The sequence below is a fragment of the Asterias rubens genome, chromosome 1, assembly GCF_902459465.1.
Source record: "Asterias rubens chromosome 1, eAstRub1.3, whole genome shotgun sequence".
Lineage (NCBI taxonomy): Eukaryota > Metazoa > Echinodermata > Asteroidea > Forcipulatida > Asteriidae > Asterias > Asterias rubens.
This window is the reverse complement of record NC_047062.1, coordinates 30,012,781-30,124,273: the sequence shown is the minus strand read 5'-3', so window position 1 is coordinate 30,124,273 and position 111,493 is coordinate 30,012,781. Positions and strand designations below refer to the sequence as shown.

General features: G+C 38.5%; 8 protein-coding genes and 2 long non-coding RNA genes across 13 annotated transcripts; 5 read left to right on the top strand and 5 right to left on the bottom strand.

The window, feature by feature from the left end:
- The first annotated feature begins 20,725 nt into the window (after positions 1-20,725).
- On the top strand, positions 20,726-31,690 carry LOC117300022 (CDK-activating kinase assembly factor MAT1). Its single transcript, XM_033783675.1, has 9 exons — positions 20,726-20,894; positions 22,952-23,054; positions 24,229-24,381; positions 24,931-25,004; positions 25,735-25,838; positions 26,639-26,779; positions 27,452-27,571; positions 29,121-29,248; positions 30,033-31,690. Exons 2-9 carry the CDS (start codon positions 22,963-22,965, stop codon positions 30,193-30,195), a joined length of 975 nt encoding a protein of 324 aa, XP_033639566.1. The 5' UTR covers positions 20,726-20,894; positions 22,952-22,962; the 3' UTR covers positions 30,196-31,690.
- A 568-nt stretch (positions 31,691-32,258) lies between these two features.
- On the bottom strand, positions 32,259-35,423 carry LOC117297306 (tRNA (guanine(37)-N1)-methyltransferase-like). Its single transcript, XM_033780271.1, has 4 exons — positions 35,337-35,423; positions 34,164-34,761; positions 32,987-33,757; positions 32,259-32,475 (listed from the first exon to the last, which is right to left on the bottom strand). The coding sequence occupies exons 2-4, from the start codon at positions 34,735-34,737 to the stop codon at positions 32,423-32,425; spliced, it is 1,398 nt and encodes a 465-aa protein (XP_033636162.1). The 5' UTR covers positions 34,738-34,761; positions 35,337-35,423; the 3' UTR covers positions 32,259-32,422.
- A 69-nt stretch (positions 35,424-35,492) lies between these two features.
- On the top strand, positions 35,493-46,200 carry LOC117297280 (probable sodium-coupled neutral amino acid transporter 6). Of its 2 annotated transcripts, none has more exons than XM_033780265.1 (13): positions 35,493-35,659; positions 36,372-36,520; positions 37,020-37,146; positions 38,063-38,102; positions 39,025-39,103; positions 40,857-41,001; positions 41,550-41,750; positions 42,778-42,857; positions 43,372-43,472; positions 43,857-43,981; positions 44,949-45,108; positions 45,465-45,559; positions 45,893-46,200. In XM_033780265.1, the coding sequence occupies exons 1-13, from the start codon at positions 35,519-35,521 to the stop codon at positions 45,971-45,973; spliced, it is 1,524 nt and encodes a 507-aa protein (XP_033636156.1). In that variant the 5' UTR covers positions 35,493-35,518; the 3' UTR covers positions 45,974-46,200. The 2 variants fall into 2 exon arrangements, with proteins under 2 accessions (XP_033636156.1, XP_033636155.1); XM_033780264.1 differs by having other exon boundaries at positions 40,854-41,001.
- A 1,321-nt stretch (positions 46,201-47,521) lies between these two features.
- Positions 47,522-51,096, top strand: LOC117298609. Of its 2 annotated transcripts, none has more exons than XM_033781939.1 (6): positions 47,522-48,090; positions 48,331-48,560; positions 48,964-49,274; positions 49,635-49,776; positions 50,037-50,156; positions 50,459-51,096. In XM_033781939.1, the coding sequence occupies exons 1-6, from the start codon at positions 47,730-47,732 to the stop codon at positions 50,684-50,686; spliced, it is 1,392 nt and encodes a 463-aa protein (XP_033637830.1). In that variant the 5' UTR covers positions 47,522-47,729; the 3' UTR covers positions 50,687-51,096. The 2 variants fall into 2 exon arrangements, with proteins under 2 accessions (XP_033637830.1, XP_033637822.1); XM_033781931.1 differs by having other exon boundaries at positions 48,961-49,274.
- Positions 51,097-56,673: 5,577 nt separating this feature from the next.
- LOC117306881 lies at positions 56,674-70,260 on the top strand. The gene is made up of 7 exons (XR_004520996.1): positions 56,674-56,776; positions 57,627-57,725; positions 58,696-58,795; positions 59,287-59,385; positions 59,686-60,077; positions 63,173-63,256; positions 69,451-70,260. It is a non-coding gene; the product is annotated as an uncharacterized LOC117306881 (long non-coding RNA).
- Positions 70,261-75,876: 5,616 nt separating this feature from the next.
- On the bottom strand, positions 75,877-80,166 carry LOC117292821 (extensin-like). The gene is made up of 3 exons (XM_033775020.1): positions 80,123-80,166; positions 76,960-77,501; positions 75,877-75,908 (listed from the first exon to the last, which is right to left on the bottom strand). Exons 1-3 carry the CDS (start codon positions 80,164-80,166, stop codon positions 75,877-75,879), a joined length of 618 nt encoding a protein of 205 aa, XP_033630911.1.
- A 1,043-nt stretch (positions 80,167-81,209) lies between these two features.
- LOC117298952 lies at positions 81,210-84,977 on the bottom strand. 2 transcript variants are annotated; one of them, XR_004520018.1, is made up of 5 exons: positions 84,834-84,977; positions 83,651-83,756; positions 82,575-82,700; positions 82,147-82,252; positions 81,210-81,517 (listed from the first exon to the last, which is right to left on the bottom strand). XR_004520018.1 is itself a non-coding variant. In XM_033782342.1 (4 exons), the coding sequence occupies exons 1-4, from the start codon at positions 83,728-83,730 to the stop codon at positions 81,467-81,469; spliced, it is 363 nt and encodes a 120-aa protein (XP_033638233.1). In that variant the 5' UTR covers positions 83,731-83,804; the 3' UTR covers positions 81,210-81,466. The 2 variants fall into 2 exon arrangements, 1 of the variants encoding a protein (XP_033638233.1); XM_033782342.1 differs by lacking the exon at positions 84,834-84,977 and having other exon boundaries at positions 83,651-83,804.
- Positions 84,978-86,183: 1,206 nt separating this feature from the next.
- On the bottom strand, positions 86,184-90,727 carry LOC117298963. The gene is made up of 5 exons (XR_004520019.1): positions 90,640-90,727; positions 89,444-89,538; positions 88,597-88,703; positions 86,881-86,989; positions 86,184-86,297 (listed from the first exon to the last, which is right to left on the bottom strand). It is a non-coding gene; the product is annotated as an uncharacterized LOC117298963 (long non-coding RNA).
- A 2,117-nt stretch (positions 90,728-92,844) lies between these two features.
- Positions 92,845-100,241, bottom strand: LOC117297323 (phytanoyl-CoA dioxygenase, peroxisomal-like). Its single transcript, XM_033780296.1, has 8 exons — positions 100,147-100,241; positions 98,476-98,651; positions 97,830-97,998; positions 97,358-97,439; positions 96,179-96,360; positions 95,232-95,381; positions 94,052-94,186; positions 92,845-93,035 (listed from the first exon to the last, which is right to left on the bottom strand). The coding sequence occupies exons 1-8, from the start codon at positions 100,237-100,239 to the stop codon at positions 92,982-92,984; spliced, it is 1,041 nt and encodes a 346-aa protein (XP_033636187.1). The 5' UTR covers positions 100,240-100,241; the 3' UTR covers positions 92,845-92,981.
- Positions 100,242-100,338: 97 nt separating this feature from the next.
- Positions 100,339-110,522, top strand: LOC117297331 (UDP-galactose transporter senju-like). The gene is made up of 6 exons (XM_033780307.1): positions 100,339-100,569; positions 101,281-101,352; positions 103,383-103,500; positions 108,093-108,139; positions 108,544-108,683; positions 109,495-110,522. Exons 2-6 carry the CDS (start codon positions 101,283-101,285, stop codon positions 110,107-110,109), a joined length of 990 nt encoding a protein of 329 aa, XP_033636198.1. The 5' UTR covers positions 100,339-100,569; positions 101,281-101,282; the 3' UTR covers positions 110,110-110,522.
- The last annotated feature ends 971 nt before the right edge of the window (positions 110,523-111,493 follow it).

Here is a 111,493-nt window from a genome sequence, read left to right as displayed (position 1 = left end):
TATATCAACTTCTTGTGATGTGAAATTCGGGAATTTCTTTTATCAATTTATTGTAATGTATAAATTCTTCAAAACTTTGAATATGTACTTAATGGTTTGTAAAAGGTTGCATATCGTTTACTTCATCTTTTGAGTGTTTTCATCCGCCGCTGGTATAGTGAATTTTACTAAAGTTTGGGCTCAACATATAGTTGGGACAAACTTGGAATTTGGAGTTGAAAAGAGCAAGGCCCAATTTCATAGAGGTTTCTATTAACCCATCATCAAGCTAATCATAGCACCTTTTTGGCTTACCAATAAAAGGTTACAAGACAAAATACTGTTGCATACACATCATTTCTGATTGGTGGTGTCATGCTAAATTTGTGCTTACCTGACTGTGTTAAGCAGCATTGTCTGCCTTTAAAGCAGCTCTATAAACTATTGTGTTAACGTGGACGGTATCCATCCCTTTTCAGTGCTAAAGGTAACACTTTCAAATAATGAAATTAATGTAAACTTTAATGATTATATACATTTAAAGATGCTATGTCAGATTCTTTGCCGATTTGACCCAAAAATTTTGATTTAAAATTCAATAGGTGTTTTGATGGGGGTCGAGAAAGTTTTAAGCTTTCATTTGAGCCATTGCTCGAAAAAGTCCGCCAATTATTAGTAGCAGTGAAATAAAGTGCTCAAAATTAGTTTTTGTCGGGATCCCGACAATATATCACGTGACAAATTCTTATGTGTTTTATAAGAAACGTTTTAAATTTGTGTCATGGTTCCTGACCATTAAAAGTAAAAGTTAAACTTTTTTTCGTTAGAGCGGGTGATACTCTTTGAAAAATACCATTCACTCAAACAAAATAATATATTTTTTAATGTTTGGGGCCAAAAATCTGACATAGCATCTTTAACTTATTAAAAGAAACTGAATCTAATTTCGACTATTTTGTAATCTGTAAAAGTTTGAATTTGGATTCTTTTGACAATAAAAATGAGTAAAGCTACATTGGAATTACACTGAGAGTGTCTGTGTTTGCTGAATTAATGGGAATTTACACTATATGACAACATGGACACTAGCTGTGTTTAGATGTGTGTTGGACTCAATAGTCAACTAATTTGAGGGAATTCTATTAAAATAATTAGTGTTCCCATTTTGAAATAATCATAATAATTATAACTGAAAATTTATCTCAGGAAATTACAGACCCATTCGTTTTTGCAGTCCGATTACGTAATGTTTCAAATTTCGCTTTAACGTGAGGGAAGAGTCTTGTATCTGGTCCCAATTTCATTAGGGACTCTATATCTCAGGAAATAATGCATCAGAAAACTGAATTTGTCCTTGGAGCCCCCCCCCCCCCCCTCCACCCCTTTTTTTTGACGACATAAAATTAAAAGGTGTTTACAGAAGGAATCTAATTCATTTGAAGGAGATGAGTGCTCTTCCGGAATACCCTGGGGTCGATTTCACAAAGAGTTACGACGTGTCCTCGGAATGAAAATATCCAGGCTGAATTATTTGTGCACAAACGATGAGAACATGAATATTGCCGTATCACAGATCCACACCACGGCTCATACACTGTGCACAAACGATGGGTACAGGAATATCCCCATATTCAGGGGTCCAACGGACCGAAACTTAACGGTGGGTTGCCTCGTTGGCTGTGCACAAACGATGGGTACAGGAATATAGCCATATCCCGGGTTCAGTGCGGCCCATACACTGTGCACAAACGATGGGTACAGGAATATCCCTATATCACGGGTTCAGTACGGCCCATACACTGTGCACAAGAGATGGGTACAGGAATATTGCCATATTCGGGGGTCCAACGGGCCGAAACTTAACGGCGGGTTGCCCCGTTGGCTGTGCACAAACGATGGGTACAGGAATATAGCCATATCCCGGGTTCAGTGCGGCCCATACACTGTGCACAAATGATGGGTACAAGTTTTATGTCTTGTTATTTTGAGGTCTTGTTATTTTGAGATCTTTTCTCTTTTTGCAACAATAAGCATATTTTTATGCCTACTTGGCAGTTCACTCGCCAAAGGCCCTTCATGTTAAAAAAAAGAAAGTATTTTTGCACACCTAATGAAGCTAAATCGGTTCACAAAGATGAGTAGTATGGAGAGTGGCCAAGGTCTTCCTAATCAGTTCAGATTTTGGATTTGGGAAATATAGCAGCAAAACATCCGACAAGAATTTTGTTTTCTCAAAACAAAAAAGAAAACTCACAAAAAGAACCGAATTATAGAAAAAAAAGGTTTAAAGTCACCTGGAAATAGATTTTTCTTGTTTCTGAACAGTAAAATAATTTGTTGAGTAATTGTTTTTAACGATGCTACGAAAATCCGGAATACACTACACTTTTTGACATGAAGAGAAAAGTTCTTTTCTAAAACATGACGCCATCCCAACAAGTTTTCCAGCTGGTGGAGAAGTCGAAGAAGGTACCTGAAAGCACAACGAACCTAAAGGAGCACTTGCCTAACGTAAAAAAATCAGGTATTGTATCAACTTTGAGGGCAGGTTTTTAGCTTGCGCCAAGCGTCACTATCTTGTGTTGGCACTGCATGCGATTCATCGCACTTCGATTGACGTCACGAACAGCGCCCTCTCGGGTCGGGCTTATTTTCAAATTTGTAAATAACATGGAAAATAATTGCTTTAAACCTTAGTTAATTGTTTATTCATATTCCACTCATCAAAACACATATTTTAGTGACAAAAGCTTTATTTTGACAAAATATCACTTTCAGGTGACTTTAATACCCAACTGTTGTATTATATACAAGGTAGTAAAATACAGTCCAAATGAATTTCCCCAACTCTAGTCATGACTGACTAAATTATTTCTGGGTAGAAAATTGCAGGATTTTTAGCTGTATAGTTTGCTTTATAATTCTTCAAACACTCCATTGTTATAATACATTTTTGGGAAATAACGATGGTTACAGGAATTAAAATATGTATAACCATGTCCCGGGTTCAGTACGGCCCCATACAGTGCACGCCGTTGGACCCCCGATTATTTTGTGCACAGTGTATGGGGCCGCACTGAATCCGGGATATGGCTATATTCCTGTACCCATCGTTTGTGCACAGCCAACGGGGCAACCCACCGTTAAGTTTCGGTCGTTGGACCCCCGAATATAGCTATATTCCTATACCCATCGTTTGTGCACAGTGTATGGGCCGCACTGAACCCGTGATATGGAGATATTCCTGTACCCATCGTTTGTGCACAGTGTATGGGCCGCACTGAACCCGTGATATGGGGATATTCCTGTACCCATCGTTTGTGCACAGCCAACGGGGCAACCCACCGTAGTGTTTCGGTCCGTTGGACCCACGAAAATGGCTATATTCCTGTACCCATCGCTTGTGCACAAGTGTAGGGGGCCGTGGTGGATCTGTGATAAGCTTCATTCCAAATTATGTAATTAATTTAAAACTGGGATTAATTTGTTTACAATTATTTGTTATGGGTTGGGGTGACGTCTTGTTATTTTTTTGAAGGTGTTGACAAATTAATGTGTCAATAATGGATTTGTAAGGGGTGACCACAATTAGGATGTTTTTTTCTTCAGTTTTCAGATCTTTTCTCTCTTTGCAACAATACGTATATTATTTTTATGCCTTCTTGGCAGTTGAATCTTCGAGTGATTCTCTAAAAGAATCAGTATGAGTCAAGGTGTAAAGACTGCACTCGCCAAAGGCTAAGGTAAAATGTACCCTTCATGTTTCAAAAAAGTGGATTTTATTCCATAATCCACAAGGAAGCATGGGCACACCTAATTGGAGGATGCGAAATCGGTTCTCTAATAGAGCCTAATTGAGTAGTATGGAGATGGGCCAAGATCTTCCTAATCAGTTGCAAGTTTGCAACTAACCCTTTTTCGGTCTTTATTCGGAGCCATCTCCCGTTAATAACTTTAATGATTGTGGTCATCTTTTATTAAACTTTAAATTATTATTATTTTGAAACTCTTGTATTATTATATTGTACAGTTTAAGATAAAAACTAAAGCTATTCTTTATGTATGATGCTGGGTTACTCAAAGTGATTACGGTGACGCTTTATATTATGTACAGTTACTATACAAACTATTATATCAACTTCTTGTGATGTGAAATTCGGGAATTTCTTTTATCAATTTATTGTAATGTATAAATTCTTCAAAACTTTGAATATTTACTGAATGGTTTGTAAAAGGTTGCATATCGTTTACTTCATCTTTTGAGTGTTTTCATCCGCCGCTGGTATAGTGAATTTTACTAAAGTTTGGGCTCAACATATAGTTGGGACAACCTTGGAATTTGGAGTTGAAAAGAGCAAGGCCCAATTTCATAGAGGTTTCTATTAACCCATCATCAAGCTAATCATAGCACCTTTTTGGCTTACCAATAAAAGGTTACAAGACAAAATACTGTTGCATACACATCATTTCTGATTGGTGGTGTCATGCTAAATTTGTGCTTACCTGACTGTGTTAAGCAGCATTGTCTGCCTTTAAAGCAGCTCTATAAACTATTGTGTTAACGTGGACGGTATCCATCCCTTTTCAGTGCTAAAGGTAACACTTTCAAATAATGAAATTAATGTAAATTTTAATGATTATAAACATTTAAAGATGCTATGTCAGATTCTTTGCCGATTTGACCCAAAAATTTTGATTTAAAATTCAATAGGTATTTTGATGGGGGTCGAGAAAGTTTTAAGCTTTCATTTGAGCCATTGCTCGACAAAGTCCGCCAATTATTAGTAGCAGTGAAATAAAGTGCTCAAAATTAATTTTTGTCGGGATCCCGACAATATATCACGTGACAAATTCTTATGTGTTTTATAAGAAACGTTTTAAATTTGTGTCATGGTTCCTGACCATTAAAAGTAAAAGTTAAACATTTTTTCGTTAGAGCGGGTGATACTCTTTGAAAAATACCATTCACTCAAACAAAATAATATATTTTTATATATTTTTTAATGTCAAAAATCTGACATAGCATCTTTAACTTATTAAAAGAAACTGAATCTAATTTCGACTATTTTGTAATCTGTAAAAGTTTGAATTTGGATTTGTTGACAATAAAAATGAGTAAAGCTACATTGGAATTACACTGAGAGTGTCTGTGTTTGCTGAATTAATGGGAATTTACACTATATGACAACATGGACACTAGCTGTGTTTAGATGTGTGTTGGACTCAATAGTCAACTAATTTGAGGGAATTCTATTAAAATAATTAGTGTTCCCATTTTGAAATAATCATAATAATTATAACTGAAAGTTTATCTCAGGAAATTACAGACCCATTCGTTTTTGCAGTCCGATTACGTAATGTTTCAAATTTCGCTTTAACGTGAGGGAAGAGTCTTGTATCTGATCCCAATTTCATTAGGGACTCTATATCTCAGGAAATAATGCATCAGAAAACTGAATTTGTCCTTGGAGCCCCCCCCCCCCACCCCTTTTTTTTGACGACATAAAATTAAAAGGTGTTTACAGAAGGAATCTAATTCATTTGAAGGAGATGAGTGCTCTTCTGGAATACCCTGGGGTCGATTTCACAAAGAGTTACGACAAGTCCTAGGAATGAAAATATCCAGGCTTAATTATTTGTGCACAAACGATGGGAACATGAATATTGCCGTATCACAGATCCACACCACGGCCCATACACTGTGCACAAACGATGGGTACAGGAATATCCCCATATCACGGGTTCAGTGCGGCCCATACACTGTGCACAAACGATGGGTACAGGAATATAGCCATATTCGAGGGTCCAACGGACCGAAACTTAACGGTGGGTTGCCTCGTTGGCTGTGCACAAACGATGGGTACAGGAATATCCCCATATCCCGGGTTCAGTGCGGCCCCATACACTGTGCACAAACGATGGGTACAGGAATATAGCCATATTCGGGGGTCCAACGGACCGAAACTTAACGGTGGGTTGCTCCGTTGGCTGTGCACAAACGATGGGTACAGGAATATAGCCATATCCCGGGTTCAGTGCGGCCCATACACTGTGCACAAATGATGATGGTTACAAGTTTTATGTCTTGTTATTTTGAGGTCTTGTTTGTTATTTTGAGATCTTTTCTCTTTTTGCAAAAATAAGCATATTTTTATGCCTACTTGGCAGTTCACTCGCCAAAGGCCCTTCATGTTAAAAAAAAGAAAGTATTTTTGCACACCTAATGAAGCTAAATCGGTTGACAAAGATGAGTAGTATGGAGAGTGGCCAAGGTCTTCCTAATCAGTTCAGATTTTGGATTTGGGAAATATAGCAGCAAAACATCCGACAAGAATTTTGTTTTCTCAAAACAAAGAAGAAAACTCACAAAAAGAAACGAATTTATTGAAAACAATGGTTAAAAGTCACCTGGAAATAGATTTTTTTTTTTCAAACATTAGAGTATATGTTTCTGAACAGTAAAATAATTTGTTGAGTAATTGTTTTTAACGATGCTACGAAAATCCGGAATACACTACACTTTTTGACATGAAGAGAAAAGTTCTTTTCTAAAACATGACGCCATCCCAACAAGTTTTCCAGCTGGTGGAGAAGTCGAAGAAGGTACCTGAAAGCACAACGAACCTAAAGGAGCACTTGCCTAACGTAAAAAAATCAGGTATTGTATCAACTTTGAGGGCAGGTTTTTAGCTTGCGCCAAGCGTCACTATCTTGTGTTGGCACTGCATGCGATTCATCGCACTTCGATTGACGTCACGAACAGCGCCCTCTCGGGTCGGGCTTATTTTCAAATTTGTAAATAACATGGAAAATAATTGCTTTAAACCTTAGTTAATTGTTTATTCATATTCCACTCATCAAAACACATATTTTAGTGACAAAAGCTTTATTTTGACAAAATATCACTTTCAGGTGACTTTAATACCCAACTGTTGTATTATATACAAGGTAGTAAAATACAGTCCAAATGAATTTCCCCAACTCTAGTCATGACTGACTAAATTATTTCTGGGTAGAAAATTGCAGGATTTTTAGCTGTATAGTTTGCTTTATAATTCTTCAAACACTCCATTGTTATAATACATTTTTGGGAAATAACGATGGTTACAGGAATTAAAATATGTATAACCATGTCCCGGGTTCAGTACGGCCCCATACAGTGCACGCCGTTGGACCCCCGATTATTTTGTGCACAGTGTATGGGGCCGCACTGAATCCGGGATATGGCTATATTCCTGTACCCATCGTTTGTGCACAGCCAACGGGGCAACCCACCGTTAAGTTTCGGTCGTTGGACCCCCGAATATAGCTATATTCCTATACCCATCGTTTGTGCACAGTGTATGGGCCGCACTGAACCCGTGATATGGAGATATTCCTGTACCCATCGTTTGTGCACAGTGTATGGGCCGCACTGAACCCGTGATATGGGGATATTCCTGTACCCATCGTTTGTGCACAGCCAACGGGGCAACCCACCGTAGTGTTTCGGTCCGTTGGACCCACGAAAATGGCTATATTCCTGTACCCATCGCTTGTGCACAAGTGTAGGGGGCCGTGGTGGATCTGTGATAAGCTTCATTCCAAATTATGTAATTAATTTAAAACTGGGATTAATTTGTTTACAATTATTTGTTATGGGTTGGGGTGACGTCTTGTTATTTTTTTGAAGGTGTTGACAAATTAATGTGTCAATAATGGATTTGTAAGGGGTGACCACAATTAGGATGTTTTTTTCTTCAGTTTTCAGATCTTTTCTCTCTTTGCAACAATACGTATATTATTTTTATGCCTTCTTGGCAGTTGAATCTTCGAGTGATTCTCTAAAAGAATCAGTATGAGTCAAGGTGTAAAGACTGCACTCGCCAAAGGCTAAGGTAAAATGTACCCTTCATGTTTCAAAAAAGTGGATTTTATTCCATAATCCACAAGGAAGCATGGGCACACCTAATTGGAGGATGCGAAATCGGTTCTCTAATAGAGCCTAATTGAGTAGTATGGAGATGGGCCAAGATCTTCCTAATCAGTTGCAAGTTTGCAACTAACCCTTTTTCGGTCTTTATTCGGAGCCATCTCCCGTTAATAACTTTAATGATTGTGGTCATCTTTTATTAAACTTTAAATTATTATTATTTTGAAACTCTTGTATTATTATATTGTACAGTTTAAGATAAAAACTAAAGCTATTCTTTATGTATGATGCTGGGTTACTCAAAGTGATTACGGTGACGCTTTATATTATGTACAGTTACTATACAAACTATTATATCAACTTCTTGTGATGTGAAATTCGGGAATTTCTTTTATCAATTTATTGTAATGTATAAATTCTTCAAAACTTTGAATATTTACTGAATGGTTTGTAAAAGGTTGCATATCGTTTACTTCATCTTTTGAGTGTTTTCATCCGCCGCTGGTATAGTGAATTTTACTAAAGTTTGGGCTCAACATATAGTTGGGACAACCTTGGAATTTGGAGTTGAAAAGAGCAAGGCCCAATTTCATAGAGGTTTCTATTAACCCATCATCAAGCTAATCATAGCACCTTTTTGGCTTACCAATAAAAGGTTACAAGACAAAATACTGTTGCATACACATCATTTCTGATTGGTGGTGTCATGCTAAATTTGTGCTTACCTGACTGTGTTAAGCAGCATTGTCTGCCTTTAAAGCAGCTCTATAAACTATTGTGTTAACGTGGACGGTATCCATCCCTTTTCAGTGCTAAAGGTAACACTTTCAAATAATGAAATTAATGTAAATTTTAATGATTATAAACATTTAAAGATGCTATGTCAGATTCTTTGCCGATTTGACCCAAAAATTTTGATTTAAAATTCAATAGGTATTTTGATGGGGGTCGAGAAAGTTTTAAGCTTTCATTTGAGCCATTGCTCGACAAAGTCCGCCAATTATTAGTAGCAGTGAAATAAAGTGCTCAAAATTAATTTTTGTCGGGATCCCGACAATATATCACGTGACAAATTCTTATGTGTTTTATAAGAAACGTTTTAAATTTGTGTCATGGTTCCTGACCATTAAAAGTAAAAGTTAAACATTTTTTCGTTAGAGCGGGTGATACTCTTTGAAAAATACCATTCACTCAAACAAAATAATATATTTTTTATATATTTTTTAATGTCAAAAATCTGACATAGCATCTTTAACTTATTAAAAGAAACTGAATCTAATTTCGACTATTTTGTAATCTGTAAAAGTTTGAATTTGGATTTGTTGACAATAAAAATGAGTAAAGCTACATTGGAATTACACTGAGAGTGTCTGTGTTTGCTGAATTAATGGGAATTTACACTATATGACAACATGGACACTAGCTGTGTTTAGATGTGTGTTGGACTCAATAGTCAACTAATTTGAGGGAATTCTATTAAAATAATTAGTGTTCCCATTTTGAAATAATCATAATAATTATAACTGAAAATTTATCTCAGGAAATTACAGACCCATTCGTTTTTGCAGTCCGATTACGTAATGTTTCAAATTTCGCTTTAACGTGAGGGAAGAGTCTTGTATCTGATCCCAATTTCATTAGGGACTCTATATCTCAGGAAATAATGCATCAGAAAACTGAATTTGTCCTTGGAGCCCCCCCCCCCCCCCACCCCTTTTTTTTGACGACATAAATTAAAAGGTGTTTACAGAAGGAATCTAATTCATTTGAAGGAGATGAGTGCTCTTCCGGAATACCCTGGGGTCGATTTCACAAAGAGTTACGACAAGTCCTAGGAATGAAAATATCCAGGCTTAATTATTTGTGCACAAACGATGGGAACATGAATATTGCCGTATCACAGATCCACACCACGGCCCATACACTGTGCACAAACGATGGGTACAGGAATATCCCCATATCACGGGTTCAGTGCGGCCCATACACTGTGCACAAACGATGGGTACAGGAATATAGCCATATTCGAGGGTCCAACGGACCGAAACTTAACGGTGGGTTGCCTCGTTGGCTGTGCACAAACGATGGGTACAGGAATATCCCCATATCCCGGGTTCAGTGCGGCCCCATACACTGTGCACAAACGATGGGTACAGGAATATAGCCATATTCGGGGGTCCAACGGACCGAAACACTACGGTGGGTTGCCCCGTTGGCTGTGCACAAACGATGGGTACAGGAATATAGCCATATCCCGGGTTCAGTGCGGCCCATACACTGTGCACAAATGATGGTTACAAGTTTTATGTCTTGTTATTTTGAGGTCTTGTTTGTTATTTTGAGATCTTTTCTCTTTTTGCAACAATAAGCATATTTTTATGCCTACTTGGCAGTTCACTCGCCAAAGGCCCTTCATGTTAAAAAAAGAAAGTATTTTTGCACACCTAATGAAGCTAAATCGGTTCACAAAGATGAGTAGTATGGAGAGTGGCCAAGGTCTTCCTAATCAGTTCAGATTTTGGATTTGGGAAATATAGCAGCAAAACATCCGACAAGAATTTTGTTTTCTCAAAACAAAGAAGAAAACTCACAAAAAGAAACGAATCATAGAAAAAAATGGTTAAAAGTCACCTGGAAATAGATTTTTCTTTTTCAAACATTAGAGTATATGTTTCTGAACAGTAAAATAATTTGTTGAGTAATTGTTTTTAACGATGCTACGAAAATCCGGAATACACTACACTTTTTGACATGAAGAGAAAAGTTCTTTTCTAAAACATGACGCCATCCCAACAAGTTTTCCAGCTGGTGGAGAAGTCGAAGAAGGTACCTGAAAGCACAACGAACCTAAAGGAGCACTTGCCTAACGTAAAAAAATCAGGTATTGTATCAACTTTGAGGGCAGGTTTTTAGCTTGCGCCAAGCGTCACTATCTTGTGTTGGCACTGCATGCGATTCATCGCACTTCGATTGACGTCACGAACAGCGCCCTCTCGGGTCGGGCTTATTTTCAAATTTGTAAATAACATGGAAAATAATTGCTTTAAACCTTAGTTAATTGTTTATTCATATTCCACTCATCAAAACACATATTTTAGTGACAAAAGCTTTATTTTGACAAAATATCACTTTCAGGTGACTTTAATACCCAACTGTTGTATTATATACAAGGTAGTAAAATACAGTCCAAATGAATTTCCCCAACTCTAGTCATGACTGACTAAATTATTTCTGGGTAGAAAATTGCAGGATTTTTAGCTGTATAGTTTGCTTTATAATTCTTCAAACACTCCATTGTTATAATACATTTTTGGGAAATAACGATGGTTACAGGAATTAAAATATGTATAACCATGTCCCGGGTTCAGTACGGCCCCATACAGTGCACGCCGTTGGACCCCCGATTATTTTGTGCACAGTGTATGGGGCCGCACTGAATCCGGGATATGGCTATATTCCTGTACCCATCGTTTGTGCACAGCCAACGGGGCAACCCACCGTTAAGTTTCGGTCGTTGGACCCCCGAATATAGCTATATTCCTATACCCATCGTTTGTGCACAGTGTATGGGCCGCACTGAACCCGTGATATGGAGATATTCCTGTACCCATCGTTTGTGCACAGTGTATGGGCCGCACTGAACCCGTGATATGGGGATATTCCTGTACCCATCGTTTGTGCACAGCCAACGGGGCAACCCACCGTAGTGTTTCGGTCCGTTGGACCCACGAAAATGGCTATATTCCTGTACCCATCGCTTGTGCACAAGTGTATGGGGCCGTGGTGGATCTGTGATAAGCTTCATTCCAAATTATGTAATTAATTTAAAACTGGGATTAATTTGTTTACAATTATTTGTTATGGGTTGGGGTGACGTCTTGTTATTTTTTTGAAGGTGTTGACAAATTAATGTGTCAATAATGGATTTGTAAGGGGTGACCACAATTAGGATGTTTTTTTCTTCAGTTTTCAGATCTTTTCTCTCTTTGCAACAATACGTATATTATTTTTATGCCTTCTTGGCAGTTGAATCTTCGAGTGATTCTCTAAAAGAATCAGTATGAGTCAAGGTGTAAAGACTGCACTCGCCAAAGGCTAAGGTAAAATGTACCCTTCATGTTTCAAAAAAGTGGATTTTATTCCATAATCCACAAGGAAGCATGGGCACACCTAATTGGAGGATGCGAAATCGGTTCTCTAATAGAGCCTAATTGAGTAGTATGGAGATGGGCCAAGATCTTCCTAATCAGTTGCAAGTTTGCAACTAACCCTTTTTCGGTCTTTATTCGGAGCCATCTCCCGTTAATAACTTTAATGATTGTGGTCATCTTTTATTAAACTTTAAATTATTATTATTTTGAAACTCTTGTATTATTATATTGTACAGTTTAAGATAAAAACTAAAGCTATTCTTTATGTATGATGCTGGGTTACTCAAAGTGATTACGGTGACGCTTTATATTATGTACAGTTACTATACAAACTATTATATCAACTTCTTGTGATGTGAAATTCGGGAATTTCTTTTATCAATTTATTGTAATGTATAAATTCTTCAAAACTTTGAATATTTACTGAATGGTTTGTAAAAGGTTGCATATCGTTTACTTCATCTTTTGAGTGTTTTCATCCGCCGCTGGTATAGTGAATTTTACTAAAGTTTGGGCTCAACATATAGTTGGGACAACCTTGGAATTTGGAGTTGAAAAGAGCAAGGCCCAATTTCATAGAGGTTTCTATTAACCCATCATCAAGCTAATCATAGCACCTTTTTGGCTTACCAATAAAAGGTTACAAGACAAAATACTGTTGCATACACATCATTTCTGATTGGTGGTGTCATGCTAAATTTGTGCTTACCTGACTGTGTTAAGCAGCATTGTCTGCCTTTAAAGCAGCTCTATAAACTATTGTGTTAACGTGGACGGTATCCATCCCTTTTCAGTGCTAAAGGTAACACTTTCAAATAATGAAATTAATGTAAATTTTAATGATTATAAACATTTAAAGATGCTATGTCAGATTCTTTGCCGATTTGACCCAAAAATTTTGATTTAAAATTCAATAGGTATTTTGATGGGGGTCGAGAAAGTTTTAAGCTTTCATTTGAGCCATTGCTCGACAAAGTCCGCCAATTATTAGTAGCAGTGAAATAAAGTGCTCAAAATTAATTTTTGTCGGGATCCCGACAATATATCACGTGACAAATTCTTATGTGTTTTATAAGAAACGTTTTAAATTTGTGTCATGGTTCCTGACCATTAAAAGTAAAAGTTAAACATTTTTTCGTTAGAGCGGGTGATACTCTTTGAAAAATACCATTCACTCAAACAAAATAATATATTTTTTATATATTTTTTAATGTCAAAAATCTGACATAGCATCTTTAACTTATTAAAAGAAACTGAATCTAATTTCGACTATTTTGTAATCTGTAAAAGTTTGAATTTGGATTTGTTGACAATAAAAATGAGTAAAGCTACATTGGAATTACACTGAGAGTGTCTGTGTTTGCTGAATTAATGGGAATTTACACTATATGACAACATGGACACTAGCTGTGTTTAGATGTGTGTTGGACTCAATAGTCAACTAATTTGAGGGAATTCTATTAAAATAATTAGTGTTCCCATTTTGAAATAATCATAATAATTATAACTGAAAGTTTATCTCAGGAAATTACAGACCCATTCGTTTTTGCAGTCCGATTACGTAATGTTTCAAATTTCGCTTTAACGTGAGGGAAGAGTCTTGTATCTGATCCCAATTTCATTAGGGACTCTATATCTCAGGAAATAATGCATCAGAAAACTGAATTTGTCCTTGGAGCCCCCCCCCCCCCACCCCTTTTTTTTGACGACATAAAATTAAAAGGTGTTTACAGAAGGAATCTAATTCATTTGAAGGAGATGAGTGCTCTTCTGGAATACCCTGGGGTCGATTTCACAAAGAGTTACGACAAGTCCTAGGAATGAAAATATCCAGGCTTAATTATTTGTGCACAAACGATGGGAACATGAATATTGCCGTATCACAGATCCACACCACGGCCCATACACTGTGCACAAACGATGGGTACAGGAATATCCCCATATCACGGGTTCAGTGCGGCCCATACACTGTGCACAAACGATGGGTACAGGAATATAGCCATATTCGAGGGTCCAACGGACCGAAACTTAACGGTGGGTTGCCTCGTTGGCTGTGCACAAACGATGGGTACAGGAATATCCCCATATCCCGGGTTCAGTGCGGCCCCATACACTGTGCACAAACGATGGGTACAGGAATATAGCCATATTCGGGGGTCCAACGGACCGAAACTTAACGGTGGGTTGCTCCGTTGGCTGTGCACAAACGATGGGTACAGGAATATAGCCATATCCCGGGTTCAGTGCGGCCCATACACTGTGCACAAATGATGATGGTTACAAGTTTTATGTCTTGTTATTTTGAGGTCTTGTTTGTTATTTTGAGATCTTTTCTCTTTTTGCAACAATAAGCATATTTTTATGCCTACTTGGCAGTTCACTCGCCAAAGGCCCTTCATGTTAAAAAAAAGAAAGTATTTTTGCACACCTAATGGAGCTAAATCGGTTGACAAAGATGAGTAGTATGGAGAGTGGCCAAGGTCTTCCTAATCAGTTCAGATTTTGGATTTTGGAAATATAGCAGCAAAACATCCGACAAGAATTTTGTTTTCTCAAAACAAAGAAGAAAACTCACAAAAAGAAACGAATTATAGAAAAAAATGGTTAAAAGTCACCTGGAAATAGATTTTTTTTTTTCAACAGTAGAGTATATGTTTCTGAACAGTAAAATAATTTGTTGAGTAATTGTTTTTAACGATGCTACGAAAATCCGGAATACACTACACTTTTTGACATGAAGAGAAAAGTTCTTTTCTAAAACATGACGCCATCCCAACAAGTTTTCCAGCTGGTAGAGAAGTCGAAGCCTTGCCTAACGTAAAAAAATCAGGTATTGTATCAACTTTGAGGGCAGGTTTTTAGCTTGCGCCAAGCGTCACTATCTTGTGTTGGCACTGCATGCGATTCATCGCACTTCGATTGACGTCACGAACAGCGCCCTCTCGGGTCGGGCTTATTTTCAAATTTGTAACTAACATGGAAAATAATTGCTTTAAACCTTAGTTAATTGTTTATTCATATTCCACTCATCAAAACACATATTTTAGTGACAAAAGCTTTATTTTGACAAAATATCACTTTCAGGTGACTTTAATACCCAACTGTTGTATTATATACAAGGTAGTAATCTGAAATACAGTCCAAATGAATTTCCCCAACTCTAGTCATGACTGACTAATTATTTCTGGGTAGAAAATTGCAGGATTTTTAGCTGTATAGTTTGCTTTATAATTCTTCAAACACTCCATTGTTATAATACATTTTTGGGAAATAACGATGGGTACAGGAATTAAAATATGTATAACCATGTCCCGGGTTCAGTACGGCCCCATACATTGCACGCCGTTGGACCCCCGATTATTTTGTGCACAGTGTATAGGGCCGCCCTGAACCCGGGATATGGCTATATTCCTGTACCCATCGTTTGTGCACAGCCAACGGGGCAACCCACCGTTAAGTTTCGGTCGTTGGACCCCCGAATATAGCTATATTCATGTACCCATCGTTTGTGCACAGTGTATGGGCCGCACTGAACCCGTGATATGGAGATATTCCTGTACCCATCGTTTGTGCACAGTGTATGGGCCGCACTGAACCCGTGATCTGGCTATATTCCTGTACCCATCGTTTGTGCACAGCCAACGGGGCAACCCACCGTAGTGTTTCGGTCCGTTGGACCCACGAAAATGGCTATATTCCTGTACCCATAGCTTGTGCACAGTGTATGGGGCCGTGGTGGATCTGTGATAAGCTTCATTCCAAATTATGTAATTAATTTAAAACTGGGATTAATTTGTTTACAATTATTTGTTATGGGTTGGGGTGACGTCTTGTTATTTTGAAGGTGTTGACAAATTAATGTGTCAATAATGGATTTGTAAGGGGTGACCACAATTAGGATGTTTTTTTTGTTCAGTTTTCAGATCTTTTCTCTCTTTGCAACAATACGTATATTATTGTTATGCCTTCTTGGCAGTTGAATCTTCGAGTGATTCTCTAAAAGAATCAGTATGAGTCAAGGTGTAAAGACTGCACTCGCCAAAGGCTAAGGTAAAATGTACCCTTCATGTTTCAAAAAAGTGGATTTTATTCCATAATCCACAAGGAAGCATGGGCACACCTAATTGGAGGACGCTAAATCGGTTCGCTAATAGAGCCTAATTGAGTAGTATGGAGATGGGCCAAGATCTTCCTAATCAGTTGCAAGTTTGCAACTAACCCTTTTTCGGTCTTTATTCGGAGCCATCTCCCGTTAATAACTTTAATGATTGTGGTCATCTTTTATTAAACTTTAAATCATTATTATTTTGAAACTCTTGTATTATTATATTGTACAGTTTAAGATAAAAACTAAAGCTATTCTTTATGTATGATGCTGGGTTACTCTAAGTGATTACGGTGACGCTTTATATTATGTACAGTTACTATACAAACTATTATATCAACTTCTTGTGATGTGAAATTCGGGAATTTCTTTTATCAATTTATTGTAATGTATAAATTCTTCAAAACTTTGAATATTTACTGAATGGTTTGTAAAAGGTTGCATATCGTTTACTTCATCTTTTGAGTGTTTTCATCCGCCGCTGGTATAGTGAATTTTACTTAAGTTTGGGCTCAACATAATTATAGTTGGGACAAACTTGGAATTTGGAGTTGAAAAGAGCAAGGCCCAATTTCATAGAGGTTTCTATTAACCCATCATCAAGCTAATCATAGCAACTTTTTGGCTTACCAATAAAAGGTTACAAGACAAAATACTGTTGCATACACATCATTTCTGATTGGTGGTGTCATGCTAAATTTGTGCTTACCTGACTGTGTTAAGCAGCATTGTCTGCATTTAAAGCAGCTCTATAAACTATGGTGTTAACGTGGACGGTATCCATCCCTTTTCAGTGCTAAAGGTAACACCTTCAAATAATGAAATTAATGTAAATTTTAATGATTATATACATTTAAAGATGCTATGTCAGATTCTTTGCCGATTTGACCCAAAAATTTTGATTTAAAATTCAATAGGTATTTTGATGGGGGTCGAGAAAGTTTTAAGCTTTCATTTGAGCCATTGCTCGACAAAGTCCGCCAATTATTAGTAGCAGTGAAATAAAGTGCTCAAAATTAGTTTTTGTCGGGATCCCGACAATATATCACGTGACAAATTCTTATGTGTTTTATAAGAAACGTTTTAAATTTGTGTCATGGTTCCTGACCATTAAAAGTAAAAGTTAAACTTTTTTTCGTTAGAGCGGGTGATACTCTTTGAAAAATACCATTCACTCAAACAAAATAATATTGACATAGCATCTTTAACTTATTAAAAGAAACTGAATCTAATTTCGACTATTTTGTAATCTGTAAAAGTTTGAATTTGGATTCTTTTGACAATAAAAATGACATTGGAATTACACTCAGAGTGTCTGTGTTTGCTGAATTAATGGGAATTTACACTATATGACAACATGGACACTAGCTGTGTTTAGATGTGTGTTGGACTCAATAGTCAACTAATTTGAGGGAATTCTATTAAAATAATTAGTGTTCCCATTTTGAAATAATCATAATAATTATAACTGAAAATTTATCTCAGGAAATTACAGACTTATTCGTTTTTGCAGTCCGATTACGTAATGTTTCAAATTTCGCTTTAACGTGAGGGAAGAGTCTTGTATCTGATCCCAATTTCATTAGGGACTCTATATCTCAGGAAATAATGCATCAGAAAACTGAATTTGTCCTTGGAGCCCCCCCCCCCCCCCCCCACACACAAATGAGTGCTCTTCCGGAATACCCTGGGGTCGATTTCACAAAGAGTTACGACAAGTCCTAGGAATGAAAATATCCAGGCTTAATTATTTTGTGCACAAACGATGGGAACATGAATATTGCCGTATCACAGATCCACACCACGGCCCATACACTGTGCACAAACGATGGGTACAGGAATATCCCCATATCACGGGTTCAGTGCGGCCCATACACTGTGCACAAACGATGGGTACAGGAATATAGCCATATTCGGGGGTCCAACGGACCGAAACTTAACGGTGGGTTGCCTCGTTGGCTGTGCACAAACGATGGGTACAGGAATATCCCCATATCACGGGTTCAGTGCGGCCCCATACATTGTGCACAAACGATGGGTACAGGAATATCCCCATATCACGGGTTCAGTACGGCCCCATACACTGTGCACAAGCGATGGGTACAGGAATATAGCCATATTCGGGGGTTCATCGGACCGAAACTTAACGGTGGGTTGCTCCGTTGGCTGTGCACAAACGAGGGGTACAGGAATATAGCCATATCCCGGGTTCAGTGCGGCCCATAATGATGGTTACAAGTTTTATTTACGTCTTGTTATTTTGAGGTCTTGTTATTTTGAGATCTTTTTTCTTTTTGCAACAATAAGCATATTTTTATGCCTACTTGGCAGTTCACTCGCCAAAGGCCCTTCATGTTAAAAAAAAGAAAGTATTTTTGCACACCTAATGAAGCTAAATCTGTTGACAAAGATGAGTAAGTAGTATGGAGAGTGGCCAAGGTCTTCCTAATCAGTTCAGATTTTGGATTTGGGAAATATAGCAGCAAAACATCCGACAAGAATTTTGTTTTCTCAAAACAAAGAAGAAAACTCACAAAAAGAAACGAATTATAGAAAAAAATGGTTAAAAGTCACCTGGAAATAGATTTTTTGTTCTCCAAACATTAGAGTATATGTTTCTGAACAGTAAAATAATTTGTTGAGTAATTGTTTTTAACGATGCTACGAAAATCCGGAATACACTACACTTTTTGACATGAAGAGAAAAGTTCTTTTCTAAAACATGACGCCATCCCAACAAGTTTTCCAGCTGGTGGAGAAGTCGAAGAAGGTACCTGACAGACGCAACGAACCTAAAGGAGCACTTGCCTAACGTAAAAAAATCAGGTATTGTATCAACTTTGAGGGCAGGTTTTTAGCTTGCGCCAAGCGTCACTATCTTGTGTTGGCACTGCATGCGATTCATCGCACTTCGATTGACGTCACGAACAGCGCCCTCTCGGGTCGGGCTTATTTTCAAATTTGTAAATAACATGGAAAATAATTGCTTTAAACCTTAGTTAACTGTTTATTCATATTCCACTCATCAAAACACATATTTTAGTGACAAAAGCTTTATTTTGACAAAATATCACTTTCAGGTGACTTTAATACCCAACTGTTGTATTATATACAAGGTAGTAATCTGAAAAACAGTCCAAATGAATTTCCCCAACTCAAGTCATGACTGACTATTATTTCTGGGAAGAAAATTGCAGGATTTTTAGAGTTTGCTTTATAATTCTTCAAACACTCCATTGTTTATAATACATTTTTGGGAAATAACGATGGGTACAGGAATTAAAATATAACCATGTCCCGGGTTCAGTACGGCCCCATACACTGCACGCCGTTGGACCCCCGATTATTTTGTGCACAGTGTATGGGGCCGCACTGAACCCGGGATATGGCTATATTCCTGTACCCATCGTTTGTGCACAGCCAACGGGGCAACCCACCGTTAAGTTTCGGTCGTTGGACCCACGAAAATGGCTATATTCCTGTACCCATCGTTTGTGCACAGTGTATGGGCCGCACTGAACCCGTGATATGGGGATATTCCTGTACCCATCGTTTGTGCACAATGTATAGGGTCGCACTGAACCCGGGATATGACTATATTCCTGTACCCATCGTTTGTGCACAGTGTATGGGCCGCACTGAACCCGTGTCATGGCTATATTCCTGTACCCATCGTTTGTGCACAGCCAACGGGGCAACCCACCGTAGTGTTTCGTCCGTTGGACCCCCGAATGTGGCTATATTCCTGTACCCATCGCTTGTGCACAGTGTATGGGGCCGTGGTGGATCTGTGATAAGCTTCATTCCAAATGATGTAATTAATTTAAAACTGGGATTAATTTGTTTACAATTATTTTTTATGGGTTGGGGTGACTGACGTCTCGTTATTTTTAAGGTGTTGACAAATTAATGTGTCAATAATGGATTTGTAAGGGGTGACCACAATTAGGATGTTTTTTCCTTCAGTTTTCAGATCTTTTCTCTCTTTGCAACAATACGTATATTATTTTTATGCCTTCTTGGCAGTTGAATCTGAGTGATTCTCTAAAAGACTCAGTATGAGTCAAGGTGTAAAGACTGCACTCGCCAAAGGCTAAGGTAAAATGTACCCTTCATGTTTCAAAAAAGTGGATTAATTTTATTCCATAATCCACAAGCATGGGCACACCTAATTGGAGGACGCTAAATCGGTTCGCTAATAGAGCCTAATTGAGTAGTATGGGCCAAGATCTTCCTAATCAGTTCAGATTTTGGATTTAGGAAATATAGTAGCAAAACATCCGACAGAATTTTGTTTTCTTTCTCAAAACCAATTAAGATAACTTACAAAAGAAACAGATTATGGGAAAAAAAATAGTTTAATACCCCACTGATGTACAAGGTAGTTAGTTATCTTAAATAAAATCAAACTGAGTTTTCCCAACTCTAGTCATGACTTTCTGTTATTTATAGATAGAAAATTGCATTGATTTTTAGCTAATAGTTTGCTTTATTAATCTTCAAACACTCCATTCCCCGCCCCCCCGCCCCCCCTCCAATTAATAAAGTTTAGTTCCGTCACTTGGTGGCGCCCTACTTACAGACCACTGGTGAAAAAGTGTTCGGCTGGAACGTGTAAAATGAGTGATGACTTCTTCGTCCAATATCCACTGAAAAGTGCATTTTGCTTTGGTATAAGAGATAAAAGCAACACAAAACGCAACCTGTTTGTCTTCTACACACATAGAGTAATGCTTCAGTCTTCAAATAGGTGGGCAGGCTTGTTTAAATCTCTTTCTATATCGTCCGTGATTTGCACCATTTTCTAAAAAATTCCCAGCCGGACACAAATCGAAACTTAGGACTACTCACCATCATCACAATAGGCAAAGAGTGGGAGGGGGGGGGGGGATGGTAGTGGGAATGTTAGATATATAGCCCCCATAAATATACTTCTAGAAACTATAAGGCTCCCCTGTGAGCCTTAATAGGGGTCTCATATTTAGCCTAAACGCTATATATACGTTTTTCAAATCAGCGTTGATGGGTGAAAGTTTTACGACCGTTAGCCAGACAGGCCCAGAACTGAAGTTTCCTGTGTACTGTACACCTAAAGCTTTCACCACCCTACTCAATATACATTCATAATGCTTGTATTTCCTTTTTGTTGAGTGAAACTCAAAAACATCGTCAAAAAATACAATTTTCTGCTCGGTACTCACTATTGTTTTCCTGCCGCATCACACATTTTTGGACATCTCAATAATGCTCAACGCTTTATCTTTTGGTCAATCGACCACCAAGCGATACACTAGCCTACTCGCCAAGCCTTGACCGAGTTGGACTAAACCATTCTGTGAAAGGGGTGTTACAAACCCGTGTGGCAGTGCGTGCGCTGTTTGTTTACAATAATGAATAATAGTCGCCGTTCACGCACAAAGCGCCCACGCACAAAGCGCCCACGCACTGCTGCACGAGCTTGTAACACCCCTCTCACAGAATGGTTTAGTCCGACTTGGCCGCGGCTCGGCAGTTCGTCGATCTACATGTAGTAGGCTGCATAATGAGAAGGCAAAAGACGTGCGACTCGGCAGAAACACAACAGTGAGCACCGAGCAGAAAATTGCAGTTTTTGAAGATGTTTTTTAATTTCACTCAACACAAAGGCAATTACAAGCATCATGAATGTATAATGAGTGTGTGGGGAAAGTTTTGGTTGTGTAGTACAAAGGAAACTTCAGTTATTGATGGTTAACAGTCGTAAAACTTTCACCAATCATTATCAACGCCAATTTTAAAAACATAGCGTTAAGGAGGCCCAAAATATTGTCACATGGGACCATTGGCTTTACAACCCAACGAAATAGACAGTGCCCCTTTTCCTTCCCACAATGCCTTTCGACAATTGAGAAACATCAGCCAGGCGAGATTCCCGATGGAAGGTCTATCAATATTATCAGTTGTTTTACTTAATACAGTTACACCGTAGTGCATTGAAATAAAAGTATCTGAAATGAAATTTTGTTTTTATTAACTTGAAAAATGTTTAAATTAACAAAACTTACCGAACCAAACAATAGTTTGGGAGATGATCGTACAACTCTTGTCCGGTTCTGACCATCATGGCTTTACTTTTTTACACCCAAAAAACCTTGGGTTGGGTGGTCGGGTTGGCGTGTGGTGGTATCAATTTTCTCACATGTTACCTTCATGTGTCCATCATGTCTTCACCCCAGTTCAAATAACGCTGGGCTGGGGATGGGAGCACTGTGTGGATATAATTTTCCATTCCTACCTTTATAATTCTCTGGGGTTTTCCTTGAATCCTTGTATTCTCGCCATCGTTGGGTTCTTTGTCAGAACAGTGATTGAGATTGATTTTCTGAGTTGAGGGTCCACAACTAGAATAAACAGAATGGAAAATAAGCCCTGGGGACTAGTGCAACTAGTATCGTATTCGCGGATATTGATTGCTTAGTCATGTTGCGACTCTACCGTTTTACGACTACCCGGTTAATCGTGCCGCCACGACTACTACAGTTGTGTCGCTCACGACTCTTCACGCCAACATAATTTTCTTATGAAACACAAACACATCATTCAATCCTTTTCAGCATGAGTTTAACTATACTGCGCCTGCGACAAATAATATGCCAGAATGCATCTTAGGAATTGAAAATTAGTCGCGACTGACTGAAGTCTCGACTATTTGAGGCATGACTAGTCGAGTAGTAAATTTCACGAGTCGCCCAGGCCTAATGAAAATGAAACGAAACTGAGTCAAACTATGTTTAATAATGGAAATAATATGTGTCTTCTTTGATAGAGACTAAGCTTGTATGATGGAGGAGCAAGCGTGTCCTCGCTGTAAGTCAACCAAGTACCGGAATCCTTCCCTCAAGCTTCTGGTCAATGTATGTGGACACACATTGTAAGTACAAAGTATCCTTGTTTTTCTTGATTTGGGCGAGTACAAATATTCATGAGGCATTGCGTGGTGAGGTATCAATAGGCCTATATATTTGGTTTGTAGTAACACCATGTGTGTATACTGCTTGCCAGGTAGAGTTTGTTCTTGGAGAACTCTCTTTCCTTATTCTACTGCTGCGGAGTAGATTGTTCGGGTGTTCAGGAGACTTCTCAGTTCTGAAAAGAACTGTCCTGCTTTTTAACTAATACGCGGGCGGATGGTATAGAAAATAGGCTGGGACTACTACTTTAGCTTATATAGGATCATGATTAACTGTACTACCGCGGAGTCAGTTCTTAAATTGGTCTCAACGTTTAGTCATCGTCAGGAAATAATCGAAAATACTATTGAGCTCCAAACACTGATTTTGTGCTTGCTGTGTCATTTCTGCTTTTCATACCCGACCATTAACACAGGAGAAGGCGTGCATTCTTACCTTCTAGCTATTATATTGTAGAAAGCACATGAATACCGTATGTAAACGAACAAGCTGGACCCTTAGTTTCCTTGAGCATTCACCAATGAAATATGCTTCTGCTTTAAAAGCAAACTTTTCTGCCAATTGAACAGGTCTTTTTCCCATAAACCTGTTCACGTTCATAGTAGGCTATACCAACTGATATATATTCACACCAAACGCATGGTCGTACAGTACTGCTTCAATTGTGTATAAAACCGGCTGCTCTCAAACTTGGCTGCTCTCAAACTTTTTTAATGGTACATGAACTCTTGAAGGTTCATTGAAGCAATAGAACCAAAGCAAATGCTGTGTGTTTAAAAAGTCCTCATCAAAGATTCCTACTTCAAAAAGAAGATGTATCCAAAATCCAACTTGCAGCTAAGATCTACAGCATGTGGTGTGTAGTGGATGTCAATGTGTTTAATTTCTATGCTTTGTTAATGGTGACTGTTTAGGCCGAATACTCCCTGAAGCTAATTCTGCGGGGAATAGTGTTATCCGGCTATGTTCCATTTGGGATGTTAAACAAATTGGTGATTTTTTACTGTTCAGTTAATGAGTAGACACAATTTGTTTACCATGGTACAGTCGCTGACTGCATGATGGCTCAGTGTAAAGTTAAGTCCTAGAGCCATAATCTAAACAATCTATTTTGGGTTTATTGTTATTGTTTAGATGTGAGAACTGTGTGGAAATCTTATTTGTGAGAGGTTCAGGCGCTTGTCCGTCCTGTAGCACACCATTGCGTAGAAATCAGTTCAGAATCCAAGAGTTTGAAGATGCCAATGTGGAGAAGGAAGTCGACATAAGAAAGAGGATATTAAAAGAGTAAGAATTTGCCCTTCACATTTTTAAAATAACATTTCTCGAGCAGGGACTAAAAAAGTAAATATTTTCACAAGTCCAGTTTGCATTGTGTTGGTGTCTGTTGTGCATTGTATGCGTTATTTTTTTCCTCAAATTTCATGTTCATGTAGAGCAGGGATAGAGTCTATATCACAGGGCTCCAACTTGCCACTGGACCGCAGGCACGAGGTCGGTTATTTTAGCCCCAGGCCAGGAAACTCATGACCTGACAAGTCAGGCAGTCTTGTGCTTTTCAATTGAATAATAATACCTCACTGTATAAAAGAAAGAAGACAAAAATAGAAGGTTTAAATGTTGATAATATACCAACCCTTAACACAAATGAGATAATCTTGTTGTGTAGAAAGTTAATTCTAATGACGATTCTGGTTTTGTAAAACTATTTCTGATCCCGTAAACATTTATAGTCCCGCCGTCTTGTAGAATTTTACCCAAAATTTGATTTCATTTCAGCCTGTATCAGATGTACATCAGTGATGTTATTGATTTAATTTGTTATATTCTATGTAGCTTCAACAAAAAAGAAGAGGAATTTCCAACATTGAAGGAGTATAATGACTACTTAGAAAAAATTGAAGAAATCAGTAAGTGTGATATAATTCCACCTTAAGCCAGACTTACTCAAACGATAACGTTGAGAAGCCCATAGAAAATGCAACAAGCTGCTTTGGTTTGGTCCACTAAAGAAATCCTGCTCTTTGGTCGAGTGCTAAGGACACTGTTCCTTAAAGCTTTGTTAAGTCTAAACCCCAGAGTTTTACCAAGGTGGAAATTCACCAAAATTGTATTCATTTTTTTGTCAGCAATGACCCTCACCCGTGAATTACTCACTGTGAAATAATTTAGGCAATGTTGTAGCCACGTTGGGCGGTGCTGGGGGGGGGGCCTGCCCAGGACTCACAGTTTTTGCCCAGCACTCTGAGAAAAATAGATTATTCCGCCCAGCACAGATTTCAAACATTGTCCACTGTGCATTGATCTGAGACACAGCTATGATAAGGAGTATCAAATGTCACAGAGAAAGAACACAATCAACAGACCATTCAACTTATTGCATGGCCCCATAACACAAACAGTTTGGAAACCTGGCCCCACTTCAGCAATAATGGCCCATAATTCAGCATTATTGCCCACCACTAAAATTGGTCTAGCTACATCCCTGAATTTAGGTAAGGGGTATGGTCATATCTCATTATACAAGCTTCATGTTTGATTGTAAGTAAATTTAGTTTTGACAGCAGTGTGTTCAAGTGATGACATTGTGTGCTGTATGAATGAAGATGAAAACGTTGTATTTGCTTTTTTGTTAACCAGTTTTTAATCTAGCGAATGGCACAGAGGTTGACGCCACAAAGAAAAAGGTTGAACAGTACAGGAAGAACAACAGAGAAAGCATCATGAAAAACAGATCCAAACAGGTGAGTTAATTAAACGCAGTGGACACTATTGGTAGTTACTCAAAACAATTATTAGCATAAAACCTTTCTGGGTGACGAGTAGTGGGGAGAGGTTGATGGTATAAAACATTGTGAGAAACGGCTCCCTCTGAAGTGACATAGTTTTCGAGAAAGAAGTAATTTTCAACGAATTTGATTTTGAGACCTCAGATTTAGAATTTGAGGTCTCGAAATCAAGCATCTGAAAGGACACAACTTCGTGTGACAAGGGTGTTTTTTCTGTCATTATTATCTTGCAACTCCGATGAGCGATTGAGCTCAAATTTTCATAGTTAATTAAGAGCCGTATCGCGATTTCACCTGACACTAAGATCTGATGACGGAGTTTACAGTATTTTCTAGTATTGTGACATCACACTTCACCAGAGTCGGGCCTGATACATAGGGTACAAAGCCTCGACCTTTCTGCAGGGATGATTTAAATGTACATTTTTAACACTTAACCATTGTTACTTGAACCCAGTGCACTTATCGCAAAAGAGAAGGGGTTCGCCCCAGTGTTCCTAGCTTGATTGGCAGCATATTGCGCCATAGCGTCTTGTAAACCATTATGAGGTGCTATGTAAAAGGAGTAGGTCTCATAACTCAAACATAGTCCCACATACCTTGCAGGAAAAAACTGTATGTTAAAGCACCTTGAGCGTCACTGAGTGATGGATGCACGCTATATACGAGAATCCACTTTTATTATTATTTATGGTCAAGTAGACTTTCAATATTGTTTTACTAATTACCTTTGTTTGTTTTTTGAAACATGACAGAGTACTGACCAGGCCTATCTGGAGGCTTTAATCCAACAGGAAAATGAAGATGAAGAAGAGAAGAAACAACAACTTCAGTTCATGGAGAGACAAACTAAAAACCAAAAGAAGCGGGACAAGGAAGCTCTGATTGATGAACTGGTGAGTTGAGAAGCTGGAACTCAAATCTTATCTAACTCAGCAGTACTTACCAATGATTCTTGTTGAGATCCATCATTTCTTGCAAAAAGAGATTGCAGGGTTTCTGCGGATCCTTGGGAAGTCTTAAATTGTGACCCGCTACGTGAAAACGAGTCAGATGTCGCCCAATGCATGTTATGGACAGTTTAATGTGGGAAAAGCAACAAAAAAGAAGCTATGAATACAACAATTTGGTGATCATACTTATGTCTTATTTGTATCCTTTCGCGCGAAATGGTAGTTAAAAACATCACTTTACTTGTAATTCGTTTTTCAGAAAAAATGTTGTGTTGGCTAATTTCAAACGGGAGTAACTCAGCAACGCGACACACCCCAAAGCTTAGACATATACCAAATTACTGCTGCTGGTGTGTTCTTTCCACCAATGCATACAACTCAATTCTTGAAATTGTCAACATCTGACTCATTTTCACGTAGCAAGTCACAATTGAGCATTAACTGGGTAAATTTAAACTAATTTGGGGTTGAACACAATTTTATTTGGTACGACCAGATTGAAAGTTATGCACTTTGATTGCATGTTCACCTTGAACTCAGTTGGAGATCATCTTAGGCAGATTTGAGCACTAAACAATTATTTGCTTTTGTTATTTTCAATTATTAATGGCTCAGATACACTCCAGCATGCCAGCAGAGCATGTGATAGCCAGCCATACAGCTAATGTTGAGATGCAAGAGGCGCCGGTCTTCAAGTTGCAAAAAAAGACAACATTCTCAACTGGAATCAAAGTGGTATGTTGCAAGTTTCTTTGAAATTGAATTAATTTTTTCATTTTTTTTCTTTAAAGGCAGTGGACACTATTGGTAATTACTCAAAATAATTATTATCATAAAACCTTTCTTGATTACGAGTAATGGGGAGAGGTTGATGGTATAAAACATTGTGAAAAACAGCTCCCTCTGAAGTGACGTAGTTTTCGAGAAAGAAGTAATTTTCCACGAACTTGATTTCGAGACCTCAGATTTAGAATTTGAGGTCTCGAAATCAAGCATCTGAAAGCACACAACTTCGTGTGACCATGTTGCGACAAGGGTGTTTTTTCCTTTCATTAATATCTCGCAACTTTGACGACCGATTGAGCTCAAATTTTCACAGGTTTGTTATTTTATGCATATGTTGAGATACACCAAGTGAGAAGACTGTTCTTTGACAATTACTAATAGTGTCCACTGTCTTTAAAGAATTTAATACTATTATTGAAAGGACTGTCAGGTTGAAGTAGTGGTATCTTTCCTTGCTTTCAACCTCTGGGACCCCTGTTTAAATCCCGCTTGGATTGGTTTTTTTTAGTCCCCACTTGATTACCTGGGTTTTCTCTGGAACAATTCTCTTATGTTTTCCTATCACATCATAAAATGAAATATATTTATGAACAATCAATGCTTTGGGCACTTTACAGCGACCCTTCACAGCGTTGTTTGCACAGAAACTTGCAGGGAAACATTTCAGGAAAAACCCTTAAAGACATTGGACACTATTGGTAATTGTCAAAGACTAGCCTTCACAGTTGGTGTATCTCAACATATGCATAAAATAACAAACCTTGAAAAATTGAGCTCAATCGGTCATCGAACTTGCGAGATAATAATGAAAGAAAAAAAAAACCCTGTCACACGAAGTTGTGTGCATTTAGATGGTTGATTTCGAGACCTCAAGTTCTAACCTCTGAGGTCTTGAAATCAAATTCGTGGAAAATTATTTCTTTCTCAAAAACTATGGCACTTCAGAGGGAGCCGTTTCTCACAATGTTTTGTACCATCAACCTCACCCCATTACTCGTCACCAAGAAAGGTTTTATGCTTATAATTATTTTGAGTAATTACCGATAGTGTCCACTGCCTTTAAACTGAATATTCAAAACCATAGTGCATAGCACACCGGGTGGAGAGTTTGTTTGGGTCTCACTGTTGTTTTGTACTCACATATACCTGATATGGAAAGGATTGCGGTAACACCATGTAATGACTATCTCTAATGAGTTGGGGTGGTTCTGAAAAGAACCGTTGGTTTCAACTAGATATTTCGATCAGTATGCTCTGATTGTCTTCTGGAGAAAAAAAAAGACGATCAGAGCATACTGATTGAAACGTCGAGTTGACACCAACGGTTCGTTTTAGAACCACCCCAACTCATTAGAGATAGTCATATTACATGGTGTTATCCAAAACCTTTCCATATGGTATTTTCATCATGCAAAGTTTCAAATCCTACTCACATATACCTGATTACCAATAACTTGGGTGGAAAAACAGTTGTGTTTGATGTTCTTTATACTTTTAGGGATTTGGCTACCAGGATGCCTTCTTACCAATCCCAAAACAAGAGGAGATCTTGTACACATATGAGGAAGAGACATATCAGAGTTATGGTCCATCAGCCCCATCTATAGAAGAGTTGGACACACAAAGGTTTGTACAATTCTATCATTACTTTCAATGGAAACGAGGGATAAAAAATTGTCTAATTTTAAATTTGATTTGAGGGTGATTTAAGACAAATTTACTACTGCGGGATTTGAATCAACGACCTCCAGATTATTGTGAGCGTGCTCTTCCATCTGAGGTATCTAGCCCTATGTTGGCAGTCTTTCTAATTTGTCGTTATCTTTGTTCGGGGGTGCTAGTCAGAAGCCATACAACCGTTAACTGTCGTGTAGCCAGGGATCACACACCCAATCCTACAATATAACTTTGGAAGCGGCAGCCAGGGTATCACCCCAAATCATTTAAATTCACCCAGTGAGTTTCCCATGTGGCTTACATGGGGATCAGGTTGGCTCAGTGGTTTCATTCCCTGCCTTTCACCTCTGGGGACCCCGGTTCGAATCCCACCTCAGATTGGAGCCTTGCATGTGGATTGGGTTTTCAGTCCCCACCTGATTACATGAGTTTTCCCCAAAAAGGGTTTTCCTTCCACACCTAAAACCGAACATTTCTTCTTGTTTTCCTATCCGTCCTGTTTTTGGCACTAATTGTGCTGTTGGGTGTGTAATAAATAAATTACTTTGATAAATTGAAAAGATAACACTCTTTATGGTCTTGGTTTTGTGATACACAGGTACAACATATCAAGTGCCGTCAGTAGACTTTTCTTCTAATAGCTAGTTTGAGGGCTTGTCGAATAAAAAATAAATGCTTCTTATTGTTCAGAGCAAAGGAAGATTAAACACTTGTGTTCTTGGTTTTTACATAGGTACAACAAGCATGTGAGGCCAGCATCTCCACAGGGTATGGCCGGGGGCTACAGTCACAATCTGGCCTGCCTCAGAGCACTCCAAGAAGCGTTCTCTGGATTAATGTACTTTCCTTCGCAACACAAAAACACCGAGGACTCCACAAGTATGGAAACAAGTTGACAGGTGAAAAGAACACTGGGCGTAAATTGAGCAGTTTTGGATCAAGAAGCAGCGTTTTTGTGTTTTAAAGATCCCTGGTTGTCACAGGTACCCATTTATACACCTATGTGAAGAGGAGCAATTATGGTAGAGTGTTTTGCCTCAAAGGACTACCACCATAAGCTGGAGTTAAAATTTGATTTGAGAATTCCCTGAATGTCACAGGTACAGATTTATACACCCATGTGAAGAGAAGCAATTATGGTAGAGTGTTTTGCCCCAAAGGACTTATGAAGGACAACTAGGGGCGACTCAACCACCATAATCTAGAGTTCAAATTTGATTTGAGAACTCCCGTGATGTCACAGGTACCCATTTATACACCCGTGTGAAGAGAAGCAATTATGGTAGAGTGGTTTGCCCCAAATGAATTATGAAGAACAACTAGGGGCGACTCAACCACCATAACTTGCATAACCTAGAGTTCAAATTTGATTTGAGAATTCCCTGAATGTAACAGATACCCATTTATACACCCGTGTGAAGAGACGCAATTATGGTTCAGTGTTTGGCCACAAAGGGCTATAGTTTGAACCCACATTCTGGGGACTCAACTACCATAGCTTAGGTATAACTGCATTTGAGAATTCGCCGAATGTAACAGGTGCTGTTTATACACCTATGTGTAGAGAAGGAATTATGTCAAACTATAACATATCAAGAACACAAGCAAGAAGACTAGTGAATGAACCTACATTCAGCCAAATTTTCCAAAACTTGACAACTGCCTGGACACCATGTAATACATTTCTACATGAGCTGTGGCGGTTGTTAGAAGAACAGGTGGTTTAAACCTTGTATGTGGATGTAAAACCCCTGGTTTTTCTTAGAACCGTCATGCATGTAGCTAGTAATAGATTTATTACAAGGTGTATCCGCATACCTCACTTGAATGTATTTTCACCATGCACAGTTTCAAATCCTGCAACTGCCTTTTGTTTGATTTTTTTATTGAACTTTTCGACAACAATGTTCTTCATATTATTTTGGTCTTGTCTTCCAATGAAATATCCTTCAAATGTGAGATTATCATTAATGCACATGGGAAACCAATACTCAAAAGAAGAAACACAGGAAGCGAAGAAAGTAATGACAAATCATGTGATCCGCTTTATTGCTTCTGACTTCAAATAAGAAAGCAAACCTTATTAAGTTGAAGTTGTCAGATAAACAAAAGACTAATATTTTGTTTTGATAGTAGAGCAGTAATGTAAAATCAAAACCTGTGTTTTCACATCCAGTTTGTAATCCTAGTTTTGTACTTTGTCATAGTCAAATAGTTTGACCAAAGAATTGAAATAAATAACTGTACTTTTTTACGGTTATAAGAAATAAAATACAGAATATTTATCTGATATAAATCGAAAGTCTTTTATGCTCCATTAATCCTTTTTATATAACACCCAAGCAGATCCTTGCCATTTGATTGGAGGATTGTCCGTCACGTGATAGCAAATAAAAGTGCCATTGCACGCCGAGTCACTCACCGTGCTTTTTCGTTCCATCCGAAAAGTACCATTGCACGCTGCCAGCGTGCAATAGTACTTTTCGGATGGAACGAAAAAGCTGAGTAAACACATATCACTGCGTGCGCGTGTCTTTGATAACGCAGCAGTGTTACTGCAAGGTAGTAAAATTACTTAACATTCGGCTTCTACAATTAAAAATTGTAGGCCTACGTTTTGTTTGTTTGTTTTGAAAGTTGTATCTTTTAATCAAAATGACAAAGATCTACTTGGATGTTATATAAAACAAATAATGAATGTTTTTCATTCGTGCAATGGTGCGAAATGTTCATTCGTTGAAAGCTGGAATGTTCCATTCAACTCGGCTCCGCATCGTTGAATAGAACATTCCATCTTTCAACTCATGAACATATTCGCACCATTGCACTCATAAACATTCATTATGTGTATAATATGTTTTTTAGTTCGTTATTTTTCTTATTTGAGTGAGAAATTACCTCATTCTCATAAACTACGTTACTTCAGAGGGAGCCGTTGCTCACAATGTTTTATACTATCATCAGCTCTCCATTGCTTGTTACCAAGTAAGTTTTTCTGCCAACAATTATTTAGAGTGCCAATACATGTAGTGTCCATTGGCTTTTTAGTGTTTAGAATGTGCCAGACTCTAAGATGCTCCCTGATAGCCTAAAATGTCTTTGTCATTCCTCTGAGTTTTCCTGTTACTCTGTCCTGGGTTTCTTGAGCTCTGGTTCATCCGGAGTTGCATTTGTGCCTGTAAAAGAAACAAGGGAGAAAATAACATTAAGAAAGACATCTTACAAGTATGTGGTAATTGATATAGTGTAGGCTTGTTGTGCAAAAATGGCTTTCTTGCATTTGTTCTGGAGAACAAATCAAATTATAAATCAGAATGGGTAATAGAGGAATGAAACTTCAAAAGCAAAGAAGAACTTTGGTTTTTTGGAACCATTCATTTGGTTATGTTTTGCGATATTGCTGAAAATCTGCAGTGGTTATGTCCATGCATGAAAGTCGCTGAGAATGTGTCGGACAGTAATGTTTCTCAGATTTGAGTTATGGGGCATAAAATGTTTTTTCCATAACCACATAACCTCAAACTGAATTGATTCTCAAAATTCTTTATACTATCGAAAGCTGCAGTGCTGTACTACTAAATGAAGTTATTATTGCCATTAATTTTTAAGAGTAATTGCCAAAAGAAACGGAGAACAAAATTGTGAATCAGGATTGTCTAGTTCAACCTTGCCAGGTTGTAAACTCACCAAATACAACATCTGCTGGCATTTGGAATGATGCGCACATCATCTCCTTATTAGGCGCCACGTCTCTGACATCATGTATGAGAGCGCCCTCAATGTTATGACCGAGCACTGCCTCAACGCGCCGTCGCACATCACCCACTGTGTCCTCCTCTTTTGAAAAGCAGTGGCAGTGCACGGTTGGAAGTTGAACCCGGTCCCTATCTTCTAATGGAACATTCTTCAGAAAGTTTGGGAATACGTCTAAGAAGTCGATAGCGAGGGACGGTAGATTCATGACAACATGAGTCCTCTTAGTTTTATCATTTGTGCTTGTATCTTCCGCCATCTTCAGAAGATCCTTCCGAACTATCTCCTTGATGAACTCCCTTCCATCCAAGTTGAAAGTCCTCACCGATCCACGTTTGATTTTATTCAATCCCACATTATGTTCCAACCATTTATAGGACTCCGGGTTTAAGTCGTTAGCGAGTACGACGCAGCCTTTCTTTGCAGCCGGAATGGCGAAAGGCCCCACCCCTGCGAAGACGTCGTACACAACATCTCCCCTGTTCAATAGTTCGACGATTCTTGTGTGTTCCGTTGACAGCCGGGGGTTCCAGTAAACTTTAGAGAAGTCAAACTCAAAAGAATGTCCGTGCTCCTTGCTGATGGCCACCATGTTGTCTTCACCGGCTAAAAGCTCCATGTTGAAGAAGCGGAACTCATTGTTGATCTCGCCAGTCTTGTTCACTACCGTCTTCACTCCTGGATTTTTATCAATCAGAACTTCCCCTGAAAAAAAGAAAGAAAAAAAACCCAACAATCTATGAACAATATTTATAAAAGAATGGGGACCTATCTCAAAACTTATTCAGCTGTTATTTTGTATAACTGTTGAATTTTTGTTGAAATTCTGAAACAAACTGTACAAATTTCCCACCTGTCCAGTGTACTATTTTATTGTATTTTATTTTGCCTGACAGGGAATGCCCCGGAATGTACAAGGTCACTCTTTTTGAAACAATCTGAAACCGGAATCCAGATCTTTGTAACCTTGACATTTCCACCTTTTGCAGATCGTATAAGATTCCAATGAGGTTCTTGGAACAGTATCCTCGGCACTATCTAGAAGTTCAGACTTGTTTTATTTTAGGGAAAACACAGATAAACGTCTGAAACTTCTCAATCCTGGTCGTACCTATGATGTGCTTGTACTTCAACTGTTCTGATCTCAGATTCAAGTGAACGATATGTCCAATCCTACTGAAACCAGTGGGCACCTCAACTCCTCCTGGCAACAGAGACCGTAAGATCTCGTCGTAAGTCCAATCATTGTACTCCAAATCAAGCTCGAAGTCTCCAAACTTATCCACCAAGTTATACTCCTTCAAGAAGCTGATGCCAGGTTCATCCAACGTCGCAATGTCATTTGAAGAAACTTTACTCGGGTTCAAGATGAGTACCTTCTCATCTGAATTCCGAGGATTGTTTCTCAAGAATGAAAACATCTTACGACACACCGCTTGGCTTTTAAGAACCTTCAGACATTTATTTGCGAGCTTCTTATCAAAATGAACGGCTGGGACTTGCACGGTTTTTCTGAAAAGTTTACGATTTAAACTGAGGTTGTCTTCAGTCAGTGTGCATATTGGTGGATCAAAAATACCACCAGGGGTTTTCGTCGACATGGTTACAACGAGAATCCTTCTCAAGGTGTGAAAAGCTGATGAGAACGATTTGCTGAGATACAACCAGGGACGAGCCTTCAACATTGAGCTATTCCTTAGCAGTTCAACCTGTTTAAACAAACAATACAAGAATTACAATTTTGAAATTTTCCGAAGTTCTCATTTTATCAATACAATATTCAATATATTTGGGGAACAATAAATACATTTTAAAAATGTGCAATTGTTAAGTTATAAACATTGTAAAGTTATGAACAATGAAAGTGGCAGCTGAAAACAATTATGTCCACTGTCTCAATATCATCTTCAATTCAACAAATGATTAAATCAACTATTAATTTAAAGTTAATTTCAACTGTTATTTTAACTGTTAATTTCAATTTTACATGACTTTTATTTTGAACTCGCAAGTCATGTCTGAGTCTGACTCTGAGCTTATGCAACTTGCAAGGGAAGTGTAAACTTGTCGATTTTGGCATAGCTAATTATTAATTCTCACACTAAAAAAAAGTAAAATAAGTCAGCAGAGGACTTTGATTTGAGTTTGACTTAGCATGGTTAGCCAGGTCAATTTAATAATAAAAACGCAATCAAATATAGCTATTCTGTCCTGCTGAAGTGTGTGGTGAATCATGCACTTTTAGTATACATACAATAAACTGTTCAGTTGTTGGTTTACATACCTTTCATCATAAATTTGTATTACAATTATCCATCAACTCACACTTCTCCATATCCATCTACACACACACATGCAGCATGCACTTGCAATGTTGTGCAACTGCATGCAAAGCCTGCATTTATGATTTGATATAGCGCCCTCAAGAGGGGTAGGAGCTTATTCTTCAAAGCCAGAATAGACAAAATGGCGACCCGCATAACGTCAGGAGGAAACAACCGCCGGCAGATTGTTGAAGAGGCTGACTCCTTCAATCATGCAAACGTGGACGAAATCTACTGGTCTAGTGGTTCGGTCAATTCTCCGCTTGTAGTGAATGCTCCTGAGGTAAGGCTGGGTTATAATTTAAGAGAGTGGTGCCCGCCAACGTTTGACTGTCTTGTGAAGTTCAACGAGCTTGTCATGTCAGGATGTGATTTATCATTGTTCTGTTTTTGTAAACAAACACGTGACACAATGACCCACTGATGACCTGTGACTATGTTGATTCTTCTGCCATTATATTATACTTTACTACAGATTAATTCTACCTCCATGATGACTAATAGTCAACTCAAGGCTAAAGTTTTGGGAAAATATACTTCAGAATTCGGGATTTCATTTACTTATTTTTACAAGGAGAACAGCATGACCAGAAATGGAATCAATTCAAAATGAGAATTGACAAAAAAATTTTTTTTTATAATATCATCTCAACTGTTTTATTTGATTTGATTTGAACAAGATCATTTTTTATTTATCTCTTCTGTGTGATACTCAGCAGGACTTAAAGATATTTTCTGAGACTCAAACTTGACATTTGATGATGTTGAATAAAATAAAAAACAAGCGCAAGACTAGTACTGACAAGTAGATCCAGTAACCTGGGACGCTGCACTCCTTTTTTTGGAAATGTTGTCATTCTCGGTCGTGCTAGTACGACCGAGGATGTCAAAGGTTTCGAGAAAGGAGTACAGCGCCCCAGTTACTGGGTCTAGACTTGTCCTGTGTATTGAAGTTACTCTCCCCGACACTTAAAACCTTCCCCCAACCCTAACAGATCAAAAGCAGTGATGAAGACTTCATTGATGCTCCTGGTAGACGGTCCTCCTTCGGAATGTCAGTCTTCAATCTCATGAATGCAATCCTAGGCAGTGGAATCTTGGGACTGTCTTATGCCATGGCCAAAAGTGGTATTGTACTCTTCACGTAAGTTGAACAACAAAAGGCAGGAAGGCTGCAGAAACTCTAAACTCTTTGGCTCCTTTATTTCCAAAAACTACATTTAATGCTTCCATAACTCCCATATATGGGTTATTTTTAAATTGTCAATGTTGTCCCATAATGACTTGCAACTGTGAAGGAACAGCTGCCGTCGATTTCACAAAACTCTTCCAAACTTAAGACTAATCTAGGACTTGGGACGAGTCCCAACCCTGCACTGTAGCATGCATAACCTTAGATTAATCCTAAGTTAGAACGAGTTACTCGTCCTAACTTGTGATAAGACGACGCCTAACTCTTTGTGAAATCGACCCCTGGGCTACTTTTGAGAGGTGCCCCTTTCCTGACACCAAAATTTGAAGAAAAAAAACAGACTATTAATCGTTCACCTTCAAAATTCCGATTTCTGCTCCATTATGAGCTGTGTACAAATTAAGCCTGTATTCTCAGATACTGATTGTACTTTTTAACCCATGTATTGTAGATGCTTGCTGGTCACAGTTGCCCTACTTGCAGACTTTTCCATACATCTACTTCTGAAGATGTGTGTAGTAAAAGGCGTCAAGTCATATGAAGAAGTGGGTTTATTTGCATTCGGAATACCTGGCAAGGTAAGACTCTTTTAATATTTCATTATGAGAAAATTAAAGTTTAGGGGAGAAATTTCAAACATAATCTGAATTGAGACTTTTTTCAAGTCTGCCTGGTAAACAAAACATGTTTTCATTGTCTCCAAATAAAATAAGTCGCACTCTTTGATACATGTAATTCTCTAGTGCTGTGGATACTGTTCCCAAAAACTCCTTCAAATCTATAACTCCAGGGTGGACATGCCATCATTTTGATGTACCTTTGTTTATTTGCAATCAATAAACCTTTTGTGCAAAACTTTGAATGTCGAAAAGAGCCTGGGACATAACTAATTATTGTAGTTAGGCAATATTTTTATAATACACCTCTTGCTTGTTCTGTATACTGGTTGGCTGAAACATGGTCATGTGGGATGAACTAATATAGTCTAGTGATCGCGCGCGCGTGTTTTGCGGAAACTAGTCTTTGAAAATAGTGCCTGGTTACAGCGTCCTCTCTTGACTTGAACCGTGAACAGCAACTACAAAACTTCCTTTCTTTTCCAGACTTCTGTGCTTATTTCACATTGAAGACCGAGCTGTGTTATAAAACACATATAAACTGGCATAATTTGGTAACTATAGTGTTTGTCTATTCCCCCTCGGGCCTATGAGTGACCAGAAGTGGGGCCTATTTCTGGTCACTCAAAGTCCCTAGGGGGAATAGACGTACACTGGTTACCTCATTGCCAGTCAATATGTATATAATAACTAGATAGCTATAACTATTTGTAATTACATAGGTGCGGTGTGCGGTAGCACCATGTGTAAATCCCTTTTGAATAGTGTTGGTTCTGAAATGAACATTGAAAACTCAATGTTAAGATCAGTATGCTCCCGATTGTATATAACATTTCTGTGTCACTGAAAGTCTCTCATTTGTTTTTAACTCAAATAGTTATTGGCTGCCTGTGCTATCCTTCTGCAAAACATTGGTGGTAAGTCTGACCATTGAATATCACTTGGTTTAGATCAATAATAAGTAGACGAGGTCTAGTGCATACATGTAGTCAAGTTCTGTCATTCACAGAATGGCTTCAAATCTTGGCTGGGCTGGGCATAATGCTTACAAGTGTCTTTGAGCAAGATACTTATCTTAATCACTTTGTAGTTCCTGTAATTCAAGTAATCATTACAGCACGAAACGAAACCGATAATTTTTATTGCGTTTCTTGTTGGTTGTTTCCTTGTCTACAGGCTTCCTCAGGCTTCTGAGTTACAGTGATTCAATTCTGTTGAAGCACTTTTCTTTACCGGAAATAACCTATCATAATTATAACAGTAAAATAATCTGCTTTTACAGACGGTCAGTCACAAAAGTCTGACATTTTGTGTGTAGTGTTTTTTATATTTTTTAATATTTTGAACTTGCGATCACACCCAAGTTCACGATTACAGCCTGGAAAGCAGCAGTCAGGGAATCATTTGGTAATTTTTGCTTGTCTTTTATTTCTGAGTTGCCTGGCTTGGCTGGTGGGTAATTTATATCCTTCCTGTGGAGGGTGTGTTTTGTCTTGTTTTAATATTCAATATTGTCTGGAACCAAAAGGTCAGCCATTTTGAAAGTGACTTTCTGTTGCTATTGACTTTCCCTGCCAGGGTTATTGTCTTTTGTTTTATCTCTAGTGTTTTGTGTACCATCCCCACTGGAGGTGTTTCCTACACAGGTTTCTCAGTAATTTGCTTAGTGTTTTTAAATATTTTTCTTAAAACCAATGTATTGCTTGTTTTTTGTAAATCTTTGATGTGCAATTTTTTAATGTGTTTTTTCATGTTTGCTGGCATATAAAATGAAATGAAATGAAATTTAGTGGGATGCAACTTTTTATATTTATACATGACTGTTTTATTTCCTTTCAGCTATGTCCAGTTATTTATTTATTGTGAAAGATGAGCTTCCAAGTATTATCGGTGCCTTCCTAGGAGCAGAGGACAAGAGGTATTAATTTCTCAATTAAACAATAATTAAAGACAGTGGACACTATTAGTAATTGTCAAAGACCAGTCTTCTTAATTGGTGTATCTCAACATATGCATAAAGTAACAAACCTGTGAAAATTTGAGCTCAATTGGTCGTCGTCGAAGTTGTGAGATGATAATGAAAGGAAAAACACCTGTGTCACATGAGGTTGTGTGCTTTCAGATGCTTGATTTTGAGACCTCAAATTCTAAATCTGAGGTCTTAAAATCAAATTCGTGGACGATTTCTTCTTTGTCAAAAACTATGTAACTTCAGAGGGAGCCTTTTCTTACAATGTTTTATACTATCAACCTCTCCCCATTACTCGTTACCAAGTAAGGTTTTATGCTAATAACTTTTTTGAGTAATTACCAATAGCGTCCACTGCTTTTAAGCAACTGCTATTCTTTTCAATAATGTATCAAACTGTAAATGTTCAATAAGTAATTCAAGTAATCATTATAATAAAATTGCAAATCAATGTATCCTGTTGGCTTGTTAACACAATTCAATGCGAAACAAAAGCAAAAAGTTCAGTTTGAAATATTACCTGGTAATCTCAGATTGGGAAACCAATGCGGATTCAAAGTCACATTTAATGACTGCGATATTTTGACTAGCCTGCTCTGTTTATTTGTAATTGGCAACGTATAGGCCTACAGTAAACCCAGTAACAATACGGTTCTATTACATTAACCATGCTGCAATAACAGAAGTACTTGTGTGTGAGGATCTGACAAAAGTTTAATCCAGTCATTTGTTTTGACACTAGTGGAGTTTTTTTTTGCATAGGTCCTTTTTGTTGGTAAGCAGTTTGCAACATCTAATTCTATTCTTCTGTCTCATGCCTCCACCCTAGCAGAGTCTTTCTTGAAGGCCTCTGCTTGGGTCGAAACATCAGGCCATTATCTATTTATACCATAGGTCCTGTTGGTTGGTTAGCAGTTTGCAACAATATATAATAGATGTTATATAACACCCAAGCAGATCCTTGCCATTTGATTGGAGGATTGTCCATCACGTGATAGCAAATAAAAGTACCATTGCACGCTGAGTCACTCACCGTGCTTTTTCGTTCCATCCGAAAAGTACCATTGCACGCTGCCAGCGTGCAATGGTACTTTTCGGATGGAACGAAAAAGCTGAGTAAAAACATCACTGCGTGCGCGTTGTCTTCGGTAACGCAGCAAGGCATATTAGTAAAATTACTAGCATTCGTCTTCTACAATTAAAAATTGGAGGCCTACGCTTTGTTTGTTTTGAAAGTTGTATCTTTCAATCAAAATGACAAAGATCTACTTGGATGTTATATAAAACAAATAATGAATGTTTATGAGTGCAATGGTGCAAATATGTTCATTCGTTGAAAGCTGGAATGTTCCATTCAACTCGGCTCCGCCTCGTTGAATAGAACATTCCATCTTTCAACTCATGAACATATTTGCACCATTGCACTCATAAACATTCATTATGTGTATAATACTCAGTACTTTCCCAAGTCCTGTGAAAAAAATATCACAGGCATGTTACTCAGGTGGGATTCGAACCCACGACCCTTGCAATTCTAGAGCAGTGTCTTACCAACTAGACTACCGAGATTGCCCGGTAGCTAGAGGCAGTTCAAATCTTATGTTTTTAGCAGGTACCACAAAGATATATAATAGATGTTAAATTTGCATCGGGGGTAAAGAATATTAATTCTATTTCCTCCTTTCATTTGTTCCTACAGTAGTGGTGAATGGTATCTTAATGGCACGTATCTCTTACTGATGATTGTAGTGATTGTGATTGTTCCATTATCTTGCCTACCTAAGATCGGATTTCTTGGCTATACCAGCGGCCTGTCAATACTCTGTATGATATTCTTCACAGTTGTGGTAAGGTTGCCTCGTGTTTGTTTTGTTTCATTTCATATTGGTTCCAACACTTAGTAACACAATGGCACAAGATTGTTTTAAAACAATTGCCCAGGGGTTTCCAAGTATATTTTTAACCAGCCTCGCTACCATGGGCAGCACGCTATGTCGATACCTCTCGTTGCTAACCCCTGGTAGTGAAGCAATGAAAAACCAATGCTAATTGGCTCACCAATAAATAACGCTTTGCGCAAAAGATTTTTGAAAACTTTTGAGTGCTAGTGTAGGGCACTTGTCGGTTGCTTAATACACACAGGTAAAAATGCACATACTTTGATGCAGTACATTTCAAATGAATCCTGTTTTGATGGCCACCCCGGTATCTACTAAAATAGCACTTGCATAATTTACGCCAGTTTTGTATTATCAAAATGAGATGTACCCCCTACTGCAGGTTTGTGCCTAGATATGACATTATGCACGGAGAAATGCAAGGTACAACGTTTTTGCAAAATACTGACGTGATATTTGTCTTGTTATTTAAGAAACTTGTATAAACTTACCCACAGATTGTTATCAAGAAGTTTTCTATTCCATGCCCACTTCCATCAAGTATCATGTGGAGCAATACCACAGCTAGTAACCAGACTATCGAACATGATGATGTAACAGGACCACACATTGGACAATACCATCAATTGGATAATGGGTCAACCAATCAAAATGTCTCTTCTGAATGTCAGCCACAATATTTTTCCTTCACAGCAGAGGTGAGTCAAGAACTTTTATTCATATTTTCTAGCTTTTTTTTAATGTGCACAAAATTGAAGACAATCATTTATTGATATTCAGATGGTGAAAGTTAGCTGTTGCAAACTGTGTACCAACCAAAAGGACCTACTTTGTTTGATATAAATGCAAAATAGAGTTTGCCCTTAAAAGCATGCAGTGGACACTATTGGTAATTACTCAAAATAACTATTAGCATAAAACCTTACTTGGTAACGAGTAATGGGGAGAGGTTGGTAGTATAAACCACTGTGAGTAACAGCTCCCTCTGAAGTGGAGTAGTTTTCGAGAAAGAAGTAGTTTTCCTCGAATTTGGTTTCGAGACCTCAGATTTAGAATTTGAGGTCTCAAATTCAAGCATACAACTTCGTGTGACAAGGGTGTTTTTTCTTTCATTATTATCTCGCAACTTCGACGACCAATTGAGCTCAAATTTTTACAGGTTTGTTATTTTATGCATATGTTGAGATACAGCAAGTGAGAAGACTGTTCTTTGACAATTCCCAATAGTGTCCAGTGTCTTTAACCTGTTTAGTGACTGGCCAGCAGGACCAGTTAGCTTGGCATTATACTAGTCAGTCTTTTAAATGAAATAGGGATGCTTTTTAACACTGCACTAGTCGGCAGGACCACTTAGAGAGAATTCAAAGTGGTCCTCAGGTGTTTTAACTGGCATTTGACCAGCAGACCTCTGTTAAGGGAGAACGCTGCAGAGTCTTTCTCCAAGGCTAAAATATTTAGATTGACTCAGAAACACGACCACCAACATTAATAGGTTAGTTGTATTGTGTGTTTATTGCAGCTAGAGGATCAGAATAAATGTTTTTTTCACAAAACAAATAAATACATCACACCAATGTTTCTAAAACGAAGGCAAAATTGTTATAATTTGTTTTGAAATAATTACTTTGTGCTAAATACTGAAATTAGCATTGTCCAGCATGTGGCAATAATAACACTATGATCATTAGTTCAAGAGTTTCCTATGTTTTATTGTATAATTTTCAGACTGCATACGCTCTACCTACGATGGCCTTCTCTTTTGTCTGCCATACAGCTGTCCTACCAGTGTACTGTGAGCTTGCCAAGTGAGTATAACCCACTCCCACTGCAATAGAAGCAAACACTCCAAGAACAAAATAAAATCCTCTCTGTGCCACTGATACTTCACGAAGACAACGAAGGCGATTGCCTCCATGCCCCATGGTCATTGCCTTGGCTTGCACGTTCCCACCATAGAGAGACCGGCTGGGACTTCCTTGGCTCGATCAATACCACAGGCTTGGCTTGGTCGTGGTTTCCCTCTTGGTTTTTTACTTTATTCCCATTGTTGTTGCTTTTTTCTTTTAATTCTCTGAGCGCTTTGCAACCTAAGGAAAAGGCGCTATATCAATGGTGTTATTGTTATTATTATTAGTAGGCACTCACTGTGATTCGCAGAACCTGGCAGTGAGCCATGGCCGAAAATTCGCCATGGTATGCTGGAATCTCAGAATGCTTGGTTTTGCCTCTCATAAGCTGTTTTTTTTATATTGACAAATAATGGAGGCATCTTTTACAGAAATTAAACGATGATAAACCGAAGGTGTTTTTCTTTTACAGACCCAGCAAGATACGGATGCAGAATGTTGCCAATTCCTCCATATTTATATGCTTCATGCTCTACATTGTCTCAGCTTTATTTGGCTATCTCACATTTTACGGTAAACCATTTTTTTCATGCTCGCTTCTGACAATGTATGTGCAAATTCCTTTGCAAGCCTAACACATCCCTCTAATCAGATCTTACCCTTTAACAGTGTCTAGTCTTTTTCAGTTAAGGTGGTATTTATGCCAAGCAAGGCTTAATCACCAGAACTTGAATTTGATGCTCTTTAATACACTGGACACTATTGGTAATTGTCAAAGAACAGTCTTCTCGGTTTTTACTAAGGTTTTTACTAATAATTATTTTTTAGTTATTACCTAGAGTGTCCACTGCCTTTAACCACTCGGCCATGAATATGGGGGAAAGAATCTCCTGCCACAATGGACCTTCATAGATGATTTTGTTGACGGGTATGAAATGATTGTCATCTGATCTGCAGGTAATGTGAGCAGTGAACTACTAGATGGCTACACCATGACTGGGTCAGTTGATCTGGTCATTCTCATTGTACGAATGGCTGTGTGTCTGGCCATAGTGTTTACCATCCCACTCATACACTATCCTGTAAGTAGTTTCCAATGTCCAGTTCATCGTAATAATAATATGACATTCAAAAAACTGTTGAAGACCGAACTGTTCAGAGCCCATTCATTTGTTTATTGTTTATTCTCTTTCTGTTCAGCGCCTTGATCTAGAGTCTAGGATATGTGCGCTTTATAAGAACTTTGTATTATATTAACTGTCATTTCGTAAAGTCGTTAAGACTCACCTTTTCCCATGTTAATTTCTTTGTAGTGCGCTATGATCTTGATGGAATAGCGCCTTTTAATTGTTCTGTTAACAAAGTCTTTTAAAACGCATGAATCCACCAAAGGTGCTCAAGTTTCTGCAACAAAGGAAGAGAAAAACAAAAAGGGGAACTGCCAAAAAAAGAAAAATTAAGTGAAGAGGAACTGATGGCTTATGTTATGAGTTGTGTTTTGAGAGAATTTTTGAATAAGTGAAAATATGCCCAGAGCCATTATGGTTTATCAGGTTGGTGTTATGTCTGGTTTCCTTGGCATTAAACTACTTTGAATACTTCTACTCTCCTTGGACAGGATGCCAGTCCATCCCAGCTCTTCCCGTTACCCTTTGTATTACTGGGTGGAGAGAAGCAATTATGATAAAGAGCCTTGCCCAATGACACAAGTGTCACGACTGACCAGGCCCACATTCTGTAAACTACAGAACTTGAGTCCATTGCCCCAGACCACTCGGCCACATCATCCCTCATGAGAGTAGGACAGCAGTAAATAAATGAACACATTCTAACCTTCTATCGTAGTCTTCTCCTAAAGACTAACAGAGTATACTTTTTGAAACGTCGATATCACAACAGCTCTTTCAGAGCCAACACTCCCACAAACAAGATTTACACATGGTTGTACCTGCAAGTTTACTATTTATTTATAGTTTCTTCCTATTTATCCACATCATGTGAAGCTTCAAACAATTCTTTATTGTAACATTTGTTTGTCTTTTTTTCTAGGCGCGTAAGGCATTGCTGATGATCGTAAGCACATGGCTACCACTCAGGGACACTACGTTTCCATGGGTACGGCATTTTGTTTCCACGGCAATCCTCATCACTTCAGTGACCTGTGTGGCGATTTTTGTGCCGAATTTGAAGGCGATTTTTGGTGTTGTAGGTACGTACTTAAAAACATTTCTTAAGAAGAAAAGCAATGTTGGGTATAATTCATATTAGTTTTGGTTTTACCAATATACACTGATGTGTGTAAGCACTGAATACTCGGTGCGTATCCGAACTCTGTGAAAACAAATCGCAGGCATATTACTCGGGTTGGAGTCGAACCCACGACCCTTGCAATTCTAGAGCAGTGTCTAACCGACTAGACTGCCCAGATTGTCCGGTAGCTAGGGGCAGTTTGAATCCTACATTTTCGCAGCGGTTACTGCAACGATTTAATAGATAGAAAGTAGGATGTGTTGGCCTGCATCAACCACCTTCTGTTTATAACTAATATTTGATTTCCCTTTATAGGTGCAACGGCATCAACCAGCCTTGTGTTTATTCTTCCATCGCTCTTTTATTTGCGTCTTGGAACGGAGCCTTTCAAGTCAGTGCTGAAATGTGCAGTAAGTAGCAGTTTTTAGGTGGTTTGATTTGATATCCTTCTAACAAATCTTGGCTTGTTCTGGAACCAGTTCCATGGAGCTGCTTTAGCAGAAAACATTGCTCAAGAATTTTCTGCTAAGCAGAAATAAGCAGCATACCAGGCACAATATGTCACATATTGTTGACGTGTCGTGGCCCAGCGGCTTAGTAGCCCTTTATCCAAACTCTGGTCTTTCTGACTAACAGAGTGTGGGTTCTACTAGTCAAAGTCGTTACGCTTGTGTTCTTAAGCAAGACACTTAACAATTGCTTCGTCCTTATTAAACTTGTAAAATTTTGATTCTGCTTTGCAGTGTGTGGGTCTTCTGTTGATTGGAATAACTACACTCGTCATTAGCCTGGCAACCATTATCTACACGCTGATCCAAACATAACGCCCCAGGGTCACACCATGATGAGGATATCTTCCAACTCAGGATTACAGGCTAGGCTTTTGTTAAAGAGTGGGCTGACAGTACTTTTAAGTGCCTTAAAACCAACTGGTGAATAATCAACATAAGCAAATTGATGCGTAAATCTTGTGTTGGTTAAATTATTTATTTAAACATTTCATTGACACACTTAAGGCCCTGGACACTACTGGTAATTACTCAAAATATTTGTTTGCATTTTTATAAACTTACTCGGTAACAAGCAATGTAGAGCTGTTGATGGTATAAAACATTGTGAGAAACGGCTCCCTCTGATGAAATGTAGTTTTTGAGATTGAGGTAATTTCTCACTCAAACAATAAAAATCCTCGGCTGAAGCCTTTTATTATGCATTTGAAAGTACACAAAGTAATGAAATAGTTAAAGGGTGTTTTTTCTTTCATCATTTTCTTGCAACTTCGATGACCAATTGAGTCCAAGTTTTTCCAGATTTTTTGTGTGCATATGTTGGGATACACCGATTGAGAATACTGGTCTTTGACAATAACAAAATGTGTCCGGTGCCTTTAAAACGTATTAGTGATGAATCAACATGATCAAATTAATGCGCAAATCCGGTGTGAGTTAAATTATTTATTTTAACATATAGTGTGCGATTTGTTCCATCCAAATAAACTTAGCAGGAAAGTACTGAATGTTGAAGCTCCTTAAGCGCCACTGAGTGACGGAAAGCGCTATATAAGAAGCCACTATTATTGTGCTGATTATTTACTGCTGGCTCAGTAATATGTTGGTCTTGGAGTTTTTGTTTGATCAAACCAAGAGTTAAGAGAGAACAAAAACAGGTAAATTATTTTGTTAAATTAGAAAAAATAATCCATTTGTTAAAATTATTTGTAATACTTCTTTAAAGGCAGTGGACACTATTGGTAGTTACTCAAAATAATTATTAGCATAAAACCTTTCTTGGTGACGAGTAATGTGGAGAGGTTGATGGTATCAAATATTGTGAGAAACGGCTCCCTCTGAAGTGACATAGTTTTCGCGAAAGAAGTAAGTTTCCACAAATTTGATGTCGAGATCTCAGATTTAGATTTTGAGGTCTCGAAATCAACCATCTAAACACACACAACTTCGTGTGACAAGGGTTATTTTTCTTTCATTATTATCTCGCAACTTCGATGACCGATTGAGCTCAAATTTTCACAGGTTTGTTATTTTATGCATAATGTTGAGATACACCAAGTGAGAAGACTGCAGATATTTGACAATTACCAATAGTGTCAAGTGTCTTTAAATGACCTCTTAACCATTTAAAACATTTGGATGGAGCTGACAATTTGATCCTACCACAATATCTAAAGTTTATTTTTTTTAATATTTGGGGAGGACCTTTAATTTTTTTTTTGTCATTAAAAATTAGTATAAAATTGATGTTTGTTTTAAATTATTATTGTGCTGCTTTGTTTGACTTTTCATAAACCAAGTAAAAATCTGTCCATAGCCTGCATATAGTAGCCTTTACAAACACTATACCTGTTCATCAGGCATACTGAAACAAATCCACAGACCCTTCCAACACCTGGTTGGAGAGAAGCAATTTATGGTTTAAGTTTCTTGCTCGGTCACATTGTGGCTTGAAAATAATTAATAACACAGCTTTAATACATACGTCTTCAATGCCAACCACAAGGGGGCGCCATACCGCCAAACTGGTCCCCTGTCTTTATTCACGACGGGCCTCTGAGTATGACGTCAGATGTCCGGCTACAAGCGGACATGTGCAAAAGAAGCAGCCATCAACATGGACGTACGTTGTATACTTTGTGACAGAGAGTTTGGGAATCAACCAGGGCCAGCCCAAGCTAAGAATAAATGCTCTTTGAAGCGTACTTTTGATTCAAAAATTGACGGAGCTGTAACACTTAGTCAACTTATCAATGAAGTTTTAGGGCTTGATTTGGACCAAAGATTTGATGAAGAGGATGAAGGGCACAAAGCCAAAGGGAAGAACATGTATGCGTGTTTACATTGTGCACAGACAATGCTAAATGTCAAGATTAAAAGAAAGCACCTCTTGACGGCAGAAGAGCAGCTCCTGAACATTAAAAGTGAAACTGGTAAGTGAAGTTTATTTTGAATGTAAAAACAAAAACTTTTGGAACCCCTTTAGAGTAAAGAGACCCCCAATATGTCAAGAAATAAATGACTTGATAAAAGAGCTCAATAGATAAAAACAGGTCACGATTTAAATTAACAAAGCCTGCTAGTGTTGACGATATCATGGGCAAAATCGACAAAAAAAAATTGAAAAAAGATATTGTAGGGATCATCACGATTTAAAACTTTTCCGCTTTAAGGGTACATCAACACTTTCACGAAGCGGATGTCAAGAAAACGGCCGATGTCTCGGCAGATTGCGGGCACCTCAAAGGTAGGAACGAGTACACCTGCCAAAGAGAAAGTCCAGGTTGATAGCCCAAACTTGACATCAATTGAAAGTGCAACGTCGTCCTCATCGTCGACATCTTCGTCGTCACCATCGTTGTCCACAAGCAAAAGGCCACGCCAGGGATTCGCATTTAAAACAGTGAGTTCATACATTTGTGTATTACGCACCCTCCCGCTTTATCACAGGGTATAGTTTAACCCGTTTGGCAAACAAAGCACAGTATGCATGCGAAAAACAAATGAAGTAATTTTAACATGTGCTTTTGGCGTACACAAAGAAAAATATTGATAAAACAAACAAATACAAAACAGGACGAAAACACAAGCTATTCCGACAACCACCGTCCACAAAAACATATCACTAATAATAAAAACAAAAAAACTATTAAAAAAAAAGAAGAAAAAAACACACAAACAAAATAGAAAGGAATACAAATGAAATCAATAAATCATTACAAATAATTCTACGAAGTGTTAAAAGTGTTACTAATAATTGTATTGTTTTCCTAATGTCCGAACTATTTTCTTAACTTTTCCAGAAGAAGAAGGAATACAAGCTCCAAATATACAACGCCATAATTCGCAGCGAATATGGTCGAGCCTTCAAGTTGGCGTTCAAAAAAAGTGCAACGGCTACTCATCAAATCCCACAAGCAATCAAAGAGATGGCACAAGTGCAGATGTCCATGTTTACTCGGAAGGGGATGTCGCTTAAGCAGAAGCTCAACCGTGATACGGCAGGGAGTTTTAATTGGGGTACCATCTTCGCCGAGCTCAAACAAAGCCTGCCTATTTTATGTGCAGTGTTGGAGGGGAGCTTGACGTCCAAAGCCGACAGTCATCGTGTACAAATGTTAGTACATGTACATTATTACTTTAATTGTTATCATCCTCAGAGGGTTTCGGGGGTACGTTCCTAAATTTCGAATATCAATAACTACTACAGTCAAGTTTTAGGAAATTATTTACCTCTACGTACAACACAAATCATGCACTACAAAAACATGATAAGAGGAAAATGTTATTGGCTCAAAAGCACTAGACATCATAAGACTTGTGCACAGTCTGAGACGGTAACTGTCACAATGTTGCAACATTCTCTGTAAAATACGACTAAACATGCACGGGAACAAACTGTTAACAACGTTCTTTCAGTATTGAAATCATCCGAATCTTGACATGAGCATAAGTGATTTACTACTTTTATTTACAGCGAGGACAATAAACTAGGAGATCTCATTCCTGGAATGGGAGTTGTACTTTCCATGGTCAGTAAGATGAGAGGGCCTAAGAGGTTCAACTTTGTACCAACCCTGCTTGGAATGGCACTATACAAGAATGGCTGTAGCTCTTCGGTAAGTATGTCACGCGAAAGTAAAACCGTTTCAATCACAAACATAGACTTTCTGTACGCGGGTGTTCTTATAGTTCTGCAAGAACTCCAGTCAACCAGATGAGCCTTCTTACATGGCTGCAAAAAGCAAACATTTGCATAAGTAAATCACACACAAATGACTGCTTCCTATGTTAGCATGTAATCACCAAAAATTACATTACATGTATTAATATTATTTCTCTCTTATTCTTTTCAATTACATTACATTTTTACTTTCAGCTGATGGATGCCCTCAACAAAATTGGTTTTTGCATGGTGGCCCAGTCTGTAAGAAGAATTGTGGATCGTTATGGTGAGCGGTACAACGACGAGATATTGGCTGTTACAGGTGCAATTGAGGTAGAAAAAGCAAAATATAATGAGTAGCTCCTTATAACAAAATGTCAAAGTTTAGATGAAAACACTTTCAGAAATTACTGCTACTACCGTAAATGAAATTGGAGGTGATCCAAAGGTAAATTAAACCAACTTGAAAATATAAATGAAAAACTTAGAATAAAAATCCACGAGACAAGAATGCAATCACTTAAACTACTAAGTTAAACACATTGATTTAGTTTGGTAGTTTGATACATGCTAAATTACGACTTAACATGTTATAGTTCGCGCTTGCTAAAATGTCTAACACCTTGCAATTGCAGGCGGCCATACAGAATGACGAAACAAAGGTGTATGGCCTCACCCCAGAAGGGACGCTTGACCATTCGATGACGGCAGAGACAGAGGAAAATGTTGACGTACTCGGAAGCAACGTTAGTGACACTGATGACAAAGACAGCGTTGTTGGTGACAGCGACGAAATAGACACGAGTGTCGAAGAGATGGCAGATGAACCTGGATGTGAATTTTCCATGTCAGACAGTTGCTAAACCCGAACTCGACCGAATATGTTTTCCGCTTAAGCCTTAATGATATATTTGAGTAATGAACGTTTTTTTTTTGTCTGACCAATTATACATGGGGTGTTTTAAAGGACTTAACCCTAATAGAAGTGAAAAAGGACAGTCACCAACTGCGTAATTAATATACATTTTTGTTAATTACTTCACTGATTAATTTCGTAAAAAACTAACTTTTCTTGACTTCCTTCATTGCACGCTTGAGAAACATCTTGTACAGTTTTGAGTGGCCTTGATTTATTGGCTCACCCGGCCGGAGCTGTAACATCCAAGCAAGTCAGTGACTCTCAGGTGATTTCCCATTGCCGGGTACACTATTGCCTTAGCATAGGGGCAGGGGTGGGTGATTGTTTCTATCACTCTGGCTTTTATCAATGAATGTATTACATTACATTACAAATTTGATAGGTTTTATAATACCATTTTTTAGAAGGCCTACCTACGACCATTTCTTCCACGTGTTCTTTAGGAAAAGTTTCCGTATGGCGCCACCACTTTTTCATTTGATATGAAATAATATAGTATCTAATTTACCTCAATGAGATATCCCTTTTTGCAAAAATGAGTGAAAAAGTGGTGGCGCCATACGGAAAGTTATCCGTTCGGGAAGATATTCCACAACTCATTAATAGACATTAGATTAGAATGATCTTCCCCTCCCACTGAATTGTCATAGTTGCTATGGGGACAAATCTGAACTTTTTTTGTCTTGTTAAACAAAAAGTCAGGTTCCTGTTTGGAGTGAGGGAGGGTACAAGCCCCCCTGAAGGGCCCCTCTCTAGTGCTCTTCTCATGCCCCTGTGGTGTGCAATTTTCAATTCAGACTCGATGTTAAAATACAAAGTAAGTTAATTAAACTATCTTACATGTACACAAACTTATATCAAAGAACATTTGGTTGAAAGAAAAACTGTTAATTGTTGCATCTTGTTAAACCTGTGCAACTAGTAAAGAAACCGACATGCTCACACACAGTTACAGTACCTTGATCCAGGAACTTGGTCGCTTTGCCATGTCTCCAAATGGCATTCTCCGTCCAGTATACCAACATGTATCTGTTTTATGGTGGGATGCATCTGTTTGCAATATTTGGACAACCCACAACAGCCCATGCAATGGCCACAAGTTCAGCAACAGCATAAACCTGCTGCTTCTACTGCATCATCTCTCTAGCTTTTCAGAGCCCTGTCACAATCTGGGGTTATTAACCAGGTTATAGTCTCAATGTTTCTGGTGTTGACTCCGAAGCTGCAGATCACTTTACTGTGGCCGGTGAGGCTTTATGTATGTCCGGGTCTGACAGTCGTGGCTTCCACACCCTGCACTGCAAATCCATCGGTACTTCAGTGATGACTGACAAGGTTCATTGTACTTTCTTTCTTCGCACCAGCAAGCTGGACATAAGAAATTAAAGAAGAACTTTCCAATAGTCTCATCCCTACAAAGCAAGAATCTTTTTTCAAAGCGCCAGAATTCTCTTACGCAAGACATTTGGATTCTCCAGTCAGTTTAAATGCCGCCACTTGATAGAATTTATAAAGCCACCGTTTCAGTTGCAGGAAAGAATACCTGCCAAGAGTACCTTAATCAACACTTCAAGATGGAAGTAATAAATCTAGTAAAGGATTTTTTAATTCTAAACGACTTCTTGGGATCAATTGACCTATATAAAGAATGCCTACCTCACGGTCCCTATTCACATTGAACATCGCAAATACCTGCATTTCCTTTGGCAAGACAGTCTGTTTCAGTTTGCTTGTCGTTCCTTCGCCCTCATCAACTGCTCCAAGAAAATTTGCAAAAGCCCTCAAACCAGTTGCTGCACATCTTCGTCAGATGGGATTTCGATGAGTGTTTGCCTAGACGACATCCTCATTTTATCCCGTCACCACCAGTTAACTTACTCTGGTTTTCTCATCAATTCATCTCTGATGACTTCGCCCGGGGGAGAAAGTAAACAAGAGTGTAGAACATTGCCTAAGTATTCTTCAAGCAAAAAATTTGATGGTGAGAGTTTCCTCAAGCATTTAGGCAGTCATTCCTGCACTGCTGTTCTACTGAAACCTACAACAAGACAAGGAATGGGACAAGGTGATTGCCCTGCACCGACAAAAATTCCTGTGACTCTGTAATGATACTTTCCCCGACCTCTCAAGTGGAAACGAAAATTTTGATAAGCTGAATCAGAGTGTAGAATAATCACACCCTTCTCAATAACAATAATGGTAGTAACCAAATTTATAGAGCGCCTTTTCAAAAGGATACAAAGCGCTACAGGGAGAATGCAACCAGTTCAAGGAACCAGCGATGGAAAACGCCCGGTCTCCAAACTTCCAGGAGGATCGAAGAATCGCCAGATTTAAATGTGATTGAAGACCTTTCACATTTGGGTTTGCTGAAGTATAGGCCTAATGTGTCTGAATTGTATGAAGGGAAAGTGTTGGATACAGTTTTGAACATGTTCAGTGCTGTTTTAAAAGTGATCCGCTGGTCGGCTGGAAACCAATGGAGATTCGTGAGCAGAGGTGTGGCATGGGAATACTTTGGCTTCATATGGATCAGTCAAGGGGCCTTGTTTTGGAGTTTTTGTGGGCGATTGAGATTGTGTTGCGGTAAAAAGAGAGTTGCAGTCGTCAAGGCATGAGAGTACCAGTGCAGGAACGACAGAACGACAGGTGTCGTAGTCCAGGTATTTGCAGATCATTGTGACGTTGCGTATGTGATACGGACATGCACAGATCAGTGACATGTTGACTTATTGACATGGAGTTGTCAGAGTTGCTCCCAAGTTCCAGAGGGATGAGACCGGATTGATGGCTGTGTTTCCTATCGTGAGGGTTATTTAGTAGCTGAAAACGTTTCTAGTGATATGGCGACAGTGCTATGAAAATCTGTTTTTGTTTTCATTCAGTATGAGTTTGTTTGCAAGCATCCAGGTTTGGACATCCTGAATACAGTTGGATAGCCTAAACAGGCAACACTCAGCATCACACGGGATGGTAGGATTAAAATCCAGGTAGATTTGAATGTCATCGGCATGTGTGGTACTTACTCAATGGCGCGACGTCCCCAATAGGAGTAACGTACGTGGTGAAAGCACACCAAATTCAAGGTGATGAACATCAGAGTTGGCACTAGCAGCATGAACCCAATGTGTTCTTCTTGTGAAGTAGGTAAAGAACCACTTCAATTCAGCATGGAACCAATGGAAACACTGGTGTGTTCAAGGCCAAGTTGATCCTATTCAAGCACCTATAGCCGACATCCTTGAGTTCCTGTACAGTCTTTTGTACAGGAATGACTACAATATATTTATAGAACAATTAATGTTAAAAGATCAGCAGTTTTTCAGCTCATGTTCAGGTTGAAGGAGCTTCCGTCTGGTCAACAATCCCTGGGTTCAAGATTTCGCAGCCTAAATATTGTATAACCTCCATGTAGGATACTGGAAAGTAACGTTAACTGGAAAGGTTCTCCTGTACACCCTTTCACTCCCTCGGAATAGAGAGTTGAGTTTAAGGCTTCTGACCTTGCAAACAGCTATGCTGGTTGCACTTCATTTTGGACTTGCAGTTTATGCAAAAAAACAAAAACAGCTTAACAAAGTGTTTACCCTGGTGAAACCAACAAAGTGCTCTACAGCCAGGCAGGGCAGCCAAGAAAGTGACTTTCCTCATGTAAACTCTGTGTGGTGAAAGCCCTGCACGCATATCTTTAGAGGACATAGCCTGTCCGAGGACAGGGTAAGAACAAACTGACCAGTCTGTTCTTGTCATTTGTGAAATCTATTCATGCTGTGGTCCTCTACTATCGCATGGTGGTTGAGAAGCATGGCTTCATCTAGTATGTGTCTCATTACCAGGCACATTCTACTGGGGGAGCAGTCACCTCAGCAGCTGCTCTACCTTAGGGGTATCTACAGCACGGATCCTAAAAGCTGCAGATTGGTCATTAGAGACCAAAGTTTTGCAAGAGAGAAGTTACGTCGTCACACTTTGGGACAGCTGTCCTGGCTTCGGTTAAGTGTTGAAACATAGAGGGTGAGTCTGAAGAACTAGGCTGAAATATAATTTGAAATTATGTTAAGTATACCTGAAATTGGAATTCTCCAACATCTGAACACAATCCACTGATAATGCTGAAAGTGATGCAAGAGATGGATGGAGTTTATGATTACACTGTCATCCCACCAGAGTGGTGAAGTACAACTATCAGACCAGGATGAGATCTGAAGGCGTCTAATGACAACATTTATAATGAAACCCATGAACACAGTCACTCGCTCCAGAAAGGACTAACACAGCCACGAATTCGGCAGATCATGCAGACCAGGAGAGTTGCACTAATATTGGCTTTGCAACGATGAGCTACCAACAAGGGCTATTGTGAAGTTCAAGACAAAGACTTTATTGTTCATCAGGACTGATACATTGTTTTTTTTGGAAACTGACAAGATTTAAGAACCAATGAGTCCTTCAAACTCAATGGGAGAAGTTTCAGGCAAGGGGGTTAAAATAAGACAGACCAAAGATGAGCAGTGTGATGGAAGCGGCACCAGACTACTGTAAAGACTCGGCTCTATAGAATGTGAGATCCAAGCATGAAAAAAGGCATCTAGATCTGGACAGTGTATCTCTAGAAGGGTTAAATGCGGCTATTCAGGTTCAAGAAGTCCTTGCTTTTGTGTGTACCTTCTTAGAAATCAAAGACCAATAAAGCCACTTAGATCTGTAGTGCTGTCACACAAGGCAACTCTTCAAGGCAACTTGGAGGCAACCGACTGCAGTGCGTGCTACAGGACCACTTTGACAGCAAGTTATTTTCCAAACGATGTCTTACGATCCCCACAAATAGTATGTGGACATCAGATGTGAGCAAGTTCACTTCATGGAGATTGCCTGGAACTGGTTGCCTGTAAATTTGTAAATGGCCTCGTGCCCTACATTGTATGATGAAGCAGGGCTGTATGTGTCGGGCAAGGGCACCAAGGCATTTTCTTCTTGGTAAAGGGCACCCTATGATGAAATAGCAAATTTGTACTGGAGCATTTCAAGGGCACCAAGGCAATGACCAGGGGACATGGAGGCAATCGCCTTCGTTGCCTCCGTGAAGTATCAGGCCTGATGAAGAACAAGATGTGATTACTACACATTCCTATGCAGAATTTGTGACATCAACATTCGTATCGCATCGCATTCACAGGAAGTATGAACCGGGCTTAAGAAGGTTCTGTCCTTTAATATGCCCCTCATTCCCTTGAATCCATGAGAGCTGAACACACCAAAAAAGATCTTTTTACCTCTTATTTTCCTCTAATTATTGTGGCAATGTTGTATGATTCTTTGCAGATGGTGCATGTGTGGACAATCTTTAAGAACTGGAAAGAGGCAAAGTATTTTTCTTCAGAGGTCATTGTGTCAGGGCAAAATTGTTACATCTCCTAAATAGCTGTAACGTTACACACTAGTTTGAAATTGTCAATGTGTTGTATCTCGCTTAAAATAGGCCGGATGAACACAAAACAAGCCTGTGTAAAAATACAACATTTTTGTCTGCATGTGGGCATGGTATTTGGCGATCAACTCGGAGTTAAAAGGCTGGATTGCATTTTTATTTTGTTCAAGAATTCCCAAAAATGTATCAAGATGTGTAATAACATTTGGTGAAGGTTTGTCATTTTCTAGATCGGTTTTCATTCTGAGAACTCACTGACAAAGCTCTAACTAGTACCAACCCTAAAGAGAAATGTTTTAGGCGCATTACATCACCAAATATTACTTCCCTAATATGATTTCAACAATCACAATGATCCTGTTTATGCACGACAGTGTTTTGCTGCCAACAATATTTGTCTTCCCTTTTTTTATGTTGAAAGTTAAACAAACTGGTAAAAGGAAATGTACTTAGATTGACTGTATTGATGATGGGTAATGTTTTGTTTGTGTTGCAGTTATGCTTAGCATCTCAAAAGAGATTTTGTACCCATCAACAAAAAGATGTCCAAGACCGGCCTAGGATGGAGGAGCTGCACTCTCCAGTAGAAAGTTGAACTCCAAAAAGGTTTATCAAAAATATTTACCAAAATGAAGCTTTTGAATTTTTTGTTCATGATATATTTTCTAACATCACAAGTAGGCCTATTGGCTGGCCACTTAAAGACAAAGTAAACCTTTGGTTTTTGGTTTCCTATATAAATGTACACACTTCAACTAACACATCAAAAATTTGCAACTAACACATCAATAATTTGCAAAGGTGATCACGTTTTTGTTTTTGAGATTTTGCAGAAATACCTAAATGTATAATGGACCGTTCCGGCTTTCCACTAAGCTCCGCCCACCGCACACGTGAGCAAGACGCGTGTACGAACACTCCCAATGACATTCTGCACGATTCTGCCGCGTGTGCAAAATATACGCGCACGTATGAACGAGTTTGTCCGACCACAACCATTGCTGTGATTGGTCAAAATGGGTGAACGCACACAGTTCGATTGATAGGCCGGATCGGTCCATTATGTCAAGGCATGAATATTAATCCCCAATAGGATTACGCAATTTGAGAAGTGTTATATGCGGTAACAAATTTCTGGGCAACTGTTTTCTTGTTACATAACCACATTACTTTGAAGTGAAATGTTCCTAAAAATGCTTAATACTATCAAATGCTGCTGTAGGTTTTATTCCAAAGGTTTTTGTTGTCATTAGGTTTAAGAGTACGAATCCCACCCGAGTAACATGCCTGTGATATTTTTTCACAGGACTCGGGAAAGTACTGAGTATACAGTGCTAACACATCGGTGTATGGGTAAAAACCAAAATTAATAGATTTAACAGTGATTACCATTTAACGTATACCTTCCCTTTACAGTTTAAGTAGTGATAAAACATTAATTTTGTTTGTTTTGCAGGCGGGTTTAACATCTCCAAAGACATCTTTTCTGCAGCAAGTTGATGTCCAAGACCAGCAACTTATGATAGAGGAGCTTCAAAACACTCTGCAGTAAAAGGTGAAGTCACCAAAAGTATACTTTAAATATTTCCCCTGGTTGCAAATGGAGCACTGTAAAAGTTGTGCAGAATGCATGTTGTTGCTCTTGTTTAAATACATGTCTAAATCTTTCAACATTACACAATTCCTTCAAGGTTGTTCGTATGTTGTTTGGTAATCGTTTCAGAGTTGACAGGCTGGGTTGGTTCTTTTTTATGTCAGGGCCTTATTTCATAGAGCTGCTTAAGCCCTAAAAGTACAACAAAATTACGCTTACCAGAATAAGGTTACCAGCCAAAATGACATTTCTCATCTACAATCTGTGACTGGTATCCTGCTAGTTTTTGTTTAGCGGAAACATTTTAAGCAATATTTTTTTAACAAGATAACCTTTTTAAAGCAATTGACATCATGGGTTACTTTTGCATATATTGACTTACAATTAAAACATTTCCAATGTGCAAGAGTTCCTCCAATCATATTCTTGCTGCTTTCAATGAATGTTTTGTCTTCATTTGAATGAAAGTATAAAACAAATACTCGGATAAAAGAATTTATCTGAAAGCAATCGTTTTAAAGCCATTGGACACTTTCGGTCAACAGTATTGTCTAAGGCCCACACTTCGTGTATCACAACTAATATATAAAATAACAAACCTGTGAAAATTTAGGCTCAATCGGTCATCGGAGTCGGGAGAAAATAACGGGACAACCCACCCTTGTATTCACACGTTTCGCCGTGTCATGACGTGTGTTTAAAATAAATCTGTAATTCTCGATATCGAGAATTGGCAAAAAGTACAGCATTTCATGGAATAATATTTCAAAAGAAGTCTTTCACCACTACCTTTTGTAAACCCTGTAAATTATTTGTAAATCTGTGAACTTTTTCTTTTTTCTGTACCGAAAGGGTCCAATGGCTTCAAAGACACATGTATTGTTCTTTACAAAATAAATGCTGCAAATTGTGCATTTTGTTTGTGTTACAGTCAGGCTTCATCTCCTAAGAGATCTACCCACCAATGAATAGATGCCCAAGACCAACCTAGGATAGAGGAGCTGGAGTGACTCTCCGGTAACTCCCAAAAGGTTTATTAATAATTTTTACCCCTGGTCCCAAATAGAGCTTGTGAATTTGTTTTCTATGAGATATCGTCTAACATCACAAGTATCGCCCGGCAACTTAAAGACAAAGTATACTTTTGGTTTATGGAACCGTGCAATTGTTTGAATCCGATAGAAATGTACACACTACATGTAACATCTGAAAATTTCATTTTTAAAAGGTGATTGCTTTTTTTGAGATATGGCCAAAAATCCGGAGCAATTATTATGTCCAGGCGGGAGACTAATCCCCAAAAGGATTACACAATATGAGAAGGGTTATGCGATAACACTTCTCAGATTCATACTTTGGGGCTTAAAAACGTTTGCCTTTTTCAAGAAGTGAAATGTTTCTCAAAATGCTTTATACTATCAAATAATGCTGTATGTTTGTAACCAAAGGTTATAACTGTCATGAGTTTTAAGAGTGATTACCTTGATAAAGTTGAAAAACGTTGATTTTGTTTGGTTTGCAGGCGGGCTTAGCATCTCCAAAGATATATTTATGTCGGCAAGTTGATGTCAAAGACCAGCAGCCTATGACAGAGGAGCTACAAAACACTCTCCAGTAAAAGGTGAAGTCACCAAAAGTATACTTTAAATATTTCCCCTGGTTGAGTTCTGTATACAGCTGTGCAAAATGGTCGTTCCCTTGTTTAAACGCAAGTTTTAACTTGTTTAAAGACAAGTTTGATTGTTGCAGCAAATCTACAAAATCCTTCAAGGATGTTTGTATGTTGTTTTTTCTCAATCATTTCAGAGTTGACAGGCTTGGTTGGTTTCTTTTTGTGCAGTCCTAAAAGATTTTGGAAAATACCCCAAATGTTGGTCATGTACACACACATATCAAGACATTTTTTTCATGCTATCGACAGCTCTCCATGTGGGATGATAGACTTGCTAAACTTCCATCTAGAACATTCGTGGACATGAGTGCTTCAGAAGAGCTCCCCCTGGTGCTGAATCAAGTTGGGCTGAATGGAGGTGCCTCATCAACAGACTTAGAACATCAACTGGCCGGTGCAAGGTGTCTCTCAAGAAGTGGGGATATCTGGACTCTGAAGACGTGACCTGCATATGTGGGACAGAGCCACAAACTATGGATCACCTCCTGAGATGCCCCCCCCTTACTGGAGCAAGAATGCAGAACTGAGGACCTTGCAGAGAACAATGATATTGCTTGGAGCTGTGTTCAGTGCTGGCTGAAACACAACATCTAGTGTGTGGACACGATAAGAAGAAGAAGCTCTCAATTGCTCACTACCTAGTAAGTTTTTATCCTAATATAATGGGAGACTTTCTGGGACGATAGAGGGCAGCATACTTACCGGGTAAATCCATTGTTCTCAGAATTATGCGCATGTTCAGAACTACGTAAACAATGGAAATTTACCCGGTATGTCTGCTGCCACCTAGCGTTGGAAAGTCTCCTATTGTTTTGAGTTATAGCAATAGTTTCCAGTGCCTTCACACACTGATTATTGAAACGCGTGCATTTTGTTTGTGTTATAGAGAAGCTGCACTCCCCTAGAAAAAGGTTAATTCACTAAAAAATATATACTCTTATCACTCATCCCTGGTATCAACTGGAACTTTGTAATTGTGTTAAGATTTATGTGTTTAAAGAAACTTGACACTATTGGTAATTGTCAAAGACTAGTCTTCTCACTTGGTGATCTCAACATATGCATAAAATAACAAACCTGTGAAAATTTGAGCTCAATTGGTCATCGAAGTTGGGAGGTAACAACAAAAGAAAAAACACCCTGGTCACACGAAGTTGTGTGCTTTCAGATGCTTGATTACGATACCTCAAATTCTAAACTTGAGGTCTCGAAATCAAAATCGAGGAAAATTACTTCTTTCTCGAAAACTACGTCACTTCAGAGGGAGCCGTTTCTCACAATGTTTTTTACTATCAGCCTCTCCCCATTACTCATTAACAAAGTTTTTATGCTAAAAATTATTTTGAGTAATTACCAATAGTGTCCACTGCCTTTAATCGTTCCTGCAGCATTACCAATCATTCAAAGATATTTGTGTCTTCTTTGGCAATCGTTCTTAGAGTTGACAGGTTCGGTTGTGTTTTTATGTCAGGGTTTAATGATTTTGCAAAGCTTAAATAGCTAGACAAATTTTCAGCATTTGAATCTTAATGTTGCGCATGCAATTTGCTAGACATAGTTTCATTCTCAATTGACATGCCCCTCCGATCACTGTTGCATATTTTCGTTCAAACATTCAAAATCTTGCTGTCATGCATGAGTTCCTCCAATCATTTTCTTGCTGCTTTCAAATGAATGAGTTGTCTTCATTTAGGTTTGATCAAAAGTATAACTCAAAGAAAAGCAAATTATCTAAAACCGACTAATTTAATGCTGAACCAAGGAAGCACTTTAAGACTAAAAAAAACTTCATGAGCTTTTGTCGCAACAACTACTTCATAATATTAATTTTTGGTTTTACCCATATACACCGATGTGTGTAGCACTGTATACTCAGTACTTTCCCCGAGTCCTGTGAAAAAAATCACAGGCATTTTACTCGGGTGGGATTCGAACCCACAACCCTTGCATTCTAGAGCAATGTCATACCAACTAGACCACCGAGATTGCCCGGTAGCTAGATAATAGCTGTTGCTTCAAGATAAAAGAGCTACACTCTACAGCACTAGATGACGTCTATACGTCTCACAATGTTTTATACTTAAATGGCTCTCCATTGCTTGTTACCAAGTAAGTTTTTATGCTAACAATTGGTTTGAGTAATTACCAACAGTGTCCACTGCCTTTAAACACTAAATTTTGCAAATTTTGCAATTTGTGTTTCAGTTAGGCTTAGCATCTCCAAAGAGCTACCTGTCAAGAAGTAGATGTCCAAGATAAAAGAGCTACACTCTACAGCACTAGACGGCGTCTACACAAGTTTGCTACGGATGGCCCTTGATGTGCACTGGGAAGACCAAATGCCCAACTCCCAGCTCTACGCTGCCCTACCAGTATCTGCCCTACGAGTATCTGTCAAGATCAGGGAACGAAGGATGAGGCTGACTGGCCACTGTGTCCGCCATCCAGAGCTAGCTGTGAGCCCCCCTAGTTCTTTGGGAACCCTTCGATAAAAACAGAAGCAAGGGCAGAGGAGACTAACATTCGTAGATCAGCTGAAGAAGGACGCAACACAGCAAGAAACAACTAAGCTTCAGACGCTGATGGATGCATGCAAGACAACCATCAGCGTTTTCCAAGAAGGCGTTGGCGAAACACCCCGCTCGCTCCACTCACTCCAGCCAAAGGTACATTTACAACACTTTACGCTTATCAATTATCCCTGACACTGAGTACATTTACAACACTTTACGCTTATTAATTATCCCTGACACTGAGTACATTTACAACACTTTACGCTTATCAATTATCCCTGACACTGAATGGAGCTATAATATAGTCATTTCTTTCAGCATTACAACATGGAGCCATTTTTGATCTTTTTTTTTATTGCTGCATAGTTCAATTCATTCAAAGATATTTGGATATTGTTTGCAATCCTTTCAGAGTTTACATTTTTGGTTGGGTTGGGTTGTTTTTTTTGTCAGGGTTAAAAGATTTTGGGAAACTCCCCAAGGAAGCTATTAAACATGTTAAACTCATATTGCAAGACAAGTTATGAGCATTGAGCTCTTTTTATTGCGCGTGCCATTTGTGAGATAAGTGTCTTGCCGAGAGAGAAATCAATGATAATAAAGTTCCTACAAGCATTAATCCTCAAGAAATTGACATCCCCCTGCAAGGTGCATTTTTTAATAGACCTTATGCATTGACGTAATCCAACGGCCATCTTAGTGGGAAAACGGTGACGAAACAATCGAAACGCACAGATTTGTCATGCGGCGCACAGGAATGGCCAATGAACAACCTCCTTTTGACCTCTAGGTGAGTGCGCCCTACTGAAATGACGTCATGTGCATAAGGTCTATTGCAACAATCAAAATATTCCTGTTATGCATGAGTTCCTCCAATTAATTTCTTACTGCTTTCAAATAAATGAGGAATCTTCATTTAAGTTTGATCAAAAGTATAATTCATGGAAAAGCAAATTATTTTAAACACGAATAATTTAATGATGAACCATCCAAGCACTTTAAGACTTGAAAAATACTTCATGAGCTTTTGTCGCAACAACTACTTCATCATAGTTGCTTCAAAGCTGATGCATTTTTTTGTAACTAATCTTTAAGTGCTACATTACCACTACCTTCCTTGTTTTATCAATCATACTAACATGGCTATCTCTATCATTGTGATACTGACATTGTGATTCTTAAACACTACATTTTTCAAATTTTGCAATTTGTTTGTGTTTAAGTCTGGCTCGGCATACCCCAAAGACATCTACCTGTTAAAGAAGATGCCCAAGACCAGCATATAGAGTTACACTCTCCAGCAAAAGGTAAAAGTACAAAACTAAATGCTTATCAACTAACTGTGACATTGAATGGAGCTCTAGTATTTGTTGCTCTTTAAACAATGCCACCAATTTCTCTGCTTATCCCCCCCCCCCTCTCGTGGTATGTCACTGGTTGTCAATCTGTAATTGGTGCCATCCCAGTCCTAGCCTTCCAATGGTTAGGAGCCAACATGAAGCTGACACAAGTATCCCCAGTGCCCTTATCATGTTCTGCCTTGGTTAAAGAAACGGACATTGGTTTTTCTTTATAAGGCGGTCCATCCCTGCTACATTTCTAAAGTTTGATGTCTACCATCGAATGGCTGCCACGCATTGCAATGGTGCTCCAATGGTAACTTTATGGTTTACCAGTGGGTAAATCCATTGGTTGCACTTCAGGGGACCTCTGCACCATCCCCTCAGGTGCTGGTAGTTGTTGGTTACCCGTTGCCCCAACTTCCTCATTGAATGGGCAATGCGCCCCTCCTCTCCATCCAGTCGTGGTTTGTGCAGTTCCAACTTGCTCTGTCGGGCATTGGTCTGACCAATCCGGCCATGGTGTTAGTGGGATATAATCTTTGTCACACTATCCATATTTTGGCTTTGCGCCTCTCCCTTCCATGCTTGGATGGTTGGGTCCTGTAATCCTTCTATAGCAAACTGGGACTTTAATCAAGTCCACATTTGCTCTTCTGTCCAGCATTGGTTTGACCAACCCGGCACAGGTGATAGTGGGATTATCCTTTGTCCCACTACCCTCTATATTTTTCTTTCTGTCACTCCCTTCCATGCTGTGATACAGGTATAATATTTTCCTACTGGTTGTATGCCACTGGTTGCCAATGATGCTTAACTTTACTTTCTCGAGCGACAGACCTTTGGTTGGATGCCACTGGTTGCCAATGTTGCTTAACTTTACTTTCTTGAGTGACAGACCTTTGGTTGTATGCCACTGTTTGCCAATGTTGCTTAACTTTATTTTCTTGAGCGACAGACCTTTGGTTGTATGCCACTGGTTGCCAATGTTGCTTAACTTTACTTTCTCGAGCGACAGACCTTTGGTTGTATACCACTGGTTGCCAATGTTGCTTAACTTTACTTTCTTGAGTGACAGACCTTTGGTTGTATGCCACTGTTTGCCAATGTTGCTTAACTTTATTTTCTTGAGCGACAGACCTTTGGTTGTATGCCACTGGTTGCCAATGTTGCTTAACTTTACTTTCTCGAGCGACAGACCTTTGGTTGTATACCACTGGTTGCCAATGTTGCTTAACTTTACTTTCTCGAGCGACAGACCTTTGGTTGTATGCCACTGGTTGCCAATGTTGCTTAACTTTACTTACTTGAGTGACAGACCTTTAGTGGTATGCCACTGCTTGCCAATGTTGCTTAACTTTATTTACTTGAGCGACAGACCTTTGGTTGGATGCCACTGGTTGCCAATGTTGCTTACTTTGCTTTCTTGAGCGACAGACCTTTGGTAGTACATGTATATCACTGGTTGCCAATGTTGCTTAACTTTACTTTCTCGAGTGATAGACCTTTGGTTGTATGCCACTGGTTGCCAATGTTGCTTAACTTTACTTTCTTGAGCGACAGACCTTTGGTTGTATGCTACTGGTTGACAATGTTGCTTAACTTTATTTTCTTGAGTGACAGACCTTTGGTTGTATGCCATTGGTTGCCAATGTTGCTTAACTTTACTTTCTCGAGCGACAGACCTTTGGTTGTATGCCACTGGTTGCCAATGTTGCTTAACTTTACTTTCTTGAGTGACAGACCTTTGGTTGTATGCCACTGGTTGCCAATGTTGCTTAACTTTACTTTCTCGAGCGAGAGACCATTGGTTGTATGCCACTGGTTGCCAATGTTGCATAACTTTTACTTTCTAGAGTGACAGACCTTTGGTTGTATGCCACTGGTTGCCAATGTTGCTTAACTTTACTTTCTCGAGCGACAGACCTTTGGTTGGATGCCACTGGTTGCCAATGTTGCTTAACTTTACTTTCTTGAGTGACAGACCTTTGGTTGTATACCACTGGTTGCCAATGTTGCTTAACTTTACTTACTTGAGTGACAGACCTTTGGTGGTATGCCACTGGTTGCCAATGTTGCTTAACTTTATTTACTTGAGCGACAGACCTTTGGTTGGATGCCACTGGTTGCCAATGTTGCTTACTTTGCTTTCTTGAGCGACAGACCTTTGGTAGTACATGTATATCACTGGTTGCCAATGTTGCTTAACTTTACTTTCTCGAGTGATAGACCTTTGGTTGTATGCCACTGGTTGCCAATGTTGCTTAACTTTACTTTCTCGAGCGACAGAACTTTGGTTGTATACCACTGGTTGCCAATGTTGCTTAACTTTACTTACTTGAGCGACAGACCTTTGGTGGTATGCCACTGGTTGCCAATGTTGCTTAACTTTATTTAATTGGGCGACAGACCTTTGGTGGTATGCCACTGGTTGCAAATGTTGCTTACTTTGCTTTCTTGAGCGACAGACCTTTGGTAGGACATGTATATCACTGGTTGCCAATGTTGCTTATTTTTACTTTCTCGAGTGACAGACCTTTGGTTGTATGCCACTGGTTGCCAATGTTGCTTAACTTTACTTTCTCGAGCGACATACCTTTGGTTGGATGCCACTGGTTGCCAATGTTGCTTAACTCTACTTTCTTGAGCGACAGACCTTTGGTTGTATGCCACTGGTTGCCAAGGTTGCTTAACTTTACTTTCTTGAGTGACAGACCTTTGGTTGTATGCCACTGGTTGCCAATGTTGCTTAACTTTATTTTCTTGAGTGACAGACCTTTGGTGGTATGCCACTGGTTGCCAATGTTGCTTAACTTTATTTTCTTGAGTGACAGACCTTTGGTTGTATGCCAATGTTGCTTAACTTTACTTTCTTAAGCAGCAGACCTTTGGATGTGTGCCACTGGTTGTCAATGTTGCTTTACTTTACTTTCATTAGCAGCAGACCTTTGGTGGTATTCCACTGGTTGCCAATGTTGCTTAACTTTATTTACTTGAGCGGCAGACCTTTGGTTGTATGCTACTGGTTGCCAATGTTGCTTAACTTTTACTTTCTTGAGTTACATACCTTTGGTTGTATGCCACTGGTTGCCAATGTTGCTTAACTTTATTTACTTGAGCAACAGACCTTTGGTGGTATGCCACTGGTTGCCAATGTAGCTTACTTTGCTTTCTTGAGTGACAGACCTTTGGTTGTATGCTACTGGTTGCCAATGTTGCTTAACTTTTACTTTCTTGAGTTACATACCTTTGGTTGTATGCCACTGGTTGCCAATGTTGCTTAACTTTACTTTCTTGAGTGACAGACCTTTGGTGGTATGCCACTGGTTGCCAATGTTGCTTAACTTTACTTTCTTGAGTGACAGACCTTTTGTTGTATGTCACTGTTTGCCAATGTTGCTTAACTTTATTTTCTTGAGCGACAGACCTTTGGTGGTATACCACTGGTTGCCAATGTTGCTTAACTCTATTTACTTGAGCGACAGACCTTTGGTTGTATGCCACTGGTTGCCAATGTTGCTTAACTTTACTTTCTCGAGCGACAGACCTTTGGTTATATACTACTGGTTGCCAATGTTGCTTAACTTTACTGTCTTGAGTGACAGACCTTTTGTTGTATGCCACTGGTTGCCAATGTTGCTTAACTTTACTTTCTTGAGTGACAGACCTTTGGTTGTATGCCACTGGTTGCCAATTTTGCTTAACTTTACTTTCTTGAGTGACAGACCTTTGGTTGTATGCCACTGGTTGCCAATGTTGCTTAACTTTGTTTACTTGAGCGACAGACCTTTGGTTGTATGCTACTGGTTGCCAATGTTGCTTAACTTTTACTTTCTTGAGTTACATACCTTTGGTTGTATGCCACTGGTTGCCAATGTTGCTTAACTTTACTTACTTGAGTGACAGACCTTTGGTGGTGTGCCACTGGTTGCCAATGTTGCTTAACTTTACTTACTTGAGCGACAGACCTTTGGTTGTATGCCACTGGTTGCCAATGTTGCTTAACTTTACTTTCTTGAGCAGTATGCCTTTGGTTGTATGCCACTGGTTGTCAATGTTGCTTAACTTTACTTTCTTGAGTTACATACCTTTGGTTGTATGCCACTGGTTGCCAATGTAGCTTACATTTACTTACTTGAGTGACAGACCTTTGGTGGTATGCCACTGGTTGCCAATGTTGCTTAACTTTACTTACTTGAGTGACAGACCTTTGGTGGTGTGCCACTGGTTGCCAATGTTGCTTAACTTTACTTACTTGAGCGACAGACCTATGGTGGTATGCCACTGGTTGCCAATGTTGCTTAACTTTACTTACTTGAGTGACAGACCTTTGGTGGTACATGTATATCACTGGTTGCCAATGTTGCTTAACTTTACTTTCTCGAGTGACAGACCTTTGGTTGTATGCCACTGGTTGCCAATGTTGCTTAACTTTATTTACTTGAGCGACAGACCTTTGGTGGTATGCCACTGGTTGCCAATGTTGCTTTTAAGCAACATTGGCAACTGTTAAAACAGTATTTACTTGAATGACAGACCTTTGGTGGTATGCCACTGTTTGCCAATGTTGCTTAACTTTACTTTCTTGAGCGACAGACCTTTGGTGGAATACCACTGGTTGCCAATGTTGCTTAACTCTATTTACTTGAGCGACAGACTTTTGGTGGTATGCCACTGGTTGCCAATGTTGCTTTACTTTGCTTTCTTGAGCGACAGACCTTTGGTAGTACATGTATGTCACTGGTTGCCAATGTTGCTTAACTTTACTTTCTCTAGCAGCAGACCTTTGGTGGAATGCCACTGGTTGCCAATGTTGCTTAACTTTACTTTCTTGAGCAGTATGCCTTTGGTTGTATGCCACTGGTTGTCAATGTTGCTTAACTTTACTTTCTTGAGTTACATACCTTTGGTTGTATGCCACTGGTTGCCAATGTAGCTTACATTTACTTACTTGAGTGACAGACCTTTGGTGGTATGCCACTGGTTGCCAATGTTGCTTAACTTTACTTACTTGAGTGACAGACCTTTGGTGGTGTGCCACTGGTTGCCAATGTTGCTTAACTTTACTTACTTGAGCGACAGACCTATGGTGGTATGCCACTGGTTGCCAATGTTGCTTAACTTTACTTACTTGAGTGACAGACCTTTGGTGGTACATGTATATCACTGGTTGCCAATGTTGCTTAACTTTACTTTCTCGAGTGACAGACCTTTGGTTGTATGCCACTGGTTGCCAATGTTGCTTAACTTTATTTACTTGAGCGACAGACCTTTGGTGGTATGCCACTGGTTGCCAATGTTGCTTTTAAGCAACATTGGCAACTGTTAAAACAGTATTTACTTGAATGACAGACCTTTGGTGGTATGCCACTGTTTGCCAATGTTGCTTAACTTTACTTTCTTGAGCGACAGACCTTTGGTGGAATACCACTGGTTGCCAATGTTGCTTAACTCTATTTACTTGAGCGACAGACTTTTGGTGGTATGCCACTGGTTGCCAATGGTGCTTTACTTTACTTTCTTGAGCGACAGACCTTTGGTAGTACATGTATGTCACTGGTTGCCAATGTTGCTTAACTTTACTTTCTTTAGCAGCAGACCTTTGGTGGTATGCCACTGGTTGCCAATGTTGCTTAACTCTATTTACTTGAGCAACAGACCTTTGGTGGTATGCCACTGGTTGCAAATGTTGCTTAACTCTATTTACTTGAGCAACAGACCTTTGGTTGTATGCCACTGGTTGCCAATGTTGCTTAACTTTACTTACTTGAGCAGCAGGCCTTTGGTTGTATGCCACTGGTTGCTAACGTTGCTTTACTTTACTTTCTTGAGCAGCAGACCTTTGGTTGTATGCCACTGGTTGCTAACGTTGCTTTACTTTACTTTCTTTAGCGGCAGGCCTGTTCTGCTATGCCACTGATTTCTGAAGTTGGTTCACTGTTGCTTTTTGACGGACCAATGCGGCACAGGTGATAGTGAGCTATCCTTTGTCCCACTACCCTCTACTTTCTTTTGGCTTAGAAAGTATTTTGGAAAATACCTAGGCAAGCTTCATTTTAAACCTTAATTTCAAGACAAATTTGTAGCTTTTGGTAGTGTAAATTGTGCATTTAAATTTGCTGGCTGATTTTAATTTCTGGTCCTCAAACTTGACCTTTCAGAGACGGAGATAAAGGGAATAGTTTCCTGAAAAGAAGTGCAGAATGGAATCACCACTACTGATGTCATCAAGAATACAGGGTATAAAGGAGAGCAACACATTAAAACATCGCTACTGTCAAGACAACTTAGCTGCAAGCAATTATGGATGTAACAAACAGTTTGTTGTCTTAAACAGTAAGGTATTGTAGTGTTTTTATGAACTGAATAAGCTCCAATGTATTCAGAACACTGCTGCATGCCTTGTGGAACGGTCTCCAAGAAATGAGCACATCATCCCTATTCTTCACTGTCTCCACTGGCTGCCAATCAAGGACTGCATTGTGTTCAAGCCAATGTTGCTCAAGTACAAGTCTCATCATGGTCTTGCTCCTGCATGTAACTCTGAACTTATAAACTCATATACACCTCCTCGTTGTCTTTCACTCATCATCTTATTGCTACTGCAAGGTCCCCACAGAGTCTCTACTTCGCATTATGGGGGTTGATAATGCTCCCATCTTCAGGAACAGTCTTCCTCTTATTGTTCGCCAAGCTACTTCGGTCACTTCCTTCAAGAGTCGTCTGAAAACTCATCTGTTTTCGAAATAATGATGCACTTTTTGTGCTTTTAATTCTCGTTTTTAACTGATAAATTCTACGTTGTTTTTATGGCCAGATGCTGAGGATCTTGGCTAAGGGTGTAAGTGCTAGTAACCTCTCCCCTTTTCAAAATAGGTTTTTGAGTTAATATTGCACTTCTTGTGCTTTTAATTATTGTTTTAGTGGATCATTTCTGTGTTGTTTTTCATGGCCAGATGCTGAGGATCTTGGCTAAGGGTGTAAGTGCTGGTAACCTCTCCCCTTTTTAAATATGTTTTCTTTTATTGGTATCGTAACTTTTGTGTAGAGGTGTGAAGGCACTGGACACTATTGGTAATTACACCCAAAACAATTAGCATAACAATTTAATTTTTTTAACTTGCAATGGAGAGCTATTGATAGTATAAAACAATGTGAGAAACGGCTCCTACTGAAGTAATGTAGTTTTTGTGAATGAAGTAAATTCTCAGTCAGATAATAAAAGATTTCAGCTGAAGCCTTTTATTATGCATCTGAAAGCACACAAAGTAATTTTCTTTTATTATTCTCTTGCAACTTTGATGACCAATTGTGCCCAAATTTGTTATTTTATGCATATGTTGGGATAAACCAAGTGAGAATACTGGTCTTTGACAATTACCAAACGTGTCCAGTGCCTTTAAAAGTATCTTTAATTATTGTTAATATGATTTTAATTAACATCTTGTAAATAAGTACACCATTGCAAGCAAGCACAAATGCGATTTTGTTTGCGCTATGAAATTGCGATAAATTGCAAAATTGCATAATGCGTGTTTAAGCAAATTTAGCGATCTTTGTGGTGCGGCGGTTAGATTAAAGGGACCTGGACACATGCACGTGGCATGTGGGGTCCTACTTCCGGCTCGGGCCACTGGGTGGTTGATCTTAAAGGTGCATTTGGGCTCCTCATCTGTCAGGATGGTGCCGGTGTTATCATAAGTATGGTTGACCAACGGAAGTAGTCCCTAGTCCTTTCAACTAGGGACCGCGTTACTAAGAGTAGGGAGGCTGTCCTGGCGCCGAAGTTGGGACAGTGGACCGGACCCGTCCCCTTAAGGGACGGTGCAATTGGCTCTTACGATCTCAGAAAGCGTGTGGGGCTGGTATCCTGGAACCTGCTCGTTGGTAGCCCTGCTAATTGAACTAAGCTAACCAGGATGACAATCAGCAAAATCTGATGACAAAAAATACTTGCGATGGTGAACTTATGTATAATGTTGTACTTAAATAGTTTTATAATTATAAGCTTTTATGTGAAACAAGTCTAGTTCTGGAATATATCTGCATTATATGTTGTGCATCACAAACAAGGATTTGAAACAAAAAATGTGGGAGACTATACAGCGTTTTGAAGGCATGTCACCCCAGTATGATGTCTTGCAGTGTATCCCATTATAGTCTGTCTCTTATCATGGGAGTATCAGCTCCTATAATGGTGACATTGTGAGATTGCACTTATCATGCGAAGGTGCGTGCCACTTCTGCATTGATACGGAGGTGTGTGCCACTTCTGCCTTGTGCGGAGGTGCGTGCTGCTTCTTCACGCTCAAACTCCCTTAGGCTCAGGCAAAGATAGCCAATCAATTAGTTTTGTTGGAGAAATCCCCCCAGAATATAATAGAACAACCCTTACCCTAATCTTAGCCCAAAAAAATACAACAACTATGGGAGAATCCATTGCGTTGAAGGCGTGTCACCCCAGTATGATGTCTTGCAGTGTATCCCATTATAGTCTGTCTCTTATCATGGGAGTATCAGCTCCTATAATGGTGACATTGTGAGAATGCACTTATCATGCAAAGGTGCGTGCCACTTCTGCATTGATGCGGAGGTGTGTGCCACTTCTGCCTTGTGCGGAGGTGTGTGCTGCTTCTTCACGGTCAAACTCCCTTAGGCTCAGGCAAAGATAACCCATCAATAAACTATGTCAAAGAAATCCCTCCAAAAAGAAATGTTAAGTATAAAATAGAATAGAACAAAATAACCCTTACCCTAATCTTGCAACAAAAAATACATCAGCTTTGGGAGACGACAGCGTTTTGAAGGCATCTCACCCCAGTATGATGTCTTGCAGTGTATCCCATTATAGTCTGTCTCTTATCATGGGAGTATCAGCTCCTATAATGGTGACATTGTGAGATTGCACTTATCATGCGAAGGTGCGTGCCACTTCTGCAGTGATGCGGAGGTGTGTGCCACTTCTGCCTTGTGCGGAGGTGTGTGCTGCTTCTTCACGGTCAAACTCCCTTAGGCTCAGGCACAGATAACCCATCAATAAACTATGTCAAAGAAATCCCTCCAAAAAGAAATGTTAAGTATAAAATAGAATAGAACAAAATAACCCTTACCCTAATCTTGCAACAAAAAATACATCAGCTTTGGGAGACGACAGCGTTTTGAAGGCATCTCACCCCAGTATGATGTCTTGCAGTGTATCCCATTATAGTCTGTCTCTCATCATGGGAGTATCAGCTCCTATAATGGTGACATTGTGAGATTGCACTTATCATGCGAAGGTGCGTGCCACTTCTGCAGTGATGCAGAGGTGTGTGCCACTTCTGCCTTGTGTGGAGGTGCGTGCTGCTTCTTCACGGTCAAACTCCCATAGGCTCAGGCAAAGATAGCCCATCAATTTACTATGTTGAAGAATTCCCCCCAAAAAGATAGGCCAAGTTTGAAACTGAAATAAAATGCTTGCAGTGGTGTACTTATTTATGTAAAACTATCATGCGTGTTTACATAAGTTTATGTTTAACTAATGCATCACTATTTGTGAGTTGTGATGTTAAACGTTATCACAGGTGTTTACATAAGTTTATGTTTTAAACTGTATGAATTACAATTTGTGAGTTGTGATGTTAAACGTTATCATGGGTGTTTACAGTACCTTTGGCTGGTTGTTTGTAGAACCTAAATAAATATTCACTAGTTAAATTTGTTGGTATAGAAACGAGGTTGCTGCTAAAGCGTGAGTCGTGCGGACATCAAGTTGTCGTGCGGACATCAAGTTGTCGTGCGTTGTAAATATCGCGGAAATATCACATTTGTTTCTTCATATAGGTCTTCTTTGTATAAAATACATAAATGTACGGGAACGCCTTATCGTATCGTAAAAAATAGCAATAGTTATAATCTAACTCCAAAATTAATCCCCAAATTGTATGTGTACACACAAAATATAAGTTTAAAAAAAAAACACACACAAAGAAAATTACAAATAATAAGTAAATTAAAATTAATCAATGTTTTAAAATTTATTTGGCATTTAACACATCTAACAATGATTTTATTCTAAAAATTCAAAAATGTTCAATCTAAAAGAAGTTCTATATTAATAATTTCTAACCTTTGAGAAATCATGTAATTAATTTACTGCATGTTGCAAATTATGACCTTGAAATTAATAAATTTATGAACATTTATATGACAAAATTCAATATATAGAAAATTTAACAACCAACATTTATAAATGTTAAATGTTTTCAGTACTAACTACAATGAATTAAGAACTAACTTAAACATAACAATTTTACAAATAATAACCATTAGTTTTAGGCTGCAAGATGTTTATAATTTCCTATTCAAAAATGTTCAATCTAAAAGAAGTTCTATACTAATAATTTCTAACCTTTGAGAAATCATATAATTGTGTTACTGCATGTTGCAAAATATGTCATTGGTCGAATTGATAAATTCATGAACATTTATATGACGAAATTCAATATATAGAAAACTACAATGAATTAAGAACTAACTTAAACATAACAATGTTACAAATAATATTCATAAGTTTTAGGCTGCAAGATGTTTTTATTTTCCCATTTTAAATCTGTAATCTTTTGTAGGGATAACATTTTGTTTTTGTGCATCACTTACAAGAAGATTTGTTAAAAGGTTGTGTCGGACATAAAGTCATCGCGCGTTGAAGATATTGCGACCAATATCGAAGTTTCTATATTGTATCGAAGGACATTATTCACTAACAAATCAACATAATAACAAGGGTGTTACAACAAATTATAGAGTTGGGCAACAACATAAGGAATAAATAATTAGCCATGACATTTATTAAAACAAAATATAAATGATTTGTAGTTAGGGCTTTGTTGACAACAGAGTCTGTCAAAACATACAATTATGATTGAATTTTGTTACATTCAAATGAATCTAACCACTAACATGCAAAAAATAAATGAAATAAATCCCATGATTCAAATAAGTATACTAACAAGTAACCACATGACAAAGTAACATGTTAAACTAACCACTAACATACACACAAATAAATGAAATAAATTCCACGATTCAAATAAGTATACTAACAAGTAACCACATGACAAAGTAACTTGTTGTTTTTTAATGAAGAATTTTGTTTAATAGTTCTAAATTTGACACTACATGTAATTGATGAAGGTTCTGTAGTGTCTTCTATGCACTTTTCATAAATTAAATTAGGTTTTAAATAAAAAATAAATTGTAAATGTTATTTGAATGAAATAGAAACATAACAGATTCTATGATGCTTAAAAATGTTAGCTGTTATATTAGTTCAGTCAAAAACAATTCATTTAGTGTAATAAAAACAAAATGAAACTGAAAGGGTTACACAAACATGTAATAGTTTATCACTAGGCACTACAAGTTCATAAAATTATGAGTAACGACGTCAAAGGAAATATTCGTTTATGAATGAGCGCTGCCAAGATCGGAGAGACGTTTATACGGGTCGATGCATTGATCGATTAAGCCGTGCGAAAAGACAGCCTCGCTTCTAGAAAGCTATCTTGTCACACAAGAACTGTGTTAAGAAAATAGATGATTTTCTGTGAATATTTAATCAGTGTTTTAAAAGTACAACATGTTTATACGATTATACGTTTATATCAGTGTGTTTAAAGGACAATATGTTTATACAATTAATACGATTATACATTTATACGGGTCGAAGCATCAGTTAAATAAAGTCGTGCGAAAAGACAGCCTCGTTTCTAAAAAGCAATCTTGTAATACAATAACTGTGTTAAGAAAATAAAGACTTGAGTTTCTGTGAATACTTAATCAGTGTGTTTAAAGGAAAATATGTTTATACGATTAATATGATTATAACGTTTATACGGGTCGATGCATCGATTGAATAAGCCGTGCGAAAAGACAGCCTCGTTTCTAGAAGGTATCTTGTAATACAAGAACTGTTAAGAAAATAAAGACTTGATTATCTGTGAATATTTAATCAGTGCGTATAAAGGGCAGTGAACGATCCTGTTTGACTTTAAAAACAAAGTTTGAGTTATCTTTAATATTGTTAAACAACTTTTATTGTATTGTACTTTAAGAAATGTTCTCTTAATGAGGCATGTGTAGGAGGTGATGTTAATACAAGAACTGTGTTAAGAAAATAAAGACATAATTATCTGTGAATATTTAATCAGTGTGTTTAAAGGTCAGCGAACGATCCTCTTTTGACTTTAAAACAAAAGTTCGAGTTATCTTTGATATTGTAAAACAAATTTGTGTATTGTACTTTAAGATATGTTCTCTTAATGAGGCATGTGTAGGAGGTGACGTTAATAAAATGTCAAGTCACAAGTTTATAAAATCTCGAATAACGTCGTCGGTGTCGTTCGTATAAACAGGCGCTGCAGAAATTGAACGTTAATTCACAACTTGTACACGATCGATGCGTCTATTAAACCGTGTAATATGGCAGCCTCGCTTTTGGTACGTACTGTTTAATACTTGAATTGTGACAATGGTGAATTTATGTTAAAATTTACGTAAACTTTGATATTTTATAATAAGTTTTATTAGAAGTTACTTAAAAGTTTTTAATTTGCGACAACTTTGATCTTATTTTGGTCTGAATGAAGAAAAATAAGTAACTTATGTTAAAATTAAGATAAATCTATAATTCTTTGCTTACTAATTTAGTTATACTTCAAATAAAGGACCTAAATTTTAGTTAAATTTACTTTGTAACTTTCTAATGTTAAACTACTTAAATGTTACATGTATTTAGTCTTAATGGCCTTTATTTTAGTCTTTTTAAAGAAAACAAGTAACTTATGCTTAAGCAATTTGGTATAATTCTTACGCACTCAAATTCGCTGCTTAAATTACATTAATCATTATACTTGAACAAAAAACACCTAAATTTAAGTTAAATAGTTTTTATATTTTACTTTGTAACTTTCTGATGTGAAACTATTTAAATTGTACATGTATTAAGTAATAATGGCATCAAGCTTTACTCGTTAAACACAGTTGGAAATATTTGCATTGTTTATTTTTGTTCTGGAAATAAACCTTTACTTAACGTACACCAACTTTATTCTGTTTTTTTTCTTGTGACTCTTGCTAAGGTCAAAGGTCATGGGGTTCATTTCCTTTTTTTTTATTTTACCGATCCATTCTAAGGTTTAAATATTAGTTCCGAGCAATTTTTTCAAGAGCCACCGTGGCGCAGCGGGCTAGCTCACAGCCCCAGGAATCCTGGAGCTGTGAGCAGGGTGGGTTCAAATCCCTTCGGGGACCCTTTTTTAACAGTAAAACAGATTTTTTTTATAAATCTTGTAAAAATGTGCAGGGTTTGAACCGGGGACCTTCCACTCTGTAAGCACTCTCTCTCACTGCTGTGCTACTGAGCTGTTATAAAAATCTAACGGTTTTTGGAGTGATGAAGTTAAAAATGGCTGACTTAGAAAATATTTCAGAATTTATTTTCCCTGGCTCAACCCTTGGATTTCTAGCTGATCTGAGAGCTGACCAAGGGCCTACCAAGGGCCTTGGAGCTTGGCTGGAGGAGTAAAATTTCTAAGTGCTGAGGGGCCAAGGAGGTTGCTGGTCAGCCAGTGGGCTTGGTTGGTTGGGATGAGGGCTTGGGTGATGGTAGGAGTGATGATGGGCTTGACTGTTTGGGATGATGGTAGGAGTGTGGGACGGGCTGCTTGAGATGAGAGCTTGGGGTGATGGTAGGAGTAAATGGCTGGACTGTTTGGGATGAGGACTTGGGGTGTTGGAGAGTGGGATGGGCTGGTTGGGATAAGGGCTTGGGTGATAGTAGGAGTGATGATGGGCTTGACTGTTTGGGATGAGGGCTTGGGTGATGGTGTACGAGTAATTGGCTGGACTGTTTAGGATGATGACTTGGGGTGATGGTAGGAGTGATGGGACGGGCTGCTTGAGATGATGGCTTGGGGTGATGGTAGGAGTAATTGGCTGGACTGTTAGGTATGAGGACTTGGGGTGATGGTAGGAGTGATGGGACGGGCTCCTTGAGATGAGGGCTTGGGGTGATGGTAGGAGTAAATGGCTGGACTGTTTGGGATGAGGACTTGGGGTGATGGAGAGTGGGATGGGCTGGTTGGGATAAGGGCTTGGGTGATAGGAGTGATGATGGGCTTGACTGTTTGGGATGAGGGCTTGGGTGATGGTGTAGGAGTAATTGGCTGGACTGTTTAGGATGAGGACTTGGGGTGATGGTAGGAGATTGGGATGGGCTGGTTGGGATGAGGGCTTGGGTGTTGGTAGGAGTAATGGAAAGGGCTGTTTGAGATGAGGACTTGGGTTAAGGATAGGAGTGTTGGGTTGAGACGGGCATGATAAAGCTTGGGAGGACTAGGGGGTACGATGGGATGAGATGGTTGGTATCTGGGGGAGGTGGGTTGTATTCATTCAAAAATATATATTTTGTTTAAATTAAAGTGGATATTCTAAGATGTAATTTAACGGAAGGGTTTTTTCGTATTAAAGGTGTGGTATGGTACTTTTTAGTTAAAGTATTTAATGGGGTGGAACTTTTTCTATTAAAGTGGTTATTCTTAGACGTAATTTGACGGTAGGGGTTTTTCGTATTAAAGGTGTAGTATGATACTTTTTATTTAAAATATTTAGTCATGGGGTCTTTTTTTTCTATTAAAGTGGATATTCTAAGATGTAATTTAACGGAAGGGTTTTTTCGTATTAAAGGTGTGGTATAATACTTTTAAATTAAAGTATTTAGTGGGGTGGAACTTTTGTTATTAAAGTGGTTATTCTCAGATGTAATTTAACGGATGGGGTTTTACGTATTAAAGGTGTGGTATAATACTTTTAAATTAAAGTATTTAGTGGGGTGGAACTTTTGTTATTAAAGTGGTTATTCTCAGATGTAATTTAACGGATGGGGTTTTACGTATTAAAGGTGTGGTATGGTACTTTTTAGTCAAAGTATTTAATGGGGTGGAACTTTTTCTATTAAAGTGGTTATTCTTAGATGTAATTTGACGGTAGGGGTTTTTCATATTAAAGGTGTGGTATAATAATTTTAAATTTAAGTATTTAGTGGGGTGGAACTTTTGTTATTAAAGTGGTTATTCTTAGATGTAATTTAAGGGTAGGGGTTTTTACATATTAAAGGTGTGGTATGGTACTTTTTAGTCAAAGTATTTAATGGGGTAGAACTTTTTCTATTAAAGCGGTCATTCTTAGATTTAATTTGACTATAGGGGTTTTTCATATTAAAGGTGTGGTAGGATACTTTTTAATATAAGTATTTAACGGGGTGGAACTTTTGTTATTAAAGTGGTTATTCTTAGATGTAATTTAACGGTAGGGGTTTTTGGTATTAAAGATGTGGTGTAGTAGTTTTTATAGAAAGTATTTATGGACTAGAGATGGACTATCAGATATTTTGTTTTAAAGTGGTTTTATTCTGAGATATAATTTGAAGGTAGGGCCCCCTTGTTTGTCTTAAGGATAGGTACAGGGTTCTATGTCTTACTTGTAATACTTATAATCCACAACACATTATATGTAAAACAATAGCACATTAAGTAAGGGAGTGAGCGAGATTTCATGTTTCATTTATAGAATCATTTTATTTGACAACTCAAACTTCAAATAGTATTTTACAATGTTAACAAAGTAATCTTACTTGTTTTCAACAACTTCAAATCTTTTGCAGAGTGATGTTTCAAGCACTATTTTGACACTTCTTGTGAAAGATTAACTGTTACTATTTTATTTGTCAAAACATAGTTTAAAGTTTTACCCTGGGCCTAATTTCATGGAGCTGCTTTAGCGGAAAATATTGCTTAGCAGTTTTCTGCTTAGCAGAAATGAGCAGTGTACCATGCCAGTCACAAATTGTTCACATAGCATGGTAGTTTGGCTGGTAACCATATTCTGGTAAGCATAATTGTGTTGTGCTTAGCTACTTTTTGTACTTAAGCAGCTCTATGAACTTGGGCTAAAATCCAAACACCAGAAATCACAGTAAAAGCTTTTGCAACAGATTGTATGCTAGTAACACTTTTTACTATTATGAGGAATGTTTTCTTGCCCAATTGATTATGGTGCAACAGTTCTGTCATCAAGTCAGGTATTCCCGTCTAGAAACTACAATGTCTGGTGTTGGGTTTGGTTTTAAATCATGGTTTTTATTTTTTGTCAATTAAAATATAGATCTGCAATGTAGCACACCTTGAAACTTCTCTGCATTTATCAAGAAAATATCAAAACACTTATTGACTCAGAGATTAGGGTTTTGCCAGCCATTTACAATTAAATAAGACGAGACTTGTGAAGGCCATTTTCTTTGTAAATGTCTAGCTTTTCATTAATATGAAATAATAATTTGCTTTTAAGATCTTTGTCCAATATGCGAATAAAACCTCTTAAAGGCACTGCACACGTTCCGTCATATTTGAGTGAGAAAATTACCTCTTTCTCAAAAACTTTGTTACTATCAACAGCTTGCCCAAGCTCGTTACCAAGTAAGTTTTTATGCTAACAACATTAAATGAAAAGAATTTGGCTACTTACAATTATTGAGTTATATGTTTACTTTAAGTGTATGAAGTTTGTGGGGTAAATTAAGTGTACCTTGCAAGAAATCTACTTTAAAGTTTTTTCCTCCTGGTAACAAAAGTCTATACCAGACCCACTATCTTTCTGAAATCTTAAGGCCACTCTTTTCGAGAAGTATTCCAGCCCGTATTCCAGTATATTTTTCTCCAACTTTGGTGAGTTCAAAATACACACATTGTGTGCTTGCTTGCAAATGGTGCACTTACTTTTTACAAGAACATTTACTTGAATGTTAGATTACATCCGACTCCGACATCATTAATTAACATGTCTACAATTTTACAAATGAAATCAACAAGCTTGTTGCTCATTTATCATTCCTTCATATATAGAATGCCTTGAAGACCTTGATGTTTCAATACTATTAGTTTTTCTATCAAACTTTGAAGCTTTCAAGATTGTAATGAGAGTTATTTGCTACACACTAAGTTTTAGGAAATCAGCTTTTTCATGCTGTCAAAAACTTCTATTTATGCTTAAAGGCACTGTACATGTTTGGTAATTGTCAAAGACCAGTGTTCTCACTTGGTGTATCCCATCATCAGCATAAAATAACAAACCTGTGACAATTTGGGCTCAATTGGTCATCAAAGTTGCGAGAAAATGATGAATGAAAAAACACCCTTGATGGACGAATTTGTGTGCTTTCAGATAGGAATATAAGACTTCTAGCTAGAAGTCTTTTATTATTTTAGTGAGAAATTACCTCTCTCTTAAAACTACGTTACTTCAGAGGGAGTTGTTTTCCACAATGTTTTATACTATCAACAGCTCTCCAATGCTCGTTACCAAGTCAGTTTTTAAGTTAATACTTGTTTTGAGTAATTACCAAACGTGTACCTTCCCTTTAACTATGTAACTCATTACAATCTTGATTCTGCATCTCTCCTGCGCCAGGAGTGTCTTTTAGACAGACATGGCGCATTATAAATTTCCACTATTATTATATTTGTTATTATTATTTATTATTATTAAATGAACTAGCCCTAACTAGGGGCGTTTAATTGCCCTTGTAATCAGAATATGGTTATCCATCAATGATAACTCCATTTATACAACATTTCAATTTTCAAATCAATTTTGCCAAAGTATACCTGAAATAAATTGGTCTGATTTGCCTTAACTAGCTAACAAATAAATAAATTAGGTCAGGAAAGGTGTTAAGCACATTCCAGATCTTTTACTTATCATCATACAATGCGAAATAATTGCATTCCTAGTTTATGGTTTAACTTGAGAAGAAATATCAATGGTTTGTACTAAAAACCTTTTTCATTATTTAAAATTGTTTTTTTGTACAGTTAAAGGGGTTTGGTTAATCAAAAACATGTTTCCTATCTTTTAAATCTGTTATCAATCTGTAGGGACGAACCTCTCATTTCGGGTTAGGCTGGTGCCAGCATTTCATCCCCAAAACTGTTGTGGCATGTGACGAGATATTCTGTTGGTATGAGTGCTGCAAAAACAGACCACCCTTTGATGTTAGTGTAAAACAACCACAGGTATTTTACCTTCCTCTTGCGTAACCCTCACACATCTAAACTGGTGATATGTTGACAGTGGGTCTGACTATACACGGTGCAGGTCTCCGAAATCTTCTGTGTGACAGGTAGACACCATCTACATATTAACAAACAAATGTTTATTTTTAAGGTATAATAAGAATTTGACTTTAAAAAATGTAATTTTAGTTTTTCATGTACTCAATGAAAAGATAAAGATGATCGAGATCGAGAAATGAGATGTAAACTTTTGAAACAACAACCCTTATGTTGAGGTATGTGTATATTTTTTGGTTTAAATGTATCAGAATTTTTCCTAAGAACAAAATTTGAAATTATTTGCTTCCCGAATACGCCCCCCCCCCAAAAAAAGAAAAAAGTTTAAATGTTTGTAGATATATTAAGAACATCATTCACAATAAAATATATTTTTTGAAAGATTTGTTTGGCTTGAATGATACAGTGTAATTCCCCACCAACTCTTTACACCATACTTTATAAGTCTAGCTACTCTACTGCCAATAATGGTTTAAACAAAATTATTTTGAACTATCAAAAATCTCAAACTATTGTTGGTTCATATAATTTAATTCAACTGTTGATGATGAAGCCCCCTGATTCTTTAGCACGTATGTTTATAGAACCTTTTTCTCAGAAGTTTTTGTTGAGCCAAGATTATAAAAAGTCTAAATAAGCAACACTTTGCACTATTAGTTGTTGAACCCACATGTTGAAACTGGTTCTTACCTGTTGATGGGGAAGACCTTGCTGTACTTTGACACTGGGCAGCATGTGAATCACGCATCTACTATTGAAGAGGTAGACTTCATCTGACAATGGCATCTGTCTGTAGCTAAAAAAACAACAACAATATTTTGTAAAAGAGGTGTGTTGTGTTGTGTGTCTTCATCTGCAGCAACGATTTGATAAGGCTTTTACCATTTGAGGGCGGCATTCATCTCAAAACAGTTATCTCAAAACACTTGATTCAAGCATTATAAAAAAGATGGCCCATGTTTCTGTGGGTTGTTTTTTCTCTCGCATGTCCACTGTTTTTTTTTTTTTAAGGTTGAGGAATCGAGCAGGTGGCAAGTTCGCCAAGGAATGAAGGAAACTATGATAGATTTATGAACTAACAGCTGTTCTAAAGTTCAGGACCCAGGAGTTTCCCTTACCTTTTATCAAGGAGAGAGCAGTTCATTTCCCGGACTCTTTGTACATTGTTAGGAAGCTCATCAACTGCAGGTCTCATGACATCTACTTGGTTGATGAGTAGATCTCTGTGGAGATGACAACCCTTACTGTATCAGCAAACAAAGAACACAACAATGCTTTAGTTTTAAAATAATAACAAGTTTTAAAGCACAAGGGTAGTTTGAGAGATTACCAACTTGAACACAATTGATTGTTTTGTTCTTTCGTAATATTGAAAGGTGAACAAGTGTGTAATGATTACATACTTTTTTAACCTTTGTTGTTTTCCAGTTCTTTTCTGCCTCAACTTTAGTCTTGCATGTAGTTTTCTCACCTGTCTTGGTAAATTTAGTTTTTGCCATGGTGCCTCCCAAATTCCTGAAAATTGTTGCCGTGCCCTATCTACACTTACAAAATTGCTGTGATGCCCTACAAACTCTAAAACAAGCAAGGCAGTTTTTCCGTGCCCTTTTGAACACGAAGTTCGAGGCCAATCAAGTAAAACTGGATTCATAATGTAAACAAATACATTTTGATCAGTGTCACGCGTGGCAAAAAAGCAGAGTTTCATGAAAAGCCCCTCAGCGCCTATGCATCAAAACAGCACTGTGAGGTCTGGATACATGCAATGGAAATTGCACATTAGCACAGAAAAATTATCTTCATCGAGTCCCTGCTTTGACAAATTTTATGCCACAACACTGACTGCTTTTACACTGGTTTTCTGAGGAACTGGTAAATCAGAGTTGATTTCACTTTTAAATTTTATGGGTCTGTTCTGAGAACCATTTTCAACTGGCAAGAAAAAAACACTATTAACAAGATAGTTTAAAAAATGAAGAAGGTGGAGTTTTTTGTACAAAATTTCAACAAAATCACAGGAAGGAAAACTTCATACCTCTTTTCATGCATCTCAAATTAATGGTTGTTCATATTGTTCAATGTTACTGTTGATGGATACATCCTTAATTATTTAGAATGTTCATAAAACCCTTTTTTCAGTGGTTTTTGTTGGGCCAAGATAAATAGTCAAATACATGCTGAAATTGTTTCTTACCTGTTGATGGGGAAGACATCCTTAACTTTGACACTGTGCAGCATGTGCATCATGCATACTCTTTGAGAGGTAGACTTCATCTGACAATGGCATGTTGGTTGCTATTCTAAAAGCAAACAAATAAAAACCAATATCTTGTGACAGGCAGCGGTGTGGTACATGTACAACAAGCATGGAGATAGAAGGAAAATGTTCTTCAGATGTGGTCCCACTTCCTGTGTGACCCTGGAAGTAAAGGTCAATATGAGGTCATGGTTACCCAAGGCTAATCTCCAGTGCCCAGGGATTCAATAACTATACAATCATATTGACGAAAAACAAAGTGTTTGTCCCCAAACCATGCCCTTATGGTGATTGTGTGGGTAGGGTTATAGATTAATAAAATGGTTTAAAGACACTGGACACTATTGGTAACTGTCAAAGACTAGTCTTCACAGTTGGTGTATCTCAACAATATGCATGAAATAACAAACCTGTGCAAAATTTGAGCTCAATCGATCGTCGAAATTGCAAGAGAAAAATGAAAGAAAAAATATCATTGTCGACCCATGGTCACACGAAGTTGTGTGCTTTCAGATGCTTGATTTCAAGACCTCAAATTCTAAATCTGAGGTCTCCAAATCTAATTTGTGGAAAATTACTTCTTTCTTTAGAGGGAGCTGTTTCTCACAATGTTTTATACTATCAACCTCTCCCCATTACTCGTAATCAAGAAAGGTTTTATGATAATAATTATTTTGAGTAATTACCAATCGTGTCCACTGCCTTTACAACAATTTATGCCCATAAAAACTGACTCTGTACTTAGGATCCCCTTCAAAGTAATATGGTTTGGATACCCAGAAAACATGAAAATCTGAGAAACGATTCATGTATCAATCGTTTCTCAGAATTGTTGAGGTTGGTGTCCATTTACAAATGCTGCAGCAGGTATGCAGTTGGCGCCCATGGCACCTCGCTAAACAAGGATTGATTCAACGTTCTTGATGTAAATAATGTGACAGTTTTGTAGACCTTGCATTCAGCTGAAGCCTTCACATGTGGCTTTTATTGTGTTTTTGTTTATAACTCTCCCTAGATATATAAGCATTTCATTGCCACAAACTCAATCTATGACCCTACCTTGAAGGGCGGCAGAGGGGTTAATTTACCAGAAATTGTACAAACATCTTACAGTACCTACTTTTTAAAACCAGCTAAGAAGGTTCTTTGGTGCTTTCTCTGTCCAATTTTCTGCTATTCTTGCTGTGCCCGAATGTTCCCCAATATTTTGCCCATTTTCAGACATCTACCTGGTTCATGAGAAGATCTCTGTGGAGATGACGTCCTTACTGTACCAAGAGAACAGAGAAAACAATAATGCTTAGTGATATAAAGCACTTAAGGGTAGTTTAAGAAGTTACCATTAAAGATCAACTTGAACAAAATTTTCATTTTTGTTCTGTTGTTATAGAAAGGTACACAAGTGTGCCACGACCAAGATGGCTGCCAAGCATGCACATGCAGTGATGACATCGTAGCCATGCACACAAAACTAGATCAAATCATCAAGACACTAGATACTTGCTGCTCCCGGGTGACTGGAATCGAAGTAAAACTCCATGAAACATCATAAACGGTCACAAATCAACAGAAAGAAACAGATGAGCTAAAATCTGCAGTCACTATCTCACCAAGGAAACCCAAAACATAAGGGTCTGCACCAACAGTCAATTTGATGGTGCACATACCAACATGTATCAAGTGGAGAAAAACTTGGGGAATATTCAAAATCGTTGCCACCGAAATATCATCTGTCTTCGTGGCATACCCAAAGGAGCAGAGGGCAACCAACGGTGTGAAAATTTACTGGGCGAGTTTGTTGGGCATCCTATATGGTGCAGACGAGGGGGCCCTAGGACATCATGGGAAAATGTAATCCAGAGGGACCTCTCCAGACTGGGGCACTGGGTGGTCTGTGGAGGAGGCAGAAGTGGCAGCTCAAGAGATCGGTCTAGTCAGGCAGCCGGTGCAGAAATGCATGATGCTAACAGATGATGATGATATGAAGTTGGACAACGGCCATTATATCCACAATGAACAGGCCTATTGCACACCAATACTGCCAGACCCAGGCCCATTCACTGCAAACTGCTTTGCTTTGTAGATCGACAATACCTCCTCAAGCAAGAACCAAAGACTCTCAAGAATAACCAATTCAAAGGCTCAAATATTTACATGTCCGATGATGTATACATCAGGTGTTAGAAAGGGCCAGTAGCTGAAGGAAGAACAACTTTATAAGAAGTGATAGTAGGGTCCACTTTGCTTATATTCCCAACTCAGTTCCTGGATCCATAATGCATCCATCATGTACCACAATTTAGAGAGGGGTGGGTAGTTTTGATTTCAATCAAATTCTTACAAAATTACAGGGAGGAAAACTTCACACTTCTCTTGATGCATCTCAAATTATCTGGTTGTTCATATTGTTCAATTTAATGTTGCCTTGGTGTTATTAGTTTGAACACACATCATGAAACTGGTTCTTACCTCTGTTGATTGGGAAGACGTCTTTGTACTTTTGACACTTGGCAGCATCCGCATCATGCATCTGCTCTTGATGAAGAGGTAGACTTCATCTGACAATGGCATGATAGTTGCTAGCCTAAATATCAAACAAATTAAAAACAAAATCTTGTGACAGGGGTGTGGTGTTGTTTCTCAAGCTGTAGCTATGTGCTCTATGGGAGCTATCAAAAAGCAGTTAAAAATATGGACCACGTTTCTTTGTTAGTGTGTTTGAAGTAATGACATAACTTTGGTAGATATTGCTTTTTACTCCTCAGCCCAAATTGTGTTAAAAGAAAAAAAAAACTAGTTGGAGTTCATTTACTTTGTCAGGCTCAGATCAGTGGTCTAGTGGTAGGACATCTGCTCTAGGTCATGGGTTCATATCCCACTTCAGAATGTGCATACATGTGGATTTATTCTCTTCGCAGAACTTGCTTTAAAAAAAGACACTGGACACCTTCAGTAATTGTCATACACCAGTCTTCCCACTTGGTGTATCTCAACATAAGCACAAAATAACAAACCGTTAAAAAATTTGAACTTGCGAGATAATAATGGAAGAAAAAATACCGGTCTTGACGTTTCGAACAGTATACTCTGCTCGTCTTCAGGCGAAATACGAGCAGAATATTCATATTTATATTTATAGTTACTCTTTCGTTGAAACTTGTTCTTACCTGATGCTGGGGATGACATCGTTGTACTTTGACACTTGGCAGCATATGCATCATGCATCTACTTTTTGAGAGGTCGGCTTCATCTGACAACGGCATGTTTGTTGCTATTCTAAATACAAACACATTAAAAGCAATATCTTGTGACAGGGGTGTTGTGTTGTTTCTCAAGTTGTACATTAGCTATGATGTGCTCTTAAAGACCTTGGACAGAGTTTTTGAAGTAATGAGTCAACTTTGGCCTTCAATGATTTGTCATAAATGCTAATTTGTGTGACAACAAAACTTCAACCAGAGCTGCCAACATTTGCACCTTGCAATCAGGGAGATATTTTACAACAAGCATGGATATAAAATTACAATCAAAGATAAAGATTTTCAAATGTTCTTTATGGACAGATTGATTTACTTAGAACCGCAAAAAGTGGGCAGCTCCGATACCCGTAAGGTACTGAAAACTATGCCAGTGCCAACTGAGTTCTCTAGCCTTATGTTGTGATAGGGTAGGCCAACTCTTAAAGGCAGTGGAAACTATTGGTAATTGTCAAAGACTAGCCTTCACAGTTGGTGTATCTCAACATGTGCATAAAATAACAAACCTGTGAAAATTTGAGCTCAATTGGTCATTGAAGTTGCGAGATAATAATGAAAGAAAAATAACCCTTGTCACACGAAGTTGTGTGCGTTTAGATGGTTGATTTCGAGACCTCAAGTTCTAAGTCTGAGGTCTCAAAATCAAATTCGTGGAAAATTACTTCTTTCTCAAAAAATATGGCACTTCAGAGGGAGCCGTTTCTCACAATGTTTTATACCATTAACCTCTCCCCATTACTCGTCACTAAGAAAGGTTTTATGCCAATAATTATTTTGAGTAATTACCAATAGTGTCCACTGACTTTAACCTAATGGCTGTTGACACACAAGACTTTTCAACACGTGGCGTGTCGTGGCCTAGCAGTTAAGAGCACCGGATTCAAGTTCTGGTGTTCGATCAGCAGAGTGTGGGTTCGAATCCCGGTCGTGACACTTGCTACATAAAGTTGGGAAGGTAGTGCTTTCTACCAGCTAGACTTCTGATTGATGATACCCAAGCCTACATCTGTATGGACTGTAAAGGGGGTAACCCTGTTTCAGCTCTAGGAGTAGGTGGCAACGGCCCCTGGATGAACAAAAATTGTAGCCCACACCTTGAAGTGGCCTTCAGGCTTTGTGCGTCTGGCGAATTGCATAAAAGTAAAACTAAAAAAAAATTTAAAAAAAATTTCTTTCAATGGCTTTTGTTGTCAAGATGTAAGGAATATTTTGGGTATTAGTTGTTTAAAGGGAAGGTACACGTTTGGTAATTACTCAAAACAAATATTAACTTAAAACAGACTTGGTAACTAGCATTGGAGAGCTGTTGATAGTATAAAACATTGTGGGAAGCGACTCCCTCTGAAGTAATGTAGTTTTTGAAAATGAGGTAGTTTCTCACTAAAATATTAAAAGAGTTCGAGCTAAAAGTATTTTATTCCTACTGAAAGCACACAAATTCGTCCAACAAGGCTGTCTTTTCTGTCATCATTTTCTCCCAACTCTGATGACCAATTGAGCTCAAATTTTCACAGGTTTGTTATTTTATGCATATATTGAGATACATCAAGTAGGAACACTGGTCTTTGACAATTACCAATAGTGTACTTTCCCTTTAACCCACATGTTGAAACTGGTGCTACATACCTGTTGCTGGAGATACAATGTCTTATCTGACACTGGGCAGCATGTAATCAAGCATCTACTTTTGGAGAGGTAGACTTCATCTGACAATAGCATGTCTGCAGCTAGCCCTAAATGAAAAGAAACAAAAACAATTGTGAAATGGATGGGGTTTTTTCTCTTCTTTTTCCGCAATTATATTTGATAATGCTTTGACCATAAAGAGTGTGCCATTACAGGTTTAACTAAAAACACTTGTTTTTAATAATGCATTTTAACAAAAAAGATGACCCATGTTTCTGCTGTTTTCTCGCCTGACCACATTTGGAGTGGTTTGTTGGATGGGGATCGGTGACACTTCCACTCTTTGTCTAATATTCTTGTGAATCTTTTTGTACTAAAAAAGGTTTTAATTTGTTTTACCAAAACTTAAAGGAACATTACAGAATTGGTAAGACAAACACTCATCTAAGATCACATATTTACATAAAACATAACATCCCTTGAAATATCTGTTTGAAATGTCATATTTGGTGAGAAATAAATAAAACAAATTTCCTGTTGGATTTTATCACTCAGTGATTATTTTATTAATTTTGTTCTAAATAGGGTGTCAAGCAAAATGTTTAATCGGTTTTTCACTATTTTCTTGACCCAGATGGCCGATCGATCTCAAACTTCTACAGGTTTGTCAAAATGTGGATCAAAAAAAGTTCTTACACTGCCAGCAAGTGTTTTGTTAGCTAAAAACAATTCTGTGTGGTTCCTTGAATTCAAACTGAAAACAAATGTGTTGGTTTTTTCAATCTCTTGATGCATCTCAAACTAGTACATGTAGTTGTTATAGTGAAATACAGATAGTTCAATTTACCTGTTGAGAAAGTCATCCTTGAACATTACCTTGATAACGGGTAGCATGGATATATGGTAGACTTCATCCAACAATGGCATTATTTTGTAGCTTGCCTAAATATAAACAAATGAAAACTACATTTTGTGAGAGGGATGTGTGGTTTTATGTATTTTTTATTTCGATTTGGCATTAAGTAAAGAGGACGCAATACAGGCGATCTCAGAAAACTTGCATTATAAATATTCATAAAAAAATTGTCCCATTTTCTTCAGGTCCACTAAGCACTATGTACTTAAAGTCGGACTAACCCATTCTGTAAAAGGGGTGTTACACAAGGCAGTGCGTGTACGCTGTCTGTTTAAAATGCCCATCGCTAAGTGTTGGTACAAAGGAAACTTCAGTTATTAAAATGTTCACCTATTATCAACACCGATTTCTAAAAGGGTAGCGTTTAGGAGGCCCAAAATATTAGACCCCTTTGAAGGCCTTGTAGTTTTAGCAAGTATCCACTGTGGGTATATTGTTGGAATTTGGTGCCATTTCCACTCTATTCAGAATTCTGTTATTGGAACATTTCCACAACTAGTTTTATTTTATAATAAGCAATCCAATCTTGGCCAATTGCTGAATTGAGTAAACAATAAACTTGTTTGGTAGAAAATTTCATAGTGAATGAAAAGTGGCAGTCTGGTATTAAAATTCTCGGAATTCTCCCCAAAAAGAATTGGTGTTCCAGATTTTTTTTTAATCTTCAAATACACATAGATTTCCGTATCATAATCCTGTCATGCCATAATTTTTCACTTTCGAGAATTATCTCATCTCATTAATTTGACTATTGTATTAATTAATACTATTTCTAATTCTAATATTAATAATAGAAATTAAATTAATTTTACTAACGCATGAAGAAGAGGTGGCAATATATTATATATAGCCTACACAAAATGTGGACTCATTCTGTTTTTGAAACTATAAAAGGTGAAGACAAAACGCGAATTATTCTCCCAGCTAGTGTCGTCTCGATGCGACTCGCCGCCGTTCATTTGAACGTGCAGACCCACCACTGGCACTGTGCCTGGCTGACCACGAGGGCGGGCGATGTCGGCCGGTCGTGGCCAGTAACGAAAATGTCACCAAGTTTCTTTCAATTCTTTGAGTGAAAATCCATTCAAACCCAAATCATCGTCTTCACAAACATATCAGTAACTCACCGTCACACTTTTGTGGTAGCTGTGTCCATGGAACTCGGTAAAATCTTGAATTCGTTGGACAAGATGCACAGAGACATGTTGACTGCCATCTATTTCTCTTTAAAAATGGCGGTGCTTTACGTCACGTGTGTGTGATCGAGCTACGCAAGCGCATGCAGCTTCCAGAAACTAATTTGCATAATTAACAGGGGGCAGAAAAGGGGGCGTTCTCATAAAATCGTCATAATCTTGGTTGACTGTTTTTATCAATATGTCCAAAGTTACAATCCTACCCAAAAGCCCACTAGTGCCATTTTAATTTTATGTTTGAATGCAGTTATTTACATTTTCAATTCATTTATTTGCATTTCCAATGCATTTAATTATGTTTACAACGCCTTTATTATAATTCCAATGCATATGAATTTTTTCCAATGCATTTTTTTTCTCCAATGTATTTATTTATATTTCCAATGCATTTATGTTAATATTCACTGCATTTATATAATAACAATTTGTTGCACTGCATTTATTCTTATTTTCACTGCATTTATATTTTCAATGCACTTATTTATAATTTCAGTGCAATTTTTAAGCAGCTGATCTTAAAAATAATCATAATAACTGGATTAATATGGCCTCAAACTACCAAAGGTTGCAAGGGATATAAAGAGAAAAGAAAGACACAGTGTTCGGGTAAAACTGAAATAATGTTCTTTATTACTGGTGTAATTATTACATACATTTAAGTAATAAATTCTAGGTGTATAATCAAGCATTGACTCCATGAAATGTGCCAAAGAATTAAAGTACCCCAAATTAGTCCCTGCTTACAATACAATACAGGGAACAATTTTGTCTTTACAAAATTTACATATCAAAATATTTAGACTGCCCTTTTTGTGTGTTCACTGAATGCTTAGTAGCAAATGATGAATTTGAGTTGCACCTGATGACATTTTGTGTAGCATTTTGCCACGCTATGTAGGGAAAAGTGTTCGCTGCAATTATGCATTATATTTATGACTCTTACTTTCAACGTTTCTGAGTATCAAAGGTGCGTTTTCGCAATGTGAACCGATAACTGTTTCAGTCACTTGCAAATGAGTAACCAATGGCTAATTCAACGACTGCGAAAATGCACCCTGTTATTAAGGCCATTGGACCCTTTCGGTACAGAAAAAAAAAAAAAGTTCACAGGTTTACAAATAATTTACAGGGTTTACAGAAGGTAATGGTGAAAGACTTCTCTTGAAATATTAGTCCATGAAATGCTTTACTTTTTGAGAAAACGGTAGAACAATATAAATTCTCGTTAACGAGAATTACGGATTTGTTATAAACACATGTCATGACACGGCGAAACGCGCGAAAACAGGAGTGGGTTTTCCCGTTATTTTCTCCCGACTCCGATGTCCGATTGAGCCTAAATTTCCACAGGATTGTTATTTTATATATAAGTTGTGATACACGAAGTGTGGGACTTGGACAATACTGTTTACCGAAAGTGTATAATGGCTTTAAGTCATTATAAGATTTTTGCTATTTTAGTAAGTAATGTTTACCAACAAGCACTAATTCCTACGTTTGAATGTTTTTCCAATGACAGACACTTTATCAGATAGGATCTTGAGATTTTACGAAACATTTGTAAAGCAATTCAAAATGTTTACTTTCTCTGTACATAATTCCTCAAAGTATGACGAACAACGTCTTGTACCAAGACTAAGGCTACAGTGGAGATCTGTTTCGCTAACTAGCAGGATAGGTGCAAGGCTTTGCAAATCTGGCATTCAATACTGCTCATACACGCAATCATAAAAAACAAATTTATACATTATTTTCATATAATAAGAAATAAATTTCCTTTAAGAATACCACTGAATTAATATCATACAATTGTTAAGGTACTGGACACCTTTTGTAACTGTCAAAGGACCAAAGTTTGTCCAGAACCAATGTGGCTCATAATCAGGCAAGCATTTATATCAGGTTTCGGATATAAAATCGGTGAAAATTTGGGCTCAATTAGCCATCGAAATTGCAAGAGAGTATTGAAAGAAAAAAACACCCTTGTTGCACAAATTTGTGTGCTTCCAGATGCCGAAAAAAGCTCCAGACCTGAAGTCTTTTAACATTTTAGTGAGAAATTACTTCTTTCACAAAAACTAAGTTACTTCAGAGGGAGCCGTTTCTCACAATGTATTATACTATCAACAGCTCTCCATTGCTCGTTACCAAGTATGTTTTTGTGCCAACAATTATTTTGAGTGATACCCAATGGTGTCCAGTGCCTTCAAAACATTAATTGCAAATCCAAATATAGCGTGACCCTTTAATATAAATCATCTTGAATGGAGCCATTACAGATTTACATCATGTCCATGAACGAGACGACCTTTGAACTTCCAAACGTCCTAAAAAAGTTATACAAACAAAACAATTGTTATTGATCAGTTCTATTTGTAGGGATGCACTATTGTTTGGCAGAGGTGCCAATATTAACATCATGCAATCAGGGAGATTTCCTACAACAATCAAGGAGATCTTTAGAATTACATTCACTAGAATTGCAAAGGTCTTGGATTTCATTCTCCCTCAAGTGGAAGTGTCGTGGCCGAGCGGTTAAGAGCACCGAATTCAAACTCTGGTGTTTCTGATCAGCAGAGTGTGGGTTCGAATCCCCAGCCGTGACACTGTGTCCTTGAGCAAGACACTTAACCATTGCTTCGTCCTTCAGATGGGACGTAAAGCCGTTGGTCCCATGTGTTGTGTAACACATGTAAAAGAACCCAGTGCACTTATCGAAAAGAGAAGGGGTTCGCCCCGGTGTTCCTGGTTGTGGCTGCTTAATGCGCCGTAGCACCTTGTAAACCCTTATAAGGTGCTAAATAATTGGGTCTCAGAATTCATCACTGCAATAACCTATCTTTCTAAAAGTTTGTATATACTCAGCGCCTTGAGTACCTTGTTTGGTAGATACGTGCGCTATATAAGACTTCGATAGTATATTATTAAGTAAAATGCCTATTGGTTTTTTCTACAGAGCTCAGGAAAGTACTGACAGTGCTTTATACACACATCAGTGATTGTGGGTTAAACCAAAGTTAATATTCTTTATCCCCGTTTCAGAAAGGTGCCCCCAAAGACGTGCCGAACAAGATTCTGAGTTAAGTACATGAAAAGTTGAACGACTGAAACAATGGACGCCGAAACATTGACTGTTGCAGTCATTCAGAGCAACTCTGGAGCGTCTTGGTTTCAGACAAAAATCTTGCCATAAGCCTAAAATGTAAATGTTATGTTAAGGTCGCCTGTTGAAACCAAAATTTATTTGGGTCGACCTTGAGTGGCTCCTAATCTACTTGGTTTGGCGCGACTTTGGCGCGCCTCTCTGAAACGGGTGTTAGTTTAAACTCAATTAAAAACTTACCATGTATTGGAGGTCTATGCTGTCACCGTACTTCCTCTTGACGATTTGGAAGACCTCGTCGGCGATGTTTTGCTGGACGGTTCCTTGGACATCTATATAGTGGCACTCTGCTGCCGCATAATGGCAAGAAATTGCCTGAGAATTGAAAAGAAAACATGATTCAATCATTTCTTAAAATTCCAGCAGTCAATTTGGGTGCTTGGCTGTCTTCAAGGTACAGACATCAAGGCAGCTCTACAGAGCCCTCACAGGCCTGGTATTACTTCCTGGAGGCAATGAAGGCAATGGACCCTTCCCATGAAATATGCTAATTACATTCATGCATGCGTACAGACCCTGTTGGTTGGCAAACACCATAAAGTTGTGCACTAAGCAGACGCACAATCGCGTCTGCGTCACGCACCCATTAGCCGTGTACAAAACAGCACGATGTTCCCTCATTTTGCCAACCAAAACGTTAGTGCGCACGCGCTATGTGCAATTTACATATTTCACGGGAAGGGTCTATTGCCTCCGTGCTCAATTGTCATTGCCTTTGTGCCCTTCAAATGTTTTGAACGGTAGAAATTACAGTTTCCTCATAGGGTGCCCTTTACCAAAGAGAAAATGCAATGGTGCCATTGCCCTTTCAAAAACGAAGCATACAGGCCTGCCCTCAGTTTTAAGAAAATTCATGATTAAAATCTGGTTTCTGAGAAGCGAATGAAAAGCGTATTTTAACGTCAAAAACTTGCGACGAACATTTCGCAAACATTTGCAGACTCAACAGACTCAAATTCAACATTATAACCTCTTTGTTTCTTAAAGTTGTTCCACCGTGATGTATTATTATTCAATTGTAAAACACAAAACCACCAGACTTGTTCAATCTTGAGTTAACTGATACTACGCTAAAAGCATTGGACGCTGGGCTGCGGTCCTTTGAAATATCAAGCCATAAGAAGCTTAACGTCCCATCCGAAAGGACAAAGCATCATGGTTAAATGTCTTGCTTTTAGGACACAGGTGTCATGACTGGGACTCAAACTCACACTCTGCTGATAACAGAACACCAGAGCTTGAGCCCGGTGCTCTTAACTGCTAGGCCAAATACACCAAACAAGGTAAGACTAAGTATACATGTATGCAGGGGAAATAAACCCAAGAATACTTCCACTAAAGTTTGGGGGAAGTGCTATACCTTTCTGAATCCTTCAGTGCGGTTCATACCAGAGCCATGGATCAGGAGTGGATGAAAGAATACAGTGTCTCCCTTATCCATCACAAGATGCACACGGGGATGGTCAGGGTTATAGTCACGGATACCATGATACATCTTATTCACACCACCCTGGGGAAAAGGATTGAAAATAATAACAATAAAGTTAATAAACCGCATTTGTATAGCGCACATCACTGCCTTAGTCCCTATGCGCTGGATAGGAAAAAACAAAAACAACAGGAAAAGAAAAACAAACGGAAGAACAAGTAGTGATAAATGGTGAATAGAAGAGTTTTAAGGTGATTTTGAATTGCAACGGTGTATTTTGACAGGGACTTTGTGTAAATTCTTATCGCGTTGAGTTTGATTGCGGGTATCAAAATGCAGGCAACAGTGAGTTAAATGCCTATCTTTGACTTTGATGGTATATCAGATAGAAACATGACCTTTAACCTTCTTGAAAGCCTTTCATAATGTGTATGGGGCAAGAGATAGTGCTAAGTGTTTTAGTAGCTCTATGCAAATAGCACAGAACACAAAGCCAGGACGAAATGATGTAAACATTTCTGTTAATGGATAATATGAAACAATGAATCAACCTTATTTTGTCTGGTAACCTTCTAGTCAGCATCATTGTTTTGTGCAGAGCTTGTGCTCAAGCAGCACTTTGTTTACCTGGGTGATTCACAATAGACCTTAATGCAGTTTGGCTATTCTGGTAAGCACAATGTCAGGCCTGGAATTTTATCTGTGAGAGGGCAAGGCCATTTTCATTTTGCTAAGGGCACTGCAATTAAGTCTATGGGAAACTTTTGAAGGGGCACCAAGGCCAAGACCAGGGCAACAAAGACCAGGGCATTTGTGGCCTCCATGAAATTCCATGTTGTTAAGCTTAAACAGCTCTATGCAATGGGTTCTACACTAACCTGCCATTTTGGATATTCATGCTGCAGTAGCTCAGTCTTATGGGTACCGGGTAGCACAACCAAGCAGCCATTGGAGCGGTTCACCTTCTCCATAGCTGTCCATGAACAGACGATACGATCAGCTGGTCTGAATGGGAAGTAATGGAGATCCTGGTGCATGGGGTGACGAGATGATTTGGATCCTTAGGGAGTTAAGAACAACAACAAAACAGGAAAAACTAAATGGTGGAAAACTAAACAGGAAAAACTAAACATCTGATCTGGCCCTAACTTCATGGCTCTGCTTACTGTAAGCAAAGAATTGGCGCTTGTGGAAGCAGGGAATTCTGCACTCACATGTACATCAAGCGTATTTCACAGGTACTCCACGGCTACTAGGCATTCTACACTTACACAGCTAACGCAGAAATTCGGCGCTTGCAAGTAAGCGGAGAATGGTGTTTGAAAGCGCAGAATCAGACGATAAGCAGAGCCATAAAGTTGGGCCTCGCAGAGTGTGGGTTCAATCCAGGTCGTAACACTCGTGTTCTTTAAGCAAGACACTTAACTATTTTTGATTCGTCCTTTGGACAACGAAACGAACGCTGTAAGTCCTGTGTGTTATGTTTCATGCATAAAAGAACCCAATGCACTTATCAGAAAGAGAAGGGGTACGCCCCGGTGTTCCTGGTCTGTATGGCCAGCATATTGCACCACAGCACCTTGTAAACCATTACACATTAAATGATGCTATGAAATTGGGCGCTGGTACTGAGAGGTTAATTTAAATCTAATCATTCGCCATGCCAAAGGTACCACAATCATACGTCTGCATTCCATGGAGCATAAACATCTCCATAACTTAATACTTTTTAACAAATTAATCTGAGCTTTTTCTGAAAGTTGTGACAATGTATACTATGGGTGCGTTCGTTTAGCTTCCCTTGGTCGACCCCGCAGTGCTCACTCGGGTGAGGCCCTGACAAGAGCTAATCAAACGATCACACTCGCCCTCTCGTAGTGACGGCATGCACCTCACCCCCAAATGACCGACTCCACAAGCAGGGCACTGGGGGCTGACCCGGGTGAGCCCCGTCAAAGCTATTCAAACGTACCGGGGCAGACCTGGGTCGACCCAGGGAAGCTAAACGAACGCACCATATATGAAGCTTTTTTCTCCAAGAACTTGATTTAACTTACCTGCATCTGGGGGCTTGTTTATCAGCATGGTGTGCATTGCTTTGATGTTAGGCCCAGTAAAACACTCAACGTACTTTATAATCTGAGAGAACAAAAAAGGTATTCACTGGCTTTATAAAAGTATCCCAAACAGTCACATGCAAAGAGTGAACAGACACAGGTTAAGTCAAGAAAAAGAGCGGTATTTGAACAGTCGACCTCCGGATTAACCTGCCAGCACTCTACCAACTGGTCTACATGTATCTTGCCCCATGTTGGTGGTCTCTCTATTTTGTCAATACCTTTGTTCAGGTGTGCCAGTCAAAAGCCACTCAACTTATTAACTGCCTAGTAGCCATGGATCACACCAACTATTTGTGTAGTAAACGTGGCAGCCCGATTGACCGAGTAGTTGAAAAACGGTAATCGCAATTAATAGTCGCGACTTTGAAACTAGTCGCACTAGTCTCCCAGGCTTTACTAAATAACATACCTCTGGTGTGCTGCAATATTGAAATAGCACAGGATCATCCTGGTATTCCTGGAGCTTGGTAACAGCTTGTTCCCCTTCTTTAAACTCTGACTTGGCGATGGCTACATCACGCATTACCACCATACCTCTTGAGTCCACCGTACCATTGCATATGTCTGCAAAACGCTGCCTAAGATTAAACAAAAAGAATGAGTGTACATGGTGAGGACATGCTGAGCTTGCTGGTGCCATGGGCCCGACTGAGGGACACTGTTCCTGTGGCAGCTTACAAACCACCTGTGGACACCTTGTGCCGGGACTCTTCTGGCCAGTGACGGGAGGAGCTGCGTACAGCAATGGGAGACCAGCGTGTTTGGAGGGCCACCATCCGATGCATGCTCCACGTTGACTGAATGAATGAATGTTGAGGCACACAGTAGGAAGAATATCATGCCTGTTGTGTAGATTTCCCTTTTTATCAGACAAACAACTTTGTTATGGTGACAACAACAAAGGAAATGGTTAAAAGCCCAATAATCCTTGTGCAATTTCTTCAACAACAAAAAGAGAAACCAGCTGATCAGCTGAAAGTTGCAAGCCTGATGTATGAATTGTACAAAGTGATATTAAATTTTCAATTTCAAACTTGGAACAATTTAAAGAATACCTGCATTGGTCAATTAGGTTATGGGATACAAGATTGCGCACCACCAAGAAGCCATCTTTCTCAAATGAAGCCACTTGTTCTGGGCTTAGCAGAGTGTTGGGTACAACATACTGGGGGTTGGTCGAGCTGCTGCCTGGTGATGGCTGAGCTGAGCCTGCACTGGTATCATTTCTGGTCTGTCAGTTGTCAATTGTTAAGGTGAATCAACAGAATCCTCTTTTGGAATGTCACATTAATAATAATACAGGCAAGGAATGAACAGAGATGAGAATGATCAGGTGGATGTGTGGGGGTGTCTCTGACTAGAGGACCTACAAATACAAATACAAGGATTGTTTGTCCCTCTTTTAGTTATACTAAGGGAATAAAAGGATAGCGACGAGTTCTTAAACTGCCGTTTAAAACCGGCAGGGTCCTGGCTGTGCGATAAAGGCCCAAGCTGAAGTCCTTGAGCTCTGTACGTGTGTTGCATTTTTAAGACTGAGACAGATTTCGGATTAAATGCATTCGTGCGCACAGTACTTTTAGTAGGCCTACACTGCATCTAAAAGTATCCCAAAACAATTGGTTATAAACAGCTCCAGCTGGTAATTATCAACCGTTTAAACAACCCCATGTGACGCGCTCTCCACCAAAAGGAACAGCGAAACTGTCTGAGGTATTTTATGAATCTTTTTTATAACTTTTTTGCAACAGCTCCCTTTTGGTTTTGAACACGTTTTCCATCTGTGGACCTGAACCGTGCACCCTATTCTATTGACTTTGTCCTCTTTTGTTTATATAGATGTTCTCGGTTAGAATGTGTGTACCTAACCTAGCACCACGAAGAAACCTCCATGAAAAATGCTCACACCATGGAGCACCATGCTCACAGTATAATAAACACTACACTCACTAAAGCAAACCGGGCATGACAAGTGTAAATATGTACTGACTGACACTACACTTACACTTTGACAGTATTCTAATCTTCAAATTTTCTACCTCCATGCTCTATTTTCTAAGCAAGATTATAACACACCTCTTGCTTGTTCTGTATTCTGGTTGGCTGAAACACGGTCAAGTGGGATGAGCTAATATAGGCTAGTGATCACGGACGCGTGTTTTGCGGGAATAAAACCAGAGCGGGCACTAGTCTTTGCAATAAGTGCCCGCGGTAACAGCGCCTTCTCTTGACTTGAACCGTGAACAACAACTACAAAACTCCTTTTTCTGTTCTTATTTGAAATTTAAAACCGAGCTGTGTTATAAAACACATATTGACTGGCATAATTCGGTAACTAGTGTACGTCTGTTCCCCCTCCTCGGGCCTGTGAGTGAGTGACCAGAAGAGGGGCCTATTTCCCGAGGCCGAAGCTCTTCTGGTCACTCAAAGTTCCTTGTGGAAATAGACGTATACTATTTACCTCGTTGCCAGTCAATATGTGTATACTAGACTGTCTAAAGTCTACTAGGGCCTACTACTGTACTAGTCATGTCTAGTTAGTTTAGTTAGTTAGCTTTTAGTTAGTTAGCTAACTTTAGTTTAGTAAACCATAAGACACAGATTCAGAAAGCAGCTGAGTGAGCTAGACAATCCATGAAAACAACTTAGTTTTAAGCATGCATAGAGTACCTACTACAGTGTTTAGTCATCTTACGAACAAAAGTGATTAATCACAAAAAGGATACGACCGGGGACGGGGTGCATTTGAGTTCCTTTTGAGTGCCTAGATGTCCACACAACACTTCAATGCGACGACTCGCCATTTTTTCCACGAACATGATCAACACACACACACAAGACTATTATTACGTGAACGGCAGAGGGCGCGTTCCATCAACTTTGTTTTGATCAGCTGGCTGCTGGACCGTACACACCGGCACGCAGGCACGATGGGTTACACGTAGCCTATCTTTCTGGACGGCTAAACACCATTTTACACTATCGAACCTCGAATCTACAATTCTTCACGCCTTTCCTACATGTCCTAAGCCCGTGCCCTTTTTAGGGGTTAGTATTTTTTTAGTGAGAGCTGTAAACTTTTGTGTAAGTAATACTTAGTAATACTCAATAGCCCCCACTTGTGTGGCCAAGGATTCAGCTATCATTATGTAAGTACTAAAACGAACAGTGGTGAACACCTCGTACGTAGTTTTGCTTTTTTAAAGTTTTGTTGGTCATTATTTTACTTTCATTCCACACCGCCTGAGGATAACTTTCGGTATGGCGCCACCACTTTTTCACTCATTTTTACAGAAAGGGATGTCTCATTGAGGTAAAATTAGAATATTAATATTATTTCATATCTAATAAAAAAGTGTTGGCGCCATACGGACAGACATAAACTTTTCCTAAACAAACAAGTTTGTTCCTTTTCTTCCAAAAAAGCGAAAGGGGCTGTGGGATGGATGTGGATTCATTAAACATTAAGAATCAAGTTTATGTTCTTAGCAATTGTGTCATGATTTTCGAAAGTGGTAAAAATAGCTCACTAGTTGTCGAAATTGTACGTGTTGTGACCATTTCGCCCTGATGACAATACTACATTGGCCTCGTAACGCTTGCCTTTCGACCGTCAAGAGAAGGGTTATGTTATCGTAGTTGCGATAAGGTAACACTCCTCCCGACTGCCGTCGGGAGGAGGGTTATGTATCGCAACTAATGTTATCGCAACTACAATTACAAAGCACCAAGCCAAATATCGTGTAAAAGTCTAGACCCTCCACTCTGGTCCCCTCCCCTTTTTTGTGTTGAGAGCTGAAAAGTATATTATCATTCCTTTTAAATTAAAAATGTTTACATTTATTTTTTTTGTATTCCAGATATGCTTGGCCTTGAAGGTTTCGTGAGCTGGTTTGTGTTTGCAGCGTACATCACACTATTTGTTAATAACAGTAAGTCATAACACTGGGGGGAAAATGGCTCAGTCTGAGCCGAGAAATGCTGGCTCCTTTTTTTTCACAAATGGCACCAAAGATTGGCTCATTTAAAATGAGCCAAGACTAGCTCAGTCAAAATTGAGCAAGTGGCTCAATGAATGAGCCAATCATGGCTCATTGTGAGCCAATCTTTTGAGCCTTTTGTGAACAGACTGAGCCGTTTTAAAATAACAAAGTCTGTGAAAATGTTGACTCAATTGGTCATCAAAGTTGCAAGAGAATAAATGAAAGCAAAAACAATGTCATTACACAAATTTGTTTGTTTTCAGTGCCTGATAAAAGGCTTAAACAGGCCTGTTAGTTTTAAAGACACTGGACACATTTGGTAATTGCCTAAACCAGTCTTCTCACTTGGTGTAACACAACATCTGCATAAAATTGCAAACCTGTGAAAATTTGAACTCGATTGGTTGTCGAAGTTGGGAGAGAACAATGGAAGAAAAAACACCCTTGTCGCATAAGTTGTCTGCTTTCAATGCCTGAATTTGAGACTTCAGCTGAGGTCTCAAATTCAGTTCAAATATTTTAGTAAGAAATTACTTCTTTCCCTCCCAAAAACTATTTTACCTCAGAAGGGGCAGTTTCTCAGAATGTTTTATGCTATCAACAGATCTCTCCATTGCTTGTTACCAAGTAGGTTTTGATGCTAACAAATATTTTGAGTAATTACCAATAGTTTCCAGTGCCTTTAAAAGAGAAGTTCATTGCATAAAACGCAAAGGGCAAAAGCTTCGAACAGGGTTTTGTATATATGATGACCTATGAGGTTTGTGAGACGATTATTAGTGGAACAAACCTAATAAAACTTCTAGGAGTAATCATGAGAGACATGGGTAGAGAGGTTATTTGGCAGGGGAAGGAGGAAGGATTTTCGGAGTAATTTAATCGGAGGACTGGGAGGACACTTTGTGACATCCAACTATCCTAACTCCAGCACTCAGACTACACCCCAAGATCACGCCCCTAGACCCCACCTCCAATCACACCCCATAGCTACTTCATGCACTGCAATGCGAGAGCATGGTCCATCTTACCACAACTCAGGACTTTTAGTGGCAGCCCTCCACTCTTCCCTATCCAGCATTAGGGTCCTCATCTATCTAGCCCTGTGTCACTGAGGCCAACATCCCTTCGCAAAGTGTTAGGGGGCCTAATGAATGTGGCTTGCCTCCGTCCCCTTCTGCCAGCTTTCTGATTTGGCTCCCACAAGATGGTGTGATGGGCTGCCAGCTCTGGGTGTCGAACGCAGTGGCTTGCCAGACCCATCCTCCTCTCCCTGATCGTAATTGAGCTACAACCTGTTATAGTGCAGTGTGCTTAAAATGTCCACAGATTTACACTACACTTGAACAGTTTGAAGATACTGATAGTAGAAAGCTTCCCTGAAAATATTACTTGCTGAGGTGCTGTAGTTTTTGCACTGTTTTACTCATTTATCAAAAACTACATCAACTCAGCAACTAATATTTCTATCATTATCTTCAAACGGTGTAAGTTTAATGTAAATCTGCGGACATTGTGTTTTATGTTACAAAAGTACATAAATCCTTTAAAGGCAGAGGACACTATTGGTAATTGTCAAAGACTAGCCTTCACAGTTGGTGTATCTCAACATATGCATACAATAACTAACCTGTGAAAATTTGAGCTCAATCGGTCATCGAAGTTGCGAGATAATAATGAAAGAAAAAAACACCCTTGTCACACGAAGTTGTGTGCGTTTAGATGGTTGATTTCGAGACCTCAAGTTCTAAATCTGAGGTCTCAAAATCAAATTCGTGGAAAATTACTTCTTTCTCGAAAACTGTGGCACTTCAGAGGGAGCCGTTTCTCACAATGTTTTATACTACCAACCTCTCCCCATTACTCGTCACCAAGAAAGGTTTTAGGCTAATAATTATTTTGAGTAATTACCAATAGTTGTCCACTGCCTTTAAGACCCTCTGCACCAAATTGCAATAAAGGTATGATTTATTCGTTTCCAGATTTGTTGGTGACAGCATCAAAGAACAAGGACAATCAGTACAGTTACAGCACCGTCTTGGTTGTTATATTGATTGAGTTTTCAAAACTCATCATATCAATTTTACTATGTTTGCGAAGGTAAGTAGTGCTAAGCTTTTAATGCTTTTCAAAAAGTAATTAGATTATTGCAGTACCCGCTGCTAAAATATTTATAAGGATTCAAACAGCCTCTAGCTACCGGGCAATCTCGGTAGTCTAGTTGGTATAAAACAGCTCTAGAATTGCAAGAGTCGTGGGTTCGAATCCCACCCAAATATGCCTGTGATTTGTTCACAGAACTCGGGGAAGAGTATACAGTGCTAACACTGTTAATCAAAGGTATTGGGTTTTTACTGTTAAAAATCAGTTGAAAAACACAAAAGACTTGTCTGGTCAATATTTTACTGGTCCAACTCTAAAAGTACTTGCCTCGGGCCAGCAGTCCCGTGTTAATTTCAACCCCTATAATAATATTAACTAGACATTAGGTGTTTGTGAGCAAACACAAAGCTGTTCCGTGTTCTTTTGCTTTGATTATGTGTTAACAATACCAAGGAGTCTATAACTGAATGTTTGAAAAATACTGTACAGTGTCTTGAGTTACGGTGCCACTTCATGGGGTCACGGTAACCTAAGGCTAATCTCTAACGCCCAAGGAGTCTGTAACTGAAAAAAAGTTAGAAAATCGGTTGTGTAGTTCTTGAGATATGGTGCCACTTCTGGTTGACCCGGAAGTAGAGGTCAACTTGGGGTCATGGATTTTCAAAAATTTTTTTTTAATGCCTTAGGAGGATAAAACTGAACAAACAGGATTGAAAATCGGTTGTATAGTACTTGGCGTATGGTCCCACTTCCGGTTCACCCGGACATAGAGGCCAACATGGGGTCACGAGTTTTCACAGTCAATATTAATGTTAAGGAGTCTGTAAGTGAAAACAAATTGAAAATCGGTTGAGTAGTTCTTGAGATATGGTCCCACTTCCGGTTGACCCGGAAGTAGAGGTCAAATTGAGGTCACGGTTTTTCCAAATTTTTCTCCTATCCCCAAGGAGTCTTATAACTACAAACAGTCGACATTCTTAAAGAAGAATGTCGTCTTCCTGTGATAATTTATCTCGGAATGTCGACATCCTAAAAGTAGGATGTCGTCTTCCTGTGATAATTTATCTCGGGATGTCGACATCCTAAAAGTAGGATGTCGTCTTGCTGTGATAATTTATCTCGGTATGTCGACATCCTAAACGTCAGTTGTCATCTTCCTGTGATAATTTATCTCGGGAAGTCGACATTCTAAAAGAAGAATGTCGTCTTCCTGTGATAATTTATCTCGGAATGTCGATATCCCAAAAGTAGGATGTCGTCTTGCTGTGATAATTTATCTCGGGAAGTCGACATCCTAAAATTAGGATGTCGTCTTCCTGTGATAATTTATCTCGGGAAGTTGACATCCCGAAAGTAGGATTTCTTTTGTTGAAAGGATTTTACTTGTATATGTTTTGTTAACTAGTATTACATTTCCAACAATATTTATAATATTCATGGTCATAAACTACGTTAAACTAAAATAATGGACGAAACAAAATGTCCCACGTAAAACTCCATAAGGTTTGGAACATAATGGTCCCGCAAGTTCAAATACGCGCGAGACTTTCTTAGTCTACACAGAAGGTAATAAATCATTTATTCCAAGCAAATGCAATCGTACAATAATAGAAAACAAAAACTAAAAATCAATGCAAAACACATGTAGGGGATGGAGGGGCCCATAAAAAGCAAACCTTAACGAGTACGGACCCCCCCTTTTTTCTAACGAAGAAAGCAATGTAAGCAATTCTATTTACTGGGTGTAATCTTATGTAGCGGCAAAACAATTCAAATTTACAGGAAGAACAAACACAAAAACAGTTAGCGTAAAATAAAACTTAACCATATATTTAAATGAAACAGATAAACAAAATACCAAAAATAAATACTAGATAAATTGGGCCCCACAACTCTTGCTGGGAAAAAAACCATGTCGAAATATACCATTGTTATCCATTAGAGACGTTTTGTAGTCACTTTGGTTGGGGAGCGAGGAATCTAGCAAAAACACACGAAAATCCAATGGCTGGGACATCAGTTTATACACCAGACAAATCTATTATATGGATATTCTTTTGAATATATATTTTGTGCATATGGTCCGTGATTCATGGTCCGTTGAATTTAAGTGGGCGGTTGTATCGACAACAGACTTTTATCCTTTTGATCACCATCAGCCCCATGTATAATAAACTTCAAGGGCTGACGATTGCACTTTTGGTATTGTCATTGTTAAACTCCGGTTCCATTGTGTGCTGTCTGTTACCCTCCATACATAGATTTTCTTGTGAATAGTAGCTGTGTATGATTCATGGTTCGCTAAATAATGTGGCGATAACAAACTTTTATCCTTTTGATCACCATCAGCCCCATGTATAATAAACTTCAACGGCTGACGATTGCACTTTTGGTACTGTCAATGTTAAACTCCGGTTCCATTGTGTGCTGTATGTTACCCTCCACGCATAGATTTTCATGTGAATAGTAGCTGTGTATGATTCATGGTTCGCTGAATAATGTGGCGATAACAAACTTTTATCCTTTTGATCACCATCAGCCCCATGTATAATAAACTTCAACGGCTGACGGTTGCACTTTTGGTATTGTCATTGTTAAACTCCGGTTCCATTGTGTGCTGTCTGTTACCCTCCACACATAGATTTTCTTGTGAATAGTAGCTGTGTATGATTAATGGTTCGCTGAATAATGTGGCAATAACAAACTTTTATCATTTTGAACTGAATGCTTGATTTATTATCTAGAGGTAAATGCTTGAGGCCAGTAAGAGTATTGTGCAAGTACACCATGTAGTTTTTGTTGGAAACCGTTCGCTAACAGCCATTTATGTTACCCTTTGAAATCAAATCAGAAAATTTATAAGTTTGCTTGTTGCATAAAATTAAATTGAAGATGATGCCTGAATTGATTTTTTCAATCAGAGTTGGACTCTAGACTGACGTGTTGGACTCCTTGAACACTCCAAGTGGTTCAATAGATAGTGCAATTCCAATACTTATGCTGATGTTCTCATGATGTCAGCATCAACAGGAAGTTCCAACAACTTTGTCCCCTTGTACAATTAAATATGCAAATATGGGTCACGTGGTTAATAAATAACGATTTAAAAAAAAAATTTGGGTCGGTGGTTTGATGTTTGATCTAGTACAAGTTGATTTCACAGAACTCTTAACCACCAAACTCTGCGCTTATGATCACCATTTTTCGCTTACTGTGTTTTTAAACATCATCGTGTCATGCATGCACACAGGTTATGTTGGGCTTACATTTGAGAAAAAGAAAAGGCAACACTATCGATATAAAGATAAGAATCAAACTTAAATATTACAAAAAGAAATATATTTTTAGTTTTGGGGGATAAAAAAATATTGATTTCGGACGGAGATTTGAACTCGCAATTCTCAGATGTGTAGTCGCGACTGATGACCACTAGGCTAGAAGGGCACAATGTAAAAATGGTGGGTTTTTACATGTGTGCATCAACAGAGGGGATTATGATCCGGCGAAATAGTTCTCGTTTCATGATTTTGCGACCATTGTCACTAAATATGAACTGCTAACGCCTATAACTATTAAGTAGGGTTGAAATGTAGTATTAGATGCCTTAAGGGGGTTTTTGACGACGACGTCGATGTCGTCAAAAACCCCTATCTAATCACGCACGTTCGTTTTAACGAAACCCATGCACAGAGTAATTGGTCCAGAACGTGGTTAGAAAAACAAGGACAAATTTAACGCACGTTCTAACGAAAATCCCAAACCTCCGTACTTTGTGTGTGTACAGAGTAATGTGTCCAGAACGCGGGTAGGAAACAAAATAGTATAGACTCCTCTCAAGAAGTCAACAACTCATTGAGGTACATACTGTGTTGTATTACCAAAGAGAATGTTTCACAATAACATGAAAGTGACTGCATCAAGTTTACAAATTAAAAATTCAAATGAAGACCACGTGGCTAATTAATTAAGAATTTTAACACTTTTTTGTTAGAGTAAAGCTTATGTTCTAAGCTTCAATTTGATATATGATTTAACTCTTTTATCCTCATACTTTAGGAGACGGGGTCTGAACAAAAACGCTGTACAAACGCTATGGGGTTTTAGGCGGAAACAAAGAATAATAATAATAATAAAAATAGTAAAAATCTAGACGAAAACAACACCTGTTCCGACGGTAGGTCGGAACAGCTAATTATAGAGCGCATTTTACAATAACCGTATCAATGCGCTTTACATTAGTGCCCTGGTCATAGGGCCAATAACATCTTTTTTTTATATATATCTCAGCTCCCTTGGGAGTAAACAACCTGGGCAACAGTTTATATCGCTCCAAAGGTTTTTCATTCACAATATCAACCTCTACCCTCGCAGGTACCCATTTATACCCCTGGGTGAAGAGAAGCAATTATAGTAAAGTATCTTGCTCAAGGACACAAATGTCACGACCGGGATTCGAACCCACACTCTGGTGACTTAGCACCAGAACTCTAATTTAATGCTCTTAACCACTCGGCCATGACACTCTACGAGCCATTTCAGAGAATCTTAACTATTGTTGTGATCTCTTTCTCTACATGTATTTCTTGCAGCCAATCAGTTACAGCCTCGTTTCAAGATTTCACATCCAACAAAAAAGGTTAGTTGCTATTTTTTATTTGATTCCCATACTAACGGAGTAGTCGGCCCCTTAGACCGTTGTCATGCTGCCATAAGCTTTGTCACATACCCTCTGTGTGATAAGAACAATAAATACTAATTCACATTAATTTTTAAACAAACCTCCCTTTTGTCACATTGCGCAACCCCGGTAGTCAAGTTGGTAAGACACTGTTCTAGAATTGCAAGGGTCGTGGGTTCAAATCCCACCCGAGTAAAATGCCTGTGATGTTAGTATACAGTGCTAACACACATCGGTGTATGGGTAAAAATACAAAATTAATATTCTTCATCCCCAATGCAAATTTAACATCTCCTATATTATGGAGAAATGTTGGTTATAACCAGTTTTTAATTTCATTGATTGTTTTTTGTTTATTCCAGCCTTTTTGTACTACATGATACCAGCGGGACTGTACTGCATTTGTAACAACCTGGTGTTTTTCAACCTGGGGCGTTATGATATGACTACTTACACAGTCCTTATGCAATTTGGTATAGTCACCACAGGGCTCACTTACCAGGTAATTTTATTCCATTACTCCAAGTAATTTTTGAGAAGCAAAGGCTTTTCAATTGGCATGTCATGGCCTAGCGGTTAAGAGCACCGAATTCAAACTTTGTTGTTTCTGATCAGCAGAGTGTGGGTTCGAGTCCCAGTCGTGACACCTGTGTTTTTAGGCAAGGCACCTGACCATAATGCTTCGTCCTTCGGATGGGTCGTAAAGCCAATGGTCCTGTGTGTTGTGTAGCGCACTTAATAGAACCCAGTGCACTTACCGAAAAGAGTAGGGGTTTGCCCTGGTGTTCCTGGTTTGATTGGCAGCACATTGTGCCACAGCACCTTGTAAACCACTACATTGTCTTATATGATAGGTCTCATAATTCAAGCGTAGTCCCACATACCTTGCAGGAAAATACTGTTTGTTAAAGCGCCTTGCTCGTTACAAAGTAAGTTTTTATGCTGACAACTTTTTTTGAGTAATAACCAATAGTGTCCAGTGCCTTTAATAACTACATCATTTAAAGGCAGTGGACACTATTGGTAATTACTCAAAATAACTATGTGTTAGCATAAAACAATACTTGGTTACTAGTAATGGGGAGCTGTTGATAGTATAAAACATTGTGAGAAACGGCTCCCTCTGAAGGAACGTAGTTTTCGAGAAAGAAGTAATTTTCCATGAATTTGATTTCGGCAACCAATTGAGCTCAAATTTCCACAGGTTTGTTATTTTGTGCATATGTTGAGATACACCAAGTGAGAAGACTGGTCTTTGAAAATTACCAATAGTGTCCAGTGTCTTTAATCAAACCTTTCTTCTTGATACACAGTGCGTATTTCAGAGACAACTCAGTTGTGTGCAATGGATGTCCCTACTCATCTTAACCTTAGGCTGTATCATGGCACACTTCAACAGTGTTGACCAACAAGAGATCATAGTCAACTCAAGCATCCTCTTTGTGCTGATGCAGTTATTGTGTTCTTCCTTCGCGGGCGTCTACAGTGAGTTCCTGCTGAAAAACTTCAGTGTTGGGTTGAGTTTCTGGCAGCAGAACATAGCCATGTACACAGATTCTTGTATCTTCGGAGTTGTGTCGCTTGCATTTACTCGGACCTTAAACAACGACTTGTTCAGTCCTCAGAGTATCCGTTCATTGTCAAGGCCACTGGTTATTGCCCTGATTTGTAATAATGTAGCGGCAGGGCTGGTGACGAGTTTATTCCTGACCAAATTGAATTCCATCTTGAAGAAGTTCGCCGTGGCAATTGAGATGATCATTCTTGCCTTGATAGGTCATTTGTTTATGGGGCAGACAGTAAACTTAACAATGGCTGCAGCTGTTTTCTTAGTTTCATTTGCCATCGTTTTGTATTCACTTTATCCGCTCAAGAAAATCGAGCCTCAAATCGAACAGACAGAACCTAAGGTAAATGGTAATCCCTAGAAAGTTTACCTTCTGAAATACAACTGAAATACAAACATATTTCTTAAAGTAACATTTCTTACCTTTTCATGCAATAATAGCAGGGTGCACATATTTTTTTTAAAGTCTTTCTGTAGAGTTTTGTTAAGTGACATATCATTTAGCTCAGATAAAGTATTCAATTTTGTGGGCGTTTGTTTGTTAGGGTGTTTGTTTGTTGTTGTTTTTTGTATTACAGATTTAAACTAGAAATCCTTTTAGATATCTAGTTTTCTTTGTTTCTGTATAGACTGATCCGACACGCACTGGGCGCACAAGTGATGAGCACCGTGCGCCATTGCTGAGGTGTACATGTGTCTAGTTTTGTGCACAAAGACATGAGGAAATCATGTTTCTTTTCACTCTTTATGGAAATTAAATGTTTTCCTCAAAAATAACACAATTTCCTTAACAGGACATCATGATATACCAATGTAGATCACTGACCACAAATATTTGCAACAAATTAGAAGCCGGATCATCTTGAAAAAGGTGCTTGTCTTAGGCAAGTTAGGGGTCAAAGACGCGGAAACTGCATAATAGTCGCTAAAATGCATTACATCGGCAAGGTATTTTGTCAGAATTTCAGTATTTTACTTTCTGCTTAATTTTAAAAATTTATCAAGAATGTAGTACAATGTTATATCAAGCAGCCACATTAAGGAAATTTCATAGATTGACGAGGAAGACATTCAATTCCCATAAAAAGTGAAAAGGAAAACGATTTTTCATGTCTTTGTGCACAAAACGAGGCACAAAGACACCCCAGCAGTGGCGCGCAGCGCATGGCGGCGCCCAGCACTTGCGCGCCTGGATCGGTCTATAAAAATAAATATGGTGGATGAGCTAGTTTTCACTCTAGGTTTTTTTCTGTGGGGAGGGGGTTCTTTTTGAAGTGAGGTTTCGAATTTCTAGTTATTTAGCTTTATGCTATGGTATTCATGCTCGATCAAATTAGGTCATACATCAACATCTCATAATTCACTTTGGCAAAACTTTTTGGGTGTGTGAATATTTGGTGCTAAAATTGTTGGAGTATTCTTTTCAACACATTATTTTATCAATCAAGAAATTGTGTCGCAAAAACTGAATTTATTTTTAAAATTATCTTATTTGCATCAACCCTGTGTGTAAATTTTACATTTTTTATTTGTATTAGTAGCTTATGAACTTTCAAAGGGCGAACTATTACTATTGTGGCCATGCAGACAAGAGCACTAGACTCAAGCTCTGGTGTTTCTGTTCAGCAGAGTGTGGGTTCGACTCCCAGTCGTGACACTTGTGTCATTTAGCAATTTGGCGTCCTTGTAAATGAATCCAGTGCACTTATCGTGAAGAAAAGGGGCTCGCCCCAGTGTTCCTGGTT

Bases quoted from the DNA above. Each gene is read 5' to 3' on its own strand.
- LOC117300022 (XM_033783675.1), top strand. From the start codon at position 22,963: ATGATGGAGGAGCAAGCGTGTCCTCGCTGTAAGTCAACCAAGTACCGG. The intron at 25,005-25,734 runs GTAAGTGTGATA...TTTGTTAACCAG, and splicing joins AGAAAAAATTGAAGAAATCA to TTTTTAATCTAGCGAATGGC. The intron at 26,780-27,451 runs GTGAGTTGAGAA...TTAATGGCTCAG, and splicing joins AAGCTCTGATTGATGAACTG to ATACACTCCAGCATGCCAGC.
- LOC117297306 (XM_033780271.1), bottom strand. From the start codon at position 34,737: ATGTTGAAGGCTCGTCCCTGGTTGTATCTCAGCAAATCGTTCTCATCA. The intron at 33,758-34,163 runs GTACGACCAGGA...TCTTTTTTTCAG, and splicing joins GAAGTACAAGCACATCATAG to GGGAAGTTCTGATTGATAAA. The intron at 32,476-32,986 runs GTGAGTTTACAA...TTTCTTTTACAG, and splicing joins GCCAGCAGATGTTGTATTTG to GCACAAATGCAACTCCGGAT.
- LOC117297280 (XM_033780264.1), top strand. From the start codon at position 35,519: ATGGCGACCCGCATAACGTCAGGAGGAAACAACCGCCGGCAGATTGTT. The intron at 43,473-43,856 runs GTAAACCATTTT...TCTGATCTGCAG, and splicing joins TGGCTATCTCACATTTTACG to GTAATGTGAGCAGTGAACTA. The intron at 45,109-45,464 runs GTACGTACTTAA...TTCCCTTTATAG, and splicing joins GGCGATTTTTGGTGTTGTAG to GTGCAACGGCATCAACCAGC.
- LOC117298609 (XM_033781931.1), top strand. From the start codon at position 47,730: ATGTCCGGCTACAAGCGGACATGTGCAAAAGAAGCAGCCATCAACATG. The intron at 49,275-49,634 runs GTTAGTACATGT...TTTTATTTACAG, and splicing joins GACAGTCATCGTGTACAAAT to CGAGGACAATAAACTAGGAG. The intron at 49,777-50,036 runs GTAAGTATGTCA...TTTTACTTTCAG, and splicing joins AGAATGGCTGTAGCTCTTCG to CTGATGGATGCCCTCAACAA.
- LOC117292821 (XM_033775020.1), bottom strand. From the start codon at position 80,166: ATGTTAATTAATGATGTCGGAGTCGGATGTAATCTAACATTCAA. The intron at 77,502-80,122 runs GTAAATGTTCTT...CATCCTAAACAG, and splicing joins GGATGTAATCTAACATTCAA to TCCAGCCAATTACTCCTACA. The intron at 75,909-76,959 runs GTCAAGCCCATC...TTCTTCATTCAG, and splicing joins TCCTACCATCATCCCAAACA to ACCAAAATAAGATCAAAGTT.
- LOC117298952 (XM_033782342.1), bottom strand. From the start codon at position 83,730: ATGAAGTCTACCTCTCAAAGAGTATGCATGATGCACATGCTGCACAGT. The intron at 82,701-83,650 runs GTAAGAAACAAT...TTGCTGATACAG, and splicing joins GATGTCTTCCCCATCAACAG to TAAGGGTTGTCATCTCCACA. The intron at 81,518-82,146 runs GTAAGAACCAGT...GTTAATATGTAG, and splicing joins AAGGTCTTCCCCATCAACAG to ATGGTGTCTACCTGTCACAC.
- LOC117297323 (XM_033780296.1), bottom strand. From the start codon at position 100,239: ATGTTCGTGGAAAAAATGGCGAGTCGTCGCATTGAAGTGTTGTGTGGA. The intron at 97,440-97,829 runs GTATGTTATTTA...TTGTTCTCTCAG, and splicing joins AATATTGCAGCACACCAGAG to ATTATAAAGTACGTTGAGTG. The intron at 96,361-97,357 runs GTAAGTTAAATC...TAACTCCCTAAG, and splicing joins AAACAAGCCCCCAGATGCAG to GATCCAAATCATCTCGTCAC.
- LOC117297331 (XM_033780307.1), top strand. From the start codon at position 101,283: ATGCTTGGCCTTGAAGGTTTCGTGAGCTGGTTTGTGTTTGCAGCGTAC. The intron at 103,501-108,092 runs GTAAGTAGTGCT...TATTTCTTGCAG, and splicing joins ATTTTACTATGTTTGCGAAG to CCAATCAGTTACAGCCTCGT. The intron at 108,684-109,494 runs GTAATTTTATTC...CTTGATACACAG, and splicing joins CCACAGGGCTCACTTACCAG to TGCGTATTTCAGAGACAACT.